The following is a 144,179-nucleotide window of genomic DNA, read 5'->3' on the forward strand; positions in this document are numbered from 1 at the left end:
GTGGTTTTGCTATTGGCCAAAAAGTTAGACACAAGCAACGATGAGTGAGCAGGTGCATTATCGTGACGCAAAATCCATGAATTGTTTTCGCATAACTCCGGACGCTTTCTTCGAATTACTTCTCGCGCCCGGCGCATAACTTCAAGGTAATACTCTTTATTGACAGTATGACCTTGCGCTAAGAGCTCTTGATGTACTGCGCCACAATAATCATAGAAAACAGTAAGCAAAACCTTTACATTTGATCGAACTCGACATGCTTTTTTCAGTCTTGACGATTCTGGGTTTTTCCATTGGGACGACTGGGCTATGGTTTCTACGTCATAACTATATACCCCTGATTCGTCATTGGCGTGCTGGGGCGTCCAGATCGAGGTTCTTTATCGGCGTCTTCTCGTCCATCTGGGTACAGCTTGTACCACTTATAAACATTTTTTTTGGTCAAAGTAGATTCACTATATGCCATTGTCAACATTTAGAGTGTTTTGCAGCCCTGTATTCCATTTTTTATACCAAATTTTATGAACATTTTTTGTTGCTTTTTGTTTTTTATAGCAGAAAATCGCCCAGCACACAAAATACGTCTAACGCTTCTGCCTCACAAAAAAAAGTGTCAGTGCCAGTGCCAACTGACTGAAACTGTGATCATATGTTTGGGACGTGTGCAACAACATAACAAAAAAAATATGTCGAAGATGAAATATTTTTAGTACGTTAAGAAAAAAACCCAATTACGTTGGATTAGAAAATATACCTAAACATTTTTCTCTTCCAATGCAACAAACTATATATTTTTGAATAGAATTTTTTATACATTTATGGAGCTCATTGGTTTTTTATTGGAACAATAGAGAAATATTCACACAACTTTTACATAGAAAATTTTCGGCCTTCATCTTTAATAAAATATGTAGGTGGGTGTCAAAATATAAATGAAAACACTGTACGTACAGGGTGCCCAATTGCGTTTGAACCTGCGAAGAAATTCCGTTATTAACAAGGAAGGAACTAAGAAGTTTTGGCAATACTGCGCTGCTTTTCCGAAGAAATTTAAGACGCAGTAAACAAAATTTCCCCTCGTACCTCAGTTATCTACACTATTCATCTTAACAAACTATTAATGTTAAACCAGTTATTGACGTTGTTCAACATCTCGTTATATTTATTCTGCAATAAAAGATCGCACCTATCTGACATGACAATGGAATTGTCATCAGCAAATAGCATAGAAATGGATTCTACATCATTGATATAGAGTGTAGAGTAATAACACTAACAAACTGCTTACGCTCAGGCAAAAAGGAGCCTATCCAGTTAAGAACAATATCTGCAATCCCATACGATTTCAACTTGATCAAAAGAGTGCGGCAACCAATACAATCAAACATTCACAAAAAATCCCAATAGGGCACTCTAACGATTCCAGGCTTTTCATTACACTTCCGCTGTCAATAAAGATGACATTCCATCTAAATTGGTTCAAAAAAAGTATATTATTGCCTTCAAGATTCATATTCAAATACTCTATAGAAACTCATTATTATTGTTTATTTCTGATTCAAAAATTTGGAATGCTATCACTATCCGAAAACTTCTTGTTTTTTATTTTCGTATAATTCCTCTGCACTGAAGGGTACTAGAAAATTTCTGTTATTCTTCGTATTACTCTTTCGGTTAACATTTATGTGAGAGTTGATTATTGCACTTTTTGTTTTATTTCTTTGTGTAATACTATAAAGCTCGAGAGCGTTTTTAACAGTGATGGTATTTCGTTTCAACTCTATATTTGTTATGTTCTTTTTTCTATCTTATACACATCAGACAAACTTGATTTACGTTTGTACGTTTGCGTAATGGAAAATGTACCTCAAAATGATACAGAGCAATTTTATTAAAGACCTATGAAAGTCATGTATTGGGATTTTGCCTAAACATCTTTCGTGTTCTTTTGAATTTACTTTCGACGTATCCAAGTCCGACTCGAAAAACAGTCCTGCAAAAATGTTGTCTATAATTCCTTCACTGGTGCTGGTAACCGAGTGGTATCTGAGGAAATAAATTAAAGTTTGCGGCTATTGTTAAGGAATGTACATTTAAATTATGTTTAGGTCTTATTTTTAATTGTATTTTTTTCTCATTATTGGTGACAACGGGAGGTTACAATATACAAAGTTTTCCTTTTTTTTCTTCGGGTTATTGCAGTACTTTGTTAATTTTTAAACATAAGTAGCGTACAGAACTGAGCGCAGGGATCCTGCCCTAATTTCACGCCGACTCGGAAGTACGAAACGGCAGACGCGAACGGCGTACCGAGCGAGTAGCCCGGGTTTTATCAGTCGCGATAGTTTCCCTGTTTTTTTTTCATCTCGTCGGAAAACAAGTTTTCCGTCCATTTTCTTCCGTTTAACGTGCGCGAGGCAAGAATTGAGTAATTGAGTAACCTTCCAAACGGCACAAGCCAGATCGATCCGCCGGCGGAACGACAACACCGCGTGGTTTGCAGGTAGGATCCACTGCATTTTAATCTCTCCTGTACGTTTTTCTGAATAGCTAAATTTCGGGTTATAGTTTGCTTCAAAGGTTTATAAGATTTTAATCGGGATATAATTCTCCCTACAACATTTTTCATAGTTTCTGCATTTACATTTTGGTCCTTCGAGCCGGATTTTGGTCCCTCATCGATGCACAGCCGGTTCAATAGGCTGTGCGTCGATGAGGGACCAAAATCCGGCTCGAAGGACCAAAATTTAAATGCGGATCCACTGCATTTTAATCTTTCCTGGTCGTTTCTCTGAATAGCTAAATTTCGGGTTACAGTTTGCTTCGAAGGTTTAAAAGATTTTAATAGGGATATAATTCTCCTTGCAACATTTTTCATAGTTTCTGCTTTTACATTTTGGTCCTTCGAGCCGGATTCTGGTCCCTCATCGACGCACAGCCTATTGAACCTACAACTGTCCCTGGCGAGTTTAAAATTAAAATCTTCAAAGGGTATATTTCCGTTTGGTTTGTAAATAAAATTTAGAACACCAAAAAGTTTATCGAAAAAAAATCTATATCTATATATCAGAATCAAAAACGTTTCTTAGTCAATTTTGCTTATATTAATATATGATAATAGCGAAATGCCCTGTTTTACTTTTTAATAACTTTTTCAAATACCCTTTACTGAAGAAAATGGGTGTGTACCAATTTATTAAGCACTTCACTCGGTCGATAATATGACTAATGAGGTAATTGGTTAATGAACTTCAAAGGGATTTCAACTTCCAGCCATTTACGACAAAAAACTAATTGTGAAGTACTTTTCTGCCTCGCAAAATTTGCCGAACTTTCCACTGCTTTGAGGCACTAATGAGCACTAATAAGTTGTAGTTTAAGGTCAGATATCCTCTTATATAGTGAGGGGTCTGAACCACTGCCAATTCCTTCGCTTTATTTATTGTTCATGACCCTAAATGATTTAAAATCATTACCATAACATGTTTTTATCTAAATCTGTTTGTAAATTGGGGTAAATCAGTCTTGTCAGTTAATTTTCTCTTCAGATCACATGAAGTTGATAACATGTGGCTGGATAATTTCGACACTATCAAATAAGTAGGGATAAGATATCCAGAATAGCAGAAAAAATTCGACGACTTTAAAAATTAAATTTCAGTATCGATCGATTTAGACAATTTAAAATGTAAAATTTTTCACCCTGTATATTTTTCAAAAATTATCAAGAATAAAAGTATTTGGAGCCGTATCTTCTGCGTCTTCTGGTTCAAGAATTTTTTTGGTTTTTGAAAAATGATATTTTTTGTAGGCCCTTGCACACACGATTTTTAATTTTTTTTTAGAATACTTCCCGACCCCCAGCCATCCCATTTTCAACAGGTTTCGTTATGGGGCAAAGCTACATATGTGCCAAATATGAAGTCGATTGCCTCAAATTTCGGACGCTTATCGTGTTTCATAGCAAGGTCCAAAAAACAGTCGAAGTCGATTTCATCGATTTTTGAAAGTAACAAAATTGTTTTTCTATTGAGCTCCGGCGGACCACTATCACTATAATTGTATAATATATAAAGCGTCTTTCAAGTATTAATGAAATGAAGTTTGTTACAGGCTAGATTTACCCCAAATCAGAACATTGATTTTAGTTAAATATCTAAGTTTAATCCAGCAGTATCAATTAACATAATTCCAACAGGGACAAATAATAGGCATATATACAACTATAAAAGGGATAATAATTATTTTCATCTCCTCTATATTCCAGCTCACGTCTCGTCTTTCCTTCTCGTCCATCTAAACACAAATGGTGCATGCGCCAGTAAAACACTAAAAAAGAAAACAATAGATATAAACAAACGCAATTAAGGTTAGAACTTTCAAAGTCAAAGTAAAGGAAAGCAACTTACCTATGTTGTCTATGTTGTCATGCTGCGTTGGATTGATGGACTTGATTTGGCATTTTTCCCCAATAAAAATCATCTTTCATTCACGAAAACATTTTAATCGATCGCAAGCCAAATGTCAATCAATAACGTTCAATTCGTCCGGAAGTGACCAGAGTTGCGACCGTCTGTCATCGCCAGGGAATATCGAATCGATTCGATGCTTTTCCTCGACCAATGAAATCTTTTTGTGTTTTTTGTTATTTTCAATATTAAAAGAAACAAGCTCGTATCGGGCTCTTTTTGATCTAGAACGCTAACGCGGATATAACCCATCGGAGTTTCGCACCCATATTTTAAGGTTGATTCAGTTGTTATCACGTTTTGTGGATTTGAATATATTAGGTAACGCGAATTTAAACAACTCCGATAACTAGCGAGGAAGGCCACTAACAACCTGGTAAGCATGTTATACCACTCATCTTGAAATTTCACTTTTTGTTCCCTATCACATGGTCTCTTCTGGCTCGGCCTGATGTAACTGGGTACTTAGGGTGGTTCTGCTTCCTTTTAGGCCTTTTATTTTCGGGCACTATAAATGGCCCTATCAAAATAATAAGCACTAGTTTGTTCGGACATCCAGCGGCAGATATTTGATTTTGTCCATACCTCCAAGAAGGTCGCCTAAGGTGAAAAGTTCGTGTCTCGATGACCTTTGAAACTGAGGACCGTCCACTCCAGAATATTCTAGACAGTCATGCTGTTTAACATCCACCAGATGAAAATAGAGCAACAGCACTAGAATTTGGTATTTCTGAGTAATTTACACTGTTTTAAAGCGGGCCCTGGCTATTTCTGCCCTGGCCACCAACTGGGTGGCCAGGGCAAAAATAGGACGAACTCCTCAACTTTAAACAACTTTCGAGTAGTGAATCACCGAGTCAATTATAGTCTGGCCACCCTTAATTTAATAAATTTGAAGTTTATAGCCGAAAGTTTAAGACACTTGTTACATTTCTAATTATAGCTCGGGATATACTAAACACCCTGTACAATAGGTAAAAACCTTAAATACAAATGTTTTAGCTGTAAATGTGGGTTATAGAACCATATGAAAGAAACTGACAACTAAAGTACAGCCTTCTAACTTTTTCCAATTACTATTTTAAGGGGACCCAGTTTTTTGCGAATACCGGACACACTCTGTACAGATTTGCCCCCCAATTTAAATAGGTTCCGTGAGGAGACTAAACACTATTCGCTTTCCAAATTTCAAGTCGATGGCTTCAAATTTCGGACACTTATCGTGTTTAAAAGCGATGTATGAAAAACAGCGGAAAACGGCGAAAAAAAAAATGAACGCCAAAGGCTGATCGCGACTATTTCCTATGGGATTATGTGTCCAGTGGGCTGTTAAAAAGGAGCAAAATATTAGCTGCCTCACTCAAACTGTTCGGAAGTAATTCTCGTTTTTATTTAGCGTCGGCAGAGAGCAGAGGTATGACGCTCCGTTGTCGAGATATAGGTTTCGTTGCCAAGTACTTATACTTTCAAAAAGTGTTTCGAAAGTAACTAGTTAGTTGAGACCCATGCAAATCGAACGGAAAAAAGAGCTAAATGAATCTGAGAGTAATCCCCCAGAATCCTGCTTCAGGAAAATTTTTATTATCCTCATTTTAATTCCTTTGTAAGGAAGCCATTAAAATTGCGGCGGCAGTGCAAACAGCCTTAATGTTTTAGCGATAAAAATCACCGAGTGCTCCATTATGTGCCCGGGATTTTGTTTTTCGTTCGTTTTTTAAGTAAGCGGTTGTGACTCGGTCCTCATTGAGATCTCTCTCAGAGCAGGACCTGATAGATTCGACCTATCCCTATAGGCAATTCTCAACAATTTCAAAGTTAAGGAACAATGAAATTACCCAACCAGATCATGAGATTTGGCTACCTCTGTGCCAGTATAAAGGAACTGGTGCACTATTAATCTGTGTACTGAGGTATGTGGTATTTATTTATTTAATGTTTGAATTTAAATGTTTTTCATATATTTCTTGTAGTTTGAGTTCAACATTTTTTTAAGTTCTTCAGTGATTTGCATTCTAAATGTGATTTTTCTGTGTGAAAGTTATATTCTAATTTAAATTAGTTCGAGTAACAAAATCGATCCAAATTGAACATATGAAATAAAAAGAAAACAGGGTATTATGTTAAAAAAAATTAGTAAAATGATATAAATAGATACCATTTATTTGATAAATCATTTGTCAAATGTCATTCCAGAAGTCTTTACTAACACTGACAACAGGAGGTAGTTTTGAAAATAATGTTGAAAGCCGAGTAAAATCGGGTGATGTGTTTATCACAAATCATGTCAGAATCAGTAATATGAGAAAGGACTTTTGGACAAATTTGAGTTTGAATAATTTTTGATAGAAAAGATGGAAAAACTAGAAACTATTGATAATAGGTACTCGTAGAAAGTTGTTACCAAAATTTCCCAAAGCGTAATGTGTTCATTTGACATATCACTAATATAACCGGACCTACTTTAATATAACTGAATTCATCTAGAATGCGGCGGCTTCACGACTCCAGGCAGAGCGAAATGTTATACTAACATTTTAACGCCTTTCTTGAAGAGAAACCTATACATTTTACTTATTAATATATATCCCGATATACCGATTTTTTTCATCAAGCGCGTCTTAATATGCATTATACAGCCATCTAGTAAATTTATGCTTTTGGGAAGGAAAATTTCCTTCTAGCCAAAAAGTTGAAAAAATTATTCCATTACATAAAAAAGGTAGTAGAACAAGTATTGATAATTACAAACCAGTTATAGTTACCATGGTTTTCTCGAATTTGTTTGAGTACGCATATTTGCAACGACTTTTATTGTATCATGAAAACTATAAAATAATCTATATGATATATATAATCTATAATCAGTTCGGTTTTCAAATTTGGAGATCCTCCATACAAGCAGTTACTTTATTCTTAGAGGTTATTGTTAATTCTATAGAGTCCGGCGAGTGCGCTGTTATGGGATTCTGTGACCACAGCAGGATATTCGATTGTTAAGATCACGACATAATGTTATGGAAAATATCTTGCAATGGTATAAGAGGTCCTCTATTGAAATTTTCGGAGTTGTTTTTATCTTATTGGAAACAATATGTTAGCCTAATTTATAAAACAGATAGTGTATGCACTTAAATAAAGTCGAAGTCGTCCATTGTAACAATGGGCGTCCCTCAGGGCTCTGTATTAGGACCAGTACTTTTCCTCTCGTATATTGACGGTTTAAAGAGATTGCTGATGACTTTACGATATTTATGACGAGTAGGTGTGATTCATGTCTGGAAGACAAATGTAACGTGGTTTTGAGTGAGGTGAACTCTTGCTTTAATGACAATAACTTATGACTTAATTAACAAAACAACATTATTTATGAGATTCCATCATAGTCAAAAGCCACGTAGAGACCTTTCGTTTCATATAAATACTGAATATTTTCGAGCATGATGTATACTTTCTTGGAATATTCGTAGATAAAAATATGAACTTAAAAACTCATTGTTCTTCTTTTGGTTCAGAAACGAGCCATAAGCTGTATGGCCGGTATTTCCAAATATACTTTATGTAAAGCCTATTTTGAAAAAGATCAATAATTTAACATTGTATTATATATACATGTTTGAAATGTGTGTTTGTGTGTTTCAAAATAAATCACGTTTTGTGTTGAACCGTAATTTGCACTCAGTGAATTCAAGACCTATAGACGACTTTAAAGTTTCTTATATAAAATAGTGTAAGTGATGTTTTTTATTTTGAGCTTTTAGCGAAAGAAATAAAGATGTTTCATAATTTATGTGCATTTAAAAAAATGCCTGTACTCAGTAGAAGAGAACTTTAATTAGACTTTTTTCTTCCTTGTTTCTAGATTACTGTTTGTAGTCTAGGGTTATGCGTTATTTTATTTTATGTTTTTGACAATTTCCTATACAAACAGTTTCTTCGTTAATTTGGAAAATAAAGATTATCATTATTATATTGTCGAAGGTCTTAGTTCTGTCCTGCATTAGTTCGTTATTTTTGAATCCAGCGTGCTTTCTATAATTTTAATTGAAAAGAGCTTTCTAAAGTATTAAGTAGGAAATGGTTTTTCGTGGGTGGCTATTAATTTGGACGACAATTTAAAGTGCAGTCAACCGCGAAATCTACTCCGCACTTTCCGAAATGCATTCTTATTCACCGCGTTTTACTAGCGTTCGGATTACTTGGCTTAATTGTAACCATTGATGGAAAAACCGCAAATGCACAAGCTACTAACCACTCTACCCATTTCTTTTTCAATATCTATAAACGAAATTTGACCGAAACACGTATAGGAAAGCTACAATTAATAAACTACTAATAATAAAAAAAAAATAGGAATATAGTCAAGTCGATGGCAATCATTCGGCTAAAACACTGCCTGGTTATACTGAAAATGGATGTAAACTTGTGTGTGTGTGTGAGTGTGTTACCTATTTTTATTGTCTTAGTTTATTTAGAATTCAAAGTAAAGGCGACTTTATGCAACTTAACACCCTCATGGTCTCCCTAAGGCTCTGGATTAGTGGGTCGACTTCTCCATTAATTTGTTCCGTTATTTTATTTTTCCGAGGTAAATGCTGTTTCTTGCAGAATTGAAAATCTTATGACGCGTTTCTTAAAAACAATTTACTTCAAAACTGTTTTCATGCATACGTTTGTAAATGTTGCTTTTGACTTGCTTAGACTCTCTACATACTACAGAAGCATGCATGTGATCATGGAATCCATTGCTTGGTATGGAAAGTCTTTAGAAAAGAACGCACAATTAATCAAATTAATTAATTGAAATATATTTCTACTCTGCTATATATTATGAAAAGCAGAGGATTATATCCGTCAGAGAAGTTTTATAGCTTTGACGTTAAAAGTTTATATGCCAACGTGCCTTTTGGCAAACAGTACTTCACTACAACTTGAGTGAGGGATGATGCTCCTGAAATGCTGTCTACATAATTCTTACTTTATGTTATGCCCAAAAAAAAAAAGCACAGAAAACAAAATTTTAATTCTTCCAAAATGCAATTAAGATAAAACACAAAAAATACCGTGGTTTCTTCACACCTCGATAGCCGCTCAAAAATATTTTGAATGTACCCCTGCGGTATTTCTTCTCATTTTCGAAAAAGTACATTCTGAAGTCAGTCTATGGTTCTTATTGGTCTATATTGTTGAATCTGGCATCCCATATGGTCCCAGACATGCTCAATCGGATTTAAATCAAGGATTCTTGTGGCCAGTTTATGATAGTAATGTTAACTTCGTGTAGGTTTTCGGTAAAAACGAATTTGTCCCTTATATAAGTCTGAAAAAGGATTACTTCTGTGCATCCGTTTTAAGATATGCCTCCTCAGACCTTAATTAACCTTCCGCCAAAACTCTTGCTCTGCATGAAATTGCACTGATAGTGTCGTTCTCTAGGTCGCCTATACACAGGTATACGTCTATCTGAGGCACCTAAAAGGAATCTCTCAACTGTTTTAGATGTTCCTTTTTAAATTATAACGTGGCAACGTTCGTTATACATAATTTTTAAATGTATCAGAAATTTATAATCGGTGAAAATATGCACGAAAGGCAAACTAGACATTGCGAGCTTCTCATCGCAGAACCTGTTTTGAGCATTGCTTTTCTTATCAGGCCCCTAAACTTTTTAATAAACTCCCTGCTGATGTCAGTGGTGCTCTATCCATTTCTGCTTTTAATAAAGGATTAATTAACTCTTATTATTGAAAGGTGGTTAAACATCACCAGTTTATTTAACACATAGTGGGCTCCTACTTATATTTCCCATGAAGATTAATGCAATTTTGCATGGATTGGAACCAATCTTTGCAGTAGTTTTTCCACTCTGATTGAGTTAGCGTTTCTGAACGCATCAACCGTTTGTTCGGGCATAGGGCATAGCACGTTACCACGTAACATTTTTTTAATGTACAGGAAGAAAAAGAAGTCATTAGGTGATAAATTAGGGATGGCCCGTCAATTCGATGTTTTGGCTGGTGCAAAATTCCTTTGTTTCAGTTGATGTGTGGGAGCTCGCTTTGTCACGATGAAGTATGATTGGTCTCTTTTTTCGACGACTTCTGATAAACAAATGGTTGTGTACCATTCAGAAATGACCGTCTTACGTTGCTCTAATGCTACTCTAGCTATGTGATCTGTAATACCCAAGAATCAGGCAACCATTTGCTTCAATGTGCAACTTTTGTTCAATTTTGTTCTTGGAAGAGTCGTACGGTCGATTACTGTTTTGTTTCAGACCCATAATTCGTCACCTGTGCAGATGTTATAGACCCATTTTGAAGTACCACGTTCACATTTGTTCAACATTTCCTTGCAACAATCGACACTAGCCTTTTTTGAGCGTTTATCAAATTATGCGAAAACCAACGAGAACAAATCTTTTTTACGGCCAATTTTTTTTAAGTACCTGTAAAAAAATAATTATTGTAGATCAAAACGTTCTGAGAACATTTATGCTAAAAATATTAAATTTTTCAATGCAAATGTCAGATTGCACCTAAAACAAGTCCGTATTGGCAAGGTCAGAAATATAAGTAGCAGTTCTCGTATAGTCGGTACGATTTGCGATGGCATAGTCGGTCATAAAACCAAGAGAGAAGGCTTCTGCTTCTACTTGTATACTAAGAATAGCAAAACCGACCGCTTTACCTGTCTGTGTTCTATTTTTGCCTATTACTGCTCGGTGATATACACTCGACAGCACCAATTACAGTTGTTTCCACTACAAATTTTTGAAAAACTGTTGCCAAAACTCGAAAGGTCGTCTATAATTATTATGGATAATGCACGACATCATTCTATATTTAGAATTGGCTGCGCAGTAAGCGGATTAATGACCCTGCAGCTCTCCAGACAGTTACCAAAGAAAAATGGATCAGTTGTATGACACATACAGAAAATATAATAAAGGAATACTGTGAAAAAGAGAAAACACTTGATATAAGGGTACCACCACTTGTAGATGAAGGATAATTTTTTGGTAGTAGCAGTTTCAATTTTGGCTCTGATGATGAAGATGTTTCATCGTAAGCACATATTAAATATGGTTTACTTGTATATTTACTCATGGCAAATAATATTTTATATGGTATGATATATATTTTTGTTACTTTTCGATTTTTTTTGGTATTGTTTTAATTTTTATTGCATGTACAGAGTTGTAGGACAATAGTTTATATAACAAGTTATCATAATATTTTTATGTAAATTCCCTTACTTAAATATTCGCATATCAATAAGGAACACCCTGATCTATTATTACATAGAAAATACATGAATTAAATTACTAAATTAATAAATGCCAAGTACATCCGATTCTGTCTCTCTTACTCCCAAGTAATAAAATCATGATCAGATAGACATTTATGGCGGAACGGCATCTGTTGAAGCATAAGTGGAAGCGAAATGAACAATTTGTTTTATCCTGGCCGGAATTTTACTGCCGACTATGCCATTACAAATCGTACCGACTATATATTTTTGCTCCGTTGTTTCTGTTTTCCAAAACTCCGATGTATGTATGATAATCTATGGGCAACTATGCTAAATACCGCCACTGGACAATACTCTATACACTTAATTTTATAATTATCGAAACAGTCAGTTTACCCTGCATACCGCAGGTAAACGAAGACTTAAGAAAAATAAAAATAACTCAATCGACATGTGCGGAACAAATATATCCTTTAATATTTGTAATTGTGCTCAGAAGGGCTCCTTAGGGAAATAAATCGACTGTCTGAAACGGAGAGATTTAATCCCTGGCTTTGAGATTTTCATTTCTGCTTGCATGCTGGATCGTATGGATACGGCCGGTTGGTTCTGATCAGCAAAGTGGTTTCACAAAGATAAACGCCCAAACTCTGCTGCTAGCGGTTACACAACGAGTCCCCATGGATAAGAAAAACAATTTTCGCGACCCAAACGTTAACAAGGAAAAAAAGAAATAATAGCTCTTATCAAAACACCCGGTGAGCCAATTTAAAATATGCAACATGAAATTAGGTGTGGTGAATGTTATTAAAACGTAAATATATAAAAATAATAAAATTTTCAAATATATACACCAAAATTAAACATCACTACATTTAATGTGGACACAACAATAATATCACTTTAGTGGACCAGAATTTTTGAAAATACCCCAATGACGCGCGTACTGAATTTCACCTGTCTATTTTAGCTATTAGAATGTCATTAGTTTCTCTTAAAATAAAAATTATTCTAACAATCTCCAATCATTTCTAAAACAATTAAATTTCTTGTTATCCTTTATAAAAAAATATTAGGAGACTGTTCTTTATACTTTTACAGTTTTCATGAAATAACATAACATCCCAGCACCGACAAACAATTCATATTAAAAAACAACACTGCAAAATTGTCTGTTAATAAATGAATAACAAACTTTTTGAAAAAAAAATAGGGCATAGAAAGTAGATAAGTTGTTGTGTCCTCCACCTTGAATCATAGACGCCTCAACTCTTTTCCTCATAGTGCCTCACACTCTTTCAGGTATTCCGCCATTGTGTCAGGAAACTCTTATACGATCGTTCAGCTCTATTACTGTGTTGTCTGGGATGCGATAAACCAGACATGTAAGATGTCCTGGTTATTAAATGTGTGATGTAAATATTCTCTTACTACAACACTAAAGTGAATTGGGGAGCCGTCATGCAAGATTCAAATTAAGTTCCTAATTAAATATGACACTTCTTCTAGCAATATTGGCAAATCCTCTTCTAAAAATCGGCAATAATTATATCCACTTAGCTTTCCTGGCAGGAAAAAGGGTGCTATTAAGTAATTTGCAACAACTCCAACCCAAACTGTTTAAATTCTACAATTGTTTTCATTCTACAATGGGTTTTCATCGCCCCAATATGGTTATTGTGGAAATTTCTGATTGCATTTCTGGAAAAGCTAGCTTCATCTGCAAATAGTATTTCTTGGTCAAACAAGGGGTAATGCTCAATTGTGTCCAAAAATCATTGACACAAATTAACACGCAAGGAAGATGTAACGCATGGACTTGTTGAATATGAGAGGGGTGCAATAGAAAATCGTGCAAAATTTTCCAAACTAAAACGTGCGAGATATTAAGATTATTTTCAATTTTTCTAGTGCTAAGTTCTGGATTTTCATTAATAGAATTTAAAACTGCTTCATCAATTTCTAAGAGTTCTTACCGTCCGACGGGCTCCTTTTAAACGATCATTTGCCTTCAAAGTAACGGTTTCAGTCAACAAAAAACAAAATGTAGGGTTAGTAGCCTAGTTTTTTTTTCCAATTGATGTATAATACAAAACACTATCAATTATCTGACATATAAGCTTACATCATATTTTTTTAAATGGAACATGTGTTTAATAGAATATCTTACTCCCATTACAATGATGTAACACACTTTATAATTTAGAACAATCGTTTTTGACAAATCGGCAAAAATATGAAATTTTTTTATAATTTCAACGAGTGCCCCAACTGACAAATAAAAATTTTTGCGTTTCACGTTGATGGTTGAATGATTGCCCAAATCATTATTGTTAAAATGGATTTTCGGGAATTTATCATCCGTGAAAGGAGTGAAATGCTTGAAGTATACTTTCTGAATAATAATTTATCAAACTTTATCCAGAGCGTCGAACTCCTTTAAAACAGATATATAAGGCTGGCAAAGAAATTTGCAGAAAACGGTAACGTATTAAATGCTAAAAAGGTATGCCGGAATCATAATGTTTTAAATAAAGAAATTAAAGCAATCATATTAGGATTCTATGAAGCACATCCAGTTTCCTCTATTACTAGAGTATATGAAGAAACAGGTATTTCCCGGGAATGAATCCACTCGGTTATATATAATGCATTTAAATTTCGTAAAACTCATAAACTAAGTGCAGGACAAGGTCAAAGGAGGATACAGCTTGGATTTTTTAAATAGACATAGTGAGAACAATAATTTTTTGAAAAAAAATTTTATATACTGATGAAAGTTCGTTCTCTATAAGAAAGACAAGATAGACAAAATACGCGATATTGGTCTTTAAATCAAAAATTAACTGGCGATCATTATTTGCAACTCTTAGAGCACCAAATAGATTAACCCCTAAATATATCAGCGCTGATTATATGGCAGCCAGGTGTCCCTCCTCCCAATGTCGTGCAAGTTAAAAATTTTCTTAACATGGAGTATCCCAGGGGTTGGATAGGATACGGCGGAACTATGGATTGGCCAGCCAACATCCCCGACTCAACTGTACAAAACCCCTTGTAATAATGTCGTGGAACTTCGGCAAAGGATTTCAGAGGCGATCAATCAGTTAAAAGATAATCCGGACACGTTACTAAATGCAAGACATATAATTAGCTTGAATGAGAAATGTGTTCAGGAAGATGGTGGTCACATACAGCGGTATTTAGAATAGTGAAAGAATTTTTTGCTTTAGTATGTCTTGTCATTTTTAGTGTTTTTGTTCTGCTTTAATTTGTAACTAATTATTGCCGATGCAGTCAGTTACTGCACTCCATGAAATTATATAAAAATTTCCTATTTTTGCCAATTTGTCAAAAACATAATTAGATATTCTATTTAACACATCTATAATATATAGGATGGTCAATTAAAAAAAATGATGTAGGCTTATATTTCAAGATAAAGTGAACGCACGGTACATTTGACAATGTTCGCCTATCTGGTATTGTTGCGTTTGAAAATTGGTGGACTGTATTTTCGTTTGATCAAAAACACTAACGTTATCACTACATAGAACTTTATTCCTCTTACTGCCGAATAGATAACAATACTAAGAAGACTAGACCAAAGAAAACATGGTCTCTATTCGTTCACCGCCGACATGCTTCTCCCTCTCCTTCGAGGCCGGCGCAGGGAAAAAATCGAGTATGTTGGGTTGCATACCGCACAAAACTAAACAGGTATGACTCTATTAGGAAAGCGCTCTTAATATAATCGCCATCATATATATCATATATCATATATAAACTACATACCTCGCAAGTCCTTATTAGTAAACTCGACCATTTTTTAAACACCAAAATTAATAAGACGTGAAGAACTGAATTTAAAAACTGATGTCAAACAACTATGAAAGAACCGTCTTGACAATAGAAGTAATAGTTCTTACAGTCACACTACAATGACAAGAAATAGTTATAGATTTCAGAAATACCTCACAGTTTACGTACATCGAATTCTTACTTCGATTTTTCGAAGTATTATTACTGATTGTAAGAATAATTTTTATTTATTTAGATTTAATAATTTTTTTAAAGAAGTTGCGGTCTACTAAATAGCGATTGATTCCAAATTCATTAAAATATCTAAAGTCGAAAAACATATTAAAAAAATATATTTTATTTTTGAAACTTTACCACCCTGTATCTTAAAAGTTAAAACGTTTAGGACATGTGTCCATAAGAAATATCCTTTTTAAAATGGACCCAAAGATAAAAACTGTATGAAAAGTAGCATTTATTTTAAACACGGAATCATCTAATTAAGTGTGTGGTACACACGGACGACAGTATCTTTAATTTTAAGGCCAACCATTTCGTAGGAATAATTAAAACGCTATGCAAAAGAGCGAGAAGTATCTTTGGACGCCGAACCAAGCAACGTTAATCTATTTCCATTATCGGTAGTTAAACTGCGGCGCAACCTAAACAAAATGGCGATTTCTTTTCATAAATTGAATATAATTGAACTCACGATCCAATTACGAAACTTAATTAACCGAAGGCTTAAGCGCGCGTAAAAGTTTCGATCGCAATGCGGGCGGGGGCGGGGGCCGAATCCCCCGCGAATTTCCGGTTACCCCTTTTCTAATGGCGCACGACGTCGAATTATAATTAAAAATCGAAAACCCTGGTCGGAACAATAAAACGTGCCGTCAAATATTAAACTGTAATAAAGCCGGGCGACTGTTCGCGGGAGAAAATGTGTATTCGCGGAGGCGGCGAAGAAAATTCCCTCCCGGAAAATGCCGCGTGCCGAAATTTATCGGTGGAAATTCGCCACAGAAATCGGGAAAATCTGGATTTGTAAACGAGGTGCGGAACAGGAACGCGATATTTCTAATGTTCCCGGGGGCGGTGGCGGAGGCGGGAAGGGCGCGGGGGTACGATTTAACGGCCAAAGAACGATCGCTTTGCTTCCGTTAATACGCGGGACTCTACGCAAGTTTTCGAATTCCCTCAATGAGGAATACTGTCACACCACGGAGTAACTTGGACACCACGAACGTTTTCTTTTGTTTCTTATTACTATTTTTTATTTTCCTTTCTTTTACTTGGTTATTCAAACATGATACATACTTGCATGTTAATTTAATAAATGAATTGAGATTAGAACCGGACTATTACAGAAATTATCTGAGAATGGATGAAAATATCTACATTGAATTGTTGCATTTAAGAACACCATAAATAGAACGTGAAGAAAATAAATAAGAACTACACAAGTTCAGATTTTCACGAAATTATATATTTTTACATGACAATTGGAGGAGATAGAAATAGAGGAACAAGCGGGATTTAGAGCTGGGAGATCAACAGTAGACCATTTGTATACAGTAACACAGGTTTTAGAGAAAAAAACAGCCAAAGATCAGGAGGTACATCTCCTCTACATAGACCTTCAAAAGGCTTATGACAGCATACCTCTAGAGAAACTATGGGAGGCTTTAGAAAAAACGAACATTAATTCAAATGCGATAAAAGCGGTCAAAAATCTATATAAAGATATAACAGCTAAAGTCAAAATACAGGACACTTTTTCTGAGCCCATACCAATTACAAAGGGCCTCAAACAAGGATGCTGCCTGTCTCCTGTATTATTCAAAATATACCTACAACAAGCCTTACAAAAATGGATGAACAAATGCAGAGGAATGGGAATCCCACTATTAAATGAAACAACATTATATACCCTTTTCTTTGCGGATGATCAAATACTCTTAGCACAAGATCATGATGATCTAGAATATATGGCACGAAAGTTAGTAGAAGAGTATGGAAAATGGGGATTAGAAGTTAACATCACAAAAACTGAAAGTATGACTGTAGGAGGAACATCTGGAAATATAACATTGGAAGACGGAAGCCTAATAAAAGACTGCCAGGAGTATAAATATCTAGGACTAAAAATAACGCAGGACGGAAGACTAGATGAGGGAATAAAAGAAAGAATAATACAAGGAAGAAAAGCAATAGCCATGCTGAATGGGATCTTGTGGGACCAAAGTATATCCAAAACTAATAAAAAAACCATATATAATACAATAATAAAAAGTATCATCACATACGGAAGTGAGGTATGGCAGCTAAAGAACAAAACAGAAAATATGTTACTAGCAACCGAAATGGACTTCTGGAGGAGATCGGCTGGAAGATCAAAAAAAGAAAAATTAACAAATAAAAAGATAAGAGAGATCATGGGAATAAAACATACAATAGTAGACGACATAAAAACAAAACAACTTATATGGTTTGGACACGTACAGCGCATGCCCGAAAACCGAATCCCGAAACAAATACTATTGTGGACACCGCAAGGGAAAAATAAAAGGGGAAGGCCTAGAAAAAGTTGGAAGGAGGGAATAGAAAAGGAACTAATAGAAAGAGAATTACCAGACCAGCTATGGTTAAATAGAGAAGAGTGGAGGTTAGGTGTCGGAAAACGGCGTAGAACGTTCTAGACCGACATATATATATATATATATATATATATATATATATATATATATATATATATATATACATGACAATTGTTTCGACAACATCCCGCCTTTATCAAATGGAATATTTACAAACTACCTGTTACTATATATACCGAAAAGTGTCAATAAAACCTTAATTAATGTTGTGAGTATTTAAGTTCAATAAAGGAGAAGTATTTAAATCTAATTGATCGTTACCAATAAATTTGAATGCCTCATTTTGTTAATCTCCGTGACTTCCAATAAATTTAGTTTTCTACTTTTTGTGGCTGTATATAAAATATCAAAATTGTCGTCAAAAATGTGTTTTTCTGTGTTTAGGTGTGTAGCATAATTAGAAACTAGACTATTGTTTTTAAAAGCTCTTTTATGTTCGTTAATGCGTTTTTGAAGGATCTACCTCTTTGTCCATTATAAATTTTAGGACAACATTCGCATTTCAACTTGTAGACACCTGATTTTTCAGATTTTGGACATTTCGTTTTTTGTTTTTTAAAAATTTTACTATTGTGTTGTAAGTTCTGAAGGTTTTTTTTAAACCACATTTTGACAAATGTTTTGCAACTTTTTCACTGGATTCTCCTATGTATGTAATTGTTTTAAATTTTTCGTGTTCTGTATTAGGTTTCGGATAAATAGTTTACTGTTGTCTTGATTTGTTTTTTATTTATAATTTTATCGATAATGGACGGATTGTAGCCGTTATTCAGTGCAATTTGTTTAATGATATTAAGTTCTTTGTTGTAATTTTCTGTTGAGAGTGACGTACTAAGAAGTCTGTGTATAGAAGAGTGAAATGCAGTCATTTTGACTGTGTCGGTGTGTGAAGGTTTGTGTTAAATGGAAAAATCTAATTTGTTTTGCCTTTTCGTAATAGTTAAGTCTAAAAAATTAATAGAGTTATCTTGTTCAATCTTGATAATGCATTTTATACTATAATGTAATGAATTAATGTAATTTAAAAAAGAATTCAATTGTCTGTCTGTTCCAACAAAGCCAGCAAAGACATCATCCACGTATCTATACCACCATAGAAAACTTTTACTTGTGGGCAACTGTATGATATTTTCAAATGATCCATAAAAATGTCGGTTAACAATGGACTAAGTGGGTTTCCCATAATCAAACCTTAATTAGAGATATAAATTTGTCCATTAAATTCAAAATAATTTTCTTCTAAAGATACTATTAAGCAATCTAATAAATCTTGTTTCACCAATGGGTTAACCTGTTTCCGAGTGAGGGTGAAATTTATCACATCCATAGGCGGAATACTGAGAAATATGTTTTGTAACTCAAAAGACAATAGTGTTGCGTTAGAAGGAATTTTGATATATTTAATTTTGTTGATTAATTAAAAAGAATTTTTTATTGCAAATTTTGGTTTAAAATCTGTTTGGAACTTTAAAGTATTTACTAATTTTGTTGAGAGTTTAAATGCTCGAGCCGTTACATAACACACGACTGGTCTAATGTGCATATCTTGTTTATGACATTGACATTTGAGAAATTTATTTCTTTCTTTCATAATTGAGAGTTTATTATATTCACTAATACATGTTCGTTTAAATTAGTCTAGTCTACAGGTTGAAATGCGGATCTTGTCCTAAAATGTATATATAATGAATTTGTTTATTATACGTGGACAATGCAACCGAAGTACAGCCAGAGCATGCAGAAAAATTAATGGACCGAATATTGATTTACAACATATTAACTCTGAGGCCTGTAAGAATGAATAATTTTCTTGTCAAGGCGGTTGTCTGACAGTTGTTTGACATGAGTTTTTCAATTCAGTTCTTCGGGTCTTATTAATTTGGCGTCCAAAATATCCGAGCATTAAATTTTAAAAAAGAATGGTCGAGTTTACTAATGGCAGATATGCATATTATGTATGGTTTGACTGACGGCAGTGCGTCGGAAACTAAGCGATAATATTAAGTGCGCTTTCCAAATAGAGTCATTCCAGATAGGGGAACATTTTCAAATGTACGTAGATGGTTGACTGAAACAGGTACATTGAGGGCAAATAATCATTTAAAAGGGTCCCATCGGACTGTAAGAACTCCTGAAATTGAAGAAGCAGATTTAAATTATATTGATGAAAATCTTCAACTTAGTACTAGAAAGATAATCTGAATATATCGAATGTCTTAGTTTGGAAAATTTTGCAAGATTTTACTATGTATTGTACCCATATCATATTCAACGAGGCCAGGCGTTACTTCCCGGAGATGTTCGCTTGCTCGTTCATTATTGTTAATTGTTTGACCAAGAAATACTATTTACAGATGAAGCTAACTTTTCCAGAAATGCAATCAGAAATTTTGTTACGTTCCAATTTTAACCTTAGGTCTTATTTCCAGTAAAGTAAAGAATTACCTGTGTATTTGGGTTTTATTAGTTACATCACGCTTCTCGTGCTAATTTAATTCTAGTGTTTTTGGTACTTTTCTTCAAATTAATCTTACTTTATGTTTGTGATTGCTTTTTTTTCCTCTCTGGGAAGATAAATCAGTCGTTACTTACCTTGCGACTGTTATCCCTTTCCTCTGTTTTCGGATGTATACATATGTAATGGTATAGCGGCAGGATATCGAAAAGACCCCTTTCAAGTTATTATTATTTTGCTATTGTTCGAACTGTAATGAAATACGTGAGAATCCGCAATTATTCTTGAAGCTTTGCTGGCAGTTAAAATCAAAATTGCTTACTTACATACGGTTGTTTGCTTTAAAGTCAATCTTTCCGAAGTAAATAATATTGAATAATATTGATCTGACCGAAACTATTTATTCATAGGTCAATCAGCCGGTATGCGATCTTCTTCGTTGGTTACCGCTATGTCAGTAGGCAACCAGTAAAGCGCGTTAAGTTTCGCATTTTTCCATGATCGGAGGAGTTTTATCTTGCTTCCTAAATACCGCCACTGTCTTCATGCCATTTATTATCATCTCATAATTTAATATTTCTTTGCATTCTTTGCGATCGATGGTACCACCCGATAGGATACTTTGGTTACCTGTAAGGTTGAGCCATACATTGACTATCAATTTTATTCGCAAATTTCCAGTACCTACTATCTTTCTTAAAATTATATGTAGAAAATTTCAACGATTGCTATCCAGATACATCAATTTATTATAAAATTCTGCAGTTACATACAGCCTCTATTAGCCATGTCGATTCGTTAGAAGAGCCCAACCCTATCTATTTTGTTCTTTGGTCTAACTACCCAAATCGCGCGTTTTTCCGGCTTCACTTTTCCATTGGTCGAGGTTCTGCAAGCAACAGGTTCGTAATTTTTTGGAAGTTTAACCTATTTTAGGTATTTGGAACCTGTATGGTGCTTTTAATTTGGTCGTTGTGCCTTATCTTGCGTTTTGGATTTGCTTTACCTTTCCTCTCGACACTACAACCTCCCGTAAGGGGATATTGTGCCAGACAATGATTGAAGTCAAATAATTCCTCTTCGTAAAGCCACCAAACATCGAACCGGGTTCTCAACTAATCGGATGTAGGCTCCGCAATTCTAACGTCCAAGACGAGTGGAAAATCAGAACCCGTGTAAAGGGTTCTTCTCTAAGGGTTTTATATCGCGAGACAGATCAGTAGGAATTCGTAGACCTACGTAACCTACCCGTCGCGGACCGAGACTTTTGTGGACACTCCAGTATTTTTTCCCGGAGTCGTCTCATCCGAGTTATTAACGACGACCCTGTTGAGATTCCTTTATTTTTATTATTGGTATTGAAATTTAGTAAGGATATTTTTTTTCCTTTTTCGTTTATTGGCGCAAGTCAATTCTATCCCTGAATAATATTATTGGGTTTAATTTACAAATGTAAGCCGACGTGACCACGAAGGTACGGGGGTAGTTTAGTGGTACTACCAACATTTTACTTACGCACAACTTATTAAATAATTCTTTTTTTTTGTTGCTCTTTCTTTGCCTGACCTGCCCCACATGACCGAGCTGTCAGCTAGTCCTGTATATATATATATATATATATATATATATATATATATATATATATATATATATATATATATATATATATATATATATATATATATATATATATATATATATATCCTGGGTTGCCGGTCGAAACGTCAATGACAATTACAGTGTTTTAAAATTATGGACCAAACCCTAAGAATCATCCTATAAAAAATATACAAGGATCCAAGAAAAGCATATTTTTCAACAATATATCGTGCAAGGGAAAAGATGCACTTCTACCAAACAATAAGAGCCAACTACGGACAGGAAGCAGTTAACCTGATGAAGAGATATGCAAACCTCAGTCAAAAGATAGCAAAGTAGAAGAACCGAAGAATTTTCCTGTTAAGATGCAAGCATGACAAGTTAACACCGGTATTTTAAACATTAACCTAAAGCATGTAAAATTTGTTTGCGCGAATAACCTGCGTACTTTTAAAGACAAAGTTATGAACAAGTTTGTAAGTAGTACCCTCAAATTATTGATCACTGATACAGCGAGTGCTCTGAGATTTTTGGAAAGGGAAAAAAACATTGTTTACAACCACTTAGTTGGCAGAATACCTCAAATATATTTGAATGATTTTTTAAAAATAGTGTTTGGCAAAATTGAAGATGGTTTTAATAAAATTAAGCAAAATAATTGTAAAAAAATTCAATCTCTAAAACAGTATCAAAATAATATGGATACCATAGGACAAAATAAGAACTGGGTGGAAAATTTAACTAATATTTATATTCCGCATAACGTGCTTGAGATCTTTAGTCTTGGTCCAGATTTTGCCGTACCTATCAGCCAACCAAAAGAGATACCCATTCCTAACATCATCAGCAGTATTGAGTCAGCTCTTAGAAACTGTTCAACCGACGCACGGAATGACTATAGATCAAAATGCTGTAATATTATTAGAAACTACAAAAATAAGCAAAACTGGACTGCTAACCAAACCCAAAATATGTTAGTTAAAAAAGTTAAAGAAACCCAACATTTTCTAAAACAAAACCCTAACATTATAACGTTAAAACCTGATAAGACTAACAAAACAGTCATAATGTACACTACCGACTATGACAATAAAATAAATGAACTTCTATCAGATAGGGCCACATATAGCGAATTAAAAAACGATCCCACAAACATATTTCAAAAAAATAACAACAATATAATAAATAAATCGATGGGAAAAAGCTCTCCTAATCTCGCCGCAAACTGCAAAACACTTAAAAATTAATAATGCTATCGCCCCAAGGATCTACGGCTTACCAAAACTGCATAAACAAAATATCCCGTTAAGACCTATTGTCTCTTGCACTCAGTCCCCTTTCGAAAAATTATCAAAATTCTTAAAAAACATCTTAAAAAACATAGTGAATGATAATGAATACTATATTAAAGATTCGTGGCAGTTTAAAGAAAAAATTAGCAGAATCATTCTACCGGATGACCACATTTTAGCATCTCTAGATGTAGTGTCCCTCTACACAAACATTCCTATCGATTTAGCTATAGACATAATAAATAAAAAATGGGACATGATCAAACTTCACACAGACATTCCACTAGACGAGTTCGTGGAAGCCATAAAATTAACTCTAAATTCGACCTATTTCATATATAATAATAAATATTACAAGCAGATTGACGGTTGTGCCATGGGTGCTTCTATTTCGAGTGTAATTGCGCAACTTGTTCTCGAAGACCTAGAAAAAACAGTTATTGACAAAATGACTATTAAATTACCCTGTTTCTATCGATATGTCGACGACTGTTTTCAAGCAATACATAAAGATAAGGGCGACCTCATTCTGAATAGTTTTAACTCATATCACACAAAAATAAAATTTACCATAGAACATGAAAAAGAAAAACAAAATCAGAACGATTGTGGTACACAAATGGTACATGGTCTGGACGATGCCTTATTTTCCACGCCCAACACAAATATCACAAAAAAAACTGTTATTATCGGGTTGGCTGACAGAGCTATCTGATCCAGAGTACAAAAAAGAACCTATATATAAGGCTAAGTACACACTAAAACTAAGCAATTACCCAATTGCCTTAAGTAACTCTGTGTTTAAAAGAAGGATACATAAATTCTACAAGATTTCTGTTAAGGAAAACACACAACCATCAAAAACAGAATATTGCTGGTTGCCATACATACCAAATTTTTCGGAAAAAATCTCGAATGTGTTTAAGGGAAGCTCTGTAAGTACATTGCGTCGCAGCGCGTCCGTTGGTAGCTGCTCGCTACTTTGCTGAGTGTTCCTTATATACATTTTTCTTTTTTTTTAAATATCCCAATTTTCTAATATGAATTTTCAAAAAAAAGTGGCAATTTCCGCAATAACTATATTTGGGCCGATGAAAACCCCATTGCGGACACCTTGATTTACATAGTTTGGACTTCCTCTTATGGGATCATCTTAAAAGTCTGGTTTATTGCACCCCAGTTAATGTGTATCACAGATTCCCTAGATTTAATAAGAAATACTGGAGGTAAACTTGAAAAAGTGCGCAGCAATATGAGGACACTTTCAGAATTAAAAATTAGGTATTTTATTTTTCACAACCTAATTCACCAAAATATTATTTGTTCATAGACAGTCAGTGAAAGGCTACTGTTAAACAAAAATTGCATTCATTTATGATCAGATTTGATCTCTTAAAAATAAAAACTAATTTCTCTGCATGCTGTTATATTAACCATTCTGTTATTATTACGCAGATCAGAGGTTTTTATTTTTTTGGGCGAAAACCGTACATCAGATTCAACAAAATCAAGAAATTAAATTTCTTATTTTTAAAAACTTTACCACCCTGTATCTCAAAAGTTAAAAGGTTTAAGACATATGTTCTTATGCAATTTTCTTTTTAAAGTGGACCCAAAAATCGCCCCCCCTTAATAATTGACATTAACTTACAAAACACCCTGTATGTAAGAAAGGTTAATCTTCACATGAAATGTAATTAAAAAAATGTCAATGAATGTAGAAGAAACTCCTGATTTTAAGCAATTTTAATTCTGATAAGGAAATTATACTTAAATTTGGACATAAATTTTAATGCTAGGTAGCAAGATATCAATAATGAAAGGTTTAGATTTTATAATATTTGAACATATGATGTTGAACACAGCAGATCACAAAGGACGCATTGAATAAAAACATATTCAGGTAAGGACGTTTCTATGTAAACTTTAAATTTTATTAAATTATTCAATTATTTTTGTATTGTACTGCATATCAATCAGGTACAAGTATGGCTGGAAAGTAGATATTAATCAAATGCTGCCACTGGTTACACAGAAGTCTTCAGCAACCCGCGAGATGCAGATGAAAGCTCAATTTTCTCTTTAATCATTATGGTTTTCGCACAAAATATTAGGTTATGTCAATCCAGAGATGTTTGAGCCTTACTTCGTATGTTTTTATTATTTTAAATTAGCGAAATATTTTTGTACATACTGGAACAGAACTTCGCGAAAGCTCTAATTTGAACTTCGACGTAATTGCCAGGTCTTCAGCCACGTCAGAAACCGTCGATTTCCCGGCGTTTAACTAGATTCGCGTCTAAGTTCGTCGCAAGTTTGTCTTTTTATTTTTAACACGGTTCGTCGAGCCTCGCGGCGAACGAAGAAGAAAGGAGAATTTTGAATTACCGCAGAAAGAAATGATGAAAGTTGTTTCGGCTCTGACGGTGGCTCAAAGGCTTTGATAACTGCGATAGGCAATAAAAGTTTTATAAATACGACCTAACCCGGAGCTGTTTGAAAAGCGATTCAAACAGCATTTTAAAATTTATAATAAAAAGAGATTCACGCTATGCAATATTAAAAATGACAAAATCAATTTTGTAGGGAAATTATGGAACTAATGAAAGGTTTTGCACACTAATTTGTGGAGTCTGGATACTGCAACAAATACTACGTTTACAAAAACTATTACTATTCCTAAGTTCTTCTATCAAACACTTTCCAATTATCAAGATTCGATTAAAAAATACACTTCAGAGATGTTTTCGGAGAAGGGCTGTTTGGTTTTTAGATTTTAATGCAATCAGGAGCATTTTTAGAGTGTGCAGATCCCAAGTATCTGAAGTTGTTTGGTGGTGTCGTTTGTTGGTAAATTGATCACATTCTCTTCCGTTGTTCGGCGATAAGTAAAAGACGCTCTATATAGGGTGTGTACACGCTATCGATCTTGCGAAAGTTCCATAGTGGTCTGCAGGAGCACCATAGAAAAACAATGTGTCCCTCTAGGACAAGGAAACGCGAAGCGACTTCTTTTGTAAATAAAAAGCTGATTCGCGCTACTTGCGACGAACTTGCCCCGCCCACTGATGATTTTTCGAAAGCAATCTTGTTCTCCCCAGGGTGGTCCTAAGTACTCTTGGTAGCTGCGGCTGTTGACTCGACGAATCTCGTCACCCGACTAGGTGATGACTAATTACATTGTGTCAGTTGTCATCAGATGCGTGCCACAGGTGATTGCCTCCACGTCCACTTTGTTGAGTGTAATTATGCAACTCGGACTGTAGTTTTCGGGATATCCAACCTCAGAGATGGCATAAAATAGCAGCAACTAATGCCAGGGTGAAGTTTTGAGATGTGCGGGGAGACTTTAAATTAATAATATAAAAAAACTATGCACATAATTATTGCTAACAAATTACAATCTTAAAAGCTTAATATCCCCAATTTTGAATTTGGCCAAATGCAAAAAGCCGTCAATAGAAAACTGATTTGATGAAATTCTTTAAATTATTAAAGAGAACTATGATTAACCCAATATTTGAATCCGATCAAAGATATCCAAAAGAATTAATGAAAAAGTAAGAAGGAAGAAGAGAAAATAATAGAATAGAATAGAATAGAACTTTATTAACCATTCAGATAAGTCACAAAAATAACAAATGGTACGTCAAGAGTGTGGCCATTGTACCCAAATCTACCTTAGAAAAGCAGATATGTACTTAAAACCACTCTTTTTGGTGCAAATAATTGGTTTTCGCTCTTGATTTTGAGCAGATTATAGTTAAAGCCTGCATTTACATAAATTACCGGACTACATTAAAACTGCAGATAACTACTTAAAACCCCACTTTCTTGGATTGATAATAGGTTTTTCTTCCATTTTTCAGAGATGGTTATCGCAGTGGAAAAAATATATAAAGTAAACATTAATAAAGTACAAATTGCACTAAATTCTACAAAATCGTTCTAGAAACTAGATAAGATGTAAATAATACATAAAGTGGTAAGTAAACATATAGATAACAAAGTCACAAATTACTCTATACTCGTATGCTTAAGCAGCTGGAAATATTCATCGGTGCCATAAAAGGATTCTCTATAAAGAAAATTTTTATTTTCTGCTTAAATTGTCTGGTTGGTAGATTTTTAAGGCTGCTCGGGAGAACATTGTATAATTTAACATTGATCTTATGAGTTTGTGAGAACATCAGTCTGGAGTACGGTAGGGCGATCGAGTCAGCTTGCTTGGTGATATACTCATGTCTACTAGTTAGTGTGCGATAAGAATAAGCACTATCATGAACGTATAAAACAGATCTGTAGATGAAGGTAGCGGCCAGCGTCATAATCTCTAAATCTGCGAAGATGGGTCTGCAGTGTTCACGCGGACCATCGACGCTAAGTAGCTGCATGGCCTTGTTTTCCAAACGAAATGCTTTTTTCGAGTATCTTACCCCACCCCACAACACAACACCGTAAGACAATACACTGTGCAGCAGACCGAAGTAAGCCGTTCGTAGGTCGAACCTAGTTAGACAGTGGCTGAGATGTCTTAACAGGAACAAACGCGGGACAGTATAGCGCAGTCGATATGGCCGTTCCATGCCAGAGTTCTGTCAATAACAAATCCCAGTAGAGTAATATTGTCTTGATGAAGAAAGTCTACTTTGCTACAAGAGAACGTAAGTAAGCTGAAGGACCCTCACAGTCTCATCAACGTTTTCAGTAAGCATTCTATGATTCCTAGCCGTTGAGAGAACGGCAGTGTCATCCGCGAATAGGGTCACGTTTGCCTTGGCTATGGACAGCGGTAGATCATTTATGTAAATAATGAAGAGCAGCGGCCCCAGTACCGAGCCCCAAGGAACGCCGGAGACTACCGAGAGAATACGTGACACGCCGCCACTCTCAACATACTGAAACCTGCTTTCTGGATATATTAATTGGAATTAATTGTAATAATAATAATAATAATAATAATAAAAACAATAACTATAGTAAAATAGATCCGGAAAGACACCCGAGGCTGCCTAAAATACGACCTAATTAGAAAACCAGCTTTTGCCTCGGAATTATTAATAATGAACTACCCAAAGTACTAAGCCCTGTGGCCACATTAAGCGATATCCAGGCCCTCGTATATGTTGCTGCTATAACAACGATTCAGTATATGCGTATTAAAATAAGAGGTGATAAAGGAAGATCCAGTAATCAAAATTCCCCACCGTGGAAGACCAGAATTGAACAAAATATTAAAAACCACAGAAGCATACTGACAAAACTATATGAGTGGGAAAGAGGCAACAAATGTAAAAAATTAAAAAAGGAATGTAAAAAATACCTTAAGGACAGAAAACTATGTATTGGTAGTCCAGATTACAACGAACAGATGACAATACTAAAGGATAATCTAAAACAGAAAATTGCAATGCTCGGTAAAAGGCTGCGAAGATATAATATTAGCTATAAAAGGAAGAATGATAATAAAAAATATGGCAGCAGTGAGAAGTCATTCTATAAACAATTAAATGAAGAAAATGTGAAACTGGGAAAACCACCTGACGTAGAAAGACTGACGAAGTACTGGGCAAATATCTGGGAAGAAAAGGGCAACTATAATAAGGATGCGGTTTGGCTACAAGAAGAAAAAAATAACTGCGCCACTATAGCGGACATGGAGCCTATAAAAGTAGAGGAACAAGACGTAATAGCTACTTTAAGAAGGGCACATAACTGGAAGGCTGCAGGACGAGACCACCTGCACAACTACTGGTAGAAGAAAGTATTACCTACATGGTGCCAAAGGCAGATCAAACAGAAAATGCTAAGAACTATAGACCAATAACTTGCCTTCCGACGCTATATAAAATAATCACCTCAATAATAGCCACAAAGGTATCTAAGCATCTAGAAAGACACCATATCTTAACAGAAGAGCAAAAAGGATGTCGTTGTGGGTCTCAGGGCTGCAAGGAACAACTGATTATAGACACCATTACTACACACGATGCCCGTCTTAGATCACGCAATATTGCAGTGGCATGGATTGACTATCAAAAAGCCTTCGATTCGGTGCCACACTCTTGGCTAATTGAATGCTTAAGACTCTATAAAATCGATGAGAAGATCAATCTATTAGAAAGGTGTATGAAAAACTGGCAGACCAAATTAGTTGTAAACCTTGATACTGGATCTGTGAACACCCAAGAAATACCAATACGAAGTGGAATCTTCCAGGGCGATGCACTAAGCCCTATATGGTTTATCCTGAGCCTGAATCCCCTCTCCTGGGCCTTAAAAAGTTCGAACCTAGGATACGAGCTGAAAAATGGAGACCAAAAGTATAAACTAAGCCACCTCTTTTACGTTGACGATCTGAAGCTATATGCGGGATCTGAAAACACACTGAATAGATTAATCCAACTCACACAACAATTCTCAGATGACATCAAAATGAGATTCGGGTTGGATAAATGTGCCAAACTTATAGCTCATAAAGGTATACCAAAAACTTATGATAAGCTGGAATCTGAAACCGAAATAATGTATCTTAACAACGCGTATTATAAATATCTAGGATATGAGCAGAATCTTAATATTAATCAGAACAATGCTAAGGCTAATATAGAAACTAAACTGCGAAACAGGGTGATAAAAATATTAAAAACGGAACTAAACGGAAAAAACAAAATTAAAGCTGTAAACACATGGGCGGTACCGATAATCACGTACACGTTTGGTATATTAAAATGGTCTAACACTGACTTGGAGAGGCTGAACAGGAAAATAAGGACCCTCATGACAGAGCATAGAATTCACCATCCTAAGACATGCACTGAAAGGCTATACTTACTAAGAACGACGGGCGGAAGAGGATTGGCTGACCTCAACATACTGCAAAGGCGTCAAGTAAATCAGTTAAAGACGTTCTTCCACCGTAAAAAAGATACTTCGACGTTGCATAAGCTCGCTTGTCAGTCGGATAGATACTCAGCTGTAGATCTCAGAAAAAATGAAATAAAAGAGATACCAACACTTGATGAGGTAAAAGAGAAGTGGTTGAGTAAGCCCCTTCATGGAAAATATCCAGCTAGTTTAAAAACTGCTGGGAGCGAATCAACAAATTGGTTAGTTAAGGGGCAGCTATTCGCTGAAACTGAAGGATTTATCACAGCTATTCAGGATGGAAGCATAGCGACTAGGAATTATAAGAAGTATATCCAAAAGATCAGAATAGATGATGATAAATGTCGTATGTGTGGACGGGTGCCAGAGACCATCGAACATGTAATAGCAGGATGTCAAACGCTAGCTCCGTCTGAATACACCAAAAGGCACAATTTAACAGCAAATATTGTACACCAAGAACTAGCAATGCTATGCAACCTAGGAGAGGGAAAATACAGTCCATATTTTAAATACATACCTGCTCCAGTTCTTGAGAACGAAAATTATCGGCTATACTGGGATACACCTATAGTAAGAAAGAGAAAAAATTAATAAGTATTAGGAGTTGGCAGAGGAATATAAAAAATATTCACCCTAAAAGCAGTACATGTTATCCCTGTAATTATATCGGCCACTGGGCCAGTTACCAAGAAGCTTGCAGGATACCTGGAAAGACTGAATATAACGAATAAAACCATCGTTACAAAAATGCAAAAGTCCGTAATACTTGAAACTTGCAAAATCGTCCGAAAGACCCTGAATATCCCGGAGACATAAACCTCCCCTCCCCCCCAACTTTCTTCTTCTTCTTCTTCCTGTGCCTTATCCTCAGTGGACGTTGGCGATTACTATGGCCCATCTGATTTTATTTGCTGCAGCCCGAAATAGATCCATAGATGTCATTCCCGTCCATTGTCTTAGATTTCGCAGCCACGATATTCTTCGTCTTCCAGGACCTCTTTTGCCGTTAAGCTTGCCCTGCATAATAAGCTGGAGTAGGCTATATTTCTGGTTTCGCATAACATGGCCGAAGTATGATAGTTTGCGTTCCTTGATTACGTTTAAGACCTCTTTTTGTTTTCTCATACGCTGTAGGACGGCTTCGTTGGTTACGCGGTAGGTCCATGATATTCTAAGCATGCGTCTGTAGCACCACATCTCAAATGCTTCCAGACGTTTACATGCAGCGTCGGTTAGAGTCCAAGCTTCCACCCCATGTGTTAGTATTGAGAAAACGTAGCATTTAAGAACTCTGACTCTGAGGTGTAAGCCTATATTTAGATTGCACAGCACGCTTCTCATTCGGTTGAAAGCTGTTCTACCCTTCTCAATTCGGATCTTAATTTCATTTATTTGTTCCCATTTATTGTTAAGAAATGTGCCCAAGTAGTTTATCGATGTAACCGTTTCTAATTGGGAGCCATTTGCATAAAACTGGCCATCAATATCTTGTTTGCTTATTATCATGACCTTTGTTTTATTTATGTTTAGGTGCATGTTGTAGGTTTCGCATACTTCCGTTACTCTGTCTATTAGCCTTTGAAGACCCTCAGCTGTGTCTGCAATTAGGACTGTATCGTCAGCGTACCTTAGATTATTAATGAGTACGCCGTTTATTAAAATGCCGTCCTCTGCATTCTCCAGAGCCTCTCTAAACAGTCTCTCTGAGTAAACGTTAAAGAGCAGAGGAGAGAGCACGCATCCCTGTCGAACTCCTTGGCGTACTTCAAACTCTTCAGAGAGTGCATTCTCCACCCGAACACGAGCCTTTTGATTCCAGTAAAGGTTAGATATAATGCGGATATCCCTGTCATCCATGCCTGACTGTCTGAGCGTTTCCAATAGTTTCCTGTGATTTACTCTATCAAAGGCTTTCTCGAAGTCGATGAAACAGGCAAAGACATTGCAGTTAACATCGCGTGCCCTTTGTATTAGAACATTAAGGCTAAACAATGCTTCCCGTGTACCGAGTCCGTTCCTAAATCCGAATTGTGTCTCTCCGATATGTTCTTCGAGTTTGGGATAAATACGTTCATGTATGATTTTTAGGAATGTTTTTAGAACGTGACTCATTAGACTAATGGATCTGTAGTCTTCGCATTTTTTAGCTGTGATTTTTTTCGGTATGGGGATAAATGTTGAAAACAACCATTCTTCTGGGATTGTGCCGCTCTCATAAATGTAATTGAATAGCTCTGTAACGAGGTCTAGGTGGTTTTGTTCTATGAGCTTTAGCAAGTCTGCATAAACTTCATCGGGTCCTGCTGCTTTGTTGTTTTTAAGCTTCCTGATTGCATGCGCAACCTCTTCCGTGGTTATAGAGGGCCCAGTTTCTATGATTTGTTCCTCTAAAGTGCCTCGGTTCTCGTCATTATAGAGTGCCTGCATGTACTCCCTCCATCTTTCTATCTTCTGATCAATCTCCAGTAGTGCCTCGCCATTTATGTTTGTGACCATCCCTGTGTTTCTAGGTCTGAATAAACCTGCAGCTTCTTTGATTCTTTTATGTAGATTAAACGAATCATGTTGGTTTTCCAGTTGCTCGATTTCGGTGCATTTCTCTGCCAGCCAAGCCTCCTTTGTCTCCTTGATCTTTCTTTTAATCAAGCTATGGATTTGTCGATATCTTTCTTCGTTGTTGTTTTTATATTTTCTTCGCTCCTCCATGAGGTCCAATATTTCCTCGGTCATCCATCTGGAGTTTTTCTTCTTCCTTTCTGTGAGAAGTCTAGACTTTGCCGTCTCCACTATGGTGTTCTTTGTATCCATCCATTTTCGTTCAATATGGTTATATGATTTTTCTTTGATTTCAGCTATTTTTCTATTTAATTCCTGTTTTGTTTCGGTTTTAACATTTTCGTCTTTAAGTTTTTGTGTATCCACTCGTTCTGCTCGTTTTGATTTTGCTAGCTTCTTTAATCGTAGTCTTAAAGTGGATAGCAATAGATTATGGTCAGATGGGACGTCTGCACCAGGGTAGGTTTTTACGGTTGTTATCGAGTTTCGGAACCTCTTGTTCACCGTTATAAAATCAATCTGATTCCTTACTATGTGCCGTTCATTATCAGCGGGAGACATCCAGGTATATAGACGCCTGGGTGGTTGTTTAAACCACGTGTTCGTAATTATAAAATTAAATTCTTTACAGAATTGGACAAGTGCTTCTCCTCTCTCGTTTCGCATTCCTATCCCGTATCTTCCGACAACGTCATCATCTTCCCCATAGCCGACCTTGGCATTAAAATCACCCATAAGAAGGGTGATCTCTTCTTTTCGCGTGTGTTTAAGAGCTTTCTTCATGTCCATATAGAACTCATCCATCTCTTCCTCGGTGCTTTGTGTTGTTGGTGCGTAAATCTGGATTATATTTAACTTGCAGGGCTTTGCGTTGATCTTCATTATCGCTACTCTGTCAGAGATGGGTACAAATCCTAGTACGGCACTATCGACCTCTTTCGTTACTATTATTGCGACCCCATTTCGATGTTGAGGGCTATCTTCTCCAGCATAGTAAATCTGATGTTCCTCTATTTCGCACTTCCCAGAACCAGGCCATCGCGTTTCGCTAATTCCGAGTATATCAATTCTCACCCCCAACTTTAGTGACTGGTTAATAAACCCCACTAAAGCTGCTACCCTAATAAGGAGAAAAAAATAATAATAATAATAAAAACAATAATAATAATAATTATTATTATTATTATTATGATAACAAAGGTAATAAGAGTTAAAGATCAAAGTTCAAAGGTCAAAAACAATTGGGGCTTTTACAGGGCATTAATTACACAAAGGTGACATGACATCGACAAATAATCCCTTTACTCGCAATGAAAAAAAAAAGGACAGACAGTAAAAAGTGATTATGGCATATAATAGATGAAAATAGCTATCGAAAATTGCACCAGAGGATAGAAATATTTCCGCCCACAAATTAAAAGCAAAAGATGCGTGCAGGTACAATTAATACCGAATAAAGATGAAAATAACCACTTACCTGCAAGTATCCTCGCTGAATATCCGGACAGACACATCAAACTTGTCTGGTCAGAAATTCGCCTGGTGGTAAATCACAGCAACGGTAAGATATGGCTTCTTCTTGACTATACCCTAAAATAGGACCGGCAGTATCAGCGTTCGATTATAAATTAAAAAAAAAATGAAGCGACAAGATAATAACAGATTTCGGTACCAAAAACCATACTGTGACGGAGCAGGAAGGACTGCGACACAAAAGATATGTACCGAGATTGGCAAAGAAAGAATATCAAAAAAGGCCAGCAGAAGGCCACGTAATATACGAAATCATTTACAGCACTTTTTACTGACGGTAGCTTAGGCCCGACAAGATTATGACGGATATAAAACGGCAACCGATATGTCGATAATGACTACCTCCGAATCGGAACGCAAAAAGGGATTACATATCCAATTCTGAAAACTATTACACAATCCATAGCTAACAGCCAAAACCAAAAATAGATATTAATCTCGTCACCTTGCACAAAATTCCATGCAGCTGTACTCTGTATAAAGGTACCAAAGTGCTCGTTGAACTTTCTTCGAAGGGAGCAGGAAAGGAAAGAGCTAGCGAAAAACTTCATTCGATCTCATCGTAACAATCGAAATTTATTTCGTTAGAAGCCAGATTCCAATTTTCCAGAATATCATGTCCTATAAGGCAGTATGTCCATTCCGTGGTTCACCAACTCGATAGGAATACTTTTTACAAAATTTCTGGATTCCTCCTGGGTCGGTTTCTGCTGAGTCGAACTTGCTGGCGTTTCGCCAATCATCCTGTTGACTTCTTCGGAGCTTGACTGAAACTGGCTCGCATTTTACTCTGTACCTGCTTTTATATTGTTTGAGGGGGGCGCAGCTAAATGAGGGTCATAAACACCGTCTTGGATAACTGATAATTGAATAAAATTTGATGTCCGGTGTCGTACCTGTATTCGGCAGCAGCTGATAAGTCCATTTGTCTCAATCGCAAGGCTCTTTCGCGTTCTTTGAGCGTAGTTGATATTTTTGGTCCGATCTTTGCAATGTACTCTTTGCCCCATATGCATGGAATGCTGTAAACTCCTGGCATCTCAGATGTCTTTCTGCCTTTGACGGACCGAAGATGTTGAAAGATTTTTGGACAAGTGGTTAATCTGGTTTTGACGTTATACTTCTTTAGAACTTTTGATATGTGGTCAGTGATGTTTTGAATGTAAGGAAGGACCACAGTGGCAACTGTAGGATTGCTTTCGGCCTCATTGCTATTGGAAGGTTGCGGTGAAGTGTATTTTTTGATGGAACGCTTAATATCTTTAATGTGGAAATTATTAGACTGAAGAGCAGAGGTAAGGTGTTTTAATTCTGGGTCCAGTGACACGGGGTGATGATAGTTTTACGACTCTGTAAACAAGAGAGTTGATAACCGATGATTTTTGGGCTGGATGATGATGTGACCATGCATTAATGAATCGGTCTGTATGCGTAGGTTTTCTGTACACAATGACCCAATTGATAAGAATTTCTAAAAATGGGAGGTTGTTTTAGTTTCTATTTCAATGGTAAAACGGATGTTAGGGTGTATAGAGTTTAAATGTCTAATAAAATCTACTAGGGTTTCTTGACCATGAGGCCCAATAACAAAAGTATCATCGACGTAGCGTTTACCATAATTTTGGTTTCAGATGAAAAGTGTCGATAGGAATGTCTCCCGGTCCTGAAGCCTTACCATTCTTCAGTTCTTTTAGCTCCTTTCTTACTTCCTTCTTATTAATTGCCCGAATTTCAATCCCACTATCCACAGTAACTTCGTCAATTTCCTCCAAAAATATCGTTTCTGTTTTTCGTCAGTAGTGTTCTGTAATGTTCTCTCGATTTTTTGATCAGATTTATATCTTCTTTCCCTTTTTCCTGCATTCCCATACGTGTGCTATTCTGCCGCCTCCTATATATCTCTCTACAACCAATAAAATGTTGGCTCTGACCTCATCCGTTTATCCATCACCAAAGTGCGCAACACTATCGAAAAACTGTCCGATCATCCCCTATAGGTGCGGCACGAAATTCCACAGGGACAGAAACCCGAATACGGACACCGTCGACCGCAGACCTCAGTTCACTTCACCGGCTGGCAATAATAGAATTATATTCTGATTAATGTTGGCTGCCCTGTCACCTTTCTAAACGTCCCCTGATTAATTTTGTTAGTGTTGGTAGCATTGTGTTGAACGCGTGTTAATGAGTGGAGCAGCACACAATCTTTTGGTCGTTCGTCGGCGTCGCCGGTGATTAATTTCACGGTTCATACATCAAGAGAACTTTACCCGACGTCTGTTCCGCACGTCTCCGGTGAATGTGAGGATAATATTCCGGGCGTCGTGAATTAACAAAGACGAAAAGGGCGCCAAATAAAGAGGAATGGGCCGCAATATTCATTAGAGGGGGAGGCGAAAAGATTTGCCCCGGCCCGCCCTTTAAACAAGTCGTGGTGTGCAGCTTTGCTTCTTACTTTCGAAAATCGATGAAATCAAATTTTTCGAAAGTATCTGCGCTCGTATAAAAATTTTATATCTCGGTAACGGTAGGCCCTATAGGAAATTTTTTTTTGTTTGTTGTTCATTCTCCGTTCTCCGTTCTCGTCTTTTGGTTTTTCCTGAATAAATTTCGAACCGTTGGAGCTACCAGGCATAAGAAAGAAATTATAAGAAATGGCCCTGATGCGACGCCGGCATTCATCTTTTTTTCGCGATTTCCAACTGTTGTTTGGACCTTGCTATGAAACACGTTAAGTGTCCGAAATTTGAAGCAATCAACTGGGCCCGGTGATGGAATCTATTGAAAATGGGGGGCTGGGGGATCGGGAAGTATCCTAAAAAAAAAAAAATGGCGCGTGCAAGGGTCTACAAAAAACATCATTTTTCAAAAGCTGTTTAATAGACTAAAAAAATTCTTGAAAAGATACGGCTCTATAAACTTTCATACTTGACTATTTTTCAAAAATATACAAAGTGCGCCTCAAATTCAAAAAAACTGAAAAATGGGTCCCCCTATTATTGAAAATTGGTTATAACTCAAAGACTATGATTCAGATCTCACTTTCTTTTATATTTCGATAAAGTCCGCATAGACAGCAAAAACTTTTGCATTTGAGGTTTTCACCTATTGTACAGGGTGTTCTTGATATTCCATGCTAAATGAGAAATGTGTTAAGTGTCCTAAATTTGCAGATATTAACTTCAAATTTAGCAGAGAAGTAAAAGACCGTGTCCACGTTTAAATGGTAGAAATTGGGCGCAATCACATTGTACCAAGTATTTTTGAAAAATGTTTGAATTTTTTTTTTTTTTTTTTGGTAATTTTAGCTTCCAAAAAAATATGTTCGTTCATCCGATTGGCAAAATTCTTTAACCGGCAGACGCAGAAGATCCAGTGCAATAACATTTATTTCGGGCATTTTTTCGATTATATACAGGGTTTTCAAATTATAGGCAAAAATCTAAAAGACCTAGCAAATTGTTCTTTTACAGAGTAAATTATTAGCCCCGAATCGAAAATCATAAAAAATATGGCTAATTTTTTCACATACGCTGCCCGGGATATTTGAAAAAATCCATATTGAAATCGTTATATCGGGGACTGTCAAGACGCGATGGTCATCGATTATTACGGCGCACTGCATGGTTTCAGAAAAAACTTATTTTCTCGAAAACCATTTACTATTTTCAAAAAATTCTTGAACCAGGGAACGTCTAAAATCCAGGGCTATAACCTCTACTTCGAACAATGATTGAATCATATACAGGGTGTGTCGTTTATGGGAAAAAAAATATAAAATATCCTAAAAATTTCCGTTTTTGTGGGTAAATGATTGGCGATAAATGAAAAACCGTTAAAGATGTGACAATTTTATTTGAACAGGATCGTAAACCGTGTCGTGAGAGAGTTTCAGGTTTCGCGAGATATTTAAAAAAATATCATTCGACAACGGTATTATTTGTGCAAATTTTAATATTTACCGATGATTGCTGTAACTTTGAAGTTCGACGACATGTGAAGGATATTTTATACAGGGTGCATGCACAATTAAATTAAATTGCTTTGAAACACGATATGTGTCCGAAATTTGAAGCGATCTACTTGAAATTTGACACACGTATAGAGTTTAGTATCGTGACGAAGCGTATTTAAAAAAGGGGAAGGGGGGGGGCTCGAGAAGTGTTTTAAAAAAATTAAAAACCGCATTAGCAGGGTATCGAAAAAAAAAATATCTCCAAAACGGTATGTACCATCGAAAAAATTCTTGAACCAAATGGCGCGCAAGATTGGGACAAAAAATCTTTATTCTTGATGATTTTTTTAAAATGTACAGGGTGCGTCGGTAATTTGCATAAAATTGAAAATTGGAAATTATTAGCCTTAAATCAAAATTCGTAAAAAATTTGGTTAACTGGTCCAAACAGTATTGTAGGCCACATCGAGAGCTGCAATTTTTGTATTGTAAGATCCTGAAAATTTTCGTTTTTGTGGGTAAATTATTAAGCGTGAAAGAAAAACAATAAAACATTTGATAATTTGGTCTAAACAGTATTGTGAATTGTTTAGAAAGATAGTTTCAGATTTCGTCTATCATACTGGGTGTGCAAGGTATTTGAAAAAATATCTCTAGAAATCGCTATTATTTGCTCAAATGTTTTTATTTACCAACGCGTGCCGCGACTTTGAAATTCGACGGGATGTAAAAGACATTTTGTACACGGTGCATGTATAATTAAATTACATCGATTTTGCGGAAGTTCCATAGTGGTCCGTAGGAGCACGATAGAAAAACAATGCGTCCCTCTAGGTCTAAACTAACCGTATCATATTTTTCAGAATTTTCATACACTGCCATTGTTATAGACAATTACTTAAAATGAAACAAAAGTCGATAGATATTAAAATAGATGAGCATAGCCAACTATATACTTAACATTATAAATAACATAATATTTATCATATTAATAGCCTACTGCTATGGCACTAGAGCAAACAGAATAAAAAATGAAAAAAAATCAATTTTAAGCTTAATTTTCAAAACAACTTTATACTAATACACATTTTTTAATGTTTAATGTTAAAAATAATATATGGGGTTTTTCATTAAAAATATATATACATGCTTGCTTATTAACTGAAAACGGCTAGAGCAAATAAAATACAAACTACTCCACTGGATTCTATGGAAAATATCCTATATGAACGTTTTTCATACTCTTCAATTACTCGTAAGACAACGGAGATACGGGGGTGGGCCCAGAATTGATAGTCTTTGATTTCACCTTACCTTATGATAATTTTGTTGATGGCATCTTTAATTTCACAAAATAGGAGCACAGTGTCGCGTCAACGGTGACTGAAATAACGGAGATACCCAGTAAAGTCCAAAACTTAAACTTCCTACTGGCGCCAGTGTCGTAGTAATAAAAATATAGTGGAAGTTATGTTTTGGTCGGAAAAATGAAGAAATGAATTAGTTTCTCGAAATCCACTGAAGATAGGTATAAGAACGCATTATTTAAAAAAAATCATAGAACATTAGCGGATAGCGAAATATACATGGTGTTCCATTTAAAAGTTCAATGTTGATGCTACTTTTTCGAAGAAGCGGCAACGGCGCAGCGTTAAAAATATTTTAGATCGGGAGAGCATTATGGATCTAACAAAAATTTGCAGATCAATCCAATGTAATGTTCGTATAAGAAAACTTAAAGCTTAAAAAGTTCAAATAGTTAATAGTTTAAAATAAGCTGGTTAAAAAAAGTAAAGTTAATCTTTCCGCCATATTTCTGGAAGTAACAAAGATAACTTCAATTTGATTGCGTTAATGAATCTCTTACCGTTTCCGAGATCCCAATCGCGCGACGCGAATTTCAAACACCCGCCGTAGACGCACAAAAGAAAATCCCCCAAAGGCCCCCGGACGTCTCGCACGTTTTACCGCCACATATACCAAAAACAAAAGCGCAACGGCACACAATGGTCCCCCCAAAATCGCAATAATAATTGCCGGGAGTATATAAGCCGGCTATCTCTCTCACTTCGCGTAGCAACTAAATTGAAACCATATATCTCTCTGTTGCTTTCGAAACGGGTAAGTGACGCATTTTATACTGTGGTGGTCGTGGTTTCAACTCGCTCTGCCCCATTTTCGGTGTCCGTGATTTAGTGCCCGAATGCACTTCACCCGGACGCATTTTCGTTGCTAATTTTCGTCGGATAGTTGAGGTAAATCTTCGGCTCTTGCTACGGTTGCCTGGAATTAAGAACGTTAACTGATTTTTTTGCGCTCCCCGCGGGGGGCAGTCGGTGCACTTGTTGCGCGTGGGATTTATTTCTGTGAGTCACCGATTTTCTCCTTGGCACCGCACAGGAACTTGACTACTAGAAGATACAGATACATGGATATACCATTTTAAGAAACCTTTTATGGTTTTGATTCCGGAATTAGATATGATATTACTCTGTAAAATAGTCCCTACTTCAGGAAGCTCGGAGTGCGCTGTTATGAAACAGTATTTTCGTAGCCGTCGAAGCTATGGAGTTATTTCTATTCCATCTTGTGTTTGAAATTTGTAATTACCAACTTACTGTTATTGAATTGATTTTCAAGGCTCAGTGTGCCATTTTTATTGACATACTATATACATTTTATTACAATATATTTCTTACCAAATACTAACATTATTCAATTTTGTTGAGATTGTGGTCGATGACGTAGGAATCGTTGATGATGATCATGCGTCAAATTCAAATGGATCAAAGACTCGGCCCCATTTGCCGGTTGTTGCCAAAATTATAATTGTAATGTGTTTCTGTTTCTGAAATCGATATCTGTATGCCACAGTATGTGACATAGTTATAAATGGTGTCCAACAAAGATAAACGCGGAAAGATCGTGGGGTCCCAACAAGTCTACTTGACATGCATGAAGCGTATCAGAAGAATATGGTTTTAAGAATTAAAACTTTACATGAACAGTTGCGTGGTGTTTTGAACATTCACTGTTGCCGAGAGGCTATGTGTGCGTTCCTACGAAGAATTGTTTTTTATTAGAAAACCAAGTTGTGATGGAATCAAGAAGAATTTCGGAGTTGCTATAAAGGTCCCAATCATATATTCATAGATAGCCACGATACCGTCAAGAAAATGTTCGTTGGATGTGCCAGTTTCGCCGTGCAAACGAAAGCTGGTTGGGTAGATAACGCTTTGTTGCTTTCTGCAAAAGATGTCAAAGAATCAAAGGTTGACTACGTCGAAAACATGACAGCAGACATCTTTGAAAAATAGTTTTCTGAAAAATTGCTCCCTAATATTCCACCAAACAGCATTATCGTCATGGACAACGCCAGCTACCATTGTGCACAAGTGAAAAAATACCGAATTCATCATCGACTAAAAAAGTCATTCAAAATTTGCTGCTTGAAAATTATATGTATTTTGAAAATTCCTACACAAAGAAGCATTTAGTGGATGTTCTTAAGATGGAGACCTTTAACAACAAGTATAATGTGGACAAGTTGGCCATGGAGCGGGGAGTCAAAGTTGTCCGTTTTCCATCATATCCCTGCAATTATATTCCTATTTATGGGGACAGCTGAAACACAGTTTAAGAAGAAACAACACCTTGTCGAAATTTAGTTCTGAGACAATAGTATTAATTATAAGAGAAGTAGAAAAAATATCTGCTTCTAGTTTGAAAAAATGTATAGAACATATCTTCGAAGAAGAAAATGTTTAGAGAAGATGCCTAGTATCAAAATTAAATAACTTATATAAATATTTTAAAATAAAACTAATAATAATCGAGGGACCTCACCATTGAAACTCTACACAAATCCGTCAGCTTTCAGCATTTGTATGCACGAAGTACTGAAGTACGTCATTGTGGAATTGCGAATCTATTTATTGAGGGTTTCAAAGAGAAACCCAAGCGAGGTAGGCCTGCGGTTAAACCATAATCATTTACCAAAGTAAAACATCAGAGTACGTCGTAAAAACGGTATATAGTTGGGCGAACTATATCACTCATAGAGAAGGAATCACTCCGATGTATCATAGATATTTGTGCTTTAAAAAAGATGCACTGCACATGCAATCAATCAAACCGCTCTTTAAACAGAAGAATTTTGACAGAAGGCGACAGAAACGTTTTAATTATGAATTTGCCTGTTTTGCGTAGAAGTAACTTTCTTTGTTTTTTTTTTTCAACATTTCGTAGTTGCAGTGATTTTGCTTCTTGTCTTATTTATTTGGAATGTGATTAAAATCAGCGATTTCTCTCGTATTATCGCGTGTTTCGATAGTTTCTCAGTTGTCTGTAGTACTGAAGGTGCGGTTGTGTTTTAATTTTCAAGTACCCGTATGTTGTCTAAGGCATAGGACGTTTTTGTTTTTCGTATTTTAAGGGAGCATGTATATTAAGGAGACTCAAAATATTTTTTGTATATAATGTCACAAACACAAACACAGTAAATCGAAAAAAAAAGATGGAAGCCGAAGTTTGAACGCAGACATTTTTACATATCTTATGCACTCCATGGTTAAAACGGAGCAAAATTTGAAGCGTGTAGCTCAAACCGGTCGGAAGTTTTTGCCGAAAAACCCTGGAACAGAGAACGGAGAAACGGCGAACGGAGGACAAAGAACAGACCGACAAAAAATTAAAACGTTCTTTTTATGCTGATTCCATCTGTACCAACGGCTACGATTTTCCGAAAGTAACAGGGCAATTCAAAGTTATAAGGAGCAAGACTCCATTCCCGCGGAGGTACCACACCTTCTCGGTCAAAGGACTGATCAAACTCAGTCATCATACCTCTTCTTAGGAAAGGCAGTAAGTCAATGAGCAAAACTTGGGCCAATATTGGTAGAAATCCTAACCCAACTCCGCTACTGTATAACATATATTCTGAGGTCGGTTGTTGACAACTAACCAAGTAGTAGGAACTCTAGAACTCAATGTTTCCTTAATACTGTACAGCGACATTACCCTCACCGAGACATCCGGTACATTATTAGATTGCTATACGAATTTCTCTCATACATTTGAACGAAACAGGTGAGAACAGTAGAGTTATGAAGACCAAATTGGGCGAAGAAAACGAACTGACTTGAACTGACGTACCCACTTCGCAAGGATACAAACGAAGTGAAGTTCGAGCTAATAACCAGTCATTACATTTGTCGCGAAACCTTACACCCTCATTTTCGTCTCCCTTTTATCTCCAGATGTAAAGGTAAAGGGGACGTCTCGCAGAAGCCCCGGGAATGAAATATGGTCAGAAAGCGAACGGATCTAGATTTGTTCCAGTTCAAGATGCCATTTTAACAATAGGGGGGGCAACTTAAGTGTCCAAATATACCCGCCACTTGTAAACAAAGTGTATTGTATGTTTGTGAAAAATCGCTGCATTGTGTCCGACCAGAGGAAACATTTTCGATGGAAGAGCGAGACGAAAGTACATGTTTTGTATTTTTAACGAACTTCGGATAAGGGCTGCAAATTTTGCGACGTCAGTGCTCGCAAGAGTTCCTTTTGTTGAGTCGCGTGGACGAATTGAAAATGGAAAAATCGAATGGCGCTTCTTCGCATTTTTAAGAAACATTTTAACGATTGCCATATAAAATGTACCAGTTTGACATCGTGTTATAATACATTACCTTCTGTTTTCAGGTTTTGAAAAATATGTCCTGTTTAAATACTTTAAAAAATAAAGCTTCAATTTAAATTTTTGCAATTTTTTTTAGCGGTAAGCAATGATTTTTTGCAAATTTGTTTGATTATGTGTATTGTTTTTAAAATTACATTTCCAAATTCTATTTGGGAAAATACTTACTGAGTGGCGTGAGATTCAAGGATGTTTTAGCGAGCACAAAAGAATAATTTTACCTGTAACCCCGTAAAACAGCTCAATATTGGTAGATCAGATCCATTTAAATGTGCCATAGGAACTTCAACTAAGAATGATTTTCAATTATACTTCCTTCAAAAGTATAAAATGTTGTTGACGTTATTACCACGAACCAACCAACGACATTAAATCCAAATCTTCCTCGTCGCTAGTGTTGATTTTCACGAAAATAATTTTAAGTATGTTGCTTAACGGTTGTAATAGTTGTAAATATTCCAGCACAATTTATGCATGATTCGTCGGACCATATAATTGAACTTACTCTAGGTGCTCATTAATCGCTTTAGTTCTTCGTTTACAATAAACGAATTAGAAACTTAAAAACGTTTTAATATTCAGAATATCCAAAACGAGGTTAACTAAAAGCGGAAAAATTCTTCTTCTTCTTAAGCGCTGTTTACATTTGACCATCTTTATTTTTTTGTCCTCTAGACTAACGTAATAGTCGTTTAAGTATTTGTGTTTTCTTCTTTCGCATCTTTTTTTGCTTCCGGAAGTATCAATTTCCTTTTTTTTAATTTCACTGTCCAACTCTTTGTGTTGAATTGAACTTTAATTTATCAGTCGCATGGAGGTCATGCAATCATTTCTGTTCACAATTCTTAAGTACATACATAAATATATAGAATATCCAAAAGTAAACAAGTAAAAGCGGGAAAATTATTTTTCTTCTTCAGCGCTCCTTACAACCTAAAATTGAAATTATGAAATATTATTTTTAAATTAAATTAAATTAAAACTTTAAATTATTATGAAATATAAGCATATTTGGCGGCCTTCTTTCCGAGTATCTAAAGTTAGGCCTTAGGAGATTATTAAAATACAATAAAAAACAATACAATAAAAACAAAGCTTAGAAGCAATATTTATACTTCTTGACAATCTATAAAACACACCATCATGTCACATTGTTTATAGCTTTCAAATAAGTGACTTGCCGCCCTGATAAGGCTTAAATTGGAAAATAAATTTGCCAAGATAACTGGCAACAAGAGTGCTTATTAACGGAATTTCCTTACATGTACGACCAAACACAGTCTGTACTTCAATTGCTGTATAAGAATTTCTTTAGGTGATTAATAGGACCCGACTGGGGGTTTTACCTAACTACTGGTCACAATTTGCTCATTACCTATTATGTATTATTTCGATAATTTAAGGATCAACGGACCGGATCGTAAGTTTGATAACATGTTTGTCTTTTTCTGTTAATATCTGTAGATAAATGCCTACAGAAAAGAAATAATGGTTAGATTATCAGATCCTCGCAGTGCTCAATACTGGACCCATCGCTGTTTAACAGTTGCATTAAGGATACTCGCGATAAGCCTGACGTAGTTAACACCCATTGTGACATAGTCAAAAATTATCCATGTCTCAGCTATATTGCTACCATTTTTGGACGCGGATTTCAAAACTGACATACAAAATTCCTGTGCCAATTTACGATATCCAGTGATGAACTAGATAAAGAGGTCATGCTATGACGTAACTGCATAATTGCTCTGCGCGGACTTTACTCATGATAGTTAATTATACTGTGATATCAAGAATATTGTCCAGAAGAATGTAATGTTATCTCCTTCACTGTTAATTGCTGGATTACAAATTGAAACTATTCTTGAAAACAGTAAGCAAAACCTTGACATTTGATCGAACTTGACGTGCTTTTTTCGATCTGGGTTCTTATACTGGATCGACTGGGCTTTGATTTCGACATCATAACCATATAGCTATTGGTCACCAGTTATGATCTTTTTGAGCATATTAGGATAATCATTGACGTCGTTTAATAGCTCTTGAGCAATGCTCCTGCGACGGTCCTTTTGTTCAAAATTAAGCAGTTTCGAAAAAAATTTTACTGCTACACTAATAGAGCCAATAGAGATTCCGACGTCTTCATCCACTTCTCTAATAGTGATTCGACGATTTTTTAATACTATTTGTTTCACTTGTTCAAATCATTCATCGGTTATTGTCGTCCAGAGAGAGGTTCGTCACAGGCGTCCTCTCGGCCATCTTGGAACAGTGTGTAGCACTTATAAACCTTTTCTTTGCTCAAAGTTGATTCACCATATGCCGTTGTCACCATTTCAAGTGTTTTGCAGCACTATATTCCATTTTTTACACAAAATTTTATGCAAATTCTTTGTTCCATTTATTCTTTTGGAGCAGAGCACACAAAACGCGCAATCTGAAACTGTGGACATTTGTTAGAGACATGTGTACCAACATAACAAAAAAAATATCGAAGATCGAATGTAGTCCTGATTGAATTAAGATGTTAATTAAAAGACGCAGTAATCCAGGCCTTTTTGGTCGCACGACTTCTCAATATTTGGGGCTCAAAGCAAGGTTACTATAATTAACGCGTTTTGTACTGCAATCGAAGGCTTGCGCGAAAGGAAATTAACTTGTAAACTTCCTCTTTACTATTCAAATTCCCGCTGTATAACTTCGACGAACAGTGCATGAAGTTTTCCTATTGCTTTAATTATCGAACGATTCGTGGAAACAATGGTTATTGCGTTAAATTCCATTGCATTTATCCGTATCTACGAGTTAACTTTGGAGCGAGTATGAGGTTTGCAATTAATACTGAAAAACTGATACTTCTCAGGTTTCTGTGACATTTTCCCATGTAAAGATTCTCAAAAAAAAATACGTCATTCTTATGAACTGTGACAAGTCGATATCCTTTGCCACGTCTCTTTTCCACTGAAGGTGGAGGGGAGACTGAAGCAATCCTACTATACTTTGCTCACTTTCCTACCGATTGGAAGCAGTAAATATAGGGCCCAAGCAGCTCAGTTTCTCAAAATATGGGCGGGGTATAAAAAAGAAAGTAAATAAATCAAAGGTTGAAAACCGGGGCGCCAGCTAGGACAAAACCCCAACCTATACTATAAGTTAGTGATAGTGACTAGTGTCCTTGCTCACTAGCCACCGAACAAACTCACAAAGTTAACAAAGTTCGAACCCAAATACCCAAAAACCAAATAAATAATTAATAAATAAACCGGCACGTCAGTTTAAATCTCCATATATTGGCTCAAGTACACACTAAGCACAGGAAGCTTGGTTACGATCGATCGTTTACAAATAACTCTTACAAACAAATGTTTCTATAATTGGGTACTTTATCTTTACCTTAACTGAGCTCTTTAATTTATATTGATATTTAAAAATTGAAATTTGTATTTAATAGGAATAAAATTAACCGAAATAGAGGCTTATCTGTGATCCTCCAGTTACCAGCAACGAGTCGGGCAAGCTCTAAGATGGCTGTCCTGTATACTGCCTACGGGTTCACCAGTCAGTGGAATAGGTACGAATGCTTATCACTCTTGGACGAGGAGATACGCACTGCAACGTCCTGAACCGAGCTAACTTGAAGACTTGAAGAATTCTTGGGTTGCAGAATTCATAACACGTGCCGTCCACGATGTAAGGAGGCACCAAATCCAATTGAACCGGAACTGGGGAAGACAGTACCAAATGGGAAGCCAAAACCAGTCCAACAATCAAAAACTGGTTCCAAAAGGAAAACCAAATCCAAAACCAAAATCAAAACCAAGAACCAGAACCAAAAAAAACCCTACAAAACAAAATAATGAGTTGCGGAGTTCATAATTACTTGCAAAGTGTGAAATAAATTGTGAAACTTACGCCTGATGATCGTGGGTGGCGGTGAAGAGTGCCAGGTGCTAGGTTGGTTAGCTTTAATCCAGCCTAAGCTGTAATGTTGGGGACGTCCAAGCAAAATACTACCAACAAGACGACGATCCGCAACTTCTATACGATTTCAATCAAGTTTAATCCTCGAAAACTACGAGATGCCACAAACTTATTCGGATTGAAATCTTGCAACCACTTGCACCGGCGGAAATCGTAGAGCCAAAGAAAGAAAGACCGATGAAGTTTCACAAAGTTCCAAAAAAAGAGACCGATGGTGCTGGCAATACGATGTTCGGTTCCAACACCACTAGGGTCAATGGGCCAATAATGACAGAAGTTAATTAACGCAAGGAGACTAAATATTACCTAACTACTACCCGCTATTACCAATAATAATCAATTATTACACACACATGAATGAGATTACACAGTAACGTCTTAGGAAATTGAAGACGAACGTGGGCCAAAGGTCGAGTGCTTAACTGTACTAATGGCCGAGTGCATTCGCCTTGACAGGATTGAAATATAACCTCTCCAAAGACTTTTCGATGGAACCATTGCACATGGCGGACGTTGCTCCTGCCCGGTTCCAAAATATTTATAGAAATCGGTCGAAATTAGTGTGGTTTAAAGAAAATATTGTTACATATAGTCGTTATCTGACGTGATAGAGACGTAGTGCCTATAATTTTGGGAAATAGTGTTCGTCTTACGTGGATGTTCACGGATTTGTGATGTGTAATTCCATGAGGTGTATGTAAATACGGTTTCCGAATGTCCTATATTCACGCTGGTAACCAGGCCGGATGGGATCGGATATCCCGTATAAGATGATTGCTGGAGCCGTTTGAAGAATCGGTCGTCATTTTATGACAATTTATTTAGAAGTTGTTTCCATTTTTGTATACGTTAAATAACCTGGAGGATGATGGATTGGTCCAGACCCTTCTCTTAAGAAGGCATTCTTTAGGATATCTGAATAATGTGAAAAATTGTGTAAGCTGGCAAAATGACCTTATGCAGTCGTGGCCATTAGAAGTAAAGAAGAAAGAAGAAGAACCTCTCCAAAAAGCAACAAGTGTAAATAAATGAAAGCAAGGGACAAGAATAGAAATTGTCGTTAGTTCGGAAATAAGAAAGAATACAGGACGATCGTCTCGTGCAATCCAACCGCATTCCGCAGTAACATCTTAAATTGCAGCAAAAATGCAAGGACTTACACTTATTTACATTTATTTTAGGACATGCAAACCACACCAAGCAATTAAACAGTTACAGTGTGTTCGAACAGAATGAAGTAGCAATACCAGTAGTTTTGAGGATTAAGACAGTGTGTAATTGTGAGAATAAAACATTTAATAGGTAGTCTCCGAGCATTATTAACCTACATGTGAGAAACATAAGTCGAAGTAGCCAATGACAAATTGAACCCGTTACACCTTGCAGGAAAGAATATGTTCATCACTCCTTCGACGAGTGTTCTGCTAGAAAAAACCGAAAGAATCAACGTGTTACCGGCCAGATTTACCCCAAATCAGAAAATTGCTTTTAGTTAAATACGTAAGTTTAATCCAGCAATATTAATTAACACAATTTTAACAGGTACAAATAATAGGCATATATACAAATATGAAAGGGATAGTAATTAGTTTCATCTCGTCCCAAACACAAATGGCGCACGCGTCAGTAAAACACTAAAAAAAAAGTATACTGTTCTAAAGCGGACTGATTGATTGATTTTGAGCTTTTGTGTATTGCATGCGTGTTATGCGGTCGGCTTATGTGAGGATTGAGCGCTCAACGCCCTAAAGCCGCAACGATTATAATAATAATAAATTACTTACTTTTGCGGTTGCGGTTACTAATTAGATTTTAATAGAGATTTAATCATTATAAAAGAGGGTTTTGTCTGTTCTTTTGATTGCTACAAACATTTTTAGCAAAACAACCAAAATATAACTTCAACAGATGATGTTTCGTCTTTAATTTCAGATAACTCTAATAAAGTTTTAGAAAGTGATTGCAATAACTAATTGAAAAAACTAGAGTTGCTTCTGTGATCACTCTCTTTACCTAAACCCATTTATCCATATATCTATATCTATTAGAGATACGTCCTGGGACAATCAAAATGAGTACTAGAAATCGAATACATGATATAGGTTTATTTTGCGAATGTTTACTCATGGGATCTGTGGTTGGAAATTCAAAAATTCATAGCTGCAAAGATTATATAAGAAAAATATTTTAACTGTACTGTTTTTGTTTCTGTATTAAATCGGTTTGTTTAGTATTACAAATCTTGATAATTTTTTAAATATTATAATATACGTATTTTTCTACCAAAGGGAAATCTGAAAATTCATAGAAATCTCAGGTATTTGCTTTTCATCAATATGGGAAACACTACATAAGCAGGAACAGACTGCAATGCAAACCAGGCTGTGTTAAACTGTAAAGAAGCCAACATTAAGATTCGGGAAAGATCACGAAGTTTGAGCCATAAAGAATTGGAAGTATTTCTAAATATCTGTAGTAGTTCTAACCCACAGAAATTTTTGCAAATCCAAATTAGCCCTCTGTTCTTCTTGAATTGTAGGACCATTACTTTTAATAGTTTGCGAAATAACATAAAAAATTGTAAACATTTAATGCTTTATCCGATTTTTATTAGAAAAAACTACCTATCGCGTGGAAGATTATTTTTCCATTTCCTTCTACGGATTATCTAATTATACACCGACCTAGCGTGCGATCTTAGGTCATTTTGCTAAGGTCCTGGAAGCCATTTCATGTTCTTCGCTACCTTCTTTCCGTAAGGGTCATGATCACTACAGCTTCAGTCAGTCCATATAAAATTTTCCTACAACTTCTTCTATTACCGACCTCAGGGATCGCTTAGACCTCTTTAATTTGGTCCCCCCGTCCTCTTGGTGATTTTCCTCGTAAACGTGCACCCTCCACTCCGCCGTAAGCTACAAGACCTTCCAGGTTATCGCCATCGCGCCTTGATACATGTCCAAAGTATACGGCGATTTACTTCTTGTCTAAGTTGCTGGGGTGCCATGATCTGAGCCATGTTTTGTTCTTTGTGGCTTTCCAGATACACGCAGCCCTCGTCTCCAGCAATATATTTCCCGGGCATCGAACTTCCTTTGGTCTTGTTCCCTGATAGTCCAGGACTCAGCACCATACAGGGCAATTGGAATTGTTAATATTCTGACGATGCTCTTTTTTGTGTTAAGTGTGAGCGCCCTGTCCCTTCAGGTGTTTTCCAGGCTTTTTATTGCTAATTTTGCCCTCTCATACCGTTTCTTAATTTCTTGCGTCCATCCCTCTTAATTTGTTATTAATATTCCCAAATATTTGAACTGTCTTTGCCTTTGCCTTTGTCTTGCCATGATTGATATCCAGGTTATAGTTGCGACTTTCGTTCTTTAGAAATTCCATTATCTGGTCAAGTTTATCCAAATTGAGTAGTCGGCATACTAAGTATGCTTTCTCCGCCAATCACGATGCCACCTTCCTAGTTTTCTAAATAGTTTGCCATAGCGTATTCACTATATACGTTGAAGAGTGTTGATGGCTTTCTTTCTGGTAAAAGCATCTGATGCAAATCCGACAAGAGACATTAACCCGCTCCTATCTCAATGCGGGCTTCCAATCAGGGATATCAGATGTTTTGGTACCAGTTCACTATCGAAGGCGATTTTGTAGTCCACGAAGCCTATATATATATATATATATATATATATATATATATATATATATATATATATATATATATATATATATATATATATATATATGAGATGACACTATATTCCGGGATATCATCCGTTCGCTCGTTGAACTCCGACTGGAATCCTGCATCCGACTGGAATCCTGCAAATCTTGCATCCGACTGGAATCCTGCAGACGTTTCGCCAAAATCTCACTTGGCATCTTCAATGCTCGAGTTCCGAAAACACTTCGAACACTGTTCGAAGTGTTTTCGGAACGCGAGCATTGAAGATGCCAAGTGAGATTTTGGCGAAACGTCTGCAGGATTCCAGTCGGATGCAAGATTTGCAGGATTCCAGTCGGATGCAGGATTCCAGTCGGAGTTCAACGAGCGAACGGATGATATCCCGGAATATAGTGTCATCACATTTTTCCATCCGTGAATCAATACGTGAGAATATATATATATATATATATATATATATATATATATATATATATATATATATATATATATATATATATATATATATATATATATATATATATATATATATATATATATATATATATATATATGGGTTTTGTGCTATTCACGTCCCTTTTCTACGATCTGTCTGATGTTTAGATTATGTTCTTTATTTACTGATAGTTAAGGGGATTTTGCTAGTATTTTGTTCTTGAAGCCTTTTTTAGGTGTGATCCAATCTTTGGGCAAGAACCTTTGGCATGTTTGGTGCACAGCCGCTTCTCCCATTGCTTTTATCATTTCGGTAGTTGTTTTCTATAACTGGAGTTTTATCTGGTTTCGATTTCTTTAGTAAGGCTCTGGTCTCGTCTTTCAATACGCTTGGTTCTTCTTCATATTCCATGTAGATTATGTTTAATGGAAGCCACTATTGACTCTCAATTACTTTTAATGGCAAAAAATGACATAGATGAAAGCGACAACAAGACAATTTACTCCGCCCGTTGCACCTATAGAACTCAGTTAAAAATTTTCATTTTCGTATAAAAAATGTCGTATTCCTCCTCGACCATCTCGAAAATCTCAAATAAAAGCCGAAGCAGCGTTTTCTTTTATTTTACGTACGGGGCATTAAGTTTTCAGTCACAGTTTTCTCGTGTTTTCTTCGCGACTTCCTTCAGGATAAATCCGGGCGATGTTGCCGCACGGGGTTCGACAAAAAAGGTGATAACTGTCCGGTGTGTCGGTGTTCCACTTTCGCAAAGTTTTAGTTGCGGATTTTCGGTCGTTTTACAACGCGAAGCCGTGAAAATACTTTACGACGAACACGGACATGATGTATATATAAAATTAAATAAATGCGCCTTTAAACGCACAAGCAGCTGGATGAAGTTGCACTTTTGGCAATCAACTTTCTGGTCATAATTCGTATCAACTATCGTATGATCGGTTATGGGATTTTTTTTATTGAACTGAAAAAAAAAAGTTAGTGGACTGTCTTACCCTCAGTTTTCAGGCGGCTAGATTTTAACCTTTGGACGTAAAAATAAAATGTTTGGAATTATTTGGAAGATTATAACAACTTACCGCAGTATATCCAGTTTTAGCTAGCTTACCAAGTTTTTTTTTGAAAATTTAAATTGGAAAATAAAAAAATTGTATGTGGGGGAATTCTGGTAAATAAGGGAAAAATACTACAGTAGACTTGCCCTAATGTGAACTGTCCACTAACATGAACTGCATGAACTGCTCGTCGTAATCACTTATACTGCGTTCTGATTTACTTTTTTAACTTTGTGAAAATTGGGAGTGAAAGTAAAAGGAGTACCATTCTCGAGTATGCGATATGCTTATATGACAACAGCAATCAATACGAGATAATCAAACAACAAACGTCAAATTAATGGTAATCAACGGGAAAAAACGATTATAAGAAAACACTGAAATTGAGATTCATAATCAAACTGTACAAAGAGAGAAAGAGTAACACAGTATAAATATCTGGAAACTTGGATAAACACAGATTGGAATTCGGAGATACAGAGATATTAGAAAATTCTTAGAAATCGGGAGCGACGCTTATTAGGCGTGCTTGGATAGACAGGGAACCTATCAAGAAATATTAATAAGAGTTCATACAGGCCGAAAATTGTTTGCAACTATTAAAAGACGACAGATACCATCCACATCTTTTCAAATTTGTGATCCTCGGCCACAAAAGGGTTATAATCGCAATCCTAACACAAAAAAGAATATTCGAAACTGAAACCATGCTTCCGGAAACGGCAAGTCGCATCTATACCAGCTAAATAGAAAAGAAAGTGTCATGTTTGTACAGACGAATGGCGAATGCGACTCACAACGCAGTACCCCAAAGGTTCATAAACAGGTAAGCGGCGTGTGGCTCCGCGGTGGGAATCCATATAAACGGAATGGCGTTCATTCCCGGGTAAAAGAACGGCCGACCGCCCCACGTTTTCCATATGTCCATGGTCAAGAAAAAGAAAATCCTCGATTATGAACGCCATACCCTCAGTTACTAAAGCGAACGACAAAGACCAAATCTGTTTGTTCGAAGGAATCGGGCCGCTTCCGCCCAGAAAGTTCTGCAAAAGCGCGAGGATACAAAAATAATTTCAATTTTGGGCGGTTTTTTTTTCACTTTCCCTTTGACGTTCTGAAAGGTTACTAGGGTCCTGTCGAGATGAACTTGGATTTGGATTTACAGATCCAACTAAATAAAGTAAATTGCACGGGCGAGGAGTGTTGTCTCTAAATATAAAACCGAAAATTTTATTATCAAAGAAAACTAAACTAAACAAAACAATGACGTTCTGTATCACATGTTTGGTTCATTAGTAAGTGATGTTGGTTTACTGTTGGGCAATGCTTTTTTCAGTTGGAAATATCGTGTTTGCTAGCCAGAAATTTATCGCATTAGTGATGTATGGCAATAGGTATGATAGGTTTAATGTAAAAAATTATGTTGATTCCGTCAGACCTTATGCAATGAGTTTAGATTTTGGAAACAAATTTGAGTACATCCCTCTCCGATATCTTGGTAAAACTACAGACAGCAACATTATCTTTTTTATTATCTCTTTGAAATGTGTCCAAGGATAGTCAGTTTGTCAATAGCATTTTTAAAAACATATATTAACACGAAAAGCGAGATAATTTTATTTGGGCTATTTAATAGTTCAAATGGAAATTTTTTCATTGTGGTCTAAACCTTTGCTGAATGCTGAATGTTGATAAATTCCTGAGTTAGGCAATACAAATTTCTACTATCTGCAAAGTACTGAATGAGCGCATCTTTTATCATTAACCAATCAGTTAGTTCTGATAGATTCCCTACCAATAACTCTGCTTTCCCTACTAGGTTATCTAGGATATACAATTGAAGCTATGACTGGTTAGTTACCCAGACTCCCAGACTGATACATAAATTTATTTTTCTACTCCCGTCTCTAAAACGCCTAATTACACACCGATCTAGCGTGTAAGAATGCTCACTTTACCACTTTAGTTTCATTTCCCACGCGTCTGAGCCACTTCGGACATTTCCGAGATTTTACTGCACGGCTTCCAAAGCAATCGGATGTTTTCGGAGATATTTCCCATACCTTGAATTTTGACGTTTGTCAATTCTGACGGCCATGTCGGTGAATGTATTCATGTTGTTTTGCGAAAATGGTCGTAGAAAAAGTGTACAACACGTTGGGTAAACTTTTCAAGTCACTTGTTTATTAAACACTCGCTCCATAAATAAGAACTAAAAGTTCAGATTTTCACGAAATTATATATTTTTAAATGACAATTGTTTCGACAACACCGCGTCTTTATCAAATGTGATAAAGACACAGTGTTGTCGAAACAATTGTCATGTCATACTGCTTTTGGATCAATATTTTAATTGTGTTCGATTGTATAAATGTTACCGCTAACATCTGAAAACCGTTAGTATGCATTATAACTGAGCATTTTAAAAATTATGCTGGAACTGTTAGTGATTTTGCATAATAACTGAGAAAATCAGGAATTATGGATAAATTCTAAAATCGTCAGATATTATTCATAATATCTGGGATATTCCTTAATATTGATAATAACTAAAAAATTTACAGGAATTATGCGTAATACCTAAAACATTTATTAGTAGCCAATTTCAGTTTCCCTGCAGCGTGAGTGCCAAGAAGCACTTGGCCTGTCAGTGAACTTGGGTCAAGAATCTCTACGAAGGGTGCCTTCACAGGCATGTAATATTCTCAACTTGGTCTGGATAGTATGTTGGTTACTGATTAATGATTTTTCTTCTGGAGTTAAGTTTACCCGCAGGCTAAGCGTTAGTGAATATAGGTTAGGACAAGTGTTTGCCATGTTATTCTCCGCTGTAGCTGCGGACAGCGTCAAATTCAAATTTATTGAAGAAATTATGAAACTAAGGGGAAGAACAAACTCTTGAGTGAATGTTTCATTCAAAGACGAATATGGCATTCTCTTCGATGTAACAACCTCCCCGAAGATTATAGCAGCAATTGCCTCTGGGACCATGCAAGTTTACCAAAGATGCAACTGTACTAAACTCCGGAGAAACAGTACTTGCAACAAGTTGTTCAAATAACTAAATAATTTTGCAACATTAGTAGCAAAGTGTCACAAAATTTGTTCTTGTTTAAATAGATTGCAGAATAGGTACCTACTTTTTCGCGTTCTCTACCCCTAATACCTATTGATGCGAAAATACGCGTAATGAATAAATGTTCAGGTATAACGCATAATTCCTGTAAAATTGGTTATTTCAATCTTAACGCAATATCTCAGACATTTCATATCTGATGATTCTAGTATTTATGCATAATTATTAATGTGCTCACTTATTACGCAAAATCACCAAACAGTTTCAGTAATTACGCATAATTCTTAAAATGCTTAGTTATTTTGAATACTAAAGTCCATTCAGAGCAATTGTAGAGTAGAAATAATCATTTTTTGATATATTTTGCGTTAGAATTGTAGTACGTGCCCCGCCGCATGTCCTGAGAAACGGAATATATGCCTATCGTAATAATTGAGTTATTTTTAAGCGCACCTGCAATTATAACGATTGCTGTAAATTAAAAAAAAAATTCTACTCCCTTCTGTAAAATACCTAATAATACACCGCCCAGCGTTCGGAAAACGTCTTTGCCAGGCGAGTTTCTTGTCCCCCGGATCCGAGCGCCTTCGGACATTTCCGGTGTATTATTATTATGTTTGAAAGCAATGAAGTTTTCGGGGATTTTACCGCACGGCTTGAATATTGACGTTTGGCAATTTTGACGGTCATGTCTGTGAATGAATTCTTGTTGTTTTGCAAAAATTTATCCAAAAATTAACTGTCGTAGTAAAAGTATAGTATGCAACACGTTTGGTAAACTTTTTGAGTCATTCGTTTATTCAACACTCGTTCCGCTCGTACCGAATAAACTCGTGAGTCAAATATTATTAAATTAATTAAAGCTACGACCACAGAAGTTTATATACATTTGTTCTAAATAAATTAGAACCAATATTAAATACATCTGTATCTATGCCATTTTGAAAAACACAATTTTTAAAAGTCCGAGAACATCTTAATGTTGGAAAGTTAAAAAAGTAATTCCACCTAAAAATCTCGTTCGCACCTGATGTAGATTAGCATTGAAGCTTAAATAATTTATACAAAAAGAAGAATCCACAAGATTATTTACAATTTGGAAAAGAAATCAACGTCCTAACTGTTTCTTCGAGTTTCAAGCGATCTCGCGGGCGTCCAAGCACCACCACCACGCCACCAGATGGGCCCGTTGTGCCTCCAGGACGCTCTAGAGGGCGTCCAGAATGCCGCCCCTCCTATAGAAGGTCAGCAACTTCTTTAGCCCAATACCATGCATTGAGTCCGGATCGATCAGGGCCGTTCCGAAGACTCCCAATCTTGCCCATGTCAAGGCAGGGCACTCGGTGAGCAGATGATACGGGGTCTCCTCCCCTTCCATGCACCACCTACACTCCGGGTCGTCTCCAATGCCTAGCAAGCAAAGATGCCTCCTAAGCCTGCAATGTCCTGTGTAGGCCCCTGTTAGTGCTCTACACTCCCTTCTGGTCAGTCTAAGCAGCTCCCTGGTCCGAGGAAGGGCGGGCCCATCCATCATAAGCCTCGCCTGCCTCATTCCCGGAGCAACTCTCCAGCCCCCCGCGGCCCGGTCTCTCGCCCAGGCTTCAAGAGCTCCGCGCCTCACACACGGGGCGATCCCCAAGCGGGGCTCTGGCCCTATATGCCTATGCGAGGAGCTCTCCCTGGCTAAGGCGTCCGCTGCCTCATTGCCCCGGATACCGGTGTGACCCGGGACCCAGACCAACGTGACCTTTCTCTCCTCAGCCACCCTCCTCAGTACCCCTTTGCACTCCCTTATCAACAAGGAGCGCGTACGCACTGACTTCAGCGTCATGAGTGCAGCCCTACTATCCGTGCAGAAGAAGACTCTCCTGCTTCCGTAGTTGAGCCGAAGCACCTCTCTGGCCGCCATCAATAAAGCGAAAATTTCCGCCTGAAACACATTGCAGTACTGACCCAGAGGGACCGACAAGCTTGATCCCGTTGTCTCGCAGTACGCTCCAGCTTCGGCCAGATCTCCCATTCTGGTCCCGGCCGTGTACCAGACAAGTCCATCCCAGGAGCCGACTCTGCCCTCTCTCCAATCTTCCCTTGATGGAAGGAGAAAGGTACCGGACACCATTATATCCATATATCCGACGCACCTCACTAAGAAAGGCCGCTTAAAACTAAACTACATACTGAATACTATTGGGAATAATACCGCCTGGTACATCGGTGAGTTCACTTCTCTTAAAGTCTCTTCTTAACATCGAAAATAATTATTTTAGCTTTTCCACTTTTTTCTTGCTTTTTTTTTCCGCTGCAACTCCTTTCGGCTCTGAGTGAATCAAATAGGAAGCTCAGACCTGTTTATAGTCTTAGTTGGTAATAATTCAATTATAAAATCATATATACAACTATAAAACACAGACACATCCTGGTATAATTTGTTAGCGATGAAAGTTTCTTAGACTAAGACTAACATTTACGATGTGAAGTGATATTAAGACCAATGGTTACTTCAATAGCAGGAAACTATATACTGTACTAATACTAGGGTATGGTGACTCTTACTTACAGTGAAAGGAATATTGCGAATAATAATTAAATCTAATAAATTGTTGTTATTATTTTTTATATTATTGTGTTGTTTAAGTTCCAGCGAATAAAAATAGTCGCAGAAGAGAGTACTGCGAGGAAGGGCAGTGGCAAGTGTTGAAGTTGCTTTCGGACTCATTGTCTTTGGAAGGTGGTGTAGAAGTGTATTTTCAAGTGAAAATTATTAGAGAGAAGAGAAATATAAGGTGACTTAAATCCGGGTTCAGTAACTCGGGTTGAGTTACTCGACCATCAGTCCAAAAAACAAAAGTATCCTCAACGTAGCATTTCAACGTAACAAACAAGGCAGTATACAGAGTAATCTTACCAGTTTCGATCGTTGATCTAACTTTCTGATTTTGGGCTTGATATCCTCCTTACAAACGCTTGTTAATTTTTCAAACAAACTCAATACTATTTAAAAATCTCCTGGATTCCTTTTGGTTCGAACCTGCTGACGTTTCGCAAACATCCTGTTGGCTTTTTCGCAGCTTAACTGAAACTGGCTCGCATTCTGCTCTGCACCTGCTTATAACTTCTTAAGACCATAAGTCCGAAAGCAGCCACTGTGGTCCTTCCTTACATTCAAAACATCTCAGACCACATACCAAAATTTCTTAAGAAATACAACTTCAAAACCAGATTTACCACTTCGTTCTGTCAAAAAAAAAAAATTCCGTTTGAGGTACCAGGAGTTTGCAGCATTCCATGCATATGCGGCAAAGAATACATTGGAGAGACTGGACGCAAAATATAGACTAGGTTCAAAGAACATGAAAGAGTATTTAAGACTATGCAATATGGGAATTAGTCATGTGTGTCGTTGCCTTCGCACTCATTGTCTTTGGAAGGTTGCTTATAAGCAATCACACACATGTACCTGAATAAAGTCAAGAATGCCCTCTAGTATTCTGATGGCACACACTAAAAATATCATTTGTTGCCATTATTAAACAATATTTAACGTTATCATAATTTTCAAATAAGTAGATAAGTTTAAATCGGAAAGCCGTTGTGCGACTGCAGTTTGTTTCCAAGTTGACCGCAGTTTGGCAGCAATATTTTTGCGGGGTGCTTCTGCAGAGAAGTTTGTTAGAATATTTTCAAGTTAACATTTCTATCCTGTTGCTTCGTCTACTCTGGTTCTCAGCTCAGAGAGCTTCATTCGGTATTGTTTTTGTTGTTGTTTTATCGATATCCTTCACCGTGACATTCTATTTTGAAATAGTTCGGCAGGCACGACACGCGCTGTTCTCGCGTTTCCAAGCTTCTACAATGAGCTTGGTTTCTTAACCTCCGAAGCTTCGCCTAGTTTGCATTTAATAGCAGCGCCGCGCAGAATGCACGGAAAGCCGTTTACGTGCTGTAACCCTCCTTCTCAATAATTTTTACCAAACTTCTGGATTCCTGCTGCGTCGAACTTGCTAACCTTTCGCCAGTCATCCTGTTGGCTTCTTCAGAGCATACCTGAAACTGGCTCGGATTTTACTCTGGATCTACTTATATATTATTCAAAGGGTGCGGAGCTAACAGAAGGGCATAAAAATCGTCTCGGATGACTGATTCCCATATTGGTGTCAGGAAAAGACCTAAGTTGCGGTTAAGATTGTTAAGTTGGGATTTTTCGTTGGTAGAAGAATTGATTATATGCAAGAATTTAAGTTTTATCAAATAAAATTTTATGTTCGTTTTCGTAATTGTGTTCGGAACTGCTAATGAGTTTACTTGTCTTAGTTTTAAGGCTCTTTTATGTTCTTTGAGCCTAGTTGATATTTTTCGTCCTTTCTCTCCAATGTATCCTTTGCGTCTTTGACGAATCCAAGATGCTGAGAGCTTTTTGGACAAGTGGTGATTTTGACGTTATATTTCTTTAGAACTTTTGATATGTATTTTGTGATGTATTGAGTGTAAAGAAGGACAACAGTGGCAAGTGTGGGATTGCTTTCGGCTTCGTTGCTATTGGAAGTTTGTGGTGAAGTGTATTTTGTGATGGAATATATTTAATGGGGAAACTATTAGAGAGAAGAGCAGAGGTAAGGTGTTCTAGTTCTGTTTTCAGTAACTCAGGCTGAGATACTTTTAGGGCTCTGTAAACAAGAGAGTTGATAACCGATGATTTTTAGGACGGATGGTGATGTGACAATGCATTAAGGTATGTCTGTATGTGTAGGTTTTCTGTAAACACAATGTTAGGTCTGATTTTTCTATTGATTTGAATATCTAAGAAGGGGAGGTTATTATAAGTTTCTAATTCTATGGTAAGGTAATAGTTAGGGTGTATAATGTCTAAAAAAATCTACTAGGGATTCTTAACCATGAGGCCAAATAACAAATGTATCATAGATGTAAAGTTTTCATAATTTTGGGCTTAGAAAGAAGGTGTCGAGAGCTTTCTTCCCAAAGTCTTCCATAAATATATTTGTGATGACTGGTGATATTGGAGAACCCATAGCTGTTCTCGACATCTGTTCAAAAATTTGGCCGTTATAATAAAAAATATGTTCCAGACAAGCATTTTTCAATTAAGCTGAGAAGGTTTGGTTCCAGATTCTCGGATTTTAATATATCTGAAATGATGGTGAGAGTTTCAGGAAAAATGTGCATCCAATGTAATGCTTTTTATTTGTTCGATGAAGTGAAAAGAATTAAATACGGAACTGTCAGTTTTCCTTGTAAAGGGTTTTAATAAGGAAGCTAGATATTTTGCTAGAGAATATGTTGGAGAACCAATGGTGCTGACAATAGGTTGAAGGGGTAGTCCTGGTTTGTGAATCTTTGGAAGTCCCTAGAGACGAGGAATTTTTGAGTTATTGGGGGTGACAGATTTTTTTACGGAATCTCATAGAGAAGAAGCCTTAGGGCAATGCGTTCAGGCTTTGCAATATTTGATTTAGGGGGTTTTGATTTTTTTTAAGGATTTTTGCGGTTTCAAATCGAATTTCATTAGCTGTTTGAGATTATAGTTTTCCTCTTTGGGATAATACGTGGGACAAGGACAAAGTTGAATTCTTTTGAAAGAACTGATTTTTCCTTTTCCGAAAGTTGGTGCGAGATACATTTATTTCAGTATTTGGTAGTTGAGACGAGTTTGATGGTTTCCCTAGTGTTGACGTTAGTTTCTCAAATTTCCGAATGTGATTCTGATGAATCATGTTTGACAAGATAAAATGAATTGATTTCCTCTTTTGGGATAACACGTGGGCAAGGACAAAGTTGAACCCTTTTGAAAGAACTGATTTTTTCGTTTCCGAAAGTGGGTGCGAGATACATTTGTCATAGTATTTGGTAGTTGAGAAAAGTTTGATGGTTTCCCTAGTGTTGACAGTATTTTTTCAAATATCCGAATGTGATTCTGGGTAGAAGATAAAACGACATTCAAAGCTTTGTCATTAATCATGTTTGAAATGGTATCGAACTCGGATGGAGACAATATGGAAGCAATTTCAAGATGTAGAGAGAGAAGAGTCTTATTGATTAGGTCTATTTCCTTATGGGTATGACTAATTCTTTCTTGAAGTAAAGCAAAACGATTTTCGAAAGATTTTATAAGCGGAAGAGGTTTTGACATGATGGTGATGATATGATGGATGATATTTTAAGAAAAGCTTCCATAAATGTATTACCGATGACTGGTGATAATGGAGAATCCATAGCTGTGCCCGACGCTTCTTCAAAGATTGAACCGTTTGGTTCTAGATTTTCGGATTACAATATATCTGAAATGATGTTGAGAATTTCAGGAAACTAATCAGAATATGTTATGTATCTAATGTATTGCTTTTTTATGGTTCAATGTTCAATTGTTCAGTTAGGCTCTGAAGAAGGCAACAGGATAATTCGCGAAACGTTTGCAAGTTCGACTCAACAAAATCCGACGCAGAAGGAATATAAAGTTTTGTAAAAAGTATTACAGTAGCCTGTGGAAGTTTCCTTGAAAAATTAACATGCCTCGCTTTGAACTTTAAAAAGGGCCTATTTTTTTTTCTCTTAAAACCCTCACGCTCGCATAGAAATTAAGACCAGCGGCAGCTAAACGGGACGATTTCGATTTTCACAATAATGACAAGCGAATTCAAACATAATCAATGTAAAGTGCGCGTCCCATGTTCCCCGTCGACCGACCGACGTAATGAAATTTTCAATTCGACCTGCGAAATTAATAAACGAAAAGCCATATTTTCACGCCCGGCTGTAAATTGTCGCCTATCGTCGGGGTAATACATCGAAGGCCACACCTTTTTTAGGGCCCTTAATTTAAGGCATTTCATTTCGGGTAATTTATCGCCCCGGCACGTCGTTCCGTGGCGAATTTATGCGTTAACTATAATTTGATTGTGCTGTGTTTTTCGCTAAAATTGCGCTTGCCGTGTCTCGTGTACCTTTTTGTAGTCTATTTCAACAAGGTGTAGAGTAATAAAACCATTGCAAGATTCTTCCTTTTATCGAGTGCCGGTAGTACCACCCTGGGGTTTGGGCCAATTTATGAGTGTTGCCTATTGTTATGTATACCAAAAGTGTCATTTTATCACATCACTTTCATTTCCCACGGTTCATGGCCACTTAGGATATTTCCGGGATATTACCGCACGCAGCAATCGGATGTTTTCGGAAATATTACCGCACGGCTTCAATTGTGACTGTTGTCAATTCTGACGGTTATGTCAGTGAATGAATCCATTAATCAATCCAGGAATAAGAATTTGTAGTTTACAGTTCAGTGATGACAGTTTTGCACAGGATGCTCAAAATTAATATTGACAATGTCCAAATATAGGTTAAAGGTTGGCAAAAAAAAAATTAAAATTTAATTACGTAATTGGAATACTAGTTAGGATCAATTATATGAATTTAATGAAGTACATATTTGAAACACTCTGTGGTATTAACTGATAAGAATAGAAATATTTTATTGTCAAAGCCTTCAAGCCTTGTTATTTTTTAATGGTTCTATTTTTCGTTCAGCTCGATACCTTCCTTTTGATTACATTAAGTCTTGAAATGAAAACATATTTAAACATTCAATATTTTTGTTCAAGAAGCATATACTCTTATATTTGTTTGAAAATTTCCATTTTCAACAATGTAAAAATTAAAATAAATTTATAAAGTGCGTCATATTGTTTATTTATAAATATATCATACTTTTGGAAACGCCCTCGTATATAGACATGCTGCACGCGGAACAAACATACAATCAGAGATCCCTCGTAACCCAACAAATCAATGATACATCAGCCGTACGACACAGAGTGCTGGTCTTATATTTTAATTCTGTAAACTTTGCCCAGGGGATACAAATAATTTGACGGGAGAACGATTTAAAACTGGAACGACTAATGAAACGCCACTATTTATGCAGGTCTGTAAAGGAGGGTAAACTGCGTCTCGATAAGATACTCGTCAAAAGAAAAGAATTTGATTTTAAAAAAGTAAAAATTGCAGGGTGGACCAAATGGACCACTTTTCAAAGAAAAAAGAAATCAAAATCAAATCGACAGATTTGACAAGAATGTACAGCCTTAAGTTGAGGGCCAGCGATATTCCAAACACCCTGCAATATGAAAGAATTTGGTTTATAAGTATACGGATTCTTAAAAGAAACCCTAATACTGCCTTTCTCTTTTCCCTCTTTTGTAAATGGTACCAGTTGGCCATTACTTTAGGTTGAAACATTAGGCAAAATAAGATTGACTTTTGAAGGATCTATCCAACAAAAAGAAAATCAAAATCTAACCATAAACAAAGATTTTACGATGGTTTATATTTCTTAATACTGTTTCTTGAACAGAAACAACGGTAACTGTATTGTATTTTATGCAGGAGAGTACCGTTTTTCACAAAACTGTTTTGTTTTTTCAAAAACGGGACCGACCCGTCATGGAAAAAATGTAAATAAAACTGAAATGAACCAATAATTTTATAAAATAACATAGTTCTTTCAAATGGAGCTCTCTTGATAACAAACACTTTTTTAACGACGCTAACGAAAAGCTCACACCAGCAAATCCATTCTTACAAAAATAAAAATTTCAATAGGAGTGTTTTCTTCTCAGCATCGCCACTCAAATGCTGTACATTTTTGACCCGTTATTGATTTGATTTGATTATTGATTCACATGACCCCGTCTACTGATATACCGCACGCAGACCAGCATTCTAATTCAATATTGACGTTGCTGATTAGGCGGCTGATGAGATCGGTATACATATCCGACATTAGGAGTTACGGTAAAACCAAACCTGTGGTCGGAAATTGAATCGTATGTATCTACGAAGCCGGTGAAACAGATAATACACTAAGATAATCCCAGCAAGAAAACAAAATGGTAGGTACATAGGAACAAAATTTAACAATATTAAAAAGTGCATCCGTTTCGTTTTACAACCTATTTCTGGAATTTGCAGAAAGCGTCGCTCATGCTCGTATTATTTCACACCTACGCGCTACTTGCGTCCGACAACCCACGCGAGCGAGACAAAAGGGGTTTGTATCTGCCACTGTTTTATCCATTTGGAGGAACATTCAAGGTATTTGGGATTAATAATTTAATTCAATTGACATCACGAAATTAAAATATAACCAATTAGTGATGTAGTAATGATAATGATATTAAATTGAATATCCTGCGTGCGATAAAAATATAGAAGGTGAGTCACAAGTATTTCTACATTTCCTTTTTAAGTTGGTATATCAGGTGTATTATTTCATTATTATAGTTTGGTTAGTCCCATTCGGTTCCTTTAATAGATATTTTGATCAATTGAAAAACAGAGAGATGTAACGTCATTTTGAACACTGTAACAACAATTACCTGTATGATAACAGAAACCACAGGAATACTCCTTTCTAAATTGAGATTTTTTTCAAATTTTCAAATTTTAACCAATTGTGAATTTTGTATTGTATTGAAAGTAAACGAAAGCGCAAGAATAATTGCTTCTAGGACAATATTTTTGTTTACTATTAGCCTATTGAAGCTTTAATCTGCATCTGGTGCGGTGTCTAATTTGTGCAGATTTAAAGAGAATACACTAGTTTTTTTTATGCAATCACCAAGTGCAGAATCCAACCGTTGCAAACCGCTGGTTTCAGAGTTCCTTACCCCTTTTGACGTTGTCAAAGTTGGTCAATATGTATGCTAACTAGAAAGAAAACTGGGGTTTCATGGATTTTTCATAGAAAATGCGAAATAGCAAAAAAAACTGTAATTCGTTGATAAATTTTGGTCAGCCTGTAAGTGAGAAATCAATTTTCAATACTACACAACTGATCGCCACTAGTTAAAAATTGTAGATGACGCCTCCGGTTTAATATAATGTCCCATCTTTTGAAATGTTGAATTAATTAAGATATCTAAGCAACTGTATAATATACTGGGCGTTCTCTTTAAAATAAACAAGTTCTCTGCGATACCCTAGATATGATCATCTATTTTCGTTGCATGCACTGGGTGATGCATTGCCGAACGGAACATAGGAAATGCCAAGTAAATTTTTAGGTGCCCAAATATAGGCTCTAATCTACATTTTACACAAAATTGTAATATAACTTTTTCTGCTCCCGTCCGTAAATGGTAAAATGTAATTACTCACCGAACTAACGTGCCTTTACCACATCAGTTTCGTTTCCCATGGATCCGAGCCACTTCATTTCCGAGATTTTAAGGCACGGGCTTGGGAGCAATCGGATATTTTCGGAGATATTTCCCACGCTTTGAATTGTGACGTTTGTCGATTCTGACGGACATGCCAGTCAATGTATTCTTGTTGTTTTGCGAAAATGTACCTAAAAACTAACGGTCGTAGAAAAAGTATATCTTCCGCTGCGCTCCGCTCGTGTCAAATAAACTCGTGAGTTAAATATCGCACTTGTTGCATAATATACTATTTTTAAGGGGTCGGTATGATTAACCCATGTGTTGAGTTTGAATAAATTTTAATAAACCAATCTTCAGTTATTGAATTAAACATGTTGGCAAAATTAGAAAATTTGTATGGCTTAGGTAAAATACATTTTAACATTGGCAACACGAAAATTCGTAACAGTAAAAATATTTTTAATTGTGATTTTTATACTTTATTAAACGCGCTTTAATTAAAACTAAATATGCGCTATTCGATTGAAGAGAAAGTCTTATTGTCTGAAATATTTTCAGTTTATTTTCCTGCTACAACTGTTCGAGTCCTCAGGCACATAGGTAATAAATAACCGCAAATTTTCAGCTGAAAATGTCGATAATAGAGCAGAATAAATGTACAATAGAGATTTGAACATTTTACTGCACGTGGAGGAAAACAAAATGATTAGTACGGGGATTCTTAGACAAAGTGTCAATAAACATCAGACCACAGTTTTGCGCATTTAAAAAAAAGAAAATGTTTTTCCTATAAATACGAAAAGCACAAAGAGCTCCAAGAAGGCGATGAAGAAAGAAGAGTAGCATTTTGTTTTGAAATAATAGGGATTTTTTCACAAATATTTGTTTCATTCATAAATGTACATTCATTTTCAACAACGAATCAAATGTTCAAAACTGTCGCTATTCAAGCCAATATCCTCAATACATAAATGTTATGGTGGGAATTCGGGGACATCATATTATTGTGCCATTTTTTATGGATTATAACCTCAAAGCAGAAAGTTTCCTGCTGTGTGGTTACTTGAAAAGTGTTATATATAAAAATGTTAAATTTGAAAATCTTAAACAGTAACAAAACGTTATTTCCTTAGAATGTCACATGTGAAATTTCAAGATCGTTTAAGATATTGTTTAACTGTTAATTTAGTGTTGTCTGAACATTTGCTTAAAAACATTTACTAGAAAAATATTTATTTTAGCAATGTTTTGTAACCGTATTTTGATTATAATTATCAATTATTTTTAGTAATAGAGTTGCGGGTCAAATTTAGAGTAGTTCGTTGAAGCTTTTTTGTTGCCACTTTAAGTGGCAAGGAGGTCTTAAGAACCGAGCATGAGTAAGAAGGTAACAACAACAAATGATATACCTACATAGTTTATTTTGAATGTGTGAATTCAAATGTCTTTATTGTAAACCAACCTTTATTTGATATGTCATTGCAATTTTGTCATCACATTTAATTCAACAGTAAAAATTATTCAAACTCGGCACAAAATGTACAGGGGAGCCAATATTTCGTCACCTAAAAATTGACATGGGATGCATCGCCCGGTATAAATTTTTTCTTTCGATAAAAATGATAAGTGTGAGATACTCATTTTCAACGGTTAGCTGGTTATTTCATATTTTGAATTAAAAGTCAATGAATTTTTGTATTTTTTAATATGGTACCCTGTTTGTAAATATGAACATGAAATTTATGACGTACTAATCAATGCAAGAAAAAATTTTGAACTCAGGAGACAATTATTAGATTAATTGGTTCTATTGAACAATATTTTTGTTTGTTGATTAGCGTATTGCGTGTGATCTGGTCTCTAGTCTGTACATACCTTCCACAATTTCTTAACTCGTTGGAGTTAATAAAAAGAAACAAACAAACAAACTTGGTCAAAACCTAGATAGAATCTTGGGGCTTAATTGACTTTTTATGAAAAATACGAAAAAAAAAATCTATTGGGATTGCGTTTAGGGAAATCAAAAATGAAATAATATACTGGGTGTTACTGAGATATTTATGCCATACCGTGCATATTATCCACCATTTTCATTGCACGTTACACGTAAACAGAAAAACCTAATCTAATAGTTTTTTCGATATTTTTAATTTTCTAAAAAAATACTAGTTTTCACAATTGCAAAAAAATTTCTATGGCACCATTATTTTTCACATAGTCTTAGACAGAAGATGGGTAAATTTAAAAAAATAGGTAATAAAAGTTGTAGGTTTTTGTAAGATCTTTCACAAAAAATAATAATATATATTCGTTTATTTTGAACACTCTGTAGCATCTAATTCAAATTTTCTTGCAAATATCTTTCATCTGCCAATGACGCTGGTATTAAATATAAGTGATTTTACCTTTTTTTTTGCAAGTGTGCAAAGTGCAAAATAGTATTTTCTTAGAAAAAATATTAGAAAGAAAACCATTAGATTGGAATTTATAAAAGAGTTGAAGAAGTTAAATTTTACATTTTCCATTTCCATTCTCATAAATTGTGAAACCAGATGGAGTTCGCTGGTGGCAAGTCAGTCTCAAATTTATGAGTTGATAAGTTTAATCATCATGAAATTCGTACGTGTAAGAGGGAGTAACCAGAACAATAAAACTTTAAGTTGAAAATGTATAATACATATATTTATTTATTTTAATGAATAATTATTAAGATCTAGCGAACGGTGATCGGGCCATCAGCGAGGTGACACGGTTCGCATCTGAAACTAAAAAAATATATCAAAGATTATTAAGATTCACGAAACAAACTTAATATTACTTAATATCATTAGACATCAGACAGATATATCTTGCATAAAATCTGGAACTGCGTTTGGGTTGGTACTAAGGGCAGAACACACATAGTACCTATTTCAATCTTTAGTACTGGTTATTCCGATCGTGCAATGGATACTAAGGGCAGAGACACGCGAAGTATCCTGTCGCAAATAATCACCGGCAGAGACATGCGACAGTGCAATAAAGAACAGGTCATAATATACTGAAGGGCAGAGATGCGCATCAGAATATTGGTACTAAGGGTAGAAACACGCATAGTACCTCTTTCATTCACTAGTGCTGATTATTCCGATCGTGCAATGGATACTAAGGGCAGAGACACGCGAAGTATCCTGTCGCAAATAACCACACCGGCACTGAAGGGCAGAGACACGCGACAGTGCAATAAACAAGGGCAGAGACACTCGACAGTAGCCCCGACTTTCAACAAGCAAAGGAACAACGTTTAAAATAGTTCAAAGAGAGAACACGCTAATATTTAACCAAATTCCTTGGGTATATTTTATAAAATAAAAACGAAACCGATCGATAATTAAATCATTTGGTACTTTGCTATTTTGGCCAATAAAATGCAACTACTGCTGTAGCTTAAAAAAATATATGCGTCTTACATACGGAATCAATTGCAAGAGCTAGTAATCTTGCGAGAGTGTCTTTAGGTCTTCCGAATCAAAGGCACATTTTGCGTGTATCATGCCAAACCTTTGAGACTGTAGTTGCTATAATTTTCAATAAAACAATTGCAGCAGCTTGAGAAACAAAATTACCAAGGATGGAGATATAGATCGTTTTGCATTGGTTCCCATCTAATTTTAAAGGCGTTCTAAACGTTGTCTTACTTTCTGCGATCTATGAAGATTAACAATCTATCAACAGTATTCTCAGTAGTCACTAAAAATTTTTTTCCTTACAGTTCGTGCTAAGCTTTGCTATACCTGTAAAGTTCGCGCCCAAAAGAGAGATGGGTATCGGCTGGAACTTCCAATGGCAGTACGCGCTACCGAGAAATACCACCATGGTGGAAACTTATCCACCCACCGTTTCAAGATCCGACAGAGCTTTAAAGGAAGCACAAGGAAACAATATCGATAACACAAGCGACCGGGCGATGTTTTACAATGTCGTCGAGAGCATGCTCAACAAGTTAGTTTAATATTTATACAACGGCTCTGAGTACTCTACAAAAGTTGCCAAGTAATTTCCGAATTCACTGGACAATTTAAGCAGTATTGGCATTTCTGACAATCGGATTTTCTTAAAATGATCATATTCCTTTCACCATCATTCCGTTGACTTCTTGAGAGCTTAACTGAAACTGATTTGCAGTCTAATGTGTACCTGCTTATATACTGTGGGAAGGGGGCGAATCTAAAGGAGGGGCAACAAGAAAAATTCATTACATGCAAGAATTTTAGTTTCATCCAATAAGATTTGATGTCCCGTTTCATGATTGTATTGAGCAACTGCTGATGAGTATATTTGTCGTAATTTTAAGGCACTCTCATGTTCTTTTATTATTTTAGCTTTTTTGTACTATTTGTTCAATGTATTTTTCTACTCCCGTCTGTAAAACACCTAATTACCCACCGATCTAGCGTGCGGGAAGCGTCACTTTTCCACGTCAGTTTCGTTTCCCATGAATCCCAGCTACTTCGGACATTTCCGGGAGATGTTATCGAAGATTTTCCCGTACGGTTTGAATTTTGACGTTTGTCAATTCTAATGATCATACCAGTGACTGTATTCTTGCTGTTTTGGAAAAAATGTACCCAAAAACTAATACACATTTTCGGGATTTTAACGCACGGATTTGGGAGCAATTGTAGAGCGGTCGTAGAAAAAGTATAGTATGCAACACGTTCGGTAAACTTTTTAACTCACTCGTTAATTAAAAACTCGTTTCGCAGCGCTCCGCTAGTGTCAAATAAACTCGTGAGTCAAATGCCGTTTGCAGCACTTGTTGGATAATATACTATTTTCGCCGCATATGTATTGAATGCTATAAACTCCTTTCATGTCAAACGGTCTTTGACGGAACGAAGATGATTAGAGATTTTTGGACAAGTTGTAAATCTAGTGATTTGTGGTCGTGGTCGTAGTCAACCAAGAACCTATGAACCCAGTAAAAACCGAAACTCAATACCTCTAGCCAAACTTATAAATGAAGCAAATTAAAACAAAAAAAAGTTGTATTTTGGGGGGCATTTTCACTTTAGGGGACATTGTATTACTTTTCCAGAATGTACCACATAAATCGATAATTTATTGTTTAGGATACCAAGTGATATGTAAAATTTCGGTATTTATACTTACTATTTTTTACAATTCTTTTAAATGGCACAAAGTTACCTAGAATTGACATCATTGTTAAAGGAAATTTGCCGATAATGGGATATCCACCTAGATGTAGCTTTGAAACCTATAGTATGTATGTTATAAGAGCCAAATTTACCTACCAAGGGCAACATCATTTTCCACTTAATAGGAAAGCCATGAACCAATCCATTTTCGTTTATGCGCTTCAATGGTGATGCAAATTTGAATTGATTTTTTCGAAACTAAGATAGGTCTTGACAATTTGTTATCCATGAGGATACATTAGGAATGTTAATAGTATATAATGCAACAAGTGCGGTAAACGGCATGTGACTCACGAGTTTATTTCGCACGAGCGGAGCGAATGCTTAAAAATCGAGTGAGATACAGAGTTTACCAAACGTGTTGCATACTATACTTTTTCCACGAGGGTCACGAAAAAATAACAACTTAACAAATTAAAAATAATAACAGATTATCGGATTACTAAATTTCGTACCATTCAAATAAAATATTTTTTTTCTAATCCCGTCTGTAAAATACCTAATTACACACCAATCCAGCGTTTGGGAAGCGTCACTTTACCACGTCGGTTTCGTTTACCACGAATCGGAGCCACTTCGGACATTTCCGGGATTTTACCGTACGGGTTTGGGAGCAATCGGATATTTTCGCCTTGAATTTTAACGTTAGTTAATTCTGGCGGTCATATCAGTGGATATATTCGTGTTGTTTTGCGATAATATACCCAAAAACTAACGGCTGTAGAGAAAGTATAGTATGTAACACGCTAAGTCACTAGCTCCGCTCGTATCAAATAACCTCGTGAATCAAATGCCATTTGCCGCACCTGTTCTGTAGTTCCGATCGGTCCTGCTATTGTTGTCTCTTTTGAACTGTGTACGTTAGACAGAAAGAGATGTATTTTGGATATGTCATATAAAAAACGGAGTAAACACAATTTTAAAACGTTATGTTGTTTATTTAACTCTGACAATTGATCATTAAGTAGTTTATTTAAAGAAAAAGTCTGTAATTTGAGGAGAACTCATCCAAGGATAGAGCTTTTAAGAGGACTAAATTTAATTAAATTAAAATTAAAGATCGTATAATCAAGAAAAAGCAGATCCTAACCTTCAATTTTGTTTTGTTTGTAGTGATGAGACATGAATATTTATAAAATCGCACAATTGGTCTTGGCAAGATAGTAATAGAAAAACCATAAAACCACTAAAGTTCATGCGAACGGTATGTAAAATTTCTGTGGGAAACTTAAATTATAACTCTCTTTGCTTACCGACTAGTTCACTGATTTTAATTGTAGCTTATAGCACGTAGTATTTAAATTGTTGGATATATTGCATAACGTTTTTCTGTGTATTAGTTTTTGGGTACATTTTTTCCAAAACAGCACGAATACATTCACTGGTATGATCGTTAGAATTGACAAACGTCAAAATTCAAACCGTGCGGGAAAATCTTCGAAAACATCTCCCGGAAATGTCCGAAGTGGCTCGGATTCATGTAAAACGAAACCGACGTGGTATAGTGGCGCTTCCCGCACGCTAGATCAGTGTGTAATTAGGTATTTTACAGACGGGAGTAGAAAAAAGGTATTTTGTACTTTCCCTCATATAAGGCTGGAAATTTGATTATAGTGATAATACGATTGCAAAAAAAACTAATATGCAAAAATAGGATTGCAGTTATAAAAGACTGTAGGAGTAAAACAATAGGATGCAAGAACAATACCAAAATATTTTGCAAAGATTTGTGATGATGAATGGGTTTCCGGAAGTTGAAATCTAGATAAGACTAAGAGGAAAAAAAAAGCAGTGTGCAAGCTTTCTTCGGCAAGAGACTCTTATAAAATACAGACTCGTCTGGCTCCTCAGATATCGAGGTGTATTTTCATTTCACTTCTTGGACGGCAATCTAGAGGAGTGCATGTTTTCCCATCTTACATTCAAGGATTGCAAAAGAACAGTTAATTCAGTGTGAGGAAAGACTTTCATAAAATCTTCTACATTTCATCTTATTAAATTATGTATTATTTTCTTGATATGTTGTCGAAGAAAGGTTTTCCTTCAAAACCACATTATTACGATTATGGCTATAATAATATTATAATAATAAATTTATTTAGCAATTAAAAAATTAAAATCTACAGAAAGACACTAAGAACTTCGCAAATACCCCGTAAGCCTCTCTTTGAATACTCTTATTCGAAGACGCGTTTTTGATATTATCCTTCATTTCATTATAATTACTAACACCATCATGGAATAGTTTTCTGTAAACTTTTAATTTTTACCATTGAAACATTGAAGTGCTGATTGGAACGTATATTATAGTCATACAAGTTTGACTTTTTTTCCAACGATAATTTAAGATTATTTATCTTTATATCTATCACAGTTCAGTACGATTCTCATAACTCTATTTTGTTGTAATTGTAACTTATTTAAATCTTCTTTTGTACAAGATATAAGCAATGAACAAATTTACGACCAACGATGTAAAATTATACTATTATACATTTATACATTATATATTGAAAAACACCATTTTCATACCAATCTTTTCGAATATTCAACATGATTACTAAAACATAGTTGGGGATCTAAGATCACTCCCAAATATTTAATTTCGGAAACAAACTCAATTTTATTAAATTGTATATCCACTGAATACCCGAGAATTTTGACAGCTGACTTTAGAACCGATAACCATGCATTTGGTTTTGAAGCTATTTAATTTCAGTTTATTTTGGCACAACCATTTGGGTAGCTACTTTTTTGCAATCGTTTCCAGAGATTTAAATACGCATGTCATCGGCAAATAATTTAACAAATGAGTTTTTTAAAACCTGATACATTTAATTTATATAAATAATAAATAAAAGTGAGCCCCTGAGGTACACTCTATCTACTATCCCTATGACATTAATTTTAGTCTGGTGAGATCTGACAGTTAAAAAGTTGTTAATCCATGGTAGTGCAGAATATTTAATGCCATATAAACCTAATTTTCTAATAAAAGTGTTTCATTTGCAATTGCGTAATTTGTAATTTTTTGCACCGCATCAATTACGTCTATATTAGGTCACAACAGGACTGACGATTATCAGACCTCATGTTAGCAGAATATGTGGAAACCACAGAACTTTTAATATTTTTTAATGTTTTTCATAATTTTTATCTTGCTTGGATATTAAATAAATGATCAACAATATTAAAACACATATTTTTGAAAAAATTGCAACTTTCTCTACCATTATTATCACTTAATTCTTGGGATATATTGTTTGTTTAATTTGAGGGCGTGTAGCAATCTTCGAAACTCGGCTACGTCGCCCCGAAAAGCTGTTTAATTTTCTCGTCGCTATCGTTTGTTATTTACGTCAATTTTTAAAGTAAACACAAGGCCGTCGGTTTCGACGATAGCTTTTTATTAATCGCATTCCGGCTCGCCGTAAAAGGAAAAGCGGCCCCTTTGAAGTCCTAATTGCATTACGGATTCTTTTTCTTAGTTGTGTTACTTTCCAGGGAAGGAATAAACGGACGGGACTGCCTGCTGAGGACAATCTGCGAAAACGCGGAGCACAGCGCTTCAAACGATTTCAATGGTTTCTACGGGCAAATACTGCATATTCTTTTAACGTATGTCGACAGAATGTTGTAACGGGTTTACCTGAAGGGTCGTAAGAAGTTCTAGAAATTTCTAATTCTAATAATTTACTAATACCTACTCAACATTACCTGCACTAAAGTTAATGCATTATACAGAGGTGGAAAGAAACTTCCACCCCATTGACAAATACAAATACTAATGCATCCATCAATATTTCAATAGGACAAATTTGCTTCTGGGCACCAAATTTGTGGCAGGTAGTTTTCCAAGCAAAATTTCGAGCCTGTCTACCCCTCCATTAAATTCTAAAACTGTATAGCGCCTACGTGCTGCCTTTGCTTCTTGCCCTTATATTTGGTACAATTAGATTACTTCCCCCACCATTGGCTAATTGAATTTGGAAATTATTTTCAGACCCAGTTACGGGACAGACGAGCCAGACTTGGATCTTGACATCGCTTATGTCGACGCGCAAAGCGCAGGGGAATACGGGGTTGATTGTCGATCTCTGTATCCGGGTTGCGACTTAGACGGGCGAGGCTTTTTTGATTTGTTCAGCGTAGTGGATTTGCTGCCACACTAGTCGCCGACCAATATATGTATATTTTAATTTTTATTGTGTTTTTACTTGCTATTTTTGGGAAGTTGAAACCTCCAGTCACCATTCTTATTCCTAAGAGACAAAACTGAGCTGCAAAAGTTCAGACCTATATATATGCTGGTTCTCGCACCTTTACAAATGGTTAGTTAGATAGCAGGAATTTTGAATCTTCTGTAGTCTATCGCAATCCCTCCGCAGCAGTGCCGGTTGATTCACAGAGTAGCAGTAGGACACTCTGGGGAGAATTAAACTGCCACACAAGCGCAAGTTTAAGTTAATAATATCTTAATAATAATACATAATAATATCTTTTTTCTACTCCCGCCTGTAAAATACCTATTTACCCACCGATCTAGCATGCGGAAAGCGTCACTTTACCACGCCAGTTTCGTTTCCCATGAATCCGAGCCACTTCGGACATTTCCGGGATTTTACCGCACGAATTTGGGAGCAATCCGATGTTTTCGGAGATATATCCTACGCTTTGCATTTTGACGTTTGTCAATTCTGACAGTGAATGTATTCGCGGTGTTTTGCAAAAATGTACCCAAAAATTAACGGTAGAAAAAGTATGGTAGGCAACACGTTCGGTAAACTTTTTAACTCATTCGTTTATTAAAAACTCGCTCCGCTCGTGTCAAATAAACTCATGAGTCAAATACCGTTTACCTCATAATATACTCTTATTTAGGTAGAATAGTTTAAGTATTCCATATATTTGATGAAGCGCCACAGCCCCAAGTTCCTGACCTCATCGAAAGTGGGAAGGACCTCATCTCTAATGGAATGTTTTACGGTGTTCTTTGCAGAATCTCTATCGACCTTAGGTCCAAAGAACATTACCGCCGATTTAGACCCTTTAAGGCTAAGATTATGCGGTGAAGAAACCGTGATAATTGAAGTCAAGTCTTCATTTATTTCTTGATTAGCAGATTGACCTTCTCAAACGTGATAAATAGATATGAATATCATCCGCATAGTGCTGTGTGGGGCAGGTGTAGGTATATATGTGGAAGCCAGCGATATAGATGGATAGATAGGGCTCAAGTATAGACCACTGAGGAATTCCCTGTAGCACCCTCATTTTATTACACAATGTGGAATGGTCCACAGCCCACAGTAAATCAGCAACGATTGCAATCAGTGACGTGGTAGTGCTAAAGTTCGATCTAAAGTCAGACTGAGAACTTGAAATTATATTATTTTGAAAGACATAACCACAATTTTTCAAATACGTTGGATAAGAGAGGTAGAATGGTTATTGACCTTAAGTGGGAAAATCCTTTTGGACTTCCAGCAAAGGTCGAACAATTGCAAACTTGCTCTATAGTATACAGGAATTAAGAATGTGGATCATATGATCTATTAAGTAGTAACTAACATCAACATTTGCATATTAAACTCCAGTCCTTTGTCACAAATAATGGTGTATTTTTGTATGAAGAAAGGTAACGGATTTTTACCAATTGGAGATGTTTGGGTCATAGATTATTATTTTCATTCTCTTTATATGGTTTATTGCACATTTGGGACTATTGGAGCGTGCTGGACGAAGATCACTGATCATTGATCACTTTTCCCACCTTTCTCTCTATCTTCCTCATGCATTTGTGCCTAGGTAAGCAGAAACCAAGCGAAGAAATGTTTATTCTTATTACAATAATTTTAAATTAATAATTAAGTAAAAATAAAAAATCTAATAAATTTAAATTTAAAAGGGATGTGGACGCAAAGGCAAATATCAAAACGTTTTTTACAAAAAGATCTTGAACACTGTCTAAAGAATTATTATATATTTTAAACAATTTGAGTGTGCCTTCGAAAAAATATAAAAATGCTATTGCGAAAATAGTAAATAGAAGAGTTTAGATAGTTTCTCGAACTAAATGAAATGAGTTTCAAGCAATGGGCTTCTAGTAGTGCGAAGCTGGTTAGGAGAGAATCAAAGTTTTCTCTTCTTCTAAGTATAACTGACATAAGCTCTCCTCGCACACTCCCCATGATATGAATGTGTCTTCTACCAGACTTGGTAGTCGCACGCGATTGAGACTGAAGGTTCACTTTTGGCACCCATCTCCATATCATTATATGAAATTTTGCGAGACAGTCTTCCAATAATTTAAACTTTACTGCGCAGATAGACAATTGTTTGATTTTTGTCCTCCTCACAATCTTCTTATAGTTACCGAATATCTCACGAACATTTTTCACTGCCATGTAATGAGTGCGCAGGATTACTGATCACTAGCGTTCATTTGCCCCAGCAGCAAATATTTTATCAAATTTTGCCCCTAACGAATTTTTTCTGCGACGCTATGTTAACACCAGAGACGTGATAGGACTAATAGTTTCAATGAACTCCAAATAAAAATTCAAGGAGCTTTTAAAACATCACCCCTAACATGCTTGGAAGGCCATAATAACAATGGTGGGTCTAATTTGTTAATAAAGGCCTATCGAGAGTGCGTTTTCATCTTCTTGGGGTTGCCAAATTAGAGGCAATGAACTATATGAAGGATCCCTTATCGAAGATGTTGAGCTTAATCAGAGAGACGAACCTAGATGAAGCTATATTGCCATGGGCGGAGCCACAATAGGTCCTGTGCGTTGCAATGATGAGGAGACCAATTGCTAAGACTTTTAAATTTCAAATTCAAATTGGAGTGGGTTATCAGTTGAAGAATCTTAAACTCGCTTCAAAACTTGAGCAAGAAGAATGATTTTTTTGTTTTAAGAATGTTGCTTCTAGTTAAAAGAATTCACTTTTTAATATAGAGAGTAAAATGAGTTTTAAAAAGGGAGGGGCTCGCTACTCTACTCAAACTTTTACTTTAGTTCTGAAGCCTCACTACTACACTATTCTTTGAAAAGAGCAAGAAGTACTTCAAAAATATAAAAAAAGAAATTGCATTCTCGACTTACCGTTCTATGAAAGTATTCAAGTAGCCTCTTTTCCTTCAATCCGCTACCGCTTAATGAATCGTCGCTTACGTGCGAAAAGTTCGCACTTCGACGGTACAAAAATACCGTTCGAGCACTGTATCGATTAAATGGGGGTGGAGGAGTGATGAAATTCGCCTCACCGACCCCTTTGCATGTCTGCCTTCCGACTACATGATTAGTCGGTCCGATCCCAGGAGGATTGATAGCATATTTAGACACGTTAATAACAGTTCTAACTCATCCTTTTAATTTCCTATTGCGGAGTTCGTTGCGCCATTCGCCAGTCACCGATCCGTGGCCGCCGTTTTTAAGTGCTTTAATTGTCAGCATTTTAAAGGGTTATCTATAGTTATTGCTTCGTCGTTTCATCGACGATAGGAGATTTATAATCGATCGATTTGCGGAAAATGTATTTTTTATGCCAAAGGGGATTTTCACTGTGAGATTTTATGGACGCCATAGATATTTGAATGTTTTAATAGTGGCGTCGAGAAAAATCGTTAAAATTTGTTTACGCATATTCCGAAGGGATAAACGGCCACAATAGGCACAATAATGTAATAATCCATAATATACAAGGTGTGATTTTTGCGTCCATTTTAAAATGAAAACTTTTTAGATACAGGGTGGTAAGGTTATTTTCTTAAAAAAATAAAATACCTCTTCTCTCCATGGTCATAACAATATCGTTAATATGATAGCATGCAGACAAATTAGTTTTTATTTTTAAGTGAAAACCGTGTGAAAATAAGAGATAAAATCTGCTCATTAACGAATGCAAATGTCATTATTTTTTTTAGGAAAATCTGACTGTCTATGAACAAAAAAGTATTTTGGTCCATTAGGTTCCCACTGCAATGGTTAAATCAAGAACATTTCTTTATGAAAAGGAAAATATCTATCTAAAACAAAATATCTAGTTTTTAATTACTTGTGTCTTTTAGAAAAAAAATGTTAGGAGACTGTTCTTTTTACTTTTAGCTTTAAAGATAAATAATAAACGATTCTTATTAAACAAAAAACACAAGAATAATTTTTATTTTAAGGGAAATCAGTGGCGTACCATCAATATCTGCCAAAATTGGCAGGTGAATTTGCGTATGCCCGCCACTGGTGTATTTTAACAAAATTATAACAAAAGCTAAGACGTTTAGAATGAACCCAAAAATCGCCCACTAAATTATTGACATTCAATTAGAAAACACTCCGTATATAATAATAACAATAACATTCTTATTCAATGTACAACGGTCATTATCAGTAATACATTACATTTATAGTATATCTACAACATAAACAAATTGAAATTGTCCTTAAAAACGTTAAGTTGTGCGGAATCACATATTTACAGGAATTTGTACATAATTTATATATAATGCAAAGTCTAACCTAAATAATATAAAAATTTTAAAACACATAGATATTAATTTAAATTTGATATTAAAAACTTGTATATATAACGTGTGTTTTAAATTCGACTCTAACCATTATCATCTCGGTAACTGTAAAATATACAGGGTTTTAAGATTCAAGTTATTTTTATTACTTCGAAAAATATGACTAGACGTAAGATATGAAAATATATAAATAATAATTATTTAATATAAATAATAATAATAAATAAATTTCAAAGGATGCTCTGTCTGAGATCGATGTATTTCTCATCTGCGTAATCTCCCAAACTCTCTAACGATCTTTATTTGGAGCTTTTCCCGATTCACCTGTTACCAAATCTTGTCGAAAGATAATCAGATATCTGTTTTGTATTTTTCCACGAGACATGCTGTTGTAGTGGATTCAAGGTAAATCATCCGAATAGTCTTCAAGCGTTGACGTGAAAAACTGACAGTATGATTCTCCATTTAAAGTGCCGTCCAAATCACATTTTCTAGAAAAGCTGGGAAATCGATTCTGCTTTGCAGCCAATTACACAATGGCAATCGCCTGGCAAGATCACCTGGATGTCATCAGTAATATGAGAAGAAGCACCTACATCAAAGTAAACTTGGAGTGTGGATTTCCCCCGGTTTATGTTTATCTGTAAAGTTTTTATTGAAAGGAACAAAAACATTTCAAGTTAATCTCACCCCATTAACTATATTTTCTCTAGTTTCCTCATCCATTCTGTCTCCATTGTCTTAGCTTGTCAAACACGGGTGGTGAAGCAACTTTCCAAAATTGTTTCATAAAAATGTATGCCATTGCCTTTAATTTAATTTCCCTGATATAGAACGACTAAAATTACTACCTTTCCGTCTCTTGAATTTTTCTCATACGTTTACGATTTAAAAAATAAAAACTATTTAATTGCATGTCCATTTATCATAGAAATATAACGAAGCAAGGTATGAGACAAATTCAAAAGGCGCTCTATTTCAAGGAAGGATCGAAAGTTAGTTAAAGTCACTGTTTAGTTTTTATTTAGTTGATACCAAATCAGCCTCTTATAACTAGAAGGTATTTGAAGTAATTGAAAAAATATTATTGAAATAAAAATTAACACTCTGTTTCTTGAATAAAATGCAATTTCGGACTTTTGTTTATGGGAAACTTTTTTTATCAAATGGTGTAAGTAATCACCCTGTCAAATATTGTTGCGTCTTTTGTAAACATTCTGTATAGAGATCGCACTTCCAACTTTCCGTCTCTGTAAACCTCTAATTCTTATAAGTTTGTCAAACTCGCATAGATTTTAAGGGAAAGAGAGGCGAGAGAAAACTAGAACTATAGAACTAGGAGTTCAACTCATTGAACCGATGGATCTTACTCAACTTCGATTCTTCCACAGGCTGCGGAACTCATATCTTCTGAATTTCTCTTTCGTTCGGTATTGACTTTGTTTCACTGACGTTTCAACAGACATGCTGCTGGCATCTTGCTTGTGTTGCTTTTTGAAATCTAATCCAAGAACCGGAATTTTAAAAGCAGATGCAGTAAACGCCACTGTTATTATGAATGCTACCGAATACCAGGGAAAAATTCAAGAAATCCTGACAGACAGATAGAATGTGAAACTTAATTTGTCATTAAAGCTTCATCTCTTTCGGAATCCATAAAAATAACTCTCTGCCTGTCAGCACCAGCAGTTCACCAACGTACTCTTTAGTAAAATATTTTGCCTCAATTTTAAAACTTTTTGCAGGAAAACGTTCTAGTTTTCTGCTACATTCTTTATCTATCTTATTCAAGAACTAAAATGTACGAAGTTACTCACTCTCTCTTAACTAAAATACCTGTTCCTGAAACACTAAGCAGCATCTTAAACATCTTCAAATTGTAAAACCTCCTTGCTGAGCTTTTCATTTTAATAGAAAAATATTTACGCTAATCGCTAATACTTTTATGAAACATATTGAAAAACTAGTCACTGTTAAAATAAGCATTATCACGTCACCATCCAGCCCAACAATCCCCCGTGACCGATTTATTAGTTTTTAGAGAAATATTTATTTCTCAACCTGAATATCTTAAACAGGAATTAACGCACGGAACCTCCGTCCTTCTCTCAAACAATGTCCGTCGTCAACCTTTCAGACGGTCAATTAAAAAATTAACTTCACCAAAACCACTTACACAAAGTAACACCGTAAATGACTCCGCGACTCTCATACTTCCATTTGTTCATAATGTCACCTATTAAATATGAAAAATTCTGGAAAAACATAATATCAAAGCTGGATTCTGTTATTTGACTTAAAATCTCGATCGTAAAAAAAAATTTCTCGAAAGAGCAGTTTACAGCATACCCTGTAGCTGAAGAATCCTTCGGGGCACAAGATCGAAAAATATTAACCAGATCTGTCACAATCACAATCCCAAGAAGAAGTCGTGAGTCTATGGAAATAATCACCCCAATAACATGAACAGCTTTTCCATTGGAAGCAATTAAGGCTTCCATTCGAAATTCTCTGGCAGATACTTAAAGTGCGCGCAGAGCAATCATCAAATCCGAAATACTAAGAGATTGTAGAACTTCCATTGTCTTTATTTTTTATTTCGACCTCTTCTCGCCAAACGAAGGAACTAGAGCAGGGCGCATATTGGAAGACGCTAGTCGAGCACACCGTGAATTCAAGAATCAACAGAGGTATGGGAAAGTGAAACTGACTTGGGAGGAAAAGGACTTCAAATGAATCATGCAGCTTAATTCTTTTAAAAACAACGGCATAAACCAGCAAATAACAACAAAGAGATGAAACCTACGGGGTTACAAAACAAATTTAAATGTTTCTATTAAAATGACCTTTATTTTTTTAATTTTCCTAATCGTCACTTTTTTAAAGGCAGGGTGGTAAAACAAAGTTTTTTTTAACCATAATTTAAGAACCTTGTAACCAGTGTCGTTAAATGGAAAAAAATATTCATATTCTTAATAATATGGACCACATATCTATAAAAAAATAGAAACCTGCCTATTGAAAGACAAATACAAAATTGATGATATTATTAAATTTGAACTTTTTGACATAATCATCGTAGTAGCCTTGAAAACAATAGTAGTTCTCTGTTGTGGTCGTATTACTTATTTCTTGACAGGTATCAATGTATTATAATATTTTGAGCGTATTTTTTTCGGACTTGCACTACTTTCTATTTAGGTCATTTATTAAGTTGCATTTTTGTTGAGTCCATTTTGTATGATGTATACGAAGGAGGAAAAAGTTGACGTATTAGAATCTTGCATTGCCAATAACAAAAGGCCGGCTTTGCTCTCAGACAATATAGAGCCAAATTTTCCCATAGGCGATTGCCAGGAAAAAAATATTTGATAAAATATACCAGCAGTTTCGAGCAATGGCAGTGTTCTAGTGAAAAAAAGGTGGAGCCGAACGGTTTTGGATGAAAATATGCAGCTAGCTATTCTTCTGCATTTTGAAAATACCCAGAAACCCAGAAAATCAATAGGGAAGTTGTTTTTTTCTGACACGTTTAAATTTAATTTAGTACTGGTATTATTGGTATTGGTATATAAAGGGGGTGCCACTAGCGAGCGTCCAAGATTTTAGTCCCAGACCGCGCTAGACGGCGTTCAAAATGCCGCCCTTTCTATAGAAGGTCAGCAACTACTTTAGCCCAATACCGGCCACTGAGTTCGGGCCGTTGCGAAGGCTCCAAATCTTGCCCATGTCAAAGCAGGGCACTCGGTGAGCAGATGATACGGGGTCTCCTCCCCTTCCATGCACCACCTGCACTCCGGGTCGTCTCCAATGCCAAGCAACCAAAGATGCCTTCTAAGCCTGCAATGTCCTGTGTAGGCGACTGTTAGTGCTCTACACTCCCTTCTGGTTAGTCCAAGCAGCTCCCTGGTCCCGGAGCAACCCTCCAGCCCACCACGGCCCGTTCTCTCACCCAGGTTTCGCACCTCACGCACGGGGCGATCCCTAAGAGGGGCTATGGTACAATATGCCTGTGCGAGGAGAATGGTGAATATTAATTTTCCATTTATCAAAAGTGACAACAAAATTTTGATGGAAACCTCTCCGTTTCACCGAAAATAAAACATAAAAAATAGCAATTGTGTCATTTGACTCAAGTGTCATGTTGGTAGCTAGATCTTATGTATACAAGGAATAAAGGGTTTTATTTTATGAAATGTTTCGCCAAAAATACAAAAACATCTGAAACATCAATAAACATATTAGACTTAAACAGTGAGAGGAGAAAAAAAAAATAGTTTTTTACATAAGAAAAAAAAAACAAAGTACACCTAAGCTAATGTCAAATCTTTGGCTAAATTATTGGCACGCAAAAAATAATTTTGTAAAAATCATTACTAAAAAAGCTGAATAAATTTAAATATAAAAATTTTATACTTACCTAATAAACACAAAATAAAATACATTCAGTCTCGTTTTGAGTGAAGCTTAAGACAAAAATATAAGACTTCAAACTTCGATAGATCGGTTTCCATACGAGTATTTCATTTTATCATTCTTCGTTTTTCCACATGTGTAGGCTTTATCATGATAAAAAAAAATGGTAAATACAAAACTTTATTCTGACCTATCACCAGAAATAATTGATAAAAACAGCAAAGAGGTGAAACGTACAATAATAAATCTATCCTCAAGGAACCTTTCCATTATGAACAACAAATATTGAAATGTTACCGCTGGAAGGACCGAAAATAGATGTACTGCCATGGAAAATTAGATGTGTTTTGGAGAAGAGAAGAAAAAGGACAATGAATACGACCAAAGAGGAACAAGATTGCTTTCGAAAAATCGTCACTGGGCACTTTATTGTAAAAAGGTGGCGCTTCGCGGTATCTTGTGTCCTAGAGGGCTCCTGCGGACCACTATGTAACTTTCGCAAAATTGATGTAATTATCTTGTGTAGATACCCAGTATAAAGCGTTTTTTAATTTTCGCTGAATCTCAAAGTCACAACAAACTTTGATAAATATAAAAAATTGTAGATTCCCAATTATAATATTCCAAATATCTCGCGCACTCTGTATGATAGCCGAAACCTGAAACTCTCTCTCTCTCTCTCTCTCGACACAATATTCAAGGCTGTTTAAACCAAATTATTATTATAAAACATGGGAATGTTTTATAGTTTATCATTTACGGCTAATGATTTATTCAGTAAAACGGCAATAATTGACACACCCCGTACATAATTGAAAAAATTTCGCAAATGGAGGTTATAGCCTCGTCCAAGAATTTTTCCAAAATAGTAAATGGTTTTCGAGAAACTAACTATTCTCTGAAACCTGCAGTGCGCCGTAATAATCAATGACGTCATCGCGTCTTGACTTAGCCCCCAAAATAGCGTTTTTGAAATGGATTTTTTCATATATCCCGAGCAGCGTATGTGATAGATGAAAACCGCAAATACAAAAGTTGCAGCTCTTGATGCGGCCTATAACACTGTTTGATCCGATTAAACATATTTTTTACGATTTTTGATTTGCGGTTAGTAATTTAATCTGTAAAAAACAATTCTCTAGGTCAAAAGACCTATAATTTAAAAACCCGGTATATCATCAAAAAGATGCATGAAATAAATGTTATTGCACTGGATCTTCCGCGTCCGCTAATTAAAGAATTTTGCCGATCGGGCTATATCGCAATGTAAAAGTTTCTTTGAATTTTCCGCGCACCCTATATATTTTTGAAAGATTGGCAGGAATAAAAGTTTATGGAGCTGTATCTTCTGCATCTCCTAGTGCAAAAATTTTTTTGGTCTCTTAAACGGTTTTTGAAAAATGAGGTTTTTTGCACCCTTGCACACGCGATGTTTTATTTTTTTAGAATACTTCTAAGGGAATACTACGAAACAAAGCTGCATATATGTGCTTCAAATTGCTTCAAATTTCGGACACTTCTCCTGTTTCATAGCAATGTACATAAAACAGTTGAAAATAGCGAAAAAAAAATGGATGCCGGCGTCGGATCGAGCCCATTTCTGACAAGCTCATGTGTCTCGTGGAGGGTTAAAAAGGAGGCAAGGAGAACGGAGAATGGACAGACGACGGTGATTATTTCTGTAGCAATGGTGGTCCCCTAGGATCTAGGATTTTTATACGAGTAGATACTTTCAAATAAATCGACTTCATCGATTTTCGAAAGTAACTAAATTGCTTTCGAAAAATCATCACTGGGCGGGGCAAAATCGTAGCGCGAAGCAGCTTTTTATTATGAAAAGAAAGAGCTTCGCGGTTTCGTGTGATAAAAGGACGCATTGTTTTTCTATCGTGCTCCTGCGGACCACTAAGGAACTTTCGCAAAATCGATGTAATTTAATTGTGCGTGCACCCTGTATAAAATATCCTTCACATGTCGTCGAACTTCAATGTTGCAGGAATCATCGGTAATTATTAAAATTTACATAAATAATAGCGTTGTCGAATGATATTTTGATGCCGCCTATGACACCGTTTGAACCAATTAGCCATATTTTTTACGATTTTTGATTTGAGGCTCTTAATTCACTTTGTAAAAGAACAATTTTCTACATGATTTTTGCCTATAATTTGAAAACCCTGTGCATAACCGAAAAAATGTGTCTGCCGGTTACAAAATTTTCGGCATCGGATGAACGATTTTGGTGGATAACATATTTTTCTGGAAGTTAAAATTACCAAAAAAGAAAATCTTCAAACATTTTTAAAAATTAATATGTAAAATTTGAGTGCCCCAATTTCTACAGTTCAAATGTGGGTACGGACTTTTACTTTTCTGCTAAATTTGAAGTTGGTATTTGAAAATTTAGGACCCTTAACACATTTCTCATTTAGCACGGAATACCGGAAACACTGAGATCTGAATCATAAGTCTTTCAGTTACAACCAATTTTCAATAATAGGGGGACCCTTTTTTTGCGGCGTGCCCTGTATATTTGTGAAAAATTGTCAAGAATAAAAGTTTATATAGCCGTGTCTTCTGCTTCTTCTAGTTCAAGAATTGTTTTGTCTCGTAAACAGTTTTTGAATAATGATATTTTTTGTAGACACTTGCACGCGCCATTTTTAATTTTTTTAGAATACTTCCTGACCCCTCAGCTTCCCCATTTTCAATAGGTTCCGTCACGGGACAATGCTGCATATATGTGAAAAATATGAAGTCGGATGCTTCAAATTGCGGACACTTATCGTGCTTCATAGGAAGGTCCAAAAAACAGTCAAAAATTGCGAAAAAAAGATGGATATCGGCTTCGGAGCAGGGCCATTTCTTATAAGCTTATGTGCCTCGTGGAGGGTTGAAAAGGAGACAAATTTCAATTTTGTTGCTCCAACGGTTCGAAAGTTATTAAAAAAAAATCAAAAGACGAGAACGGAGAACGGACAGAAAAAAAATTTTTTTTTGACGGTAATCATTTCTGTACAAACGGCGATCCCTTTGGACCTACCGATACCGAGATATACAATTTTTATACCAGCCCAGATACTTTCGAAAAATTCGATTTCATCGATTTTCGAAAGTAACGAGGAGTCATTAAAGACTTAAAAAAGGACGTGAACATCGAGATTGTCCCAGCGGACAAGGGCACATGGATGTGCAAGGAATCCGATCAAATGCATGATGAATTATTTTGCAATAAAATCCAATAAATTCTCTGTTCTTGGAAAAAATGCATGTTTTGTGCAAAACAGACAAAAAATGCATTTTTCATATTCTCCGCTCCTTAGTTGCGACCGTTATTGAAGGAGTGTTTCTATCTATGCCACCTTCTATATCCCAAATCCCGGACTATACGAACGCTCGAAATTCACCTCCAAACAATCCGAAACAATGACACACGCTCGCTTTATATTAGCCGCGTTTAAAACGGAACCCTAATACATAGTAAACGAACGATAAATTATAGGAAGTTGCAGCTCTGCGTCTCGATTGCATCGCGGGACGTTTTATTGTTCCATTACGGCGGGGACCGTAGCCGAATAATGCTTAATAGACCGAAATTTACCTAAATTATGCCCCCGGCTAGAAGGAAAACGGAGGCTCGATTGCGTCGGATGCGGCCGTCTCGCGATGAGGAAATTTTTGAAGAAAACACGGAAACGGTTATATGGAACGTGCCTCGTGTAATGTAAACGCGCAGCAGCTTATTCGCTATTGACGATCGCAAAATTGTGACCGACAATTCCGGGTAACGTAGAATAAAGTTTCGGGGTTTCGATTTTATCGTCGGTGCTCTCCGATATCTATTCCTTAATAACTAACAGAATATTTTAGATAAGGATGCATATACAGCTTATACATACAGCATATACAGCTTTGGACACTGTGCGCAGCTCATACGCCGAGCAACCGTGCGTTAAAGGCCCCTTCTATAAACAAAAGCGAGGTATAGTCTGTCTGTCAATATTCAGCGTGTTAGCTTTCGATGCACTGTCTCCAATAAAACTTTTACGATCTTACTACGTATTGCTATTATGTGGATGAAGTTAGATTTGCAAATATTACAGTGCACCAGTTCGTTACTTATCTTAATTTAAAAAAAAAACATATTCCTGTGGACATGTTGGGTAAGTAAGCTCGGATATATTGTAAAGGAACTCCCAAAAACCACATCCAATGTTACTATACAGAAAATAACCCCTTTTTTTATTAATTTTTAATTTTTAATTTAATTTTAATTTAATTAATTAATTTTTAATTATTATTTCGCAATCCCAGGGGACTAAATTCTGTTCTTGATGACGTTTAGAGAAACAGGGTGTCCCTTTTAAAGAAAGCACATTTTGAATCGATTACTGATTAGGAGCAATAGTTATCATACGGGTTGTACAATTTTTTCTAAAACAAAAAGAGACAGGCCTTTTGAAAATTAACTTAAAATTAACCACAGCAATAAAACATGATAATTGCGGGTAGCTTTATATCTTCCCTATCGTTTCAAAGTGGCTGAGTAATACATCATTTTGAAGCCCTCCCAAGCAGCTCTTTAATGGTCTAATTGAATCCCAGCGACTTCAGGTTTTTTTGAAATTCCGAAATAAATAAAACGAATATTTCGTTATTACATTATTGGGGGTAGTTTTATATATTCCCTACTGTTTTAAGGTGGTTGAGTAATACATCATTTTCAAGCTCTCCTAAGTGGTTCCTTAATGGTCTAATTCAACACCTGGGACAAAGTCACATTTTTTTGAGATTTCGACATAAATACAACGAATTCTTGGGTATTTCATTATTGGGGGTAGTTTTATATCTTCCCGACCATTTCTAGCTGGTTTACTAGTACATCACTTTGAAGGTCTCTTAAGTGGCTCATTAATGGTCTAATTTAATATCTGGGACCTCAGAATTTTTTGAGATTGCGAAATATAACGAATTCTTGGGTATTTCCTTATTCGGGGTAGTTTTTATGTTCCGGACGGTTTCGAGGTGGTTGAGTAATACAACATTTTCAAGTTCTCTTAAGTGGCTCTTTAATTTTGTAATTCAACATCTAGGATAACGTCTGATTTTTTTGAAATTGCTAAAAAAATATAATATAAATAATATTTGGGGTGATGCGAGCGGAAAAGGGGTTATTTTCTGCATCGCAACATTGGGTATGGTTTTTGGGAGTTCTTTTACACTATTTCCGAGCTTACTTAATCAGCATGTCCACAGGAATGTGTTTTTTTAATTAAGATAAGTAACTAGCTGGTCCACTGTAATATTTGCAAATCCGAATCCAAATCCAAATCTAACTTCAGCCACATAGTGCTATCGGTTAATGTAATTAACAAAAAAAATATTCTCAGTAGAAAGACTATTTGTGGAATGTTGACCATTTGTGGGAGTGTTGAATAATCGTGTGCACTGTGCACTTCGAAAAAGTTATTTAATGAGAATATAACAATGTCACGTCGAAATCATTTGTCGCTTGATGCAAAATGGGTTAGGAAAATGTGTATGAAATTTCAATCAGTAAAGAATTTATTAAACAAGAAGCTTTAAAAGAAACCTGCCTACTTACAAAAAGGGCAATATCGTCGATAAGGGATATCATTAATAGTGGAGAATTAAGGAAAGGAATAAACACAGTGATTTGTCGCAAGTTGTTGTTGGTACTTTTTACAAAACTTCTGGACTCCTCCTGCGTCGGCTTTTGCTTAGTCGAAATTGCTGACGTTTCGCCAATCATCCTGTTAGCTTCTTTAGAGCTTGACTGAAACTGTTGTTGGTACCTTGGATAAACTGGAAAAGAAGCTATAAGGCGATGGAACCAATATAAATATAAGCCGTACCACTCTCCATAGAATTGTTTGTAAAATGGGATGTAAGTATCGCAAAATAGACAAAAGTCAAGTAGTAATGTAATTATACAGATTACGGATTTGGAGATTTAATGACCTTCAGGAAATTTGCCTATCTGGGTCATATATTTCGAAATTCCAAGTACCAGTTCTTAAAACTTATACCGGAAGGAAAGATAGAAGGAAAACGAGATATCGGAAGTAAAAAATACTCATTTCTAAAAAACTTAAGAGATTGGACAAATTTCAATGCGCACGCACTCTTTAGAGCCACACAAGATCAAGAGGAGTATGCCCTAATTGTCGCCAACATCCACTAATTGTATAAGGCACCTTAAAAAGAAGATATAGATTAGATTTCAGACCCATAATTTACCTTCATTGAACATGGTTCGATAAACAAAACACTATATCCAAAGCATGGGTTGATTCCACTCACAACTGTCAGACAAAAGTGCCTTCAAATAAAAGAAATCACCATAATATAGGCTGGGCAGATTTGTCCCAAACCGCTTCCTGTTGTCTGCAAACAATATTAAGGATTTTAGATTGGATTATCATGAGGATACTTTTTGAAAATTTTGGTTTCAAAAACAATCTTTCAAAAAATATTTCCAATGACATTGTTATTGACATGGATAACGCAAGCTACCACAGCCATGAGGCTGGTACTTTGCGCAGCAGAAGCTACCATAGCCGTCTGAAATGCCTTTTCAAGTTCAAAAACTGAAATCCGGGGATATTTGTTACAAAATTATATTTATTTTGAATTCAGTCACAAAAATGCGTAACTTTGGCTGTCCTAAATTCATATGCAATTGATATTGTCTTCCCTCAAATCATTTTGCTTGTTTGCAAAGGTCACAGCAGAAAATGTTACTCCTAGATTAAGTCCCAGTATTAAAAATAAATTTACAAATTACATACCAACTGACAGCTGCAAAAAATCAGTTCAGTATATTATAAAAATGGAGGACTCTTGCATTTCTATGCAAAACAACATAAATCCTATTATAATTGATCTCAAAGACGACTCTGTTAGTGAAACAGAATTAGATTTAGACATTTAGAATAAAAATGTAATAATGTATAGACATTTATAGCTATGAATTTATCCTATATATTTTTAATGTCATTGTTTTTTGTAAATAATATTATACCCACAAAAAAAATATTACCAAAACCTCTGAGAGTCCGTCACTAGTTTTATTGCCGTCGGCAGATAACTTCAGTACTTGCTGGTAAAAGCCAGCACGATGAAGATTGAGACAGAATATACTCGAAAAACTCAACTCGCTTGATCCTAACAAGCACGGTGGTTCGGACGGCACTCCGCCATTCCCATATTACTCATGTTATTATATCATAGATGAACATTCTATAAGTAAAAGTTCTCGTTGGTGGTATAGATACTTAGATGATATTTTCTCTTGTTTCACTGGAACGGAAAGACATCTACAGTCATTTTTGTATTATATTAACTTCATACAGAGAGACAGAAGCAGATAACTCTATAGCTAAATCACAGAACAAATTACATTTTCCCAGTTACCATAAACCATCACACACGGACACAGGAATACATTACAACTCAAGAAACAATACAAAATGCTGAATTTTATTCTTTTATCCAAAGAACACACTTTGCACCGAAATCTTTTAAAAAGAATTAGATTTTATAAAACTAATAGCTTTTAACAATGGTTACGGCCCCTGAAAACTTCCTAAATCTAATATGCCAAAGCCTGAACGCATTGCTCTAAAATCTATAAAATCTAATCATGATATTGTAATTCTAAAAGCAGATAAAGGAAATGGTGTTCATGAACACAAATAAATATCAGGAAAAGATGCAAGATATTCTTATATACGCATCCTATCGTCAACTTAAAAAAGGTCCTATGTCGTCTATGGAATGCAAACTTAAAGCTGTTCTTAAGGCTTCTTCTATATCAGAACCCGTAAAAAAGCCTGTCTCCCCTTAAAACTCTAAAATTCATCATTGAGAACTCCCTGAAATTCACAATTACCCCTTCGACATTGTCAGCACCGCTGGTTCTCTAACAAACTTTCTACCAAAATATCTAGCTTCTATATTAAAACCCGTTACAGGGAAAACTGGTAGTTTTATACTGAATTCCTTTCATTTCATTGAACAATTAAGAAAAATTGCGTCAGATCCACAGGATAGTCTAGTTAATTTCGACGTAGAATTCCTCTTAACTAAAGTCCCTATCTCTAAAACTCTCAACTGTATTTCAGATATATTAAAATCCAAGAATCTGGAACCAAACCTACTAATTGAAATATTCTGTGTGTGTGTATTCTATTTGATAAAGGCACAGTGTTGCCGAAACAGCTGCCATAAACTAAACATTAATTAAAAGCCCCTCAGTTCAATACTTCACGATTCCTTCGAAAATCCAACATCTCAACCTCATTGATTTTAAAATCATCGCTTTTGGTTTTTTTTAATAATGCTTAGATTCATATCATCAAATATTTTTTATACAAGTTTTCGTAACTTGTTTCTTTCACATTGATCTTGTTTCCCTTTTTTTGCATCACAGCTACATAGCATTACAGCTACATATTGGTAGGAAACGTAGATGGGTCCTCACTTTTTTGATTTCGTCCTTTTTTTCAATGATACTATTACATTACCTTCTTTTTCCATACGTTCACCTTGGAAAATCGACTTGATCTCATATTTTTTGATGACGTACAGGAACATGGCAATTAAAAATCCGTGAATAAAAGTAATATTGTTATTAATAAGATAGTCCCATAAGACTCTGTAAGTAAACGCCATAATAAAATAAGGAATATGATGTTTAAGCAAACCACCTATTTTTTTCCTGACCTAAGCAATTGTTAGAAAAAAGGACTACGTCGCAACCCGGATTGTTCTTAGAGAGTTCCTCAAGATATTTCAGTTGCACCGCTAATACCATTTGTTATTTGTGTTATCTAAAATTAAAAGTTTGTTACCTAAGATTAAATATTCAAGTCGATTTCATGAAAATTTTGGAAGAGGTTTGAAAAGTGATTCAAAATTTTACTGTAAAATGGACTCGACTTATAGTAAAAGGCAGATGTTTGACCTGTAGGCAGAGCCAATACTGCCTGAGGGTCGTATACCACCAAGACGATTTCTCAGTTTTGATAACTTCTTTTATCTTTCTCCTTTTCTTCATCACTCTTTCCTTAAAAGCGGTTTTTGGACACTCTCTATCCAATCGACATACTTGCGATAGATCGGATTCCACTAGTATTAATGTATTAATTAATCTTTATTATTCCACCCTTCCAAGCTTTATCATGATAAAAAAAATGGTAAATACCAAAGTTTATTCTGAGCTGCCAGCAGATATTGCTATAAACCATAACATAATTTGTAAAATTCGACCGCACATGCTGTACAATTTGCAATAATTTACATAATATGCAATACTCGTGGAACTGTCTCCTTTTGATATTAATATAAAAGCGTATGCATTTCGATAACGTGGTTGCATCAAGATCTACTACTACTTCTTCGTTGATGGCTTTCTTTACCTACATAAGTTATTGCTAAATAGCTTTCTGGGTTAATTTGCTTAAATTCGATAGTACTGAACGAAACTCCGCACGTTATTGCTCCCTACAATAAAGAAATGGGCCTGCTAAGCTAGACATTTCAAAAAAATAATAAAAATACTCCCTGATGTTAAATTACTGCTTCCGGGAGATCCTTTGCTATCTGTCATCATCTATATTAATTTTTTTGCTACACCTGGTGGCGGGCGACGTAATTACAATTGGTCGCGTAAGATCATATTTACTTACGCCATGAATCTGTACACCCATCATCCAAACACAGAATTTCCTTAAAATGGCACAGTCCCGCATATTCATCGCAGTCTGAATATGTATTACCTCCCACGTAAACAGCAAACGTCGCGTTCCAATTTAAGTGAATGATCATCCGCGCGTTGATAACGTGCATCGTGAATTGTTTATTATGATAGATATTCTAGCGTGAAGTACTAGTTAGTAATGCAGGGACCTACTTAGAGGTAGAGTGATTGATACGGCGCGCTACGATGGAAGATAATGATTTATATGTTCCCCTAATACGTCCTATTTTCGCGACAGCCATGCCAGGATGGCTATCGATTCGACACTCTTAAATACTTTTATAGGCAAAGGAATATCACACACATTCTTATAGATAATGATTGTTTATCCAAGTAGCAAATATCAGCAAACAATGCTTTATAATTTCGAGTATAATAATAATAATAAATAATAAAAAATAAATATTGCTGTGTCAAATATACGCATTATTACACTGCAAAATATTAGATAGTACCACTTTTAAGGCAAACCAAATGCCTAATAAAACGCAGACATCCAGCAAAGCCAGACACTGTTCAAGCCTTAATTCGATATAAACCAAATTACCCTGAGAACGAGAACAAAAATTATCAAATAAACAAAATTAAATATGTTATGCAGAGTTTATAACATATTAATCCTTAAAAATAGATTTCAATAAAGAGAGAAGTCGCAGGACAAAGGAGAAAGGAGGGGGTAAGAGTAAACAGCAGAGTACTTTTCTGATGCAGAAATTATTGAGTTCTCAGAAGATATTTTTTATACGGGTTTTTAAAAGTTTTGGTTTATATTGTTAAATCAAAAAGACTTAAATTATTTATTGTACATGCAATGCTATAAACTTCTTTTTTACATTTCTTTTCGATGTTGTGGTATTCTCAATACATATTTTTTTTTTTAGATTTAAGTCATGAACATCTGTACGAAAAGTGATTTTGTTAAAAATATATTCAGAAGATTTATACTTAATTAATTTAAATGAGCACGGTGTAATCTAAACCTATTGCGCATGTTAAGCCAACCCGAAACAGCCAAGTATGGAAAAATTTAATCCTGTCGGCGAAATCCACATACATGAGGTTCGTATTTTCTGGATACGATATTGGTCAGCAGCGTGTAGACAGGTTGCGCAAAGTAGTTTCTTTGTAAGAATTGCCAGAATATATCTGTGACCGTATATTAAATTTAAATTGCGATATTCTATTTTCAATCTGTTTGTAATGTGATCCTTGAACCGCAGCCTAGAGTCCAAGATCAACCCTAAACTCTTCGATGTATCCGAGTATGGTATAAAAGTGTTATTAATGTTACAAAAGTTCTTTAAATCAGTGTCAATTTTAGTCTCAGACCGCGTCATTTCATGATCTTGAAAGGCTAAGTAAATGTGAGTGTTGTCAGCATATAGGTGATAAGTACAAAGGTGTAAAGCCTTTACAACGTTAAATATATAGATTGCATACAACAAGGGACCCAATAGGCTACCTTGTGGTACACCTAACTCTACGGAGAGTGGTTCGGAATACACATTGTCGCAGGACACTTGTTGAATCGGATAAAAACACCTGTGGACCTTCACTAAACCCAATTTAGTGTAAAATTAAAATAAGAAATGTATGATTGATAGCGTCAGTCTAACAATATTAGGGTGCCAATTCCGCCTTCATGCGATGCCTGTAGTAAATCATCAGTAACATCGATCAAAGCACTCTCGAAACTATAATCTTTTCTAAACCCAGATTGTTTTGTAGGTAGCAAATCAAAAAGACCTAAGAAACAGTAGGAATTATACTAATTGACCTCAGTGGCTTAAGTTATGTGGGGTTCTTTACTTTTGGACGAAGTGTGACCTTTGCATGCTTATGGAATTTTAAGGCTCGTCACTTAACAGTATTCCAATAATACTTTAGCTCTTTATTCTTTACTATTACTCTACTGATATAGAGTAAAAAAATTACCGCTGTATGCTATCAGTAGCGATATGCTACTATGATAGATGGCCTTTAAGATGTTAAGAAAGTTAACTTTCTTATTAGATAAGTGCTGGTCCGCTTGATGTGAATTATTTTAGTACAAGAAATCGTTCGTCTACAAAGAGTGTACGATAAGAACCGAGCCTTGCGGCACGGTATATCATTCATATCATATGCATGCATATGCATCATGCATATCATGGTCATAGTGACTCTTTTATTTGATCCAGTGTCCACATAATTTTGCCTAGCGGCAGAGCTAGAAGATCGTATTTCTAAGATGCAGTGACAAACCTCAGAGCCATCATCATTCAAGTTTGCTAGAAGTGCCTGCAGATATATGCAAGCAAACGTCGTAAGCAAGATCACATCTGACAAAACTTTTTTGCTCTCATAGTGTTTTTGAAATTTTAACTTTAGAAGAGCTTTGGTTATTGCCAAAAGTATATAGATGCGCTTATATTAAGCGCTTTATATTATATCACCTGGATTGTCTCTAGCCTCTGGAACGATTCTAGACAAATTAAGTAAGTTAGGAAAGATGAGAAGAAGGAAGGATGAGAAGAAGGTATTCATAATTTTAGTAAGTGAATGTATTTACAATAATAATTATTTATTTGGTAAAAGCTATATGCAGTATGTGATATATTTAGAAAAAAACCTAAGATCAGCAAGTTTAGTTCAATTTTTAATTTTAACCGAATTTATATAATATTAATCATTAATTATAATGACATATAATGCTGAGATCTTAATTTTGTTACACGATTTTTTTTTATATTAAAGTCAATGGTCAAAGCCTCTGGCAAGTGTATGCTGCGGTATAGTCAGTCCGTTCCGTCTCATGCTATGGTCATGTATTTTTTTTCATGAAGATCATAAACTTTTTTATTAACGGTGTGAACTTCAATTAATATCGAAACTTACGAAAAAAAATTTGCTACTCACAAAGCTCGAGTTGTTATTTTTGGAAGATGTTCAAAAAGCAGTACTATGAAGCTAACGCAAGATAATTTTGAGTGAAAGAAAATAGCGCAACTTTCACGTATAAAAATTAAGACAAATTTTCAACCTCTGGCAACTAATAAGTTTGTCAAAAATCGCAAGTGAAGATTGACATTTTGCAACTAAGCTTGAATTTCGACAATCTAAATGAAATGAAAAGGCGAAAAATAAGATTTCAACTTTAGTAGATTTCTTTATAAAAATTCCCCAAACGATCGTATTGAATAAATATAAATTACGCACCATAGATTGTTGAAAAACAATCTTTCAATCACAAAAACTAGTTTAAATTTCAGCAAGGGATTTTTACAACTTCTAAAATCCTTAATCCCAGAAGTGTATCCGTTGAGCATGGCAAATAAAACCGACAACATGTAAGCGATAAAGTTTGATAGGCACTATAAAGTAACTATCTAATATCGTATCCATAAAAATTACATTAGGAAAGTAATCTATCAGGTGTATTACAAAATAAACCCCCAGGGAATCGAGCTTCGATTGTAATACATCATAAACTAACGAAAGAATCTCGTTCCTCGGCGAATCTCATATTCTCTATTGCCGAGCTCGTCGGTAATAAAGATTGCACCGGGTGTGTTCGAAATATTACAGGAGTTGAGGGCGTACAAAGAGCATTAAATAACGAGTCGTCAGCCAGTACAGAGTTTTGGTGGCATCAAAATTAATTAACAAACTACCACATTTTTTTTTTAAGAAACTTCCACAGGATACTACAATACTCTACCTTTATTCGACCTATTGACTTCGTGAGCAACATTAATTTTTGTTGTCGTTAATTTCTTAGATTTATCTATATATATAAAAATCAATTGCCATCCGTTAGTCTCGCTAAAACTCGAGAACGGCAGACCGGATTTATCTTATCTTGGTCTTGAAATCTTCGTGGAGGTCTAGGGAAGGTTTAAAAGGTGAGAAAAATTATAATAGTTACCGTGAAAACCCTCTATAAATATTACGTTTTGTCACAAATTAAATTTCTGAATGCAAGAATAATTTTTGACACTAGAATTGACAACCCACTAATATGTCAATCTATCCTGTCGCACTTCAGAACACGTAAAAAAGTATTACTATATTGTCTTACTATATTTACTTATTTGTTTATTTAGATGCACTGTTCAACAGGATCAACCCAACTACAGGGACAGAAGTAAAAAATTATTTAAAAAAGCAAAAGGACAGCAAAGTGCTAATACAACGTAAAATAAAACAAAAATAATTATATGCTATAAAAAACATGTTTTAAAGTCACGTTGCACGAGTTGCACAGATCGCACATTCTGTGAGATATAAATCGAAATTTCGTCAATTATCGACCAATTTAGGTTTTTGATCCAAACCCATCCATATCAAGATTCTCAAAAAACAGTACATTTCGTCCGCGTTAGTCTCCTGCGTATATATTGGTTTGTTCGACAATAATATTTACAACCTCGTCATTCACAAAAAATCGAAAATAAGAGAATTCATTTTCAAATTTATTACTTCCTGTATCAGGCCTACATCTTCTTGAAAAGTAAAATTTCGAGTATTGCCAACCACTATTCCCCAATCATTAATCGTAAAATTATTGCTCTCGTCACCCGACTTTCATGTTTTATTTCAAACTGAGACGAAACGAATCATCTGAAAATTATTTACCAAAATATGAACCTATATGAGTAAAGTAAAGTAAAGTAAATACCTCTAATCATTTGTCGAGTTCGTTAAGGCAAAGTATCGTTCTCATCATAAAATAAATTTTCTATTTCTACTTCATATCGAGACTCTAACTAAAGAAAATCGTATAGGAAAATCGCGGGTTTTATAAGCACTTACTTTTCCTACCTGGGATGGCAGCACTACTTCCGCTACTGGAGCTTTCCAACTCATATTCATCTTCACTCATATTAGAAAGTTCCTCCCATAGTCTCTGCAATCGAGACTGTTCATTTTTGTACGATCCCATTTCTATGAATCACACCAAATCACCATACATACAACACAAGACACTTATAAACTGCACTGGACCACATTCAGAGTGAAAGCGTTGATTATTTACAAGTTCACAACGCGTCCAATAGACAAGAATAAGCCTGCTTAAACGTTTATTTAATTTATTATAATAGTTGCCGTGAAAACCCTCGATAAATATTAAGTTTTGTCACAAATCAAATTTCTGAATGCAAGAATAATATTTGACACTAGATTTGACAACCCACCAATATGCCAATCTATCCTGTCGCACTTCGGAACACGTAAAAAAGTATTACAATATTGTGTTACTATATTTATTTATTTATTTATTGAGATACACTATTCAACAGGACCAACCCAACTACAGAACAGGGACAGAAGTAAAAAATTATAAAAAAAAGCAAACGGACAGCAAAGTGCTAATACAACGTAAAATACAACAATGCCATTCCTTACAAAACTTGTTTTAAAGTCACTTACAAAAGAAGAAAATAAATATATCAAGCTGGAAACTTACCGAGTTGCACACATCGCACATTCTGTGTAAAGGAGAAAATTTTAAAATATTCGCACGGGGCGTAGTAAGGTAAAAGATTTGATCTACTCTTAAGGTAACTCTGGAAACACCAAAGTTCAATTTTGATAAGTGGCCCGGATTAACAAATCGATTATAAATCATTTTTTCATTACTCATTATCATGCCTGAAAGAAAAGTGTTTCAAGAATTTTTGTGGTATACATTCCAGCTTCCTTGAATGAACTTGGTAAAACGGACTCCATATAATAGCACCGTATTCTAATTTAGATCTCACAAATGCTTAGTACAGAGTCTTTCAAGTTTCTAAATCTGTTAAGTCTCGAGAGTTCCGTGCTATAAACCCGTACATTTTATTCGCGGCAGACACAGCAGAGTCAATATGTGGAATGAAAGAAAGTTTAGTGTCAAAAGTGACACCTAGATCAACATAGTAGCTGGACGCTGATGTATGATGTCATTGATTCGGTAATCATGTCTGATAATATTACTTTAAGTGAATACGTCATGACATTACATTTGATTGGATTTAACTGACAAGCTTAGTGTCAAAAGTGACACCTAGATCGACAAAAGTAACTGGACGCTGAAGTAGGATGTCATTAACTCGGTAATCATATCTGATAATATTACTTTAATTGAATACGTCATGACATTACATGTGATGGGATTTAACGGCAAGTATTATGCACACACCAGTTTTCAATGCGCATTACATTCAACATCTACACCTTCGACAATACCATTAATAAAAATATTAAGTTGAAGGGGGATGTTGGTTCATATTCTACAGACTTGAGTCCGCTAAATATAACAAACTGCCGCCGATCTATTAGATAAGATGAAAACCAATTGATTATAGGTGACGATAATCCGTAATCATTTAACTTAGAAATAAGTATCCCATGATCAAGTCTGTCAAACGCCTTCGAAAAACATCAGTTCCAGATCGCGAGTCTACATTTTCAGCTATAACTTGGGTGATATTAGTGACGGTAGACCGCTCTTTCATAAAACTATGTTGCTTTGATGTTATACTGTTTTTTAAATGATTGTATAATCTATTGAACAGGAGTGCTTCAAAAACCTTAGAAAAATTGCAAAGTATCGAAATGGGACTAAAATTACTTATATCTAAATTGTCACCTTTTTGTAAATGGGTTTAGCTCTTTAGCTCATTCAGTAGAACTGTAAGTGGTATAGCAAGGACACTCGCAGAGTCCTTTAAAGCAAAAGCCGGAATGCAATCAGGTCCCGACGTTTCTTATTTTTGTTTGCTTAAGAGCACATTCTTGAAAATATGTAAAATGAAGAACTTGCGGGAGAACTTTCTTTACTTTGGTGATCCTTTGTGATAGTGACATTCCAAGTAATTCAGGAAAATTCTGTTTTGTAAGTAACCAACATGATGTGATAAATAATAAAACTTCATGCTTCTTTCAAAAAATGCTTTTTTATTAAATTCGGATTGGTTTTGTTTGTTTTTAAGCCTTTGATTTAGCAATTGCGGTAGTACGAAGTCTGCCTGGAAAGCTAGTTTTTATATATAAAGGCGAGTTGTTAAATGGTCCCATTTTGACATATGTGAGTCAGGTCTATGGAACCAGAGCAAGAATTTTGTACAAATATGGCAGTCGAAAAAACAGTAAAGTTATCCTTTTGTAAGTTTGTTGCAGAATTTGCATTTACAGACTTTAAAAGCGTCTGCTTCAACAAATTGGTTCTATGTATAAAAATGGTCATTGTGGTCCCATAGAATTGGAACAATATCTGAAACATTTTTTTTGTTATATGATTATATACATAGTTATTCACGGCATACTGCCTGGAAGATTGTGACCAAAATACAAAATTTTCAAAAAACTTTGCTTCTAGGTTACTTTTTAAAATTACTAAGTAGGGGTTATAACAGAAATTTTAGATTCTTCGGGCAATATAAGTGTGTTTCAATTAGCTTTTTCTACCCTCATCTGTAAAATACCTAATTTCACACTGAGCTAGCGTGAGGAAAGTGTCTCTTTACCACGTCAGTTTCGTTTCCCACCGATCCGAGGCACTTGGGACATTTCCGGGATTTTACCGCATGGAGCAATCGGATATTTTCGGAGATATTTCCCACGCCTTGAATTTTAACGTTAGTTAATTCTGACGGCCATGTCAGTGAATGTATTCGTGTTGTTTTGCGAAAGTGTATCCAAAAACTAATGGTCGTAGAAAAAGTATAGTATGCAACACGTTCGGTAAACTTTTTAAATCACTCGTTTATTAAACACTCGCTCCGCTCTTGTCAAATAAACTCGTCAAATGCCGTTTACCGCACTTGTTGCATAATATGCTAGTTGCCATTAAATATATTCGTTTATAGTTGCGATAGGTCCTGCTATTGTTGTCTCTTTTGAACTGTGCACGTTAGAGAGAGAGAGAGAGAGATGTGTTTTTGGATTTTTCTTCCAACAAACTACTTAATGATCAGTTGTAAAAGTTAAACAACATAACGTTTTAAAATTGTTTTTATTCCTTTGTATATATAATGTAATACACCTCACTGTGTAACGTATACAGTTAAAAAGAGACAACAATAGCAGAAACGATGGGAACGATAAACGAATAGGTAAAATGGCAACTAGTAGATATTTTGTTTGAATGTTATAAAATTTGGTAATCCGTTAATCTGTTATTATTTTTCATTTGTTGGCCCATACACAAGAAGTGTTTAAATTATGCCAGCAAAATGTTAAATTCCAATTTAAAAAAAAAACTTATCTTAAACAGGGTGACCAAAAAGGTATAATTTGATTAATTTAAATGGAACATCATATTTCTGAACTTTCCAAGCAACTTACTTTTCAATTATCTATCGAATGATGTCAACGTATCCTAGAGGTAACGCTTTTTTCAGAATAGTGATATTAAGGATTTTGTCTCCATCTGGTGTTTTCAAAATAAAAGTTTTATTGTATTTTCTTGTTTATGGAATCAGACAATTTCAAATAATTTATTTTTGTCTCGTTCGAATTTAACGAACGAATTTAAGTAGTTATAACTTTTCTGCCTCTAGCTTATTTGTAAGTAGGGTAGAACTAGTAGAAACATTTCTGCTAGAAATGCTTTATTCTCGTTTGTACTGTGATTTTTTTTTTTAATCTTTAAACAAAGAAAAGGAAGTCACAAATATATTCGTTTTACCAATCTATAATAAGAGCACAATAACAACAATAAGAGCTCAAATACTGCAAATACGGAGTTACATACAACATAACGGCTCCAAACAACAATAACATCAATTTTGGAGACAAATGTGCCAAACAAAAGCAATTGAATATATCGAAATTGTTTCCGTTTATTGAGAGGAATGTTTTTATGAAGTTGAAAGACAAGTAGGGAAGTATTTCATAGTAATATTTTTTCGATGAAAATGGAAAAATTGATTTCGTAGAAGATTTAATATCTATACGAAGCTGAAAATAACGCGTCGTGTTTGATATCAATTAGGAAGATAAGTCAGTATTTCGTTTAACAGGAATCCGTTAATTAAAAAAGAATAATAATAGTAATTGCAAAAAAGCGTTTGACGCGATACCCCACGCCATACGCAAAAAATCAAAAATCCCGGACAATTTACTCTTTCGGGGGTACATTGACCGTAAATAAAAAAAAAATAGATAAAAACGAAAAAATTTGGTTTGCACCATCTTGTAAGCCATATTGGGAGTTACGATTTTCATCTATCACACACGCTGTTCGAGATATTCACCATTTTTTGGCTCAATAGGTTTTGAAAAAAAAATTGTTGGAAAAATTCATGCATCATGAAACGTGGCAGATTCTGGGCTATAACTTTTATTTCTTGCATTTTTTGGCTTATGTACAGGGTGTGTCGAGTATGGCCAAAACTATCTACATGACCTTAAAAATTGCCGTTTTGCCGATAAAATGTTATTAGTAAATGAAAAATAGTAAATGATGGGATAATTTGGTTTAAAGATTACGGTAAATTTTATCCCGAACTACAACTTTCGGATTTACAGTTTTCGTCCATTATACAGGGTGCGCGCGATTTATGAAAAAATATTATTTTTAAGTCGCAATTACTGGCAATTTTTTAAATTCTCTGGAAAAATTACAAAATTTTATTGTAAACAAAGGATTTTTGAAATTATAATACTCATTACATTTGTTATATTTTCTATAGATTTTAATTACTTAATAATTAGCAGCTTAATTATCTGCCAATCTCTATAGTAAAATTCATGTATAATTAAAATTATATTTATTATTCGAGTAAACTACCTGTAGTAACGGCGCTGTCACATTATTCAAAATTTAAATTCAAAAAACTCGTCTTTTTTTGTAAACAAATTAGTGTGACCCTAATTTAGGAACGACTCGAGGCGTGAAAACGGAAATACCGAATTTTGAAAAACCTTCTAGTACCTTTAAGTTGTTCACCCTATTTAATGCAAATTTACATTAAACTACTCTCGCGCATTTAGAAACATACTCTAGTCAAAATTAAGCAACTTCTTGGGTGTCCCACTTTATTTGCTGCTCAATTTATTTTTAAACCACGCACTTGCTGTACATGACACACCAGTGGAATAGTAGAATAGTTACCCAAGATAGAACACAATATCTGCCTAGGTACCCGAAACCCGGAAATGAAGACAAAGACCTCATTCAAGAAGGACGCGTTCAGGGACGCCATTCTTATGCTTCTCCCAGAGAAGGATCCAGACGTCAACTCCGTCACACGTGCCATCCACGCCTCCCAAAGTTTCGCAACAGGGTCTAATGCAAACAACCACAGGCGCAAAGAACCGTACTGGTGGAACGATGAGATAGCGCATAATAGAACGAAGTGCAACAAAGCCAGGAGAACTTAGCGAGAGCCAGGACAGGCCACGCAGAGCCACCGGCACTAACCAACCTGGAAACCGAGTACAAGAATGCAAAGAAAGGGTGCAGGACAGCTATTCTGAGGTCGAAGAAGCTTCACTGGAAGTCGCTGTGCGATCAGTTGGAGAATGACGTCTGGGGCCAAGGTTACAAATTAGTAACCAGACAACTTAAAGGCCCGATAGTACAATTTAACCTTAGCTCAGGAGAAAAGGACCTAGTCGTAGCTAAACTTTTCCCTAGGAAGGCGGACTGGTGGTGCAGAGACACCAAAAGGTACTCCCCGGAACCAATCACCATTAACGAAATACAGGAGGCCGCAAGGAAACTTAAAGCAGGTAAAGCTCCTGGCCCGGATAAAATCACTCCAGAGGAAGTTAAAGAGTCTCTGACCGCTGCTCCAGACACTATTCTTTGCCTCATGAACACTATTATTAGCTCGCAAACATTCCCGAGCAAATCGAAAAAAGCGAACGTGACGCTTATCTCCAAGGGCTCGGCCGACGAAGATAAAGTGTCGTACCGACCCATCTGTCTCCTGGACTCTCAAGGCAAGCTCTACGAGCACGTCATCAAGGCCAGGTTCGAGCACGAAATGGAAGAACGCGGGGCACTAACATACAACACACAATACGGCTTCAGAAAGGGGAGGTCAACAATTGATGCAGTCAAACGGGTGCTTAGTCTCGCCAACGACGGCCACAGAAAATGGGCAGCTGCAGTTATGATCGACGTCCCTTCTTCACGATCCCTTTCTCCACATAAGTACATATTTTTCGAAGTTAAAGGCCATACCCCAAAAAAGATGGAAATGCGACGTAAACTGTACCTGGACCAGGATAGATTACTCACTAATTTAAGAGAAAAACTCACCACTACATGCAAAACGATGCCACTGGATCCACTCTCACTGGAAGAAATGCTCAAAAAAGCAGTTAAAAAATCTAAGAAGGGGGGCGCAGCAATGTCAACGGTACCGTACTGGTGGAACCAGGATATTGCAAACAAAAGAAAGGAGTGCATAGCGAAAAGGAGAGTCTACACCAGGGCAGCAAAACATAGGAGCACAAGAGAGGTAAATGGCGTACTCACGGAAATGTGGCAAGTATACAAAGAGGTGAGGAACGGACTGAGGAAAATGATCTCCAAAGAAAAGAAGAAAAGGTGGCGACTACTACTGGAAGAGCTAAACGATGACATCTGGGGAGAAGGGTATAAGATAATTAAGAAAAACTTCACAGAGGCTGGTCCTCCATTTACACTTCCCGACTCTGGGATGAAGCAGATAGTGGAAACACTTTTTCCAGACAGGAGCGAGAATCTGCTGACCCCCATATACACAAGCGAGATACCGCTCTTCCGCACGCAAGAAATAGCCACAGCAGCAGCCAAGTTAAAAGTGAGGAAAGCGTCCGGCCCAGACGGTATTCCACCAGAGGTAATCAAGAGACTGGCAAAAGACGAGCCGACAATACTGCGGGATCTTTATAATAACTCATTGACAAGACAGGAATTCCCCACTTCATGGAAACTAATAAAAGTGGTATTGATCCACAAAAGTGGTAAACCTTTTGAGGGCGCAAATTCGTATAGACCCTTGTGCCTGGTAAACTCAATCGCGAAACTGTACGAACACCTTATAAAGGACAGACTGGAAAAAGAACTGGCAAAAAATTTACGAATATCGGCAAAACAGTATGGATTTAAAAAAGGCATGTCCACCCTAGACGCAATAAACGCGGTGATGATCCTGGAAGAGGGAGTAAAATTCCGAGGCAAAGGCGAAAGATGGTGTATGCTAATCACTATTGATGTGAAAAACGCTTTTAATTCGGCATCGTGGGCGATACTCCTTAAAAAACTAAGAAGAAATAGGTTGCCACAATACCTAATCGACTTGGTTAGAGACTACTTAGACGATAGAGTCATACTGTTTGGAAAACAGAAGAAAAAAGTATCCGCAGGAATCCCCCAAGGATCTGTACTGGGCCCGTTACTATGGAATGTATACTATGACGATATATTAAGATTGGAGTTTGGCCCAGGGACCAGCGTCGTAGGCTATGCTGACGATGTAGCCATAGTAGTACAAGGTGAAAACAAACAAAAATTGACTCTAAATGCAAACCATGCGCTCCAGCAGGTCGTAAAGTGGCTCCAGGCAAATAACCTGGAACTAGCTGTGGAAAAGACGGAGGGGGTCATTTTGAGTGGACGCAGGAATCGACAGGATATCCAGATTAATGTAAATGACCAAGTAATCAAGCCAGCTAAGGCTATAAAATATTTAGGCGTCCTGATTGGTGAAAACATCTCTTTCGGGGAGCATGTTAGAGTGGTCTCGCAAAAGGCAACCAAGAAGTTAGCGTCAGTCGCAAGACTAATGCCAAACTACAAAGGTCCAAATACGGAAAAGAGGGGGATATTGTATGGAGTTGTGCAGTCCACAATTGTGTATGCCGCACCTATATGGAGTCCTGTAATGAAGATAAAGACATACCGTAAAATACTGGAAAGCGTACAAAGAAAAGCACTCCTAAGGGTGGCGTGCGGCTACAGAACGGTCTCCAGCGCAGCAGTCCAGGTTATAACGGGTTTCCCCCCTGTGGATTTAATAGTGGAGGAGAGGAGATACGCTGCCCAAGAAGGCAGTGGCCCAGGTGCAAAACAAAGGGCGAAGGAGCGGACGAACCAAGAATGGTAAAGCAGATGGGAAGCATCCACCGTGGGGAGATGGACCAGAGCACTGATCCCAAGCATAGACAAATGGAGGAGGTGCAGGCACCGGCAGTTGGACTACCATTTTACACAAGTACTCACCGGACATGGCCACTTCAAGGTCTACACAAATAGACTAGGCAAAACCGACACTAAATGTTTTTACTGCGATAGAGAGGACAGTGCGGAGCACACGCTGATCAGCTGCCTACGCTGGACCACGCAGAGGCTGCGGATATGCGAAACCCTCGGGGGAGAGCCAGAAGCTCTGACTCCGGCGAGCGTGGTGGAAGGCATGCTGGACACGGCCGAAAAGTGGGGAGCAATACAGAAATGCATTATTGATATCATGAAGTCGAAGAGTGTCGAACTTGCGGGAGGAGACGGATGAAACATAGGGGTGACAACCGGGCTAGTGAAGCATGTCCGCTAGGACGATTCCACTATCCTGGGGTACGAAAACGAGGGGGAAGGGTTTTAGTCGGTCGGTGATCTATCGACAAGGACACCACCCCGACACTACCTCAACCGCCAGAACACCAGGCGAGGTGTCTGTATGCAGATTTCCTAATCCCCTCGGGAAAAAAAAAAGTTATGATCGACGTCAAGAACGCCTTCAACGTGGCTACCTGGAGTAAAATAATCGACAGACTGCAGGGGTTGGGCGTTAGCCCCTACCTCATCAAGATTATTGAAAACTACTTCAATGAGAGGGTTGTTTGCTCCAGCCTCCGCAACCGAAATATGTCGCAGGGTTTGGTACTCTGTCCCACACTGTGGAACGTCCTGTACGATGGGGTGCTAAGATTGCCACTGCCAGAAAACGGTCACAGCGTGGCTTATGCCGATGACTTGGTGCTGGTGACAAACAGCGAAGACGAGCACAGCCTGATGCGCAGAACAAACAGTGCAATTAATACAATAACGGAGTGGATGAGACAAAACCAATTGGAAATCGCCCCTCATAAAACAGAATCCGTATTGCTTAGAAGTCCCTGAATAAGGAAAGATAGGGAACAAGTCGGGTTCAACATGGAACACGTGGACATAAGCCCGTGAAAAATTCGTAAAATACTTGGGGATTTGGCTGGACGATAGGCAATTCTTCTCGGAACACATCCGACAGACGGTGAAGAAGGCCGAAGGTATGGTGACCGCTCTGACTAAAATAATGCCGAACGTCAGCGGTCTCGGAAGCCAGGGAAGATATCTGGTGAACGGAGTCGTACAGTCTATAGTCACGTATGGAGCCCCTATATGGTCGGGAGTCATGCGCGCCGACAAGTACAGGAAAATGGTAACCTCGCTGCAGAGACGAATGCTGCTGCGAGTGACTAGCGCCTATAGGACTACTTCTACGGAGGCACTATATGAGATCTCGGGGGTAGTCCCAATAGACCTGTTGATCAAGGAGCGCAAGAGGGCGTTCGACCGCGGAAGCTCCTCACGCACGGAGAGAGAGCAGACAATCCAAGAGTGGCAGACCCGATGGGATGAAACCACATCTGTAGCTTCGTGGACCAAAATCCTTATCACACGCTTAAGTTCCTGGATTTCATGCGATTTTAGAAGAATATACTATTTTATCACCCAATTTCTATCCGGGCATGGATCTTTCAGAGCCTATACATACAGAATTGGCAAAACACCAGATGATCTCTGCATCTACTGCGGAAAGAGGGACACCGCGGAGCACACACTCTTGGAGTGCCCTAGCTTCGGTATCGCTCGAAGAAGGCTGGAGGCGCAAATCGGCGTTCAACCAACCGCACTGAACATTGTAGACATTATGATGGAGAGTGAAAACCATTGGCGCGACATGCATGTACTTATTAGGGAGGTGATACAAACAAAAGGAGCAGAAGAACGCAGTCAGCTAGCCCTAGAATAGTTCCCAGCTGCCAACCCCATCAAGACGCATGCCAGATTCGGTGATACCGTGATGGAGACAAGGGCACATAGGAGGTGGTTTTTAGTGGGTATTACCGGAATCCCGGTCGAGTCCCACACTACCCATTGGGCGTACGTAAAAGTATTTTCCCCTTCAGAAAAAAAAAAGGTACCCGAAATCCAACCTCGGAAAAGGACTGATTTAAATGAGACGGACCATGAGAGAAAAAGGATGACAAATTAGAGACGAAAGAACTGTATGCTACGCTGTGCTACCTGGAATATAAAGCGCTAAAAAGTAAAGAACAAGAAACTATATCCGAATTAAAAGATAATAGCAATGATATCTGTGATCTACAAGAGACTAAAAAAAAGAGAAAGGAGCTATTGCTGGTCAAATTCATAGTAGGGTATAGTGGAGTAAATAAAGAGGAACGTGCAAATGAAGGAGTAGCCATAGCAATTTAAAAAAAAATACATCTACAACATCGGCGAATCTCAGTATATCTCATCACGAATATTAGCAACTAAGTTAGAAACAAAAAATAAACAGCTAAACATTTTATCTACCGGGTGACACAAGAATGTGGGATATGTAGTCAATGGTTACACTTCCGGTTTGAACGGAACCGACAGTAACTTTACACATTTAATGTCACGGTAAGTAGATCATTCAACGAGTCTTTAATTTCATTTCTTAGGAATGGTAAATATCGTGTTAATCAGTTAAGGCATCATTAAAAGGAACAAGTCCCATAATTCGCCTTCCTATCACTCCTGCCCAAACATTGACTCCGAGCCGTTCGTGAAACTGCCCGGGACGAATAATTCTTTGATTATTTAAAGACCAGTATCTGTTGTTCTGTCGGTTAAACTTAACATTATTTGAGAATCGTGACTCATCAGTGAACAAAATTATTATTCTCGTCATGCTTATTGAAGTTGACTATTGTTTTCCATGTTAATCCAAATCGATAACACGACAAAATCGATAATCAGATAAAAATGTACAAACTGTCAGAATTTTCAATCATGCTGACTCGATAATGAAGAGAAGCAAGTAATATTTTGTTTTTATAAAAATGTATTTACTTATCTGGTTATTACGGGTTTTGAAAATTTTGGTGTCGAAATGTTACAAAAAGTTCCGGTTTTTAAAAGTTTTTATTCCTACTGGGGTGCTATTTTAAAAAACTAGGTTGCCATTAGACAGTATAAGATTAAGATTAACAGTTGGGAGAGCTAGCAGTCAGCCTGTCCGTCACTGCGACCCAGAGGATCTATTGCGACTCTCTCCATAGCTATTGAGCTTTATCCAGGTTCGTCTCTCTAACCAGACTCCACAACTTCGATAATAGCTCCTTCGTATAGCTCTCTGCCTCTGGTTTGGTATCGCCCAGCAGATGGAAACGCACTTTCGGTAGGTCTTCGCAGTGGCACAGTACGTGAGCGGCTGTTTCCTCCTCTTCCTGACAGAATCTACATTCTGTGTTTTCTTCCACTTCCATCAGGCGTAGATGTCTCCTAAACCTGCAGTGGCCCGTCAGCAGACCTACCATTATTCTTGCGGCTTTCCTATTGCGGCTTAGTAGGTCCGCTGTAAAATTGACCGATTGGCCCCTTAGGAATTCCTTGACCTGTCTTTGTCCCGGCATGTCCCTCCACCATCGTCGGGATTTTCGGTCCATCCAATCCCTGATGGCTGTTTTTGCAACGGGTTTGGCCACCCCATAAAAAGGTTCTGCTACCTTTATGCTCTCCGTGCCCCGGTACCCATGATAGAGTAACTTTGTTCTGATTTGCTATCTCATTTAATGCCTTATGGCAGCCCAGAACTAAATAGGATGTTATTTTATTAGATTGCAGGGCCTTTATAGCCCTTGACTATCGGTGTAAATTGCAATTGATTTGTTACGGATCTTCCTCGCTTTTATTTCTCTTGCACAGTATTCTAGTGCAGTGATATCTGCTTGAATACTGTTGCTAGCTTACCCATTGGAATAGAGATTTTCCTTTTCGTCCTGGGTTCATATATTCCGGCTCCTACTCCTTCTTGAGTTTTTGAGTCATCAGCATACCAGGTTTTTTCTGCCTTGATTGGTGGCCCGTTTTCAGTAATCTATATACTACGCAGTAATCTATATACTTGCAGTAATCTATATACTACGGATCTTGCTTCCCCTTGTATATAGATCTGTATTGGTGGGCTGTTCAGTAGGACTTCCAGCGCTGCAGTGGGCGTTGTCCTCATGGCCCCCGAAGCGCACAGACTCGCTAGTCTTTGCAAGCTACTCAGTCGCCTTATCGCCTCCCCCTGCATGGTTCTTGTCCACCCACCCACCAGACAGTCGCCCCATACGCTAACATTGGTCTCACTACTGCTACATACAACCACAGTATCATTTTTGGGTTTAAGCCCCAGTTCTTTCCACACATCCTTCTGCATCTACCTAGTGCAATTGTTGCCTTAAGCGTGATCTTTTGAATGTGCGCTCTACAGATAAGTTTTTGGTCAAATATGACTCCCAAATATTTTACCTCCCTGGAGAACTGTAGCCTTGTTCCATCTACCACCGGCGGTTTCAGTAATGTGAGGATTCTCCTATTGGTAAATGGAACGACTATCGTTTTCTTCGGGTTAACTGTTAGCCGCTCGTTTTGACACCAGTTTTCCACGATTTTAATAGCCTCCTGACTGCTCTCTGACAGGGTGTTGGTAAATTTTCCGCGTACCACAATCACTACGTCGTCTGCATATCCTACGCAGTAGAAGCCTTTTGCAGAGAGTTTTTGCAGTAGGTCGTCCACCAATATGGCCCATAGCAGAGGAGAGAGTATTCCTCCTTGTGGACAGCCCCTCCCCACTGCTGCCTTTATGGTGGTCTGTCCTTGTGTGCATATTATGGTCCGGTTCCTTAGACTCTTTTTTACCCATTTGCACAGCGTTTTTGGAGCTCTTCTCCTTTCCAAGGCTTTTGTGATCGAGTTTGTTGAGGCGTGGTTGAACACCCCTTCTATGTCTAGAAAGGTTGCCACAGCTATCTCCTTGTCTTCCAGTGTCTTGGAGAGCAGCCTATTTAGCTCATCCAGAGCTAGATCCGTTGATTTTCCCGGTTGGTAAGCGTATTGCCGCTCGCTTAGCGGGAAATTATACAAGTAAAGAAAAGTTTCATTTACAATTTTTCCCATGAACAGGTGACACGGTAAATAGTATTTATGATGACTACAGCCTCGTAGATACAATTTTCAATAATTAACCAAAAATTTTAAAAAACAGAAAAAAAAAGAGGAAAACCATCCTATCCTATGTAGAGATTATCTCCTGAATCCAAAAATGCAAAAAAGCTGTGTCATTTAAAATTGCAAAGTTACTATCGTTTCCATTCAAACCGGAAGAGCCATTGGCTACATGTTGTCAAAAAATGGATATTCAGCCTACATTAACCCTTCCAAATTTCAAATCGCTATCTCAAGCGATTTAAGAGTTATAGAGTGGGAACACTTTCTTGTGTCGCCCGGTATCTATGTACCAGAATATAAAAAAAAACACAGCAAGAACGAGAAGACTTCTATAAACAACTCCAAAATACCATAGTTTCTCTATCAAAGAATGATTCGTCAATATTGGTAATGACGTAATTCCTGGATTTAATAAACCACTTAATGAAAACATATTGAATGAAAATGGAGAGCTAATGGTGGATTTCTGTTCACTTAATAATTTAAGAATCATTAACTAATAGAAGCATACACCCGCTGCAAGTGTTAAAGAGCACTAAACTCACTCTGCTATCGCTGGAAGTGGCCATAGCCTTTTGATGGGAAAAATAAGAGTTGTAAATCTGATAAAAACAAAAAAAACAGCAGCTACACAAACACCAAAAATTAATATTGATTCATAATGGGATCCAACTGTGAATAACTTTTACCAAACCCATTTAAACAACAAAGTTGATAAGAGTCTCATCGAAGAACAAAACAGTATTAATATTAATTGGAAAAATTAAAAAACAACAACAAAGCAGCAAAGGATGCTTTGGAACTCGAAAAATAACACAACATAAAGACAAACCGAATAAGGCGTCATACTTTACCAAAGAAATTAAAGAACAGTTCAAAAAGAAGAAGCAAGCATACCTAGAATACAGGACGGCACAATCCACAAAAGCATACTAAAAATATAAAAAATACGTAAAAAACACACATTGGAAAACTTTCTCAAAAAGAATGGAAAGTGATTAATATGGACTGCAAAACAGATATAGAGGCCAACCAGAAATCATAGGGAATAAACCAGTTAGCACAAGTCTTTTACGAAAAGAAACCTAGATAGAATATTTAAAAAAGCTTTACCGCAAAGAACATGATAAAAACGAAGAAGCCATAAGTACACCCAGCATCGTTACTAACGATGACATAATTATAGAATTACGGGATGTAGAAATTGCACTTCAAAAATTAAAAAACAACAATAGTCCTGGTAAAGATGATATAACCAGTGAACTACTTAAATACGGTGGAATATAACTAACTTATAAACTTACCACTTACCAGACGAGTGGCGTGCTAGTACAACAGCTTTACTTTTCACAAAAGGACACAAAAAAAATTCCATCAAACTACCGGGGGATAAATCTACTCAACACGACACTCAAATTAACAACTAAAATTATCAAGAATAAAATCAATTCCCTTATTTCATTGGCAGAGGAAGAACAAAGGTTCAGATCTGGAAGATCTTGTACAGACGCTGTATTTATCCTAATGCAAATAACGGAAAAATCCATCGAATATAACACACCAGCATATATGTTTCATCGGTCTAGAAAAAGCGTTCGATTGAATTCAACTAGATGATGAACTTCTTTGCTTCAGATAAATAACATACGATATAATAATAATAATAATAATAATAATAATAATAATACTAATAATAATTGTTAAGGATTGAATAACATTTTTCGGTAACTTCATAATTTTTTTGTTTTGGGTTAACTTTTTATTTTCGCGCTGTGTATACAACACCCCCACCATACCCAACCTTGGTTAAGCCGCGCGAAAAGACAGACTTGCGTGAGCGTCCGTAGTGCGAACCACGAAAAAACAAGCTCTCTTTTGTGACCGGTTCGCGAGAACCCCGCGCTGTGTTGTGGTCCTTACCACCCCCAACCCTCCAGAAAATACCCCTAAGAAGACCCGGCCGGGCAGACTACGACGCGGGAAACCATCAAGGTGGGTGATTAACCGTTTCGGGTGTTGTATGTCCTACCGTTTTCTTGCCGCTCTTTCTCGTTTAAATTTTGAGGGTGATTTACAACCACCTTCTCCCAACCCTTTACAATAATAATCACTTTATTTCCAACAGGTAACATGACATAATTACAGAAAATATTAAATATAAACGGTCCAACATATATACCAGGGGACGTAAAAACGAATCTTAAATCTACTAATCTTATAACTAAAAAAAAAGGAGGAAAGGAGAAAGAAATGTATAAGACTAATCAGTACTGATAACCCGAAGCCCATCGAAGTTGCCGAAGCATCGCCTGGAGACCATAATATAAATCGCAGTGCTATCATAGTTTGTTAAAGGTAAACACATATTCTAAATAGGGTTTTGAAAATGGATATTGGAGCTGGGTAATTGGAGTAAGAAAGTTGATTGATGTGTCCCTTCCAGTCACGGCACATGAAAACTTAATTGTTCCAGAAGAAACAGACAATCAATCGACTGCGTAATAAACTAACTTATAGAGAAATAAAACAGATTACAAATCTCTGCTCAAGCACAGAGGCAGTACAGCGAACCTTCTGAGCAGAAGATCATTATGATCAGCTCCCCTGTCAGGATAAGAACTGTCCTGCCTCAACATTATTTACTTCAGTAACCTTCTCTGCACACTCTCAATGGACTGAGTTTAGCAATTATATATTCGTGACCATACTACCGAGCCATAACGTCTGGTCAAATAAAATCCCCAGATCCTTTACAGTGGCAAGTCTAGTCAGGATATTACCATCCATATTGTAATTAAAGACTATAGAAGTTTTTGTGCGGTGGTAAAAAACCACATTACACTTGCTGATGTTAAGGTGCAATATATTTGTAATACACAACTGATATTGATGGATTGATTGATGTTGATGTTGTCCTGGAGAGACATGCAGTCTGTGCCAGTTTCAATACATTCATATAGTTCTACGTCATCCGCATAGAGAAGCTTATCGCAGAGGATCAAGGATATGAGATCGTGAATAAATACATTGAACAGAAGTGGTTCAAGATTGGAACCTTGAGGCACACCAGAAGTTGGAACAAAACTCATCTAAATCCCTCAATCTCAACGGACTGACGACAGTTCACCAGAACTGTAGTCAGCGAATCGGAGGAACCAAATTTTTCAAGCAATAAGTGATGATCTATCTGGTCAAACGCTTTGTGGAAGTCAGTGTATATAAAGTCAACTTGACCTTGCTTGTTCAGGGATTCACAGACATATGAAGACAGGGAGCATAAGTTGGTGATATATGATCTTTTAGCATAAGAACCATGTTGTTGCGTAGATAGTTTATTTCTAATTTGAGCAAAAATAAATTTATTTAATATAATCTCGAATATTTTAGAAAAATTGCACCAGACTGAAATAGGTCGGTAGTGTTCAAATTCAGAAGGATCACCTTTTCTGAGACTAGGATAAATTTTGACAATTTTTCAAGGTTCTGGATAAACACCCTTTTCAAGTTTCAGGTTAAAAATGTGACCTAAAGGAGCACACGATAAAACTTAATGTGCCATCAGGACCGGCTGTAATTTTGTTTTTGAGTGCTTTGCTTGCTGATAAGACATCCTGGATGGCAATCTTAGGTATATTGACTATCTGGCCGAGATATGGTGTAAACGCTACCAAAGTACTTTGCAAAAGCTGCAACAACCATATTAGGCCCTTGGCATGGCTGATTAGAATATGACACCATGGCTGGGATCCGCGAATCTGCGTTCTTACTCTGAATAAATGACCAGAAATTGGTAGGACTATCATATATACTTAACTCAGCATGGCGAACAAAATCACTATACGCAATGCGTGACTGCAACTTAATTGACATGCGCAGCGCGGTATATCTGCCAAAATAATAAGAAGATTTGTGTTGCCTGAAATTGCGGAAAGCTCTCTCCTTCTCAAATATATTTGCGATAATTTCTTCAGTAAACCATGATGGAAATCGCCTTCGTCTCGTTGTTTTAGTGGGCGTGCAAATGGCAAAAATATTATTTAGCATGTCATAAAAAAGGGTTGCATGCTGCATCAGCTCATACATATGGAGGACAGTTGGCCTTCCTGAAGTTAAATTCCGTTTGATCGTTATTATTAAGTAAATAATATCAATCAATATTATCAAGACAATTTCAAATATTTATTCGGAAAACATAGTTCGGGCTAAAATAAATGGCAAACTCAGAAGAAAATTCTTGTCCAATTTTTTAATATCATAATTGATACAATAATTAAACAAGTTTTTAAACGTAAAGGGTACAAAATGGGACATAGAGAGATAATAAGATATTAAGCCGACGATGCCGTTCTAGTGGCAGAAAATGAAGAGACTTGCAGAGACTTCATTACCAATTCTATAAACCAACAAAACAATTCAACATGAAAATAAGACATCGAAGAAGAAGTAAGAAGTCAAACAATTAAAGCAACAAAAATGGCCGGATGCATAAATAATATATTGTCGAACATACATATAAAAGTGGAAACGAAATCATGAATACACAAAACAGCTATAGCACAAATAATGACCAATACCGCTGAAGCCCGCCCCGAAATAATCCGCAGAATAGCAGGCAAAACCCAAATAGAGAGGGAAAGGAGTGAGGAAATAAGACGAACATGTAGGTAAAATTGAAAACATCAACAAGTGGATGCTCAACGAAGATCTTGAATGCCCGCAGAAAGAATCGCCAAAGTAACGAGGGACAAATCACCATCGGAACGAAGAAGCACCACTTACGCCTAATAAAAAAAGGAAGAAGAAGAAGAAGAGATGCTCCCTTCCAAATTTGCTTCGAAAAAGTTTATGTAACCTAATTCCAAATCATTTTTTTTATTCTGTAGGGGAATACAAACAAGTGAAAACGATATTGTCAATAGTGGTCAATAATGATCAATGCCTTCCTTTTTTTGTTCACTTTAATGCCTGTTTGTTTTGAACGTTATATATTAAGTTTTAATACCTTATTTTCGTAACTTCAACTAATCATTTTCATCATTTTTTTACTTGGATATACTTTGTCTGTTAATATACGACCAAAAATATAGTGGATTTATTGCTTTGACATTTCAAGTATTTTCCAGTACCTCAACCGCCGACCTTCGCAGGACCGTGGTAATACCCATCCCGACAGATGTTTATTTTGCATTAGGTAAGTCTTCTCCGAGATCGACCGTAACGAATGTTTGTGGAAACTTGAAATTTTTATTTGAAACATGTATGGACCGATTTAAATTTGATTAAGCATAAGCAATGTGTCGTACTTAAGAGTTTAATTTAAATCGCAATATTAACGTATATATTACGGAGGAATTTGACTGAGATCCTTCCAGTAAGTACGTACGTACCTGATTCTCGAGCTTTAATCCTGCAGGGCTGTTTTCACTGGATAGTTCAAAGGACAAGGGTAACCTGTACTCTACTTATCTTGCACGTGAGTTTGAAAAGAATCATTTTCGTCTTGTGTGCTTTCCTGTATTTGTGTGTCTTCTACATTGTTCTTCGATTTGTAAGCAACCGCCTTTTTTAAGATCATAGATTATATTCGCGGTAGATAAAGGTACGTCATAAGAATACAGATAAATATTTCTTAAAATCTTAAAATTAAACATTTTTTGAAGATTCCTGTTTTGTAGAATGAAGCAGATGTTCCCCTGTTATAAGAAAGCATGGACAACAATTTGAAGACTAAGTGGAGCTGGTAGTCGAACCTCATGACAATTTAGAAGACAAACTACCTAAGCAAATCCATTTGTCTTCGGATGCTAAACAATTTGTTTGGAATATATACAAGGGGAAGTAGGAGCAGCAATAAAAACAAGTCAAGTGTAAGAAAAATTATTGCAAATGAGATTGTCAACAGGAAAGTGAAAGAAGATGTTGGAACTTGGCGAGTATTTCAAGAGAAACACGAAGATCAAAGTAGGCGTATAATCTACGACGCCTATAAAGTGAATGGCGTTTTAACCCAAGAAGAACTGGATGAATAGGTACTGACAGACTTAAACATTGGTACGAAGCTGGTCTAACTGTGAAAAACGAGCAATAAAGGAAGAAAATATTTATCGAAAACGATTAGTGGCGGAGTTGATCATTGTGTTTCAAGAATTGCTCGGCAAAAAAGATGGAAAACATACTTACATCCCGCTTGTTAGTGTAGGTAGATAAATTCCTAGGACGGTCCTGGAATGGTTACGTTACCCTGCTCGGCGGGGTGTTCTATAGGGGACTGCGGTTTTGTAGTAATAAAGAGTAGGCAAAGTTAATCACGGGGTCGGGTGTAAAAGCACTATGTTTCTGGTCGAAATATGAAACAGTGAAATAAAGCATCTATCTGTCTGTCTATCTTACACATATACTTAAGTTCACATATACCTCTACAGTTTATCAAACGCTCTAAAAATGCGTTAAACCGCCATTTTCAATTCGGGTTAAAATTGCGCGTTCCGATCAAATTGTGTTGTTTTTCCGAGGAAATTTTAATAGCGTACGCCGCGGCAGTTTTTTTGATTGGTCGCTCCGAAAAATTTAATCTCGTCATTTTAAATTAACCAGTAAAACCGCACGAACGTAACCGTTGCCGACCCGGCAGCGATTTATGATTTCCAGCAAATGAAATTCGTCGGAATGCGTTTCCAATTAACGTTTCGAAAAATATGTTAGCGGCAAAACAAGACCGGGGTGTGACGGAACATGTTTACGGGAACCGCGTGATCTGATGGAAAAATTAAACGTAAATATGGCTTTACATTCGCCAAAACTAATTCGTCGGTATTAAATTTGCCATCCAGAACATGTGCGTGGTCGAAAATGTGGAATGAATCTGGTACAGTACTTCTCAAATTGCTGCTCAGCAATATATCAAAATGTTGGATTTAGTGGGCTTTCGCACCAAAGCAGCATGCGACGTGCGACTTGCTGCTAGGAAGCAGGACGCATGCTACTTGTTTTAAAACCTATACAAATATATTGATGGTTTCACACCGGAATGGCGCAGCAAAAATGCGACTTGGCAACATGCAGCGTGCGACTCGAATATAATTTTGATACTTTGCGACTTGCTTCCATGCCGCGCAGACATTGTTTTCACTTCGCGACCAAATTTCTGTTTGTTTTTTTCTTGATGTCTAGCAAAAAACATGATGAACAATTTAATATAGGCCTTGTTCAGACTATCGAGATGTACCCATGCCTGTATGATCACACTTTAAATGCGTATAGCAACAGAAGTGAACAAGATAAAGCGTGGAACCAAGTTGCTGGGAAATACTTTTCTACAGGTAAATTTGTTATTTTAAATCGTTTTAAAAATGGCCTTTCTTTTTCCATCCTGTAGAAGTTTTGAAATTGTTGAGGATGAACTTACAATAATCCACACTTTTCTTTTTTTCTTCCTCTTCCTGCTTGCAGTCACAGCAGCAATCAGTGCAATATTGTCTTCTTCCGACTACATCTTTGCAACTATTTTATCATTTATCAACAGGAAGCTAATGACAAATGAAGTAGCAGTCCATACCATGTTACCAAAGTACCTCTGAAGAGTTGCTTGGATCTGGTGAACAGGATATTTCCTGTCGATATTTGCAAACTTTTTGAAGTCTGTCTGACCGGTAGCTATTTCGTGTGGAAGGGAAACTTCTACGAACAGGTGGACGGAGTAGCAATGGGAAGCCCACTAAGCCCGGTTATAGCCAACTTATTTATGGAACACTTTGAGGAAAAAGCGATCGAGACCTCAGAGTACAAGCCAGCAACGTGGTTCCGGAACGTGGATGACACCTTCGTGATTTGGAAACATGGTATGGACAAGCTCAACAACTTTCTGCAGCATCTCAACAGTCAGCATCCCAGCATCCAGTTTACTATGGAGACTGAAAATGACCAACAACTTGCATTCTTGGACGTACTAGTGAGGAAGCGAGGTAACAAGCTGGGCCACACAGTTTACAGAAAACCAACCCATACGGACAGATACCTGCATGCTCTGTCCAACCATCACCCAAGTCAAAAGTATGGGGTTATCAGAACCCTGACAGAACGAGCCCGAAGGATTTGCGAACCGGAGAACCTCCAGATGGAACTTGAACACCTAAAAACTGCGTTCGAGGCAAATGGCTACAGTAAGAGGGAGATCGAGAGATCAATGAACTCAAGATCATCAAGATCACGGGATACCGAACAACGACCCTCCACCTCCCACGCATATCTGCCGTATATTCCGAGTGTCACCGACAGGATTGGCAGAGTATTGAAAAGACACGACATCAAAACAGTCTTTAAGCCTACAAAGAAGATCCAGCAGACCATCAGGTCAGCGAAGGACAAGAGGGACTCACTTTCAGCTGCAGGAGTCTACCGCATTCCGTGTTCATGCGGAAAGGTCTACATCGGAACTACCAAGAGATCAATGGGAACGAGACTTAAGGAGCATAAAGCAAGCTGCAGGCTAGGACATACAGAGAAGTCTGCAGTGGCTGAACACGCACTGGGCAGCGGGGAACACAGGATACACTTTGAGAGCTGTAAGTTACTAGCATCGGTCAACGGCTATCACAACAGACTAGTCAGGGAAGCCATTGAGATTCAGAAACACCCACACAATTTCAACCGAAAGGAGGAGACCCTTAGACTCAACCAAATCTGGAACCCGATCCTTAGGAACGCCCGAGCAGTACCGATCGATATCTCGAGACCAACCGAAGCGGAACAAGCCCCGTCCTCCACCAATCGGCATAAATACAACCTGCGCAGGAGAAATCGTCAGTCTACGTCCAACATCGGAGATGGAAGGACCTCTGAAGAAGCTCGCCACTCGTGCTAGCGAAACGTTAGGAAGTAATTCCAATCGACGACGGCCTTTAAACCCGAATGAAGATAATAGCTTAAGAAGAATGTTGTTAATCGACAGGCACACAAGACAAAAACGATTATTTTTAAATTTACCTGTAAGATAAATGGAGTATAGGTACTTACCCTTACCCTTTGAACTATCCAGTGAAAACAGCCTTGCATGGTCAAAGCTCGAGAAGCAGGTACATAAATGCGTATTGGAACTATCATATTCGAATACCTCCGTAATATATACGAACATATTGCAATTTAGATTATTCTCTTAAGAACGATACATATCACCTGATGTTAAAATAAACGCTTCCACTTATTCGAAAATACACCAAGCATCAACGCTTAATCAATTTTAAGACGGTCCATTTACGTTTGAAATAAAATATTCAAGTTTCTACAATTATTCGTTACGGTCCATCTCTTGCAAGAACTACTTAATGCGGATTAAACATCTGTTGGGATGGGTTTTACCACGGTCCTGCGGAGGTCTGCGGTTAACCCATATTATCCCAAGCATAAAAAAAAATAAAAAAAAAAATTTTGCCCTGAAATTATTTATTTTGTTGAACTTAAGAATACATTACTTGTCAAAAAAGAAAAACTCGAAACATACAGAAAAGAAAGTTCAAATTCGACAGAAAACAAATAAAAGTAGATTGTTTTCCAAATAGAACCTGATTTGATACAAAAAAACGCATAATATTTTATGATGCGTGATATTTAACAAAGCATGAAGTATGTAAATGCACATTACACTTATTACAAACGTAAATTGTGTGACTGTGGCAGATCTCTTTCGGGCTTAATTAGCATGAACAATCATGAGGTGACTTTGATTATCATAAAGCACTTCATCTATGGCAGGTGGAACATTTCTTTGTGTAATTATTTTATCAGTTTTTAAAAGTCGCAAAGTAATGTAAGATTTAAAATCAAAATAATCACTTCGTCATCAAAAAATATAAAAAAATATTTCAAGCGAAGTTTTTCCAGAGTGCCTATTTTTTAGTTCCTCACATGATCTCAATTCATCGGATAGGTGGTGTGTGAGTGTACTCAATCTGACCTTTCTTCCATTTGATAGTAGAAGCAAACCTGTCGTTTGCAGAAAGCATACGTCTTCTTTTGAATTCGAGGGTTTCATCATCTGATGAGTTCCATTCAGATTCAGTAGTTGATGAATTACAGGACTGTTAAAGGACAGCTGTATCATAACTCGAAATTTTCAACTCAGTTAGTTCCCCAAACTCTTGTAGATTTATGTTATGGTTTATATCTTCTTCGTCAGTTAAGGTATCCACGCGGTCAATGCCTCAATATGTTCTGTAAATATTTTTTCACGTTATTTTTAGCATAAATTTACAAGAAATGGAATACTACAATACATAAGAATACGTAAATCCAAATAAAACTTACGACTTTCATTGTTATTGTCCTCATCCATCACGATCTCCTCCAAAGCCGCCTCTAATTCCTTTTGAGTCAAATACCTCGGAAATACCATATTCCACGAACTGTAACGTTCACTGCCCAAGCCACAAAGTAATACTAAAGAACACGCTAATTGTGGGATGTTTATTCTACATGCGCTGACTTGTCTAGGCTTGCAATAACAAAGTTTTGTTTCACAGATAAACCCAGCGGTGCATTCACGCACCAGTAAATATTTTCAAAAAATAAAGCATAATCAATATAGTATATCCAATGTATGTTTTCTGCGATGTATACATGCTATAGACTTAACAAAAATGGCAATACAACTCCAAAGTATTTTTCTCTACTTTTGAAGCAATGTATAAGATATTTCCTTTTATATATCTAGCACTGGCTGTTACTAGCTACTTACCTGTTCATTTCAAAATTAAATTTCCTTTTTTTATTATTTTTTCGTTTACAAAAAGTGAGAGATGGGTAATTTGTTATTTTAAAGAGTTGGTTCTGACCGAAACCAAAAAACGCTTTTTCTGTCGAATTACAAAAAGTACTGAATATCGATTGGCCAATTTTTTTTAGGAATTAAATTTGTAAAGTAAATAGTTCTTAAATATTTTGGCTTTCAACGAAGACTTTAGAAATGTTGAAAAATATGACACGCTGTGTTGTTTTGTGCTGTGTCGTGAAAATACATACGAATTATCTGAAATGTACCTGCGCAGGTATAATGGATACTGAAGCACTTTTTACTTTTACGTATCTTTTACAGATGTATTATGTAGGTATTCAGAACGAAAGAAACCTAATAACAGAATATTTGGTAGACCTAAAACCAAACTAATCAATTTAGGACATTTTCGCAAAAGTTAAATTAATGTTTCGACGATAGTTAGAACAACTCCTACAAATTCTTGTAGAAAAATCGAGGCTACTATTGGCGTTTCAGAATCTACGGTTCAAGATATTTTAAAAAAAGACCAGTTGAAACCTTATAAATGTAGGTTACTTCATAATTTGCATCTCGGGCACCAACGACGAAGACTAGAATTTTTGTCATTGGCATTTACAAACTATAAACACAGATAGGGATTTATATATGATTTTTTTCTGGTCTGATGAAGCTTTATTAGCAGTGTTGGCAAAATAGTCGTTGCTGGTCCCAGTCAAACGAACATATTGTATATCCTCGGGAGCAACAAGGCAGGTTCGGATTTAGTATTGCGCGTTTCATTCTAGGAAGCAATTTAATATCTTGTATATACGGAGTGAGCCTCGCAGCAAACATATCTGGGAATACAGGAAGAAGTCCGGTTAGCTGATCTAAACAGTATGTTTTTTCAAGAGGACCAAGCTGCTGCCAATAATCATACGTCCATATCTAAACAATAATTTTCTTAATCGTTGCTCTCTCAACTTATCAGTACTTGATAACTTCTTATGAGGCTACCTTCAAAATCGGCCCCATTATATATGGCGACCGATTTAACAGCTGTCAAGTGATTTATTCTCAGTTAGGTTTGGCAATTTATCATGAATAGACTCACGCCTGAACAACGCTTGCAAATAGTGCAATTTTATTTCGAAAATAATGGTTCTGTGCGGAATACGTATCGCGCACTACGTCGATTCGATTAACCATGGAACGTTTTCGCACCACCTTTACTCTTATTGATAACTCGCATCCCCAGAGATGCCGTACGGTGCCTACAGAAGAAGCTATTGCTGCTGTAGAGGAAGACCCGAATGAGTCCATCCGCCACCGAGCACAGGAATTGGATCTGTGTCCATCCACTTTATGAAAGATTTTGCGGAAGGATCTTGGTTTACGTGCTTACAAAATCCAACTCGTGCAAGAATTGAAGCCAAACGATCATCAAGTAAGGCGTAGATTTGTCGAATGGGCCCAGAACGAGATTGCCGTTGTTCCCGATTTTCATAAGCGAATTTTGTTTAGCGATGAAGCGCACTTCTGGTTGAATGGCTACGTCCACAAACAAAACTGCAGCATTTGGAGCGAAGCTAATCCTCAAGTGTATGTTACACCGTTACATCCAGAAAAACTGACTGTTTAGTGCGCTTTATGGGCTGGTGGAATCATTGGTCCGTACTTCTTCAAAAACGATGATGGTCAGAACGTTACAGTCAATGGTAATCGGTATAGAGCTATGATTACTAACTCTTTCATTCCTGAATTGAATAACCATGATGTCGAGGAGATGTGGTTTCAATAAGACGGCGCAACATATCACACAACTCGTGCCACAATCGATTTATTGAAAGACACGTTTGGTGACCGCCTAATTTCACACGTTTTGGACCTGTGAATTGGCCTCCGAGATCTTGTGATTTAACACCGCTAGACTAATTTCTGTGCGGCTATGTAGTCATTGGTCTATGCGGATAAGCCACAAACGCTTGGCCATTTGGAGGACAACATTCGCCGTGTTATTGCCGATATACGGCCACTAATGTTGGAAAAAATTATGGAAAATTGGACGTCCGAATTGGAGTACATCCGTGCCAGCCGTGGCGATCATATGCCAGAAATCATATTTAAAATGTAATGCCACAAGATTATCTTTCAGATAAATAAAATTTATGTCAATCGAATAATCCATCGTTGTTTTATTGCAACTTAAAGTTATACATCGAAAAAAAAACACCCCTTATTACTTAATGCGTTACGGAGGACACGAAAGTTATGCCAATACTACATTCAATATGATGGTAGCATTTTGAGCTGTTTCATTAGCGGTCAGTTTAGATTTACGATTTTTTTTAAGAGATATAATTTTTAAACTAATACAAATTTAAATTAAGTTTGCGAGAGGAAAATAGATGACACGGATAAAAATATTTCTTGAATAACTTAAAATAGTTTAGTACTAGAGAGTAATTAATAATACTATAAATAAACTGAACAAAACTAATTTATTGTTAAATATGTAACGTGTCATATTAAAATATTATAATACTGAATACAGGCCTGAATGAAAACAAATTACACATGGTATCAAATTTCAAAATACAAAACTTTATGCCATAATTCAAAAAAAAAACTATCTACTTCAATGGTTTCTACGTAATAACTTAAATATTGATGAAGATATGAGATATGTGCCGCAAATCGCAAAATTTTCAAAATCACCCTGTAGCTCAGAAACGGAATGGAATAAGACAATTTTGTTGACGGTATCTTTCGGCATCGAGAAGCGTTCAAACATTTTACCCCGATGGAAAAGAAAAAAAGTGTGTACAATAAGTACAAAAACATATTTGTTGCATGATGCTTCACGCTTCATAGCCTATACTGAAGAAAAAATCGAATTTCACAATAACACCATGCTCTCCATCTTGTGGACATTGTCCTGAATTTTCACTGAAGCGTCAATTTATTATTTGTTTTCAAGTTGTAGGACGTAATTTTTCCCCATAAAGTTTCCGTTATTTGCAATCTAATTTTTTTTCCTCCATTATAGAGAACTGTCGTAGTGGCAAAAAACTTGCACATATTTTTAGCAGATATTATGACAAAGCTTTCGATAAAGGACTAGTACTTAAAGTTTTTTTAAAATATTTTATAAATTATTCTAGATCTAAATAATTCCCGAAATAAAGCCTATTGTTGAAGGAATAAGAGACTCTTGTTCTTTTTGCAACTTATAATATTGTTTCGTCTTCATCAGAGAAAGTTCTTACCGATGTCAAAGGAGGTTTTCTTATTGTCAAGAAATCGGTTCAACTTGACAAAATGAATTTAATCTTCAAAGCAAGAACAGGCAAGATAGTTTTAAAATGAAATTTTAGGATCAACAACATTAGCGGACTCTACATGTGCCGACAATAATAATTATAACTCTATTACCGATAGGTGTGCGATATATTCGCGTTCCGTTACCGATGACTAATGGACCCAGATTTATATCGACCTAGTAGTGAGTCTAGTGGAAGTTCATAGAATCAAAAAAAATTTAATTGCAACGTATTAGTCCTAGTAAAAATATACAGGAAATAATAAACTATATTTGCTACTTAACATTTGCAAAGCTTCTGGAATGTACTTACTGATGTTTCGTTGGACCTCTCAAAGCTAAACTGAAACTTAGTTTTAAGTTGGTGAACTTTAGAAATTTTGTTATAAACCGACTTTCTTTCATTCTACTCTGTACATGTTTATACAGGCTATTCTAAAGTAGAGTTACAAACTCGGTTAAATTGATTACGATGGTGAAAACAGACAAACAATTGAATGTAGGGCTTAGGAAAAAATGAGGAAAATGTACCGTTTTAAAAGTATATTTTTTCTCTAATGTTCGTAAACAAATAAAAAAGGTCATATGCAACATCACCCTAAATATGAAAATAACCGAATTATAAGCACATTACTCTTTTGATGGCTTTAGGTTTGTGAAATAAAACTGGAAATGGAAACAAGGGGTTGCGATTATTCGTGATTTCTATGGATTCTCTTGGCAGAAGAGGTGATTATGTTCAAGAATTTTAGTATAATCACCTAAGATTTGATTTCCGGTTTAATGATTGTGTTGGGTTGATGAGTTTATTTGTCCCAGTCTTTTGGCTCTTACATGTTCTGTTAGCCCAGTCCTGTTTCTCCAATGCAGGAGAAATCTAGAAGACATGTAGATAGAATTCAAAATAACTGTTCATATCTTCAGTCCGTTGTTAATTCAACTAGTTTTAAGCAAATAGTAACAAAGTCAACACGAGTTACCGTAAGTTCAGCTACACTAATCGATCAGATAATAACAAATGACTTCAACGTAGAGGAGGTCCCGAGAAACTTTCCTGTTATCAGTAACGACGAAACTATTGGCGTTCAAGTGGAAGTTCGAAGCAAGACACTAGTAAGTGAGGATGTTTATATCAGAAATATAAGCTCTCAAAATATTAATCAAATACGGGAAGCACTTATTGGTCAAAATTGCAATTACACATCCACGGATGTTAAGAAAATATATGTGGATTTTATAGGAATTGTACAGGGAGCGCTTGATAGGATACCTCCGCTCCGCAAGACCCAAACAAGAAAATATCCGTGGTTTTCATGTGCAATAGGCGCAACATGTTACGGACATTGCATACAAAAAGTTTAAATACACCAAGAGTGAAGAAGACTGGGAGGAATATAAAAGAAAAAAAAACAATGTTATTTCAGTTATTAGAAATGAAAACCAAAGATACTATAACCAAAAAATTGATGATTAAAAGGACTTGGAACTAAAAATAAAAAAGCAGATTTTACCAATATGGATTTTGGACATTACAGTGACAAAGAAGAAACAAACATGAAAAACATTTATGCCGATAGCTTAAATGAAATAGCAGCGGACTAGGATATTAGTGTATAATAGTATAATTTTGCCTCATTTTTTATATGTTTTTTCGTTGCTTATATCTTGTACAAAAGAAGATTTAAATAAGTTACAGTTACAACAAAATAGGGTTATGAGAATCATCCTGAACTGTGATAGTATATTCCTATATAGACCAGCTAAATTAGCTAAATGTTGCTAAATGCAGTTCACTAGAAGAGCAAGTTTAATGTTGGTTTATGGAATTGCGGACGATCACTAACCAGGCTATCTCAAAATATGGTTGGAAAAAAGTTCAAACTTTTATCAATATAATATACGTTCCAATCAATGTTTCTATGGCAGAAACAACAAATTTACAGAAAATTCTATTTTACGATGGTGTTTGTAATTTTAATGAGCTGCCGGATAATATTAAAGGCGCGCCTTGCCCAAGAGTGTTCAAGAAGAGATTTACGGGGTATTTGCGAAGTGAATAGTTTTGTTTATGCAAATTTTACTTGCTTATGTAAATAGCCATGTGCCAAATAAATAAATAAATAAATAATAAATCTGCAAGAAGTCAAAGAGTATATCACATTTTTTGGTTGTAGTTTTAATATTGTTCCATTTCAGATATTGATCCCGGCCCGTTTTAAAGACATTTATCAACTTTTGCGTCATATTCCAAATTATGTTTACTGCCATCTGTAACGTACTTGTCCAAAATAATCATCTAGAACGTTTAATTTTTCGTGATACGTTTTTCAAATGATTCATGCGTTTAGTCATCGACTTGAAACACCTTGCTGCTGGATGAGGAGGAAACCCACATTTTTTTGGAGATAATGATAACAGTTATCGGACAAAACAATAGATTAAAATTAAATTGTTGTACAGCGGTGCAGACATCAGACACTTCTGATAATTTTAAAAAATTCTTTTTATTTAATGCGACGTTTAGATTGGTGGAATTGCAATATTCCTGTGTAGAGATTACTATTATTTTGAAATTAAGGACTATAATACTTGACGCGAAAATGACTAAACAATTTTGTATAGTTTCGGAACAATGTATGCTACAATTAAATCGTCAAGTAATAATTTTTCCATATTATAGTTCTACATATTTTTCATTTGTTTATATATATATATATATATATATATATATATATATATATATATATATATATATATATATATATATATATATATATATATATATATATATATATATATATATATATATATATATATATATATATATATATATATATAAACTGTTAATCATTGGGATCACCCCAACTTCGATGGATCGCCGTAAAGGGAGCAATAAAAGATGTTGAAGCTCAAAGTAAAGTGGCAATTTATTGTAATATCTAGCTTTCGCCCATGGATACAGGCTTCATCAGGACACTAAGACATATAGAGAACAAAAAAACACTTCATCAGAGTTAACAATCTAACCAAAAAATAGTGAAAAAACTTACACAACACGCCTCTTTCAACCTCTACATATAGAGAGATGACATTGGTATATAAAATAAAGTGTTTCGCCCGTTCTAACTATCAACATAACACTCGATGGATGAAATTTATGGAAAAAATTTACAATTGTAAAAAATATTAACATCCACCAACAACGTTACAAAACAATCCCACTAACATAAAACGTTAAGGTCAATAAAATATCCGGATTGATAAAATATTAAAAGATGAAAAAAACAGCCGATTTGTTACAAATGACACTCCGTATTGTCGAGAAGGAAAACTAAATGTGCGGGAACTTATTAACAATTCGCAATAACCTAAAAAAGCCACAACCAAAAAACCAGTCAAAGATACCAACTGTACAGCCAACCATAACATATGTAAAACACCGAACAAGGGAGGGAATTTCAAACAGAATTCTTTCAAATATGCACCCATTGTACACTATTTATATAACTATGTTTACATTATTGAAGTTAACCTTTAGGGTAATTAGAAACAATCCTTTAGGAACGGGGAGAAAGAAACAAAGAAAGGAGCTGTTTTTAAACATTAATAGCAACAAATTTAGCAACCCACTACAACCTGACCGTATCAAAAAACTCTGGTAGCTTATGCTTCGCAGTACGACTCTGATTAAGAAGATAGGTGTAGATGCTACTAAGACCCTCAACATCCTTCTTTCTGTTGAGGCTATTACTACAACAGTTAATATAACACATCTCTAAAAACTTACGTTTGAAGAGGTTCTTTTCACTCTTTAATACTACCGCTTCATCGTACATGACACTATGTCCGGTATCATTGACATGAGCACTTAAACTAGTAATATTTGGTTTTAACTTACAATCACTTTTATGATTATATATATATATATATATATATATATATATATATATATATATATATATATATATATATATATATATATATATATATATATATATATATATATATATATATATATATATATATATATATATATATATATATATATATATATATATATATATATATATATATATATATATATATATATATGTATAATGGTCTAACAACAATAAAATTAGCATAAACTTCACAAAAACTGTATAAGAAATGCTATATAATAATAATAATAATAATAATCCACCATCCAAAATCCTCAACAAGCAGAGTGTACCTGCCAAGAAGAATGGCAGGCAGAGGAGTATTAAACCTCCAACTATTTCATCCGAACCTGCTAAGAAAACTCACTACTTACCTCACAGACAGCGCCGATAGACTACACACATCCACCTGCCGCATAAACGAAGGTGCCTCTCCACTCAACCTCGCTGCCCGCCGACGACCTGAAACAAAAATATCGATTAAAGATATGGAAAAAGAATGGAAAAGCAAAGCTCTACATGGCAGGGATGATAAGGCACTAAATGATGCTGAAGGCAACAAACAACTGTCCAAATTATATCTTACCCAAAAATGCCAGAAACTGAAGGTTTCTTGAGCTCTATACAGGACAAGTAGTTCCCACGTGAAATTACAGAAAATAAGTATTAAAACAAGCGGTGCCAAACGAAAACTGTAGAATGTGTGGAAGCTGTCCTGAAACGATTCAGCATTTAATATCAGCGTGTAGTTATCTAGCGCTAAAAGATTACCTTAAGCGGCATAATCAGGTTGCAGGGAAAACTCGCAAAAGCAAAAGCAAAAGAAAGAGGGGTTTCTGGTTGATGTGAGCATCTCATTGGACAAAAATATAGCTAAGGCATATACCAACTTGCAAAAGTATCTATAATTCCAATCATAATCTCTGCAAACGGAATTGTGGAAAAGAACATGCCCAAGTGTTTACCACTTTTGGGCATAGAAAACCACAAGAAAATTACCACGCTAGTGTAGAAGGCGATAATACTGCAACATAGTCTGAATGGTGATGGTGCATGGAGGAGTCGTTGACGAGTAAAGTCCTGATGGTGAAAAAGAACCCAACAAAAGTTGTGAGAAGACAAAAAAATAATAATATTAATAGTGATTTATTTAGGACAGGCTTTTGTAATTCCACCAAATGAACGTTCATTATAGCTTAAACAGAGTTACGACACACTTAACTAAACTCTACTTCAAATAGCGTTCATAATCTTAAATAGAAGAATTGCTAGTAAAAACTCAACAAGGTGTGTTTGTCGACACGTAATAATTAGTGTCTAGTAATAGCCACTAACACTAGCTGGCGGGAAGGTCTCAATACGGACACCGTTACTAATAAGACCTTTTCTTTCTCTAGAACAAACTGTTTAATTTAATTATATAATAAAATATAAATAATTGATATTTAATAATTTACAGACATTTTTTGGTATGAAATTGTTATTTATAACAGAAAATATTGAGTATGAAAGGAAAGTTGGCATTTTCAACTTTTTTTTGTTTTACTTTTCACGAAAAAATGACAAAACTGCCTTCGTTTCCAAGTTTGGACCACAAGCACATTTACTAGACCAACAATTCGTACTAGAAATGTTCATTGATGAGATTTCATCTTATCAGCAACCTTATGCAATATATAAAAATAAAATTTTGTAGTGGTATCCTTCAATGTGCGACAACAAACATGCATAGACTACTGAGTGTTGTATTTGTTTCAGTCGCCGTAAGTCACATAAGTTAATTAAATTTTACTTTGTCTAATACTAATAACGTTAATTGATTCTTTGATTGTGAACGAATCTTTTATTGTTGCCTTGACTGTAAAAACCGTAACTATGATTTAATTATTTGAAAAATTAAATTAGCTAGCACAAGATTTAATCGTCGATCTTCCCGATGGGACAATTCGAGGATCCGAGATTACCTACCAGAACAAGAGTTATTACGGCTATAGAGGAATTCCTTTTGCAACTCCTCCTCTGGGAAAACTAAGATTCCAGGTATCTATAGGCGTATATAGAACATTTCTCGCCTTGCCTTATAATTTCTGGAAATTATCATAAATTATCGTAAACATAAACAGTCAATTAAGCCCATTCCAGTTTTATACAGCTATCAATTAAATGATATAATCAATTAAATGTACAAATATTTGAAAGCGAAACAAGGGCCGCCACATTAACAAAAACAAACGGATTGAATGCCATTTGTTACTCAAATATCCAATAAATTATTTTGCGGATGACTTTTAGATATGGTTTAAGCATTTGGCTGCAAAATTATGTATTCGTGGTAGAGTTATAAATCTGTTTTTCAAACCTTTTGATTGCTTGTGAATCACTCTGTCGTGTAACATGTGAAGTATAACTGATATCAGTAATAAAGAAGAATTATATATGATATAACTCGACCAAAATGATCTTCGAAATTAATCTACTACACACAATTCAAGTCTCACACTCAAACTCCCTAATGATGTGGGGTTGAAGGTTGATTTTTAATATATCCCTTGAATTTTTACCTGAAACACTGAGATTAGTAAATTTCGTTTAACAACCCATAGAAATATTTTATTAATGATTGAAATAATCATGGCCTACTACGGCATAAAGATATTTTCTCTAATATTTCGGAATAACTTGTAATACATCCCTGGAAAGGTAAAAAGGGATCACAAGAATTTGTTTTTTTTTTCAAGATATCGTATATTTCTCTGAGGCATCGTACCGAAAAAAATCGATATTTGGTGCCAGTCCCTATTCGGTTTTCGAAAAACATTATCGACTAAGACTACATTGCTTAACGTGTTACAGAACTTGATATGGGAGTCTAGAAAGAAGTGAGCCAAGCGGTTGTTTTTAAAAGATTTGTTTGTGTTGATCAGCTTCCAATGAGTCTCATGAGTTTTATAAACGAATAGAGGAGTTATCCTAGGTTATATTTTAGAACCATTTTCATTAATGATTTATATCTCTATATATTTATTTTATACCCCTTTTATTGGTGTAATATACAATACAATTAATCTGATGAAGGTTTAAATCGAAATTTTACAAGAGACGAATAATTTAGAAAAAAAAACAAACGAAACTAAAAAAACTACTTTCAAGTCCATTGACGTTCGGCAGAAAAAAAATGGGTTGATCGATATATCAACAAGATCCCATTTTTTTTGTTTCTTCTATAAGCTTTAGTGCTAAAAATATATTTAGATAACAGTGTGACATGCAACAAATAAAAAGCAAACTTTCAAAGTCTGTATATTGAAAATATACCGTTCAAATGGAAAGTGATATCATTAAGATTATTAAAATATTTGTGGGTAATAAATACATATTGAATGTTTTTTCTTAATTGTTTGCGCTACCATAAGTGTACAATTTTGATTTCCTTACTTTGTTATAATACGTGCGTATTTTGTAGTGGATACTTTCACTGTGATGTATTGTAATTTTTTAAAATATTTATAATTCTGAAATATTGTGATAATTTCTTGGATTAGTCTGTCTGCACTAACCAAATAACAAATCAGAACTTCCTTCTCTTCTATAGCAAGGACGGTAGCTACAGATTTGCTACAAATTTAGGTCTGACAGTCTATAAATGTCAGCCAACTAGCATAAGAAAGCTCTTTCACATAAAATATTTGACAATAAGTGTAAGATAGTTTGACATCTTTCTCGATTTTACTATAACTCTTTGTAGTAGTTTCGTATTTTACTTTTTTTATGATTCTTTTCAATTTCTAAAACTTCAGGAATCAGTTTGCTAAGATTATCCTTATACGGATTGTCTGTAATATAGATTCGATAACAGTATTTTCCTATTTAGGGTATTTAGATATTAGGTAAATAATGTTTGTAGGAATGTGGGTGGCTCGTCACTAGCTTGTTCATCCTACTTGTAAGGAGAGAATGAGAGTCAAACCTTTCTCTATTCTCAGGGCCCGGTACCGCCTAAACCGTGGGACGGCATCTTGGAGGCAAACGAAACACAGAGCTGTTGCATATCCATGTCGCCAAATGACCAGATGAGTGAAGATTGTTTATATCTCAATGTGTACACGCCTGCAAGAAAGGCGAGTACAAATGGTTCCGTATGGATGTCGTACAGGGTATCTCATTGTTGTGATGCTACATCATCATTCTGTACCTGCTTCTATCGGTTTAGGAGATAATATCTTAATACTAGTTCGCTGGAGACTAACGACTTTTGCCACAGAGCCCAGAAAATCATGGCGACAAGCTAATCCAATTAAATCGACAAATTTGTAAGCATTAGGTACACATAACATGGTATTCATGAAAATTTGACAATATTCCTTGCATTTTAAAAAACAAATGTTTCACCATTGTTTAAAAAGGAAGGAGAAAACAATGGATGAAGATAATTCCAATAAAATTCTGATATCACTTTTTATAATAGATAATAAATAGATTGCCAACAATTTCATTGGAATATCTTTATCCATTGCGTCAATTTGTTGGTCAATTGTTCATTTTTCAAAATTCTTTTAATTATCTGTTAATAGGTAATTCTTTTAAAAAAATGCTTTTTGCCAGTTATGTGTAAGACCGACAAATCAGCCAATACATCGTAGAAATTGCTACTCTAATAAAGTCAATATACTGGCAAAATGTGATCAAACTTTCGGATGTCACAATAGAAAATATGAAAAGATATTTGTGAATCGCTTAAAGGTAAATAAACTGCAAATTAAAGTAAATTTATAAAAATAGTACAAATAAAATCTCTTCATTTTTTAAAAAATCTGATAATTTGTAAACAAACTGGAATAAAAATATCCTTTATTAGACCGCATGAAACGACAATAGACTGAGTTTAAATTATCCAAAGTAAAGCTATTTGTAGTCGAGCGTTGTTAACTGGTGATGAAGACATAAGGGTATAGGTGTTCCAAGAGCTTGAAAAACACTCTTTCCCTTCTTCTTAAATGTGCCATGTCAGAAAGTCAATTCTACGTTTACGATCACGCAAATTGTTCTGAAGTTATACACAAAATACTTAATACAGAATTAAATTATAAAAAATTGTAATATTCTTCGTTGTCTGAGGAACTGCCAAAATCCCTGCTTTTTCTCTTAATGACAGGCTTCAAAAAAATCGGAATTCTCATGTGCTCCTGGCAATGTTAACAATCCTTTTTTTAGCAGTCTCTCTTTTCAATGTAGACGATTACTATTTTCCTCTTTTTTTTCTGAAGGCACCTGCGTTCCATGAAAGCCTAGCCTATATTTATGTCTTGCCAATTTTTTATAAACAAGTGTCATCAAAGATTTTTTCTGCTCTCTTCAGATATGCTTTATAATTCTCAAGTTTACGGTATATGGTTTAAATCCATTAGAATCTTGTTTAACGTAGATATTTGTTTGAGCATTCCTTCGAAACACGCTTTTGGGTTCATCGTAAATGATTTTAATTGACTTTTCAAAGAAAAGCTGCTAACATTTCGCCAATCATCCTGTTGGAAACAGTTTCAATTAAGCTCCGAAGAAGCCAACAGGATGAAGGGCGAACCGTTAGTAAGTTTGACTGAACATCAACCGACGTAGGAAGAATCCAAAGGTTTTGTAAATAGTATTAGAGTAGCCTGTGAAAGTTTCTTTGAAAAATCAGTAAAACTCATTGATGAAGACGCCAGAAGTGTGATTCGAAGGAATGCTCAAATATCTACTCTAAACAAGATTCCGATGGACGTTCTCTGGAGAAACCGGATGCCATATACTTGAGAAGTACAAATCATTCCTGAAGAGAGCAGAAAAAAATCTTTGATAAGACGGAATTCAGAAGTTTTGTAAATAGGATTTTTTCTGATCTTGTTACTAGCCTTCCATTAGTGGTCAAAAGTTAAAACAAAATCTATTTTATTAGGATTTATCCGCACCTATGGTCGATTCCGAAATTCAGAAAACTTCCCCGTTTATTAAAGAAACTTGCCTACTTCAAAACACAGTATCCATTTCTCACACCCTTCTCAAGGAGCCAGCGTCACTAGAAGTAGACTTAGCACATAGTATAGTTCATAGCAACTGCTGATTACGCTAACTGGGTTGACCAAACTCACTGTGTTGAATCTAGTTTCCACCACAGATACCACTTGAAGAATCTTCTCTGAATTCTCTTCAATTTTGACACGATTAGACTTGCCTTTAACTCTTTCCTAGATCATCGAGAAATTGCCAGTAATGTTATGGATATACGGAGGTGGTTTCACCATCGGATGCACATCTGACGTTACGACTGGGCCATTTTCTCTCCTAGACGAGGACGTAATAATCGTCTACGCCAACTATAGGTTGGGATTGTACGGTTTCCTATCCACCCAAGACGACGTCGTTTTGGGCAACGCTGGGCTGAAAGACCAATTGCTGGCGATGAAATGGACCAAGAATAATATCGCACTTTTTGGTGGCGATCCGGAAAAAATAACCTTATTTGGTGAAAGCGCAGGTGGTATATCAGTGGGAGCGCACATTGTAAACACTAAGTCGGCGGGATTGTACAGAGCAGCGATTTGTCAGAGCGGCTGTTCGCTGACTTATTTGGACATTACGAACCAAAACGATTCGCGGAAAGCAGCGTACGACTACGCCAAATATTTGGATCCGACGATTTCTGATAAAAACTCGACCACTGAAATTCGGGATTTTTTACAAAGTCTCCCGGCGGATGTGCTGACTCCGGCATTCGCAGCAAATACTCGTGTAAGTATAAAAAAAGTCATACTACTTATTATTCAAGAAGAATCTAGAGTTTGTTAACGTAGTTTTCCTTAATGATTTGAATGAATAAATTATTACACCTTTCCTACCCGATTCCTTGCTAGAAGGTTTGCCCTTTCGTTTTCAGCTTCTTAACATGGATAGCGCCTCTTGCCAGCCACTCAAACTTCAAAAGAGAAGGCACTTTTCGCAGCTTGAGTGCTACTAATAAACCAGTCGTTGCAAGGCTTCTTCTACTTTTCCGCTATATACTCGATAATTTGTACATCTCTCATACCATGCTCAGGGTGCCCTTCTCTCCATGGCGAAAAAGTGTGGCAGCATGTTTTATTCCACAAAAATCTTTTATAAACCGGACTGATGAATCTAGTACATGCCATTTCTAAGCATATGTGAGGAAATAGGAGGAAGTCCACTAAATTTCAAGGTGTCGAATTCAATTGAAATTGGAATTCCATTGATTCGTTGAGTTGTTTGTTCTCTTCGTCCAGAACAACATAATAAATTTCTTCTACACAGTTTTTAAATTGGTGACGTTCGTGCATTCCTTGGGCACATTAAATGATTCTGTAGTTAGTTCGTTGTTAATTTGCACCCCTCAGTATAAACTATGTCAATTTCTTGAAACCTCTCCAAAAGAAGATCGATCGTGCTTAGTATTATTAAAAGCTTTGGGATAATCTACGCTCTTGGTTGTAACAGTTTTGTAGAACTTCCTGGAAACTATAGATTCTCTTGTAACCCAGACGCTTGATAAAACCGAACTGAGTCTCTAAGCAAAGAGAAAGGATGACCCGCAAAACTTTTTCTAGGAGTACTGTTTTGTGGAAATATACCTTAACCATTCGAATGGAATAGAATATTTTCAAGACTATACGCGGTGTCTGCGTACTGCTTTCACGTAACGCATCTAGAATGAGTCCACCATTATCTTCCCTAAGCGAAAAAGTTGGTGGAACGCAATTCTTACAGCTTCTTAGACACTCATTGCACCTTTACCCACTGTTAAACTTCATTCTCCAGAAAGTAAGGTAAACGTATTTGCCTTTGTTCGTTGTATCTTCTTCACGACCACGTAGTACATAGTATTTCATGCAAATCATTATAAAGAACAATAATTTTGTCTGTTGTATTTCTTAGATAAAACAAATATTTTGTGGTAACCAAAATAATGTTTTTTATTGTAGACAGGTATAGCCATTGAAGTTGAACACGAAGATGCTTACGTCACAAGCCTCAGTTTTTCCCTACTAGAGTCTGGAAATTTTAATCAAGTTCCTCTAATAATTGGAACCACATCAGCAGAATCACTTAACACCTTTGCTGTGCAGGGCGGTGAGTTACAAATCTTGATTTACTGGAAACTTTCATAGCAACTCCACACGTCCGGAAATCCACATTTTTAACGACGAGAGAGGTGAATGGGCTAGACCCGGCCCGGTATACATTCCAAGAACTCACCATCGCTATCCGACTAGTCAGTCAAAAAGAAAAACCGTGCATCGCGGAACTATAAATAATCAACTGATATAAATCCAATTTAAATAAATTATTGGCAGTGTGTATAGTGGAATAGTAGTGTGTAAATAGTTAGAAACTTTGTTTGCAAGAAATAAATCTTCAGTTCTATATAGGTTTAAGCGCAGTAACGTAAGATTACAGTGTGCCCGCTGCAGCTTTAAATAAATATCGAATAAGAACAAACAATTGAAAAATATTTGCAATTATAAATAGTGCTTAAGTATTATTTATTTTATATTTTATGTTTATTTGATTTGGAGTAATTAAACAACACCTTAACTATTAAAAATATTTGATTTTATGCAACATTTATGACAGCAATTGTTCATAATTGTATTAAATAAGCGAGATATAGTCAGTCCCGTTCAGATTCTCCTTCACGAATTTCATATTTATACCAATTTAGAAAGCAAACCAAATTTCAAACAAACATTAACTTTGAATTATTGAAAAGTATGCCCATTTTAATTAGACCCTATTAATTTATTTATTAATTTTGTTTCACATTTTATTTTTGTATGCATTTTTGATTTTGACTGGAGAATTACAATAATCAAAATCTCGATGGTTTTTGTTATTAATTGAAGCACTTTATAAACTTTCTTATTTCTTATATATGGAATTTTTTAGGAGTGCCAGCAGTTAAGGCAGAGGCAGCAAAGTTTGATTCGGATTTGACCGCCATAATACCTTCCGATCTGCTACTATTGGTTGGCACTAACGCGACCGACGTTGGGTCCATAATTAAAGACGCATATGTGGGTCCAAACGGATCGTTTAGTGAAAATTTGGCTGCCGTTGTAGAAGTAAGTTATGATTATTAGAGTTATCTATGTGTAAGGAATTTTAAGGAGTGCCGGACCTGGATTTAGTTGATTTCAAATTGGAATAAAGTTCCAATTTATTAAACTCTCAACATTATTTCATCAATATGAGTTAATTAAAATCTCATCTTTACTGAAAAATGGTTGTCTGCATCATATTTTTCTTGTAATTTCCAAATTTATGAACAAATGTCAGGAACAGCTATGGGTTCTTTGAGTAGGAAGTCCTTGATGATACTTTTGTTATTTGACATCATGGCCAAGAGTCACGCAGTATAATAATCTCCCATTGTTAGATATTCTTATTAATAGAAAATGAAACCTAACATTCAGTTTACAGAAAACCTACGCAAACAAACAGATATCTTAATGCATTGTTTAATCACCCTTCTCTTGCGTCCAAACCTTAAAACCATCTCAACCCAGATGCGATGCGTTATTTACCCGCATTAATAGAGGATGATGGCTCCTAAAAAACTACTAAATTCAGAGTACTGAATATAAAAAGGGGGAATAAAATAGTTTCTAAATATTACATATATTTCATTACCATCATTGCCATTAAATTCATTCGTTTGCAAATGCTGCATTTTCGCCATTGGTGGTGTTGGTATGTTTAGAGCCTAGCAAACGCAGTGATGATTGTTATTTTTATTCTTGTAATGTTCAAGGATTCAACCGAAAAAATAAGAAACGAATTGTGTATCTGATTACACCATATTTCGGAGAGCTAGAAGTGGGTAACTAGAGCGAATTAAATAGGGGGATAGGGGGGTTATATAAATTTTTATAGCAGTTTGTTAAAGCCCTGGACAAAAATGGACAGTGTTTCAACTATTTGTGCGAACAGTTTCCCGCCATATCTGATGCCAAGATAAAAGAACATTATGCAAAGGCAAGGATTTTCAAAAGATAATTAGCAATTTAAAGAAGTAAGTTTCTTGGGTTGTAATATAAATTTGAAAACGTAGTTCCTGTTTTCACACTTGAACTAATTTCCTGAAAATGTTGGAGTAGTTAGTGAATAACAGGGAGAGAGGTTTCATCAGGACATTAAGGAAATGAAACACACAGTCGAATGTTCGGACAACTCAGCTTTCTTTCAAAAAGACGAACATTTCACTCACCAAAGTCTGAGTAAAGTTTTTTTGGAAATCAGCCTACCAAAATTACATAATAACAGTTTTCAAAATAAATAAATCTGTCAAAAAGTTTAATTTTGTAGACCTATGTAATTACAAGTGTGGAATTTTCAAAATTATAATTACAAATTTACGGTACAAATTCGTATCGTGTACATCCATAAAAAATCCCAAATAGGAGAATGGGCGTTAAATATTTTAAAAATTAATCAAAATTTGACAAGATATTGGCGATTACAATTTAACTATTGAAAATGCTAAACGAAATGAATTAAAAATGTATTCTTTGAAAGATTAATTATAACACCCCTCAAAACAGCGGAGCATAGCATCAAAGTCTGCTTTCAGATAACCAGCGACTTGATGTTCGTCAAGTCAACATTGAAGCAAGTGGAACTTCAGTCAAATGTTACCCCCGTATATCTTTATCAATTTTCCTTCGCGGGATTCTTGAGCAACCTTCTGCCAGTTATCGAAGGTACCTATATTTAGTCGATATTTGCAGAGGTTGAGGTAATTAAAATTTGCTTCCGGTGCTGGCAGAGCGGGTCACGTGGAAGATACCCTATACCTTTTTAACGAGATTCCGTGGCTCACTGATCGAGAAATCCTGATCAGCAAGCAGATGGTTAGACTATGGACTAACTTTGCCAAAACTTTGTAAGTGATATTACCGAGGTTATAGTAGCAACTGCTAGCGCATTTCTTTAACAAAGTTAGCTTCATCATCCGATGATATAAACTTAACTCTCTAAACTAAGATATCTACAGTCTACGTATCCATTCCATCCAATTACATTCTCTCTCAGAATAATAATTGGATTGTTTGCCCTACAGACTTCGGTTTCGCAATCATTACATTACATCAATTACACTAATTACATTAATTTGTTATAAATTCATCAAGGAAAGGAAATTGCATATTGTTTCCTCTTTCATAAGTAAAAAAACGGCGAATACAACGTCAACGTAAGAGTCGGAGATATACAATTGCCCTTCGCTATTTCTGAAGAATTTCTCAGTTAATGTTATTGTCTCCACTATTTCCCCAAAATATTTTCAAGTACTTTCAAGTGCAGACAGTCCCTGGTAAGCTTACTATACAGAAAGAATATTCAGGGTGTGTTATTTAGAAAACACAATATACCGTGTTTCTAGAACACCCATACAAAATTCTATTTCTCTCATATACAGAGGGTGCCTTTTAAACTCAGCAAGCACCTTCGTTGATACGTTGGCCAGATACTTCCAATAGGCCATCCATTCTAAACCATCTGGTATATGTTGACCGAAAAATAAAACTAGAATTCTTGCACGTATTCCATTTTTCCACAAAGAAACTTCCATAGACTACTGTAATACTATTTACAAATCTTCTGGATTCCTCCTGCATCGGTTGTTGATGAATCGAACTTTCTGAAGTTTCTACAATCATTATGTTTTCTTCCTCAGAGCAAAACTGAAACTGGCTCGCATTCTACTTTGTACCTGCTGATAAATAATCTTCCAAAGAACACGAGTCTGAAAGCCACTCCAAACTTGCCACTGTTGTCCTTCTTTACATTCAAAGCATCACTGACCACATATCAAGAGTTCTTAAGAAGTACAGCCTCAAAACCAGATTTACCACTTGTCCTGAAATCTGTCAACATCTTCGATCCATCAAAAGCAAAATTCCGTTTGAGATAAAAGGATTCCCTGGATAGGCGGCAAAGAACACATTGGAAAGACTGAACGAAGAATATCAACAAGGCTCAAAGAACATGAAAGAGCCTTAACACTACGACAAATATACCCATCAGCAGTTGCCGAACACAATCACGAAACTGGACATCAAATTTCATTCGATAAAATTAAAATTCTTGCATGTAATCAATTCTTCTACCAATAAAAAATCCGATAATCTATAGGAACCTATAAGCAACCAAACCCCTCAAACATAACATTTAAGCTGTGATGAACCCAACAGGTTGATTGGCGAAACATCAGCAAATTCGATTCAACAACAATCTATGCTGGAGGAATCCAGAACTTTTTTTAAATATTGTAATATTCGTGTTAAGTACATTTGAAATACTGCAGCAGTGAGAAATCGAACTGTTGGGCCACATGCTTTAGCCAACAATTATAATATAGGAACTAATGTCTCTAATAGATAAGTTTCAGAGCATAGAGACTCTCAAGTGCGGTAATATAGCATTGAACCAAGATAAAGGACAAAGGATGATGCTCGGTTAGCAGAACTAGGGTCCAGAACCTTATCTTAACTGTGGTGTAATTGCGATTGTTCTGTCTCATGTCTGTTTTTTACCATGGTTCCACTATTCGCATATTACTTGTTAAACCTCGTTTCTGATGGAATTATTATATGTGTTTGTATCGGTGGTTTGTTAACTGAGTATTATACAATTATATAGTTAAACACCCCTTCATTGTTAATTGTTCACAAACTCTTGAATATATCGCGTTGGTAATTTCAGGAACCCCACACCCGACGCAACTGATCCTCTGTTCAACCTCACGTGGCCGCAAGCTTCACCGACCAGTATCCAGTATTTAGACTTGGATGATGAGATCGCGGTGAAGCCAAACAGAAAGGCAAAGCAAATGGCCATGTGGAACGACGTTTATTACAAGTACGGCCAGCAACCATTTATTGGATTCTGAAATTTTATAGATATTAAATAAATTGCATATGTTAACTTGATTACATCAGTTACCACCGCCTTTCGGGAATTCCTGACTAAAACACTCACTAAACTAAGCTGACGTAACCCTTCTTCCTTAATATTTTTTTTCTTCTTCCTCCTTCATCGGTTGTTGATAAATTAAACTTACTGAAACTATTTTAGTTAAGCTAGCAGGATGAAAGGCGAAACATCAGCAAGTTTGATTTGTCAACAACCGACGTAGTAGGAGTTCTTCTTCCTTGGTTCGCTAGGTTTTTGATAATGACAATCGATTTATAGGCTACAGAACGTTCAAAATTTAAGAACCAATAACATGGTTTTAAAAACTGCAGCAGTACGTTTTTCATAGAACAAATAAGGAGGAACAAAACATTTTTTATTTTGGAAAGGATATTCCATGTATCATATCTGATTCTAAGATTAGATCAAACTTTACTGTCAACAAATGAAAAAAAAAATGAATAAAACATAGGAGATTTACTCAGCTTGCACTTGTCCTCAAAAGCTT

General features: G+C 36.1%; 3 protein-coding genes across 7 annotated transcripts; all 3 read left to right on the forward strand.

The window, feature by feature from the left end:
* The first annotated feature begins 2,426 nt into the window (after positions 1 to 2,426).
* LOC132702444 (uncharacterized) lies at positions 2,427 to 75,955 on the forward strand. Of its 5 annotated transcripts, XM_060671053.1 has the most exons (5): positions 65,196 to 65,311; positions 65,391 to 65,513; positions 70,335 to 70,564; positions 75,286 to 75,399; positions 75,785 to 75,955. In XM_060671053.1, the coding sequence occupies exons 1-5, from the start codon at positions 65,309 to 65,311 to the stop codon at positions 75,951 to 75,953; spliced, it is 639 nt and encodes a 212-aa protein (XP_060527036.1). In that variant the 5' UTR covers positions 65,196 to 65,308; the 3' UTR covers positions 75,954 to 75,955. The 5 variants fall into 5 exon arrangements, with proteins under 5 accessions (XP_060527040.1, XP_060527038.1, XP_060527036.1 ...); XM_060671057.1 differs by lacking the exons at positions 65,196 to 65,311; positions 65,391 to 65,513 and adding an exon at positions 2,427 to 2,503; XM_060671055.1 differs by lacking the exons at positions 65,196 to 65,311; positions 65,391 to 65,513 and adding an exon at positions 18,992 to 19,070.
* Positions 75,956 to 104,636: 28,681 nt separating this feature from the next.
* LOC132702359 (uncharacterized) lies at positions 104,637 to 107,983 on the forward strand. Its single transcript, XM_060670942.1, has 7 exons — positions 104,637 to 104,797; positions 104,848 to 105,692; positions 106,116 to 106,436; positions 106,920 to 107,131; positions 107,209 to 107,375; positions 107,434 to 107,574; positions 107,632 to 107,983. The coding sequence occupies exons 1-7, from the start codon at positions 104,637 to 104,639 to the stop codon at positions 107,981 to 107,983; spliced, it is 2,199 nt and encodes a 732-aa protein (XP_060526925.1).
* A 24,437-nt stretch (positions 107,984 to 132,420) lies between these two features.
* Positions 132,421 to 143,621, forward strand: LOC132702360 (juvenile hormone esterase-like). The gene is made up of 8 exons (XM_060670944.1): positions 132,421 to 132,474; positions 132,617 to 132,751; positions 134,695 to 134,883; positions 136,937 to 137,476; positions 138,682 to 138,829; positions 139,646 to 139,821; positions 141,330 to 141,459; positions 143,462 to 143,621. The coding sequence occupies exons 1-8, from the start codon at positions 132,436 to 132,438 to the stop codon at positions 143,539 to 143,541; spliced, it is 1,437 nt and encodes a 478-aa protein (XP_060526927.1). The 5' UTR covers positions 132,421 to 132,435; the 3' UTR covers positions 143,542 to 143,621.
* Positions 143,622 to 144,179: the final 558 nt, after the last annotated feature.

The sequence above is a fragment of the Cylas formicarius genome, unplaced genomic scaffold (assembly GCF_029955315.1).
Source record: "Cylas formicarius isolate icCylForm1 unplaced genomic scaffold, icCylForm1.1 PGA_scaffold_5__7_contigs__length_24384050, whole genome shotgun sequence".
Classification (NCBI taxonomy): domain Eukaryota; kingdom Metazoa; phylum Arthropoda; class Insecta; order Coleoptera; family Brentidae; genus Cylas; species Cylas formicarius.

Coding starts and splice junctions, on each gene's coding strand:
- LOC132702359 (XM_060670942.1), top strand. CDS start 104,637: ATGAAGACAAAGACCTCATTCAAGAAGGACGCGTTCAGGGACGCCATT. Junction 104,798..104,847: donor AACCACAGGCGCAAAGAACC/GTACTGGTGGAA, acceptor AGTGCAACAAAG/CCAGGAGAACTTAGCGAGAG. Junction 107,376..107,433: donor AATGAAGATAAAGACATACC/GTAAAATACTGG, acceptor GTGCGGCTACAG/AACGGTCTCCAGCGCAGCAG.
- LOC132702444 (XM_060671053.1), top strand. Junction 65,514..70,334: donor CATTTGGAGGAACATTCAAG/GTATTTGGGATT, acceptor TTTTCCTTACAG/TTCGTGCTAAGCTTTGCTAT. Junction 75,400..75,784: donor ATACTGCATATTCTTTTAAC/GTATGTCGACAG, acceptor AATTATTTTCAG/ACCCAGTTACGGGACAGACG.
- LOC132702360 (XM_060670944.1), top strand. CDS start 132,436: ATGCATAGACTACTGAGTGTTGTATTTGTTTCAGTCGCC. Junction 132,475..132,616: donor TTGTATTTGTTTCAGTCGCC/GTAAGTCACATA, acceptor AAATTAAATTAG/CTAGCACAAGATTTAATCGT. Junction 138,830..139,645: donor CACCTTTGCTGTGCAGGGCG/GTGAGTTACAAA, acceptor GGAATTTTTTAG/GAGTGCCAGCAGTTAAGGCA.